The sequence below is a fragment of the Oncorhynchus mykiss genome, chromosome 19, assembly GCF_013265735.2.
Source record: "Oncorhynchus mykiss isolate Arlee chromosome 19, USDA_OmykA_1.1, whole genome shotgun sequence".
Taxonomy (NCBI): Eukaryota; Metazoa; Chordata; class Actinopteri; order Salmoniformes; family Salmonidae; genus Oncorhynchus; species Oncorhynchus mykiss.
The window spans coordinates 5,178,579-5,300,474 of NC_048583.1; the positions used below are offsets into that span (position 1 = coordinate 5,178,579).

Consider the following 121,896-nt stretch of genomic DNA (forward strand, 5'->3'; position numbering starts at 1 on the left):
AAACTAACAATGGCACTTCGAGAATATCAAAAAAGTCTTGATATACATCTACCAACCGGTATGCCATCAAGCCCTGGGGTTTTTCCAGACTGAAAGTATTTAATAGCATCAAAGTTATTCCACTGTAATTTGGCCTTCGGTGGCTTTTGGCAAACTCCAAGTGGGTTGTCATGTGCCTTTTACTGAGGAGTGGCTTCCGTCTGGCCACTCTACCATAAAGGCCTGATTGGTGGAGTGCTGCAGAGATGGTTGTCCTTCTGGAAGGTTCTCCCATCTCCACAGAGGAACTCTGAGTTCTGTCTGAGTGACCATTGTGTTCTTGGGCACCTCTCTGACCAAGGCATTTCTCCCCCGATTGCTCAGTTTGGCCGGTTGGCCACTTCTACGAGTCTTGGTTAATCCAAACTTCTTCCATTTAAGAATGATGGAGGCCACTGTATTATTGGGGACCTTCAATGCTGCAAAAAAATTTTGCTACCCTTCCCCAGATCTGTGGCTCAACACATTCCGATTCGTGAAGATGGCGCCGGGGAGTATGACTAGCGTTTTATTGGCTCTTAACCAACCGTGCTGAACATCTAATCAAATGGCTACCCAGACTATTTGCATTACCCCCCCCTTCTACACTGCTGGTACACTCTGTTATTATCTATGCATAGTCATTTTAATAACTCTACCTACATGTACATATTACCTCAATTACCTCGACACCGTTGCCCCCGCACATTGACTCTGTATCCGGTACCCCCTGTATATAGCCTCCACATTGACTCTGTACCAGTACCCCCTGTATATAGCCTCCACATTGGCTCTGTATCGGTACCCCCTGTATATAGCCTCCACATTGACTCTGTACCAGTACCCCCTGTATATAGCCTCCACATTGACTCTGTACCAGTACCCCCTGTATATCGCCTCCACATTGACTCTGTACCAGTACCCCCTGTATATAGCCTCCACATTGACTCTGTACCAGTACCCCCTGTATATAGCCTCCACATTGACTCTGTACCAGTACCCCCTGTATATAGCCTCCACATTGACTCTGTACCAGTACCCCCTGTATGTAGCCTCCACATTGGCTCTGTACCAGTACCCCCTGTATATAGACTCTGTACCAGTACCCCCTGTATATAGACTCTGTACCAGTACCCCCTGTATATAGCCTCCACATTGACTATGTACCAGTACCCCCTGTATATAGCCTCCACATTGACTCTGTACCAGTACCCCCTGTATATAGCCTCCACATTGACTCTGTACCAGTACCCCCTGTATGTAGCCTCCACATTGGCTCTGTACCAGTACCCCCTGTATATAGACTCTGTACCAGTAGCCCCTGTATATAGACTCTGTACCAGTACCCCCTGTATATAGCCTCCACATTGACTCTGTACCAGTACCCCCTGTATATAGCCTCCACATTGACTCTGTACCAGTACCCCCTGTATATAGCCTCCACATTGACTCTGTACCAGTACCCACTGTATATAACCTCCACATTGACTCTGTACCTGTACCCCCTGTATATAGACTCTGTACCAGTACCCCCTGTATGTAGCCTCCACATTGGCTCTGTACCAGTACCCCCTGTATATAGACTCTGTACCAGTAGCCCCTGTATATAGACTCTGTACCAGTACCCCCTGTATATAGCCTCCACATTGACTCTGTACCAGTACCCACTGTATATAGCCTCCACATTGACTCTGTACCTGTACCCCCTGTATATAGACTCTGTACCAGTACCCCCTGTATATATCCTCCACATTGACTCTGTACTGGTACCCCCTGTATATAGCCTCCACATTGACTCTGTACCTGTACCCCCTGTATATAGACTCTGTACCAGTACCCCCTGTATATAGCCTCCACATTGACTCTGTACCAGTACCCCCTGTATGTAGCCTCCACATTGGCTCTGTACCAGTACCCCCTGTATATAGACTCTGTACCAGTACCCCCTGTATATAGACTCTGTACCAGTACCCCCTGTATATAGCCTCCACATTGACTCTGTACCAGTACCCCCTGTATATAGCCTCCACATTGACTCTGTACCAGTACCCCCTGTATGTAGCCTCCACATTGGCTCTGTACCAGTACCCCCTGTATATAGACTCTGTACCAGTAGCCCCTGTATATAGACTCTGTACCAGTACCCCCTGTATATAGCCTCCACATTGACTCTGTACCAGTACCCCCTGTATATAGCCTCCACATTGACTCTGTACCAGTACCCCCTGTATATAGCCTCCACATTGACTCTGTACCAGTACCCACTGTATATAGCCTCCACATTGACTCTGTACCTGTACCCCCTGTATATAGACTCTGTACCAGTACCCCCTGTATATATCCTCCACATTGACTCTGTACTGGTACCCCCTGTATATAGCCTCCACATTGACTCTGTACCTGTACCCCCTGTATATAGACTCTGTACCAGTACCCCCTGTATATAGACTCTGTACCAGTACCCCCTGTATATAGCCTCCACATTGACTCTGTACCAGTACACCCTGTATATAGCCTCCACATTGACTCTGTACCAGTACCCCCTGTATATAGACTCTGTACCAGTACCCCCTGTATATTGACTCTGTACCAGTACCCCCTGTATATAGCCTCCACATTGACTCTGTACCAGTACCCCCTGTATATAGCCTCCACATTGACTCTGTACCAGTACCCCCTGTATATAGCCTCCACATTGACTCTGTACCAGTACCCCCGTATAAAGCCTCGCTATTGTTATTTTACTGCTGCTCTTTAATTATTTGTTATTTTTATCTCTTACTTTTTTTGGGGGTATTTTCTTAACTGCATTGTTGGTTAAGAGCTTGTAAGTAAGCATTTCACTGTAAGGTCTACTCTACACCTGTTGTATTCAGCACATGTGACAAATATAATTTGATTTGATTTGAACCCAATCCTGTCTCAGAGCTCTACGGACTATTCCTTCAACGTTTTGGCTTGGTTTTTGCCCTGACATGCACTGTCAACTGTGGGACCTTATATAGACAGGTGTATGTCTTTCCAAATCATGCCTAATCAATTGAATTTACCACAGGTGGACTCCAATCGAGTTGTAGAAATATCTCAAGGATGATCAATGGAAACAGGATGGACCTGAGCTCAATTTCGAGTCTCATAGCAAAGGGTCTGAATACTTATGTAAATAAGGTATTTTAAAAGAATTATGTTTTTACACATTTGAAAAAAATTCTTAACCTGTTTTTGCTTTGTCAGTATGGGTTATTGTGTGTAGATTGATGAGGATGTTTTTTTTTATTTTATCCATTGTGGAATACGGCTGTAACGTAACAAAATGTGGAAAAAGGGAAGGGGTCTGAATACTTTCCGAATGCACTGAAAAAAACACACATGGTTGAAAGAAATTCCCTGAGCCACACGCTGAGAATTCGAAAAGTGTGAAAGCCAACGATCCAATATTCTAGAACATTGCTGTGCGTACGAGTACACGTTTTGGACTCTGATAAGCGCTCTAGGCTTACCTCGTCATGGATGTATGCTGTTAGGTATTTCTGTACTGTTGGAGGCAGAAACATAAGCATTTCCCTACACCTGCAATAACGTCTGCAAAATACTGTATGTGTACGTGACCAATAAAATTTGATTTTATTTCAAAATAATAAATGTACTGTATATTCATGGACATTGGACAAATACATATTCTTATGGTGTGTTTGATTGAATATCAGCCTTAAAAGCACATCATTTCTACTGGTACAGTATTTCATGGACATTGGACAAATACATATTCTTATGGTGTGTTTGATTGAATATCAGCCTTAAAAGCACATAATTTCCACTGGTACAGTATTTCATGCTGGACAACATTAGGTGTTGTGTCATGGCAATCTGACAGAGAACGTCTTGCCACCTGAAGGGGGGCACCCAGAGCCTTGTGATCTCAGCCAGACGTTTTATGTTGGTGTGACTGTGTTTGTGTGTGTGTGTCTGTGTGTGTGTGTGTGTTTGTGCTTATAAGACTGTCTAACAAAAATGTGAGATCTGACAGTGCTCTAGCTACTGCTTTCTCACCCAGACACCGCCTGCCTTGTGGCAAACTTTGATAATGCTCTTTATTGTGGATTACGAAAGGTCTGAGAAACAAAACGATTATTTATGAAAGACAAGGGAGGAGAAGCATTTAGGAATGCCACGGTCCTGTAGATCGTGATCAAAAGAACCAGAACAAGCACTCTGTTAGAAGACCAGACATGATAACATAACAGACATGTTGTTGTCAACTGTAGCTAACAGCTAATGTAGCATTCTGAGATCTAAAGGTAATGGTTGGTTTTGTGTCTTGTCTTTGTTGTCTTTGTTGAGGCGTTGTCATGGCCACGACTAAAGCACAATTCAGAGTCCATTCATTTGAATGTGGTGACGGTTGGAAGAAATTGTCTGAGCCACACGCTGAGAATACGAAAAGTGTGAAAGACACCGGTCCAATATTCTAGAACACTGCTGTACGTAGGAGTACACGTTTTGTACTCTGATAAGCACTCTGGGCCTACCTTGTTTTACCTATTGAAGGAAACATGGCCAAAGTGAAACTTCCTGTATGACTATATCAAAGCTCCTATATGGGTTAGGACACCTACAATGTCCATGCAGTGCAATGGGTGTACAATCATTAACGGATTTCAACCCATTTTGTGATCCTATTGTGAAGATATAGGCTTAGACTTGATACAGTGACTTAAAATCTTGAGCAAATCCCATACTGTTTGTTATGGGTCGTGGTTGTCAACACGACATAATGGAAGGAAATGTTATCCAGGTGTGTTGTGCTAAATATGTTGATGGATGTGTCAAGGTTTGAGCTGATTCTCATCTAAAATGGCAGAGATTGATCCTCAAGCCACCTGAAAAATGGCACCTTTAAACAACCACCCCCTCTCTCAATTCCATTCAGTAGACTTTATTAACATGGCAAGTTAAATGACTTACATTATCAAAGTCGACATATAACAAAACATGGTGGGACCAACAGCAATAAGGCATCAATACTAATAGTAGTAGTGGAAATGGGATTACTATCAACAGCAACTACAACAGCAACATTCATGAGAATGACTATACGTTAAAGCAATAGTAGTAGACCAGTCTCAACCTGACTGAGAAGACACATGACATGGTATGAAAGACAAAACAAAACCTAAAAGAGAAATATTGTTGACATTACATTGCATTTTTCACTGGCTGTCCCTCAGGTTGTGGCAGGAGGACACAAATTTGCACATTTAGGCTTTTCACCCAATAAATATAGTTTTTATAGTTTCAAATTCTTTGTACTGAATGATAATTTGAGGAAATATAGGTTATCTTAGGTCTGAGTATTTATCACAGTGTAATAGGAAATGCAACTCTCTCTCTACCTCTCCCCTGGAGCAGAGTAGGCAGCCTGTCCGGTGTCTATAGCCAGACTGTGATCACTGAGTCTGTACCTAGTCAGTGTTTTCCTCAGCTTTTGATCAGTCACTGTAGTCAGATAGTCTGCCACCATGTATTGTCTGTTTAGAGCCAAATATAACTCAAGTTGACTTTCTTGCGGTGTCTTTCCAATAGGTGATATATGCTTTGTGATGATTTGTTTGGGCCAGATTTTCTGTTTGCTGTCCTGATGCTCTATTGGGTTGGTTTGGGTTAGTGAACTGAGCCTCAGAAGCAGCTGGCTGAGGGGACACGTCTCTCGTTTCTCTTGACAGAGTAGGACTGTGTGATTAAAGGTTTCAGGGTCACTTGTTTTTTGATGGTTGTCAAATTGCATGGCTATTTTTCATATTTGAATAAGGAGGCGGTATTGGCCCAATTCTGCTCTACATATGTTATTTGAAGTTTTTCTTTGCGCTTACAATAAACAATTGCCAAACTCTGCATGCAGTATTTCGATTGGATGTTTGTCCCATTTGGTAAATTCATTATTAGAGAGTGGACCCCATACTTTGCTGCCATATAGAGCAATTGGTTCCATAACTGATATTTTATTTTTTTTGCCAGATTCTAATTGGAATTTAGATTTTAATATTCCTTTTAATGGCATAGAATACTCTTCTTGCTTTGTCTCTCAGCTCGTTCACAAACATGTGAAAGCTACCTGTGTGCTGATATAGTCCTAGATACGTGTAGTTTTTGGTGTGTAATAGAACTGTGTCCAAATAGATTTTACATTTGTCTTCCTGATTTCCAGACCTCTTTTGGAAAATCATTATATTCAGGTGTTTTAAGTTAACGGTCAGAGCCCAGGTCTGACAGAACCTGTGCAGATGATCTAGACGCTGCTATAACCCCTCCTTAGTGGAAAGACAGCAGCACCAGGTCATCTGCGTACAGCAGACACTTGATTTCAGTGTTGTGTAAGGTGAGACCAGGTGCTGCAGATTCTTCTAATGTGTTTGCCAATTCATTAATGTAGATGTTAAATAGTGTTGGACTTATTGGGCAGCCCTGTTTCACTCCACGTCCCTGAGAGAAGAAGTGTGTTTGCTTGTTGCCAATTTTAACCGCACATTTGTTTTTAGTCTACATTGATTTAATGACATCATATGTTTTCCCTCCAATATAATTTTCTATTGGTTTATTAAAAAAAGACCTTCGTGACAAATTGAATCAAATGCTTTTTTGAAGTCTACAAAACGTGAGTAGATGTTGCCATTGTTTTGGTTTACTTGTCAATTAGAGTGTGGAGGGTATAAATGTGGTCTGTTGTGCGGTAATTTGTTAAAAATCCAATCTGGCCTCTGCTCAGGACGTTGTGTTCATCAAGTAAATGATGTAGTCCGCTTTTCAGTATGATACTGCAGAGAATTTTCCCCAAGTTGCTGTAAACTCAAATTCGTCTGTAATTATTTGGGTCATATTTGTCTCCATTTTTATAGATTGGTGTGATCAGTCCTTGGTTCCAAATATCATGGAACATACATTGTCCTCAGCCAATTTGAATTTGTGGTCTGTATATTTGATCAGCACCACAGGCCTTTTTGGTTTAGAGTGTATAGTTTTTCTAATAGTTTTTCTCTCCCTCTCTATCTATCTATCTATCTATCTATCTATCTATCTATCTATCTATCTATCTATCTATCTATCTATCTATCTATCTATCTATCTATCTATCTATCTATCTATCTATCTATCTATCTATCTATCTATCTATCTATCTCTAACCATCTCATCTTTCTCCCTCCATCTCTCTCCATCTCCATCTCTCTCTATCTCTCTCCCTCCATCTCTCTCCCTCCCCCTCTTTCCATCTCCATTTCCATCTTCATCTCTCTCTCGATCTCTAACCATCTCATCTCTCTCTAACCATCTCATCTCTCTCTCTCTCTCTCTCTCTCCTCTGACAGTGTGTGAGTGATACTTTGTTTCCTCTGTCAATAAGGCAGAATGATTCAGCCTGCTAGAGACCCCTATACCTTACCCCCCCCCCCCCCACACACACACACACGCACACGAGTATAGAGGAGGTAAAGCAGTCTGATGGATAGAGCACCTTTGAGTTATCTGTAGAAGATAAGAGGCCAGGAATAATACAACCGTGCTACACTCCTGTTGCACTCTGGGAAAGTGACATAACAAAACTGAAGCATTGGTCTGTTTGTCTAACCATGGAACAATAAAGTTGATGATAATTATTGCTAGTTATTATGCCACTATTTGGCCCTAAAAGCTGTGCAGTTGTTAATGGGTAGTGTTATGTTGACGATGGTGGGGAGGGTTGTTATGGTTGGTTGGTTATATTTATAACCCAACCTCTATATATTTCTAGTAGCTATATAACCAGGACTGGTCTATAGCTAGTCAGGGGGTGAATCCTTCTCTGTGTCAGTGTGGAGAATCTCATAGCGGCAGATGGCAGGCTGTGTGTTTCCCCATCGCTAGGAGGCTTATCTTATCTTGAGACCCATAACTGTCATGAGGCAGCGCAGCATGCAGACACATGGCAGGGTACAGGGGCCATGCATCAGAAACTTAACCCACAGGGTGCTTATTTATAGGTCATTGGTATATTTTCCAATATATATACAGGACCAGTCAAAAGTTTGGACACAGATTTTTCTTTATTTTTGATATTTTCTACATTGTAGAAGTTGGGTGTATTTTGGCCCATTCCTCCTGACAGACCTGGTGTAACTGAGTCAGGTTTGTAGGCCTCCTTGCTCGCACACACTTTTTCAGTTCTGCCCACAACTTTCTATAGGATTGAGGTCAGGGCGTTATGATGGCCACTCCAATACCTTGACTTTGTTGTCCTTAAGCCATTTTTCCACAACTTTGGAAGTATGCTTAGGGTCATTGTCCATTTGGAAGACCCATTTGCGACCAAGCTTTAACTTCCTGACTGATGTCTTGAGATGTTGAGTCAATATATCCACGTAATTTTCCTCCCTCATGATGCCATCTTTTTTGTGAAGTGCACCAGTCCATCCTGCAGCAAAGCACCCCCATTACATGATGCTGCCACCCCCGTGCTTCACGGTTGGGATGGTGTTCTTCGGCTTGCAAGCCTCCCCCTTTTTCCTCCAAACATAACAATGGTCATTATGGCCAAACAGTTCTAATATTGTTTCATCAGACCAGAGGACATTTCTCCAAAAAGTACGATCTTTGTCCCCATGTGTAGTTGCAAACCGTAGTCTGGCTTTTTTATGGCGGTTTTGGAGCAGTGGCTTCCTCCTTGCTGAGCAGCCTTTCAGGTTATATCGACATAGGGACTCGTTTTACTGTGGATATAGATACTTTTGTACCGGCTTCCTCCAGAATCTTCACAAGGTCCTTTGGTGTTGTTCTGGGGTTGATTTGCACTTTTCGCACCAAAGAACTTTCATCTCCAGGAGACAGAACGCATCTTCTTCCTGAGCGGTATGATGGCTGTGTGGTCCCATGGTGTTTATACTTGAGTACTATTGTTTGTACAGATGAACTAGGTACCTTCAGGCATTTGGAAATTGCTCCCAAGGATGAACCAGACTTGTGGAGGTCTACATTTGTTTTCTGAGGTCTTGGCTGATTTCTTTTGATTTTCCCATGATGTCAAGCAAAGAGGCACTGAGTTTGAAGGTCTTGAAATACATTCACAGGTACACCACCAATTGACTCAAATGATGTCAATTAGCCTATCAGAAGCTTCTAAAGCCATGATATAATTTTATGGAATTTTCCAAGCTGTTTAAAGGCACAGTCAACTTAGTGTATGTAAACTTCTGACCCACTGGAATTGTGATACAGTGAATTATAAGTGAAATAATCTGTCTGTAAACAATTGTTGGAAAAATTACTTGTGTCATGCACAAAGTAGATGTCCTAACCGACTTGCCAAAACTATAGTTTGTTAACTTCTTGGTGACAGGGGGCAGTATTTTCACGTCCGGATGAAATGCATGCCCAAATTCAACTGCCTGCTACTCATCCCCAGAAGATAAGATGTGCATATTATTAGTATATTTGGATAGAAAACACTCTGAAGTTTCTAAAACTGTTTGAATCATGTCTGTGAGTATCTCTGTATTCTTGCAGTTCCTACTGCTTCCACTGGATGTGACCAGTCTTTAGAAATTTGTTGAGGTTATTCTTTTGTGTAATGAAGAAGTAGCCCTGTTCAAAACGAGGGTCACTTCAATTGTACTGTTTGATCGAGGCGCGTGACCGAAAAGGTAGCGTCAGTTTGTTTTCTACCTGTATTGAACACAGATCATCCCGTCTTCAATTTGATCTATTATTTACTTTAAAAAATACCTAAAGTTGTAATACAAAAGTAGTTTGAAATGTTTTGGTAAAGTTTGCAGGTAACTTTTGAGATATTTTGTAGTCACGTTGCGCAAGTTGGAACCGGTGTTTTTCTGGATCAAACGCGCCAAATAAATGGACATTTTGGATATATATCGACGGAATTAATCGAATAAATGGACCATTTGTGATGTTTATGGGACATATTGGAGTGCCAACAGAAGAAGCTCGTCAAAGCTAAGGCATGATTTATATTTTTATTTCTGCGTTTTGTGTCGCGCCTGCAGGGTTGAAATATGCTTCTCTCTCTTTGTTCACGGAGGTGCTTTCCTCAGATAATAGCATTGTTTGCTTTCGCCGAAAAGCCTTTTTGAAATCTGACATGTTGGCTGGATTCATAACACGTGTAGCTTTAATATGGTATCTTACATGAGTGATTTCATGAAAGTTTGATTTTTATAGTAATTTATTTGAATTTGGCGCTCTGCATTTCCTCTGGCTTTTGGCCATATCCCACAGAAGTTAACAAACAATTTGTGGAGTGGTTGAAAAATGAGTTTTAATGACTCCAACCTATGTGTATGTAAACTTCTGACTTCAACTGTAGTATTTGTAGATGTCCACATATTCTAAGTCAGATCTGTCCAGAGTAGTGATGCTTGACGGGCTGGCGGGTGCTGGTCTCGATCGGTTGAAGAGCATGCATTTAGTTTCACTTGCATTTAATTAAGAGCAGTTGGAGGCCATGGAAGGAGAGTTGTATGACATTGAAGCTCGTCTGGAGGTTAGTTAAAACCTATTTGGGATAGGCGTGCCGCTAGCGGGACACCTCGACAACATCTGGTGAAATTGCAGAGGGCCAAATTCAAATTAAATGACTATAAATATTAAACTTTCATAAAATCACAAGTGTAATACATCAAAATAAAGCTTAATTTGTTGTTAATCCAGCCATCGTGTCAGATTTCAAAAAGGCTTTAAGGCGAAAGCAAACCATGAGATTATCTGAGGAGAGCGCGCTGCATACCAACACATGAAAAACATATTTTAATCAGGCAGGTGCGACACGGAAGTCAGAAATAGCGCTATAAAAAAATACCTTACCTTTGATGATATTCTTCTGTTGGCACTCCAAAAGGTCCCAGTTACATCACAAATGGTCCTTTTGTTCGATACTGTCCTTCTTTATATTCATAAAAGCTCAGTTTAGCTGGCGCGCTTCAGTCAATAATTCATCCAGTTTCCCTCCATCAAAATGCATACAAAATTAATCCCAAACCTTACTAATAAACTTTTCCAAACAAGTCAAACAACGTTTATAATCAAACCTTAGGTATCCTAATATGCAAATAAATGATACATTTAAGACAGAGAATAGTATGTTCATTACCGGAGATAAATAAGAAAGAACGTACTTTCCTCCACGCACTTGAAAACACTACAGCCAAAATGGGATCCACCTAGAAAAACTACCATTACTGGGTCATTTTTCCAAAAAAGAAACCAAGGAACCAAGGCTGTTGAGTGTGCCGATAAGAATGTGGGGATTGACAGAGTCAAAAGCCTTGGCCAGGTCTATGAATACAGCTGCACAGTATTGTCTCTTATCGATGGAGGTCATGATATTGTTTAGGACCTTGAGCATGGCTGAGGTGCACCCATGACCAGCTCGGAATCCAGATTGCATAGCGGAGAAGGTATGGTGGGATTCTAAATGGTCGGTGATCTGTTTGTTAACTTGGCTTTCAAAGACCTTAATGACAGCTTTGCACACTCTTGACATTATGTTTTCACTATTATTTTACAATGTAGAACATAGTAAAAATAAAAAATAAACATTAAAAGAGTAGGTGTTTTAAGACTTTTGACCGATAGTGTATATGTTGAAACAAAGATGTCTTTACTGCGTATGTCTTCACACCCCAGAGGTAATACTTGGTGGAACCTCCTTCAGCCATTACAGCTGTGAATTATTTTGAATAAGTTTCTACCTACATCGCACAACTCTTAGAGCAACATATATCCATTGTTTTGGTCAAAATTTCTCAAGCTCTTTATATTTGGTTGGAAATCATTGATGGACAGCAACATTTAAACCATGTCACTGATTTAAAAGCTAATTGAAGTCAGGACTGAGACTCGACCACTCAGGAACAACATCACCTCTTGGAAAGCCATTCTGGTGTGTCTTAGGCATTAAAATTGTCCCGCTGAAAATGTCAAATATATCCCAGGGTTAGGTTTTCAGAAGACTAAGGTGGGTTCTCCTATAACTTTTTATCCGGGCTTTGCTCCTTTGATATTTATTTTGATCCTGACAAACTTCCCAGTCCCTGCCGGTGACAAGCATCAAATCAAATCAAATTCTATTGGTCACATACAGTGAGGGGAAAAAGTATTTAATCCCCTGCTGATTTTGTACGATTGCCGACTGATAAAGAAATTATACGTCTATAATTTTAATGGTAGGTTTATTTGAACAGTAAGAGACAGAATAACAACAAAAAAATCCAGAAAAACGCATGTCAAAAATGTTATGAATTGCATTTTTATTGAGGGAAATAAGTATTTGACCCTTCTGCAAAACATGACTTAGTACTTGGTGGCAAAGTCCTTATTGGCAATCACAGAGGTCAGTTTTTTGTAGTTGGCCACCAGGTTTGCACACATCTCAGGAGGGATTTTGTCCCACTCCTCTTTGCAGATCTTCTCCAAGTCATTTCGAGGCTGACGTTTGGCAACTCAAACATTCAGCTCCCTCCACAGATTGTCAATGGGATTAAGGTCTGGAGACTGGCTAGGCCACTCCAGGACCTTAATGTGCTTCTTCTTAAGCCACTCCTTTTTTGTCTTGGCCGTGTGTTTTGGGTCATTGTCATGCTGGAATACCCATCCACGACCCATTTTCAATGCCCTGGCTGTGGGAAGGAGGTTCTTACCTAAGATTTGACGGTACGTGGCCCCGTCCATTGTCCCTTTGATGCAGTGAAGTTGTCCGGTCCCCGTAGCAGAAAAACACCCCCAAAGCATAATGTTTCCACCTCCATGTTTGACGGTGAGGATGGTGTTCTTAGGGTCATAGGCAGCATTCCTCCTCCTCCAAACACGGCGAGTTGAGTTGATGCCAAAGAGCTCCATTTTGGTCTCATCTGACCACAACACTTTCACCCAGTTGTCCTCTGAATCATTCAGCTGTTCATTGGCAAACTTCAGATGGGCATGTATATGTGCTTTCTTGAGCAGGGGGACCTTGCGGGCGCTGCAGGATTTCAGTCCTTCACGGCGTAGTGTGTTACCAATTGTTTTCTCGGTGACTATGGTCCCAGCTGCCTTGAGATCATTGACAAGATCCTCCCGTGTAGTTCTGGGCTGATTCCTCACCGTTCTCATGATCATTGCAACTCCACGAGGTGAGATCTTGCATGGAGCCCCAGGCTGAGGGAGATTGACAGTTATTTTGTGCTTCTTCCATTTGCGAATAATCACACCAACTGTTGTCACCTTCTCACCAAGCTGCTTGGCGATGGTCTTGTAGCCCATTCCAGCCTTGTGTAGGTCTACAATCTTGTCCCTGACATCCTTGGAGAGCTCTTTGGTCTTGGCCATGGTGGAGAGTTTGGAATCTGATTGATTGATTGCTTCTGTGGACAGGTGTCTTTTATACAGGTAACAAACTGAGATTAGGAGAATGTGCTCCTAATCTCAGCTCGTTACCTGTATAAAAGACACCTGGGAGCCAGAAATCCTTCTGATTCAAATACTTATTTCCCTCATTAAAATGCAAATCAATTTATAACATTTTTGACATGCGTTTTTCTGTATTTTGTTGTTGTGCTTCAAGTTCTGACCATGCAGTAATATCTAACAAGTAATCTAACAATTTCACAACAACTACTTTATACACACAAGTGTAAAGGAATGAATAAGAATATGTACATATAAATATTTGGATGAGCGATGGCCGAACGGCATAGGCAAGATGCAGTAGATGGTAAAGAGTACAGTATATATATATATATGAGAAGAGTAGTGCAGGGTATGTAAACCTTATATAAAGTGGCATTGTTTAAATTGGCTAGTGATACATTTATTACATCCAATTTGTATTTATTAAAGTGGCTAGAGATTTGAGTCAGTATGTTGGCAGCAGCCACTCAATGTTAGTTATGGCTGTTTAACAGTCTGATGGCCTTGAGATAGAAGCTGTTTTTCAGTCTCTCGGTCCCTGCTTTGATGCACCTGTACTGACCTTGCCTTCTGAATGATAGCCGGGTGAACAGGCAGTGGCTCGGGTGGTTGTTGTCCTTGATGATCTTTTTGGCCTTCCTGTGACAGGGTGTGGGTGTCTTCGAGGGCAGGTAGTTTGCCCCCGGTGATGCGTTGTGCAGACCTCACTACCCTCTGGAGAGCCTTGCGGTTGTGGGCGGAGCAGTTGCCGTACCAGGCAGTGATACAGCCCGACAGGATGCTCTCGATTGTGCATCTGTAAACGTTTGAGTGTTTTAGGTGACAAGCCAAATTTCTTCAGCCTCCTGAGGTTGAAGAGGTGCCGTTGCGCCTTCTTCACCACGCTGTCTCTGTGGGTGGACCATTTCAGTTTGTCCGTGATGTGTACGCCGAGGAAATGCAATCATACCCATAACGTGATGCTACCACCACAATATTTGAAAATACAGGGTGTTTCACTCTGTTGTATTGGATAGGACCCAAATCTGTCATTTTAAATTTAGGCAAAAACATTTTTTATTTGCCTTATTGTCTTGCAGTATTACTTCTTGTCTTGTTGCAAACAGAAGGGATGATTTGGAGTGGATTTTTTTTAACACAGGCTTATTTTTTATGCAGGCCAGTAATGTCGCCTGAATGCAAGGTTGTTGATCCTCTGTATTTTCATCTATTATGGTGTCAGCATCATGTTATGGTCACCGGCAGGGACTGGGAACCTGGCTTGGTTTGGTTGGGGAGTTTGGAATGGTTCAGAATATTTTATTAGACGCACAAAGGTTTCAGTTACACATAATATACACTCACCTCTCCACATGCATGTGACTGCATGTACTTCTTAGAATAATAGATTATACATACAAATGTAATTGGGCTGTTGAGGTATTAGAGACATTACCAGTGCTAAGCATGCAGCCAGCCGGCTAAGAGGTATAGTCAAGATGATTTTGCCTCTGTCATGCAAACCTCCCACCTCCCCTAGCTGAGAGAGAGAGAGAGAGAGAGAGAGAGAAGCTGGAAGCAGGGGAGGAAGTGAGAGCAATTAAAGAACCATTAGTAGCACCTCTGAAAAAGCCATTAATCAGGCAGGCGCTGCCCACTTGTCACAACGGCAACAGTTACCACACACTGTACACAGGAGTGAACTAACCAACGACAGATGAACAAACCAGGGGAGGGATTCTTCATTTTACTTTGACTTGGGCTGTGCGGGCAGGGACCTGCAGTAGTAGAAAAATATGACTTTATTGTTCAACGTCCAACTCCTTTAAAAAACATGTACACATGCTTACATATACATACAGAGGTTGGAGAGTAGTTGTCTTGCTGTCTCAGTGTGGTCCAACTAGAGGTGTGTGGGTCAGGGGTTGCTTCTATAATGGGAGAGACAGACAGGGAGATTGTTTGGGGGTCTGACAAGAAATGCTGGAAAGGATATTCAGCTATTTTGGGCTACACTCTTCTGAGTGTGAAAGTAGCCTTAGTCCAAACTGAATTGCTCTGTTTCCCAATTGTTCCATCGTTTCACTTCACAATTTCAATTAACCTTTGTGTCAAATGAAGGTTTTTGGGAGGGTTGAGGGTTATTGTGGTTCAATCTCGTTCGAGACAGACAGGCAGCCATACAGACAGACAGACAGACAGACAGACAGACAGACAGACAGACAGACAGACAGACAGACAGACAGACAGACAGACAGACAGACAGACAGGCAGACAGACAGGCAGACAGACAGGTGCAATAGACAGGTCTATCATGTCAAATGATGTGCTGGTTGAGGGGAGCATTGGGGGTTGTTGTGGTCCAGTTAAGGACAAGACAGTCTTGGTCTTAGCCTTCATAATGTTTGTATAATGTGAGAGGCAGACAGGGAGACGGGTCATTTCAAATGAGGAGCAGATTGGAAGGGTTGGAAGGGTTGGAGGTTATTGCCTCCAGGACATTGTGGGTGAGAAGTGACTACCATATCTCTCAGAGAGAAAGGTCAATCTTATCACAGCCGGTTTAGGGCTTCAAACAATCTGTTATGAGGATACACTGCACTGTATATATTTGACACTGGAAGTAGACAAGCAAGTAGACAATGCTGTTGGTTAACTATGACATTTCTGAAGAAGCCAAATATACATTTTGAAATAATATCTACGTTTTAATTCCTATACAGCAGGGTTTCCCAAACTCAGTCCCGGGGGCCTTCCATGGGTGCAAGTTTTGTTTTTTTCCCCTAGCACCACACAGCTGATTCAAATAATCAACTCATCATCAAGCTTGGATTATTTGAATCAGATGTCTAGTGTTAGGGCAAAAAACCAAACTTCCAGCCCTGGGAGACCACAGGACCGAGTTTGAGAAACCCTGCTAAAGAAAATGCTAATATAGACAAAACCTCCAGTGGCATTTAACTACGAAACCGAGGGCCATTTAAATTAGCCAGCATAAGAGCAGCGTCAACATTCACACATTAAATGTGAAAAATGTTAACCAGCCATTGATTTTCATTACTCAGCCACGTGGTATAAACACTGTCAAAAATATGGCGGGCGGCTATTAGTTAAGAATATTGATAAAACATCAATGAAGCTGGTTCAGCAGGTCACACATTATTAGGGAAGGTTAAGTGCACCGTGCCACAATTTAATATATTTTCTCTCCTTTTCATCTCTCTCTCGCTGTCTCTCTGTCTCTTTCTCTGTCTTTCTCTGCTATCTCTGCTATCTCTGCTATCTCTGCTATCTCTGTCTGTCTGTCTGTCTGTCTGTCTGTCTGTCTCTCTCTTTGTCTGTCTCTCTCTTTGTCTGTCTCTCTCTCTGTCTCTCTCTAACAGGTACTGGACAGTCCTAGGTAGTTGACTTATAGAGCACTAAACTAATCTCCACAGAAAAGTTCCCTACCTTTTTCCCTCCCTTCCCCAAACCACCGTCCCCAGTTCCAGATCCCACTGCTCTCTGCTCGCCGCTTCTCTCCTGTCACTTGGCCGCATCCCCTTCAGCATGTGTTTTCAAGATGGATGCCCACTCGCACGCATTCATCCGGCAGGTGCCCTAGTGCTTTATTATCAAATTTTGACAGGCCGGTCCCGCCCACCGTGCCGCCGTGTCGCTCCCCGGACGTGTCCCTCGGGACAGCCTCCGCTGAACCCAATCGCAATGTACTAAACGCGCGCCGCGGCTCGAATGCTAATTCACTGTAACCAATGCGCCCAGTCTCTCACCACCTACGGTGCTGAAAGACCTCCTGTCATTGCAGAATGCAGAACCACCCACCCCACCTCTCCACCCGAGAACGGAAACTAACCCCCACCACGCCTGCCCCAAGTTGACTGTTTTTATTTCCCGTCCATACAAATCTACATCTCAAATGTTAGTCCGGGGTCCAAGGTTTACAGACGCTGATAACCATGACAATTTGGAAGAGAATGTATCTCTGGCTCAGCCTGAAGGGAAAGATGACACACTAGATTGAATTGAGGTCTCACTGACTGCAGAGAGAGAGAGAGAGCTGTGGTGATGAAGGATGGTGTCTGCTCCCTCTGCAACCTGAGCGGATGAAACATTAAGCCACCGTAGGATAACGGATGGTACGTTGATGAAACATTAAGCCACCGTAGGATAACGGATGGTACGTTGATGAAACATTAAGCCACCGTAGGATAACGGATGGTACGTTGATGAAACATTAAGCCACCGTAGGATAACGGATGGTACGTTGATGAAACATTAAGCCACCGTAGGATAACGGATGGTACGTTGATGAAACATTAAGCCACCGTAGGATAACGGATGGTATGTTGATGAATCACAGTAGTTATTATCATCGTCATTCATCGCCACTTTTAGCATGATTGTAATTCATCAAATACATTACAGTTTATATTGGGATTAGCCTGCCCTTGTTTTCTCTTTGTCATTCAAGTCTTGAAGTGTGGTAATATAGCATCTTCATAATGCTGTCATACTATGTCATGACAGGTGATGACAAGTGACATAACACTGATGTTGCCATTGTTCTTGAACTGATGTAAGGAGTGATGAAAACCTCTGGATCCAGTGTCTTCTCTGGATGGCCAACAACGGTGTCCAGTTGGGATTTTAGGGTTGCAATAGAGTTAGATCCAAAACCAGTGTCTCCCCTCCACTTTGGCAGAAGCTGAAATGAAATACAGTCTGAAATGGAATACAGTCTAAATTGGAATACAGTCCTAAAATGGAATACAGCCTAAAATGGAATACAGTCTAAAATTGAAATAGTTTGAATATGGACTGAAATGGAATACAGTCTGAAATGAAATAGTTTGAATACAGTCTGAAATGGAATACAGTCTTTACTGGAGTACAGTCTGAAATGGAATACAGTCTAAAGTGGAATACAGTCTGAAATGAAATACGTAGTTTGAATACAGTCTGAATCGTAAATGGAAGTCGTAAATGGAATACAAAATGGAATACAGTCTAAGTTGGAATACGCTCTAAAATGGAATACATTCTGAAATGGAATACAGTCTGAAATTGAATGCTGTCTGAAATGGAATACAGTCTAAAATGAAACACAGTCTAAAATGAACACAGTCTGAAATAGAACACAGTCTAAAATGGAACACAGTCTAAAATGGAACACAGTCTAAAATAGAACACAGTCTAAAATGGAACACAGTCTAAAATGGAATACAGTCTAAAATAGAACACAGTCTAAAATAGAATACAGTCTAAAATAGAACACAGACTAAAATTGATTACAGTCTAAAATGGAATACTGTCTGAAATGGAACGCGGTCTGAAATATAATCTGAATGTGGTGTCAATCTGAGGCCTACCATTCAGCAGATGACAGATTGTGACATCAGGCATTTCCCTGGAGCACCAATGCTCTCCTTAGATCATCTCAAGTGTTTTCGCTATATGACTCAGTAGCGAGGTCTTCTGGAATCTTGACCAATTAGCATTCACTTTGACGTATGGTAGATCACATCCGTTTGATCGAAATTGGTTGAAATGTACTGCAAGGCTTTATCGTCTTCAATTAGAATTCATCAGATAATTTGGAATCATTTTCCTCATGTCTCATCGCACTGTATCTTCATTTTCCCTTTCTCCTCCCACCGTTTTTGGTGGAATATGTCAACATGTCAGTTAGAAACTGGAGGGAAAGTGGAAGAGATCGTATAGCGTATGTAGAATGTCAACTGTCGTTGTAGTGGTTGGTATGTCTTTTTTAAATGAAGAAATGTCATCAGCCAGGAAATCTTATTTTCCCCTTCCCACTCAATAAGTGAGCAATTCAACAACTGTGTGCATCGACTATATCTCAGAAAATCCTATTTTACCAGTTCTTCTCCCCAACCAAAAACATCATTATACATTTTTGGCCTGGAAAGAATAGACTTCGAGCAGATAATTGCCAAAGTAAACGTGGGGCTTTTATCTCTTGACTAGTTGTGTGGAATCTACATACCGCCTCCTTCTTCCCTTCTCCCCACCCCACAAAATTGGATAATCCTCATTTAGGTCTGGTGTTTACAACAGTGGTGCGGTGCTTTAACCAATTCATTGGTCATTTCATTTCAGGCGCCCCCTAAAACCACCTCGGCCTCCCACTTCAGCTACCCCCGTACCCCACTCCACCACCCCCGCCTCCCATCCTCATTTTGCAGGGGCCCCGCATTTGGTCAAATTGCCCCTAAACCCAGAGCTGTTGTAATTTGTGGAGAGGGCTACAGAGTGGGTGCTTTGAAGAAGGGAGGAAAAGGAGAAAAAAGTAACAAAAGCAAAAACAGTGATGGCGATGTCATTGGGTGTACGGGCAATCAGAGGAGAGGAGAGGTGAGAGGTGGGGAAGGCGGAGGCTGTGTTAAGTGCTCTCAGCGAGGAGTCGAGTCCCCCTCTCTCCGGTCGCCAGCCTCGCTCTAGGCAGTCAGATCCCCTTTGAAGTAATTACCCTTTAACCTGGACAAGCTCATCAGACCCCCTCAACACACACCTCTCACACACACATACACACACACAGACAAGACTGGAGGGGAATAAGACAAGGAGGGAAAGAGGAGGAGGAGGAAGTAAACAAAACAAGACAGATATGTCTCCTGGTCCACCTTCTATCCAGACACTGCTGTATGGATTTCTAGAAGTGAGCATGGAATAGAAAGAGATACTATTGAAAGATGGCTCTGTTAGCACTGCTGTGGTGGTTAGCTGTAAACAGTCACCTAGCTACAATTGTTGTTGTGTGGGTAGCTCTAAACAGTCACCTAGCTACAACTGTTGTTGTGGTGGTGTTTAGCAGTAAGCAGTCACCTATTGTAGCTACAACTGTTGTGGAGGTGATGTTTAGCTTTAAACAGCCACCAAGCTACAACTGTAGTTGTGGTGGTTAACTGTAAACTGTCACCTAGCTACAACTGTTGTGGTGGTGGCTAGCTGTAAACTGTCACCTAGCAACAACTGTTGTTGTGGTGGTTAGCTGTAAACAGTCACCTAGCTACAACTGTTGTTGTGGTGGTTAGCTGTAAACAGTCACCTAGCTACAACTGTTGTGGTGGTGGTTAGCTGTACACTGTCACCTAGCTACAACTGTTGTTCTGGTGGTTAGCTGTAAACAGTCACCTAGCTACAACTGTTGTGGTAGTGGTTAGCTGTAAACTGTCACACAGCTACAACTGTTGTGGTGGTGGTTATCTGTAAATTGTCACACAGCTACAACTGTTGTGGTAATGGTTAGCTGTAAACAGTCACCTAACTGCAACTGTGGGGATGGTTACTGGTAAACAGTCACCTAGCTACAACAGTTGTTTTGGTGATTAGCTGTAAACAGTCACCTAGCTACAACTGTTGTTGTGGTGGTTAGCTATAAACAGTCACCTAGCTACAACTGTTGTGGTACTGGTTAGCTGTAACCAGTCACCTAGCTACAACTGTTGTTGTGGTGGTTAGCTATAAACAGTCACCTAGCTACCACTGTTGTGGTGGTTAGCTGTAAACAGTCACCTAGCTACAATGGTTGTGATGGTGGTTAGCTGCAGACTGTCACCTAGCTACAATTGTTGCTGTGGTGGTCGTTAGCTGTAAACAGCCACCTAGCTACAATGTTGTAGGACTGCTGCTATTGTGATTTATATACAGAATAGTGGTTTCTTTGTTTTCTCAAGGTTGCTTTAAGTGAGACCTTAATTAATGTCACATATATCTGATAGACAGTATTATGCTAATATTCTACTTCTCCCAAGGCCTCAATGCATCTATGACATACTATAAGACAAAAAATAATGTATTATGCTTCTAAGTTTTGGAATTGTAGAGACCACCATAGATACTAAACAAATAAATAAGCCTCTGTGTATATAGCTACATATATAATATATATGTATATATATGTAAAGTATGTGTACAGTGGCAAGAAAAAGTATGTGAACCCTTTGGAATTACCTGGATTTCTGTATGAATTGGTCATAACATTTTATCTGATCTTCATCTAAGTTACAACAACAGACAAACACAATGTGCTTAAACTAATAACACACAAATTATAGTATTTGTCTTGTTTATATTGAATACAGAATGACTTAATTGGAGTCAGGAGTCAGCTAACCTGGAGTTCAATCAATGAGATGAGATTGGAGATGTTGGTTAGAGCTGCCCTGCCCTATAAAAAACACTCACATTTGTTTTATTTGCTATTCACAAGAAGCATTTCCTGATGTGAACCATGCCTCGAATAAAAGAGATCTCAGAAGACCTAAGATTAAGAATGACTGACTTGCATAAAGCTGCAAAGGGTTGCAAAAGTGTCTCTAAAAGCCTTCATGTTCATCAGTTTCCGGTAAGACAAATTGTTTATAAATGGAGAAAGTTCAGCACTGTTGCTACTCTCCCTAGGAGTGGCCGTCCTGCAAAGATGACTGCAAGAGCACAGCGCAGACTGCTCAGTCAGGTTAAGAATAATCCTAGAGTATCAGCTAAAGACTTACAGAAATCACTGGAACATACTAACATCTCTGTTGACAAGTCTACGATACATAAAACAAGAATGGTGTTCATGGGAGGACACCACGGAAGAAGCCACTGCTGTCCAAAAAAAAACTATGCTGCATGTCTGAAGTTCACAAAAGATCCCCTGGATGTTCCACAGCACTACTGGCAATATATTCTGTTAAACTAAAGTTGTGTTGTTTGGAAGGAACACACAACACTATGTGTGGAGAAAAAGGGGCACAGTACACCAACATCAAAACCTCATCACAACTGTAAAATATTGTGGAGGGAGCATCATGGTTTGGGGCTGTCTCAGGGCCTGGACAGCTTGCTATCATCTACAGAAAAAGGAATTCCCAAGTTTATCAAGAACATTTTGCAGGAGAATGTAAGACTATCTGTCCGCCAATTGAAGCTCAACAGAAGTTGAGTGATGCAACAGGACAACGACTCAAAACACAGAAGTAAACAACAACAGAATGGCTTCAACAGAAGAAAATACACCTTCTGGGTGGCCCAGTCAGAGTCCTGACCTCAACCCGATTTGAGATGCTGTGGCATGACCTCAAGTGAGCAGTTCACACCAGACATCCCAAGAATATTGCTGAACTGAAAAAGTTTTGTAAAGATGAATAGTCCAAAATTCCTCCAGACCATTTTGCAGGTCTGATCCACAACTACAGAAAACGTTTAGTTGAGGTTATTGCTGCCAAAGGAGGGTCAACCAGTTATTAAATACAAGGGTTCACATACTTTTCCCACCCTGCACAAGACATGAAAACGCATAATTGTTTGTGTGTTATTAGTTTCAGCAGACTCTGTTTGTCTATTGTTGTGACTTAGATGAAGATCAGATCAAATGTTATGACCAATTCATACAGAAATCCAGGTAATTCCAAAGGGTTCACATACTTTTTCTTTCCACTGTATATATGTGGGTGTGCATCTATGTGATTGTATGTGCGCATATGTTAGTGTGTGTGTGTGTGTGTGTGTGTGTGTGTGTGTGAGCCAAATTCCATAAACACACACACACACACACACACACACACACACACACACACACACACACACACACACACACACACACACACACACACACACACACACACACACACACACACACAGTGCCATCCATGCGTTGGTTGGTCCTAGGCTGTCAGAGGTCTGTGTAGCTAATCTTTATGCACTCTGTGACCTCCTCACTGCAAACCCTGCTAAATATATTATTCCCGTGGGGCTTTCATTGCTGCTTGGTGTCAGAAATCAATATGTATGAGGCGCGTAGATGGGAATTTCTAATAGATCTCCGAGGCCCCGCGCTGCTCTTCAATATCTGCCTGGCGCTATTAGTGCCGGCTCAGTGGCAGTGAAATAACCGAGATAATCTTTTAAGGTACCTTTCTTAAGGTGGAACGGCGACGTTGCCAGGTCTCATGCATTCTCTTTTGCATCTGAGTGCCTGAATGCCTGACGCTGAACGTCAAGGAAGGTTTTTATGGATGGGGGGTATTTGTGCAGTGATACATTGCAGCGTGTTTTATCATGATTTGAATTGGATAATTTGTGTTGTTATATACAGAAATGTTACTTTCCCACCTAAAGAGAAAGCGTTGACTTTTACAGGCTCAGGAGATAACCATCCTCTGCATCCACCTGTGTTTAAATGAGGTGATATGGTATAGCCACATACATAGCATATCATATACACACACACACAGGAAACCATCATTTACACAAACAGACCGACAAATGGAAACCCAGTACAAAACATCTCTCACACACAAACACAAACACACATTCAACATGCAAACTGTAGACATACACACTACCTTTTTATAATTTATGCGGAGAAAGATTAGAAAGGAAAACTGAATGTAATAGTTGTGTGTGTGTGTTTATGTTTGTGTGTGGCTCTCTGTATGTGTGTGTGTATGTGTGTGTCTCTCTCTGTATGTGTGTGTTTGTGTGTGTGTGTGTGTGTGTGTCTCTCTCTGTATGTGTGTGTGTGTGTGTGTGTGTGTGTGTGTGTGTGTGTGTGTGTGTGTGTGTGTGTGTGTCTGAAGGGATGTGCCACAGTGCTAATTGCCCATATTCCTAATGTGGGGATGATTTGCTGCAGCACTTAGCTGCAGAACATAGGAGACAGAGTTTCTCTCTCTCTCTCCTTATCTCTCTCTCTTTCTCTCTCTCTTTCCCTTCCTACCCTATCTTTCTTCCCCTCTCTCTCTCTTTTTCTCTCTCTCTCTCCCCCTACGCCGTAGAAGATGAGACATCCGGCTTCAGCAGGCAGTTAGGGGATTGGAGGAGGAGGAGTAGGAAGAGGGGAGCAGAGGGGAGTGGAGGGGGCTAGAGCAAGGGAGAGGAGGAAGAGAGAGAAGAGGAGAGAAGTGAGGGAGGGAGGGAGGGAGGGGGTTGGCTCTGAGCTCAGACAGCGTGAGGTCCCTGGGGAAAGAGAGAGGCTGGAATTATTCTACGGTCATGGGCTTTTTTCCCCTCCCATCTCGTCCCCTCCCTCCCTCCATCTCACACGGCGAGGACCTCTGAGTATAATCCTCCACCGCTCAGCCCAGCTCGTATATCTCTCTGCCGTCCCTGAGACAAAGGTTATCACTCCCCCACCTCACGGTTGGCCGGCGGCTGTAGAACCACTAACCACATCCTGGGCTGGTATACATTGAAACAACAGGAACAATCCTATAGAATATTATAATATGAATTATGATATTAGGGAAAATGCTTATTAATTGTTAATGAAAGCATGATTAATTACACCCACAATCATATGATCATCATGAGAAATCACAAATAAATATTGTTGTACTGTATATTAGCCATAATGCTGATTAACGTGTTTTTTAATATTGCTACATTTTAAATTCCAGGTAGCTAGCCTACCACTGTGGTTTAATTCATCTCCATTGTTGACTCAGTGGCCTGCCAGAGCATGTAATTCTCCACATTCAGAGTGGGAGAGAGCCTCTCCTTCTCTACTCCTTCCCTCTCTCACCGAGCCACATACCTTCAGCAGTGATCACCCATAAGATGAGAGTGATTACCCCTCCTTATTCCCCCCATCTCTCTCTCTCTCTCTCTCACTCCACCCCCCCATGTTAAGCCTCTATACGGCTCAGCCATTACCTGTCGTTGTCCAAGGCACTTGATACCATTTCTCTTTAAAGAAAGACATTCAGATTCATGGCACCTCTGTCCCTATGACTCAGAGAGAGAAATAAGACACACACACACACACACACACACACACACACACACACACACACACACACACACACACACACACACACACACACACACTCATTAGACTGGGGTGAGAAGGGCAGGATTGACAGAGGAGGGGAAGTAACAGTTAGGATTTGGTTATGAAGACCCTGCTCAGTGAGTGGCTCAACAGGGAAGAGAGGGATGGAGATAGAGAAAGGGGGATGGGGAAAAGAAAGAGAGACAGAGAGGAGGGCGAAAGCGAGAGGGACAGGAGAAAGCAAGGTACAGAAATAGAGAGAAATAAAGAGAGAGAATTACAACCCCCCTTTCCTAGTGATTGGAGACCCTTCTGGCCTGGCGGGCTGCCTAGGTGTTAGGTATGCAGCAGCAGTGTTAGCCAGGGCCACGCCCCCCTCGCTCTGCTCATCACCATAATGACCTCCCCCAGGTATAAGTACACAGGGACACGCCGCCACCACACGCGCCACGCCGCACACACGCCACCACCGGGGGCACTGCGCCAGGGACAGCAGACGGCGACCAGTCAGGGAGCAACAGAGGGGGATGGATGGAGGGGAGGAAGAGAGGAAAAGAGAGGGGGAAACAGGGGGGCTTCTGAGAGACAGGTGTCATGGCAGAAGGAAGGATGACTAATTACACAAGGTATCTCCCTCTATTAGGAGCTGGATGTGACTGGCTATGGAACAATAGAGTAGGAAGACTGTGTTGCTGCGATGTCCTGATGCCGTGTCCATATATTTAGACTGATTTGTAAAAAAATCTGTGACATCACATTTCATATAGGTTTTTCCCATATGGACAATGATGTAAAACAAACCTAAACTTGAACCTGAGCTTAAATCTGAACTTAAACCTGAAATTGAACTTGAACTTGGCTAGGTTATGCAGGCATCTTCTTTTACCTTTCAATGGAAGGTATACTGAAATGAATGTTCTGTATAGAAATAAAGAACCAAGTTAAGGAGACACAAGGATGGTAGACATGTGCAATGTGTGGAAAGAAAGTATTAACAACCAAAAAACAAAAGGTTGAATAATATTCATCCGTATAATATTAAAATGACTGCATTTCATTTCATTTCATGTGTGCACACTATAAATAGAGATTTTTTTTAGAAACAGTTTTTTTAATTGATGTATTTACATAAAGCTTGGATTTACAAGACCACAAATGCGATTGAAATATATTTTGGTGACAGCTTTCATATACCTCAACATTTCAATGTTTGTTTATCAAAAACATCCCCTACTTTTACATCAACAATGAATCTATTCTGTCATGAATAACAGACATGATCCTTAATAATCAACAATCGAGCATTAGATAGACGTCCAATTAAAAACCCACGAAATACAGCACATCACACCATGATTGGCCGGGGTCAAGCAGGAAGTAGGAACTCAATAGTCATGAGGCTGCATGACACCAATTTCCCCTCAGTCTAAGCACATGGACCCAACACACATGGAAATGGATAGATGATGCTCGCCCCATCGCTGCCATGACTCCATCTCCCTTATGGAAGTCAACCTTGCTTAAAAAGTGGTGAAATTGGAACTCCCTGAGGAGCTTGAAAGAGAGATAGAGAGGGGAAAACTATTCTGCATCGGGTGTACGTTTGTTTGTGTGGTCCTGATTACAAACCATGGTACTGTGACTTCTTAAGGACTGTGATGTCATACTGTCAGGATCTATCCCATGTCACGTACACTGGACTCTCCCAGTGCGTGAGGTTTGCCAGGTCTGTCCTACACTGTAACAGGGTGAGAGGAGGTGCTGGCTCTGTGTAGTTCCCTCTGCTTCTCTGCCACAGCCAGGCCGGGGGTGCAGGACGCAGCAGGTTCTGGCAACGCTCCAGAGCGGCCCAGCCGACTGAGCTCATTTGGGCACGCTTCTACAAAGCCGTGCATCTGCACCCCTGCACCTGTTTAAAGTAACCCCTCCCCCTCACTCCTCTACCCTGGTAACCAGGTAACAGGAGCAGGCGCCAACGACACCAGCCTGCCAGGGTTACTGCTGTACCAGTCAGGTGGTGTGCTGCATATGAGAGAGAGAGAGAGACACAAACACACACAGAGAGAGATATTTGTGTGTGTGTTGTGTGAGTGAGAGAGAGATACACACAAACACACACAGAGAGATATTTGTGTGTGTGTTGTGTGAGTGAGAGAGAGATATTTGTGTGTGTGTTGTGTGAGTGAGAGAGATATATTTGTGTGTGTGTTGTGTGAGTGAGAGAGAGAGATACACACAAACACACACAGAGAGAGATATTTGTGTGTGTGTTGTGTGAGTGAGAGAGAGATACACACAAACACACACAGAGAGAGATATTTGTGTGTGTGTTGTGTGAGTGAGAGAGAGATATTTGTGTGTGTGTTGTGTGAGTGAGAGAGAGATATTTGTGTGTGTGTTGTGTGAGTGAGAGAGAGATATTTGTGTGTGTGTTGTGTGAGTGAGAGAGAGATATTTGTGTGTGTGTTGTGTGAGAGAGAGAGAGATACAGAGAATAAAGAAAGGAAAAGTATGAAGGATTTTTGCTGATTAAAGTGTATCTAAGCCTGTCTATGTTGTATCTCAGTCCCAAGACACTGTTCCTTTCCTTCCCAATGTCCTTATTTATCACCAAAACAACAGACACAAAGCATATTTATCACCAAAACAACAGACACAAAGCTTATTTATCGCCTAAACAACAGACACAAAAGTTATTTACCACCAAAACGACAAACAAAAACACTTATGTGTTGCCTAAAGAGACAAAACTTTTATTTATCACCAAAACAACAGACACAACGCTTATTTATCACCGAAACAACAGACACAAAGTTTATTTATCACCAAACAGACAACGCTTATTTATCACAAAAACAACAGACACAAAGTGTATTCATCACAAAAACAACAGACACGTAGCTTATTTATCACACAAACAACAGACACAAACGTATCGCCAAAACAATGGACACAACGCTTATCACCAAAACAACAGACAGGTCGCTTATTTATCACCAAAACAGACACTAAGCTTATTTATCACAAAACAACAGACGCAAAGCTTAGAAAGACTGGGGGAGCACAACACTGTGTCTGCATGGCCTCTAGAGTAGCAGTCTGAACGGTTGGTATCAGACATCAGACCAGCGTCACTCTGTGCTGTCTACCAGACTAACTCATATCCCTCTCCTCCTCCCTCCTCCTCCCTCCTCTCCTCCCTCCTCTTCTCTCTCTCTCCTTAGTGTCTGTCCGTCTTTGCCTCGTTCCCTTTTTAAAGGCGAACGCAGGCGGGTAGCGGCGTCCGTGGCGCTCCTCTCGACACGTGGGCCCATCTTCTCACCTTGGAAACGGAGGATGGGCATGCGTGGCGCGCTTTGATGGCTTAATTATCGCTGTGGAAACAGGCAAGGGCCAGACAGAGAGCGGTAACGGACACACAGACACAGCCAGGTAAAGGCTCCAGTAGTCATGCTAACGGGGCTGAATAGGCGTGTGAGTGATCGTTGGCATCGTTAGCTCCCCATCAGGCCGTTGTGTGTGTGGTTGACTGAAGGAGAAAGGAAGGGGGTTTGTTTGAGGGTCTTAATGTGTCTATACAGTAGCTGCATGTGTCCTTATACGCCCAATTACGCTCCCTTCTGTTGGTTTGAAGTTGCTGCTTGGTCTAGTAATGGAGAGTTGTCTAAAGGAAAAGATTGTTGATATTTAAGCCCCACAATACATCACTAGAAATAAGTCTCCTTCCTGTCATTTCAAATGTCATTACATGAATTGAAGACCTATGGCATGAAGACCTATATACAGTTGAGGTCTGAAGTTACCATACATTTTGGTTGTAGTCATTAAAACTTGTTTTTCAACCATTCCACAAATTTCTTGTTAACAAACTATAGTTTTGGCAAGCCGGTCGGGACATCTACTTTGTGCATGACATTTTTCCAACAGTTGTTTACAGACAGATTATTTAACTTATAATTCACTGTATCACAATTCCAGTGGGTCAGAAGTTTACATACACTAAGTTGACTGTGCCTTTAAACAGCTTGGAAAATTAAAGAAAATGATGTCATGGCTTTAGAAGCTTCTGATAGGCTAATTGACATCATTTGAGTCAATTGGAGGTGTACCTGTGGATGTATTTCAAGGCCTACCTTCAAACTCAGTGTCTCTTTGCTTGACATCATGGGAAAATCAAAATAAATCAGCCAATACCTCAGAAAAATACATTGTAGACCTCCACAAGTCTGGTTCCTTCCTTATACAGAAATGACTGCCGAGGCATTTTCTCCAAGCTATGGCAGAGTACTTTAACTAACAGCAGGCTGGACCCAGAGCTCTACTATAACTAACAGCAGGCTGGACCCAGAGCTCTACTATAACTAACAGCAGTCTGGACCCAGAGCTCTACTATAACTAACAGCAGGCTGGACCCAGAGCTCTACTATAACTAACAGCAGGCTGGACCCAGAGCTCTACTATAACTAACAGCAGGCTGGACCCAGAGCTCTACTATAACTAACAGCAGGCTGGACCCAGAGCTCTACTATAACTAACAGCAGGCTGGACCCAGAGCTCTACTTTAATAACTAACAGCAGTCTGGACCCAGAGCTCTACTATAACTAACAGCAGGCTGGACCCAGAGCTCTACTATAACTAACAGCAGGCTGGACCCAGAGCTCTACTATAACTAACAGCAGGCTGGACCCAGAGCTCTACTATAACTAACAGCAGGCTGGACCCAGAGCTCTACTATAACTAACAGCAGGCTGGACCCAGAGCTCTACTATAACTAACAGCAGGCTGGACCCAGAGCTCTACTATAACTAACAGCAGGCTGGACCCAGAGCTCTACTATAACTAACAGCAGGCTGGACCCAGAGCTCTACTATAACTAACAGCAGGCTGGACCCAGAGCTCTACTATAACTAACAGCAGGCTGGACCCAGAGCTCTACTATAACTAACAGCAGGCTGGACCCAGAGCTCTACTATAACTAACAGCAGTCTGGACCCAGAGCTCTACTATAACTAACAGCAGGCTGGACCCAGAGCTCTACTATAACTAACAGCAGGCTGGACCCAGAGCTCTACTATAACTAACAGCAGGCTGGACCCAGAGCTCTACTTTAATAACTAACAGCAGTCTGGACCCAGAGCTCTACTATAACTAACAGCAGGCTGGACCCAGAGCTCTACTATAACTAACAGCAGGCTGGACCCAGAGCTCTACTATAACTAACAGCAGGCTGGACCCAGAGCTCTGTCCTTCCTTATACAGAAATGGCTGCCGAGGCATTCTCTCCAAGCTACGGCAGAGTACTGTAGCCTATGTTACTGTTTACAGCATATTAGGAATATAACACATTTGATTATTTGTTATATTCGTTTGATTTATTACAGACAGTTTGACTTTCAAGGCCTTTGTTCCCACTATGATTGTCTGAATGGTTCCTATTACATGCAACATTTACACTATATGTGTGTTGTAAACACACCAATAAAATGACATATTTCATATTCATTTCATTGGGCATTGAGGTACATTCTTGATGTTGTTACAATATGTGTCTCACACCGACATGTGTCTAGAGATGTGAGATTTGATATTAGAATTTGCGTATAATCTCATCAAAATGATTTCAGGCTCCCAACCGAAACCTATCTCATATCTGATAACCAAAAGATGTCAATTTCACTGATGTTTCTTGGAAAACAGATGGTTTTCTTCCCAGAATGTACATTTGTTCACAACCTGTATTTTTGTGTTACTCTGAATATTCATAGCAACTCTCACACACACCTTAGAAAAAAATACATATTTCTCATGGTCAACCCTGAATTCATCATAAACTTTTAAATGAATTATGTGACATAATTGCTGCAAATCAAGCATATTTTCTCCTAATATTAATATGAACCAGTTCAACAGTTTTATCACTAGGGACTGGAGGGGATCCTGGGTATGTGACCCAACTAGACACAACTCTGGGCCTTATTCATCACAGAACCCCCTCCGTTAGAGAAAGTCGTGATGTCAGCAGGGGGTAGCGAACCATTTAGCTTTGGAAATAGGGGGGTGCCTTCTGTCTCCCACAGATGGTGGAGGGGGGTGTTGGGTCGAGCTCGGTTTAATTGAAGATTATCTGCTTAGCTACTCAAGCATAGCCAGCGCTAAACAGCGCTCTGTGTGTGTGTGTGTGTGTGTGTGTGTGTGTGTGTGTGTGTGTGTGTGTGTGTGTGTGTGTGTGTGTGTGTGTGTGTGTGTGTGAAGGTGTGTGTGTGAAGGTGTGTGTGTGGGCTTGGATTAAGAAACCGTCCATGTAGCAGAGACCTTGGGGTCTGGTGCTGCGCTCAATTAGCGAGAGAGGGCCCTGATACTCCTCATTTTCCTCCTCCTCCTCTCCTCTCCTCTCCTCGACTCACCTGAACTGCATGTTAAGAGATGGATGGGTCATAGCACACACACGCATGCAAACATGTAAATCCAAACATTTGCAAGCACACACACACTCACACACACTCACTCACTCACTCACTCACTCACTCACTCACTCACTCACTCACTCACTCACTCACACACACACACACACACACACACACACACACACACACACACACACACACACACACACACACACACACTCTCTCTTTCACACGAATTGACACACATTTGAGGTTTATCTCTTCTTGTACACTGATGGGAGATGTTGAAAAGTGACTGTCTCCTCTCCCTCTCTGCCTCTGGCTTATTTACACTATCAACCACCACAGCACCTTAATGATGGCAGACTGCTATAGGTTGACTTAAAAAATGCCTTATTCAGCCTTCCACCCCCCCGACACTCATGTTTATCTGGCCTCTGTACACTGACAGGGGGATGGAGGGGTGGAGGTAAGAGGGCCTTGATACTGTGAAGACTGAAAGGTCCTTTTGTCTGGGCTGACCCTAGTGGTGAGGCGAGGCCAGGCGGTCACAAGGTACCCCCCCCCCTCCTCCTCCCTCGTGCGCCATGGCCGCTTTTTTCCTCTCCTTGACCTCTCCCTCATCCCTCTTTCCACCCGCTCTCCCTCCGTTCAACCATCGTTCCTCGGCTCGTGTCAGCGAGACACTGAGGGATGGGGGGAGCGCGTGCCACGGCAAATTACACATTTTGGGAATCTAAGGTTAGCTAGACTTAGTCAGGCTCTGTGTGTATTTCTCCTATACAAGATGACCTCCTGTGATCTCCTGCATGAAAGCCCGTGCTTGTAAAAGACTTGAAGACCATTTTATCAAGGCTGGATCATGAATATCAGTAACAGTCATAGTCATTTATTTAGTCATAATCTATGTAACTATGTCACATAACCACAGATGTCTTTGCTGTTCTATTCTCATACGGTACATTTCTATGGCAGTAATATCGTCGCAGAATGTTAGGTACTGTTTCCCATATCTCTGTTTCCCATATCCGTCTCCTTCACTGTGACTTTGTCCCGTGTGGCTCGGTTGGTAGAGCCTGGCACTTGCAACGCCAGGGTTTTGGGTTTGATTCCCACGGGGGACCAGGACAAACAAATATTAAAACGTATGCACTCACTACTGTAAGTCCCTCTGGGTAAGAGTGTCTGGTAAATTACAAAAAAATTACGAAATGACAAAAAAAAATGTTTGAAGATTCCTCCTTTCACACTATGGTCTGATATCTATACTGCCATATACACGGTTCATCAGACATGTGTTCTGAGGGATTAGCTATATTATGGACATGGGAACGTAATGGACGTTTGTAGCCTTGTTCTGTCTTATGAGTGTCCAGCCTCCCGCTACGGTCAGAATGAAGCAGATAGGATTGTGGGTAATGTAGAGTGAGGGCAGGTTTTTGGACGGCCTGATACGGGGGCAGCCGTGACCTTGGGGCCCTTTCTGCTCCACAGCTTAATTAAGAAGAAGGCTAGTGTTTCTGTGAAGCCCCGTGACCTTGGGGCGCTTTCTGCTCCACAGCTTAATTAAGAAGAAGGCTAGTGTTTCTGTGAAGCACTGTGACTGTCTCGCTCCTTTCTCACAAAAGGCCTGTCTTCCAAAGAGCTCTTCTACCGGCTGCATATATTCCAACTACTTTGTATTTCTAGTCATGCGTTCTTCAGAAAATGATGCCTACCTTCCTGACCGCAATACAGGCCGGAAGAGTACAAAACAGTGGTTGGCGGGCATGGAATTACCACGTTGCCGTGCCGACTTCGTGCTGCATGAGAAGAAAAACGTAATTGGCTACTCCTCAGACAACAGTTACCTTCAATTAGGCATGAAAAGACACGTTCATGTCGGATCGGGGGGAGAGAGATGGCCCCTTTTCGCCTGGCATTCTTTTTGCTGCTACCTTCGGCTGAGGCAATCTGAGGGAAAATCTGCTGGCCCGGCTTTGTTTCATTGTGCCGTCGTGTAATAATTGAATCATCGCATAACTGCAATACCACAAAATCAGCCGAATAAAGACACACAGAGACAGAATGAGAGCGAGAGAGAGAGAAAGAGAGGGTTAGGTAGAAAGAAAGAGAGGGAGAGAGAAAGAGAGGGTTAGGTAGAAAGAAAGAGAGGGAGAGAGAAAGAAGGAGAGGCAAGGAAGAGAAAGAGAGCACACTTTTGAATAGGACACAAAGGCCTTTTTGGGTGTTTTTTTTTCTACCTTGATTGTCCAAGCGCATTGGTGGACGAAATGCTAAAAGGCTAGCAACGCTAACGCTGAGCAGTTAGGTACTGTTCTGGTTACTCTTTGCATTGGAGAGAAATGACACTAGAGTTGTCATTTACAATGCACCGTTGTAGCAGGCCTGTGAACATTTCTCAAAGCTAAATGTATCAGAAAATATTTTTGAGAAATGAAAATAGAGTTTCATGGGCATTTGGCAGGTGATTGGATTAAATAAAGCTCAGTTAAATCCAATATTTGCCACATAAGGAGCAGGAAGAGGGAATAGGGTGCGACGCTTTAATCTGACCCCGGGGTAAGGTGCCATCCAAGCTAAATAGGGACCGGGGACAATGGACGGGCGGGGACTTTTTAGAGGACAGACTAGGCTTGTTGCCACCATCCCATTACACAACCATTCTGCTCCAAACCGGTAAACAACATTCAACAACCAATGACATTGTATCTGCAGTCTTTTGAAAAGGCCTTACAATATTATACAAGTTACATTATGTGATGGTGGCACCTTAACCTTAATTAATTAGGGAGGACGAGCTCTTGGTCATGGCTGGAGCAGAATAGGTGGAATGGTATCAAATACATCAAACACATGGTTTGATGCCATTCCATTCGCATCGTTCCAGCCATTATTATGAGCCGTCCTCCCCTCAGCAGCCTCCGCTGGTATAGTGTAATGTGTACGCATGCGTGTGTGTTTACAGATGTGTGAAGAGGCCTGAGCTAACACTCAAAGAGCGTATTTGTGTCCTGTCTGTCTGTGGTTTGTATGTAACTTAATTGAGGCGACAGGAGATAGCAGAACACAGTCTTGTGCAGCACTGTCAAGCGTAATTCTGTGGCTATATTGTTCTCCTTCTGCTGGCTGAATGAGACAGACAGGGCTTTCAGATCAGAGAGCCACACACACACACGCACACACACACACACACACACAACTTACACTCACACTCACACACAATGGCAGTGAAGCCTCTATACACACTTGGGAATTGTGTGTGTCTGTTTGCATGCAAATATAGATGTAGCCTATTAGCTAATTGCAGTCAGTGGAGGAGGAAGTTGAGGACCACCCTCCTCAGTGAATTTCAGAAAAATAAAACTAGTGAAACATTACCAAAGTTACATTTTTTATAGAAAACTATACTAAATCTATTTGTCACCAAATAATTGTTTAAAACAGCTAGTTACCATCCTCCTCTGGGTACATTGACTTCAAAAGGAGACCTAGGAGGGAACCTAGGAGGCTCCTGGTTCTCACCCCATTCCATAGACTTACTCAGTAATTATGACAACTTCCCGAGGATGTACTTCAACCTATCAGAACTCTTGCAGCATAAACTGACATGTTGTCAAACCAATCAAAATATCAGATAATTAATTTAGTACTGAAAGCATAAGCTACTGTTAGCTAGCACTGCAGTGCCTAAAATGTGGTGAGTAGTTGACTCACAGAGAACGGAAATAGTTGAACAGTTTTGAAGAAATGAATTTCTTCAAAAATAAAGAAGAGAGAGAGAGAGATAGAGAAAGCTGGCTATATTTGTTTCACTTTCACTTACTTAGCTAGCCAGCGAATGCAGCTACAGTAGCTAGTTTAGCCGACTCAAACATCCAAATCAAACAGAGAGGGATGCTATGTTACCTAGCTGGCTGTGGCTATCCAACACTGTAACTCTTCCAACTTTTGTTTGCTAACTGTACACTGTACTGCATGATTGTAGCGGGTTTACTAACGCGTTAATTATAGTAGCCATGTTGACTATGATGCTAGCTAATATGGTGACAGCGATGTGGGCTGTGTGTAGCGGTTAGCGGTTATGATATAAAGGTATGGCTTGGATTTTTTATTTTCTTGGCCTGGTGACAGACAGCTGATGTGTTGTGCACTGCAGTCCACAAGCGAAGGGAAAAGATTAGAAGAGTAGAGTGCGTAGATGAGAGAAGGAATGATCTAATGATCAAAGGGATCATTCTGTTTATATGTGGCTGTTATGAAAGCGAACTGTGTTTGCGTGTGATCATGGGTGTATTCATTCCGCCGATTCTGTTGAAAAACAGTTCTTAAAACGGAAGCCAACGGAACAAAACTTGCATAAACATACCTGCATTTGTCCAATAGCAACTCTTGTTTGTAACTGTTGGACTAATGATTACACCGTACAACAGCTAGATGCAGGCAAGACTGTGCAAGGCGGAATTAAATGTGTCAATGTCACCTTGATTACTCACATTTCTCTCCACCTGTGCACCTACGTTGTAAACTTTCATTCATAGGCTAGGTTGTAGCAACCTCATGATGGGTATAGGGAAAATGAGAGTATCATGTAGTAGCCTAAACCTATCGCTGTTACATTGAACTGGGTGAATGGAATATGAATGACAGTCATTCAATATGCTGTAATAGAAATAAGGCCATGCTCATGAAAATAATATTATATTCCCTTGTCTTAAACTGCACCGGCCAACACTGATTTCAGTGTGGGTTCATACCTAATGTATGGAACCAGGTATTAGTAATCAAGTCTACAGTATGTCTTTGTGTTGCTATGACTGTATTTGTACCTGCAGTGGGAGCCATAGAAATAGATCTACCCCTCATGTAATCAGTCAAATTGCTGTGGTATGCAGGGCTGAAAGGGTCATTTAACCATTTTGTGAAATGCCCCTTGAACCTGTTCTATTAATTATATTTCTATAATGTGAGTGTCTGGCTATTTGTTTGTATGACATGTTGACTTCAACTATGTGAAGACTTATATGTGTGTTTGTATTGTAGACATACTGTTACTAGATGGATAGAGACTTATACCATGAGTTTGTATTGTGGACATTCTGGTTCTAGCTGGTTAGAGATTTATACCATGAGTTTGTATTGTGGACATTCTGGTTCCAGCTGGGGTAACTCCTCCTCTCTGGGGTAACTCCTCCTCTCTGGGGTAACTCCTCCCCTCTGGGGTAACTCCTCCTCTCTGGGGTAACTCCTCCTCTCTGGGGTAACTCCTCCCCTCTGGGGTAACTCCTCCTCTCTGGGGTAACTCCTCCTCTCTGGGGTAACCCCTCTCCTCTGGTGGTAACTCCTCCCCTCTGGGGGTAACTCCTCCTCTCTGGGGTAACTCCTCCTCTCTGGGTTAACTCTTCCTCTCTGGGGTAACTCCTCCTTTCTGGGGTGACTCCTCCTCTCTGGGGTAACTCCTCCTCTCTGGTGTAACTCCTCCTCTCTGGGGTAACTCCTCCTCTCTAGGGTAACACCTCCTCTCTGGGGTAACTCCTCCTCTCTGGGATAATTGAATTCTGACAGCGACCTGGTGCTTTACCTCCTAAAGTCTATGCACAAGCGCGCACACACACACACACACACACACACACACACACACACACACACACACACACACACACACACACACACACACACACACACACACACACACACACACACACACACACACACACACACACACACACACACACACACACACACACACACACACACACACACACAAACTGAGGCTCTTAGAGCTGTATAGGATTACTCTGCTATCTACTGGTGCTGCTGGCTGGAGACACAGAGGGAGGGGGAGAGAGAGTGAGAATGAGAGAGAGAGAGAGAGAGAGAGAGAGAGAGAGAGAGAGAGAGAGAGACAGGAATAAGGAGGTGAAGATTTTCTTCCTCCTGAGTGCTCCGCTCATGCGGCGGAAATGCTGCGGAGGTCAGTTGCTACCCCCCCTCCCTCCCTCGGCTCCGTCCTTCCCTCTCACTCTCCTCCTCCATCTCTCCCTTTCTCTCTCCTTCATCCTTCCCTCTAACTCTCCTCCTCCATCCCTCCCTCTCTCTCTCTCCCTTTCTCCTCTCTCAGCCTTATCTCTGCCCGTATTTCCTTCGCTCTCATGCCACGCGACGTTTTGACAAACAGATTTATTGGTTACGTCATATTTCTTCCCTGTTTTAATCAAATGCCGGGGCAGTGGGGCTGACTGGCGCTCAGATTAATATCGCCATTGATCAGATTGGATGGAGGTGTCCTCGAACCCGCACCCGCTCCTACCCCCCTCACTTAGCCTCTACGCTACCACTGCTCCGAGAATTCCGGTAATATGCCTCTTCTCTGTGTGGCCTTGATGTGTGTGAGGATGCGAGCTGGCACTGTAGGCTGATTGGCTGGATGTGTGTGGGTGGTTGGGTGGGTGTGCGTGGGTCTGTGTGTGTGTTTGTCTGTACAGATCGTGTGCCCAAAGTGAACATGTATGTTTACAGGTGTGTGTGTGTGATGATGACAGAAAGAGAGTGAGAGAGACAGAAAGAGTGAGAGAGACAGAGAGAGAGAGAGAGAGAGAGAGAGAGAGAGAGAGAGAGAGAGAGACTCGAAAGACAGGGAGCTCCAGACAAGGATGAGGAGAGATGACAGCAGGTACAGCACAGGATCCAGCCTGACAATACCACAGGAAGTCATTTTAACAAATGCACTGGGGCTACCCGGGGTTAGTGACAGCCTTCTCCATCCCTTTCTCTCTCCCTTCCTCCCCTTTCCCCTCCTCCCCTCACCCCCTGGTCCCCGGCCTGCCACTCAGGCTGCGGCAGTCCGCCACTCTTGCCGCGCCGATCATGCGTGACATGAGGGTCAGCGGCGGCGGGCGGCGAGGTGAGTGGCTCCGGGGCCCCCCAGGGGGCCAGGCAGCGCGGGGGAAATTACCACACATCTTTTGTTGCTAAGTGCACGGCTGAGTGATGAACAGAAGCGGCCTTTGGCAGACGCTAACTGCAGGGGTGTAGAGGGAGCATGAGGTGGGGGAGGGAGAGAGAGAGATGGTGGCGGAAAAAGGGAGAAGGGAAGAGGAGAGGGGGTGCGCCGGGGAGCCGCAGCCTTCTGATTAAGGGTGAAAGACTGCCGGCTGAGGGAGGAGGAGGAAGGAGGAGGGAGAAGGGGGGGAGACAATTTAACCGAGCTCAAAGCCTGCCATCTCTGAAGAGTGAGGAATGAGACAGAGCCAAGGAGATTGGGCTGGTCTGTGTTAGCAGTCTGCTAGGCCTGCCCCTGTCTTTCTCCCTCTCTTCTTCTTTATTCCATCAACCTTTTTTGTGACTTGGTGACAAAAAAATGTAGCAAGGATTAGTCCATGCTTTTAAAAGATACACAATCCTTTCTGAAAAACATACCACAGTCAAGCCTTTATGTTTGTTTAGAATTATTGCAATGGGGAAACGGTGTAGACTGAATTAGCTTTATTCTTAGCCGATGATGAGCATCTTTACTAGAACATGAAAATATAATGTGGTTATTGTACAGAACACCTTCGACGCACCCTGGAATTCCCTTCATCCTATACAATATTGTGGGGCGAAATCAAGAGCTTTCCTTTTTCTGGATGTTCTAGAAAAGTTGAACTGAAATGGCACCCTTTTAACTTTGGAAAGAGAGGGAAAGAGAGGGAAAGAGAGGGAAAGAGAGAGTAAGAGAGGGAAAGAGAGGGAAAGAGAGGGAAAGAGAGAGTCAGAGAGGGAAAGAGAGAGTCAGAGAGGGAAAGAGAGAGTCAGAGAGGGAAAGAGAGAGTCAGAGAGGGAAAGAGAGAGTCAGAGAGGGAAAGAGAGAGTAAGAGATAGTAAGAAAGGGAAAGAGAGAGTCAGAGAGGGAAAGAGAGAGTAAGAGATAGTAAGAGAGGGAAAGAGAGAGTCAGAGAGGGAAAGAGAGAGTAAGAGATAGTAAGAGAGGGAAAGAGAGAGTCAGAGAGTGAAAGAGAGAGTAAGAGAGAGTAAGAGAGGGAAAGAGAGAGTAAGAGAGTAAGAGAGGGAAAGAGAGAGTCAGAGAGGGAAAGAGAGAGTAAGAGAGTAAGAGAGGGAAAGAGAGAGAGAGGGAAGGATGAAAAACCTTCCCACATTTGACGAGGAGATAGAGAGAGTGAGCACCTGTGTCATTGTTATGCCTGTTGCCTAGAAACAGCATTCTCCACCCCTGGCCGGCCGCTCCACACTACACAGCTAACGGAAGCCATGCATGAAGAAAGCCTTCATAAAAAAATAATAATAAACAGCGAATTCCATATTTCACGGACGTTTGAATATGGGCATTTATGTTGGGATGCAACCTCATCTCAACTCGCCGTGGTTCTCAGCATAAGCAGGTGTCTACAATTGAATTAACAAGAGCTAGCCGTGCTATGCCGTACCGTAGCCAGCTTGGAAAATCTCTCGGTTGAGGCGTTTCAAATGACCTGTTTACACGCACTCCCTCCCACACCTTTTCCGTTTCTGATACACGGTATGCAATGCATAGTCTCGCATAGGAGTATGCAAGTCAACCAGATTATATTCTGCAGGACACGTAACCAATATGGTTCATTGGACAATTTCTTTTGCATTTTCTACATCAGTTAATTTCAGTATGTCATCATAATTGTGTTTTTATATATCTTACATTTATACATGTCCCACACAGCCTCAAAACATCCTTTTAATATGTGAAAAAGATACTTTGATCCAACTATTTCTAAACATGGAGATGTCTGTATGGAAGGCTGTTTATCCGTCATACCATCTTGTGTTTGGTGGATACTGGTGTTATGGTGTGTTTCTTCTTCTTCTGGATATTATGATGTTTTCATTGTCTGCGTTGCCTTGGTCGGTGTGGTCTCTCTCTCTCTCTCTCTCTCTCTCTCTCTCTCTCTCTCTCTCTCTCTCTCTCTCTCTCTCTCTCTCTCTCTCTCTGTCTCTGTCTCTCTGTCTCTCTGTCTCTCTCTCTCTCTCTCTCTCTCTCTCTCTCTCTCTCTCTCTCACTCTCTCTCTCTCTCTCTCTCTCTCTCTCTCTCTCTCTCTCTCTCTCTGTCTCTGTCTCTCTCTCTCTCTCTCTCTCTCTCTCTCTCTCTGTCTCTGTCTCTCTCTCTCTCTCTCTCTCTCTCTCTCTCTCTCTCTCTGTCTCTCTCTCTCTCTCTCTCTCTCTCTCTCTCTCTGTCTCTCTCTCTCTCTCTCTCTCTCTCTCTCTCTCTCTCTCTGTCTCTCTCTCTCTCTCTCTCTCTCTCTCTCTCTCTCTCTCTCTCTCTCTCTCTCTGTCTCTGTCTCTCTCTCTCTCTCTCTCTCTCTCTCTCTCTGTCTCTGTCTCTCTCTCTCTCTCTCTCTCTCTCTCTCTCTCTCTCTCTCTCTCTCTCTCTCTCTCTGTCTCTCTCTCTCTCTCTCTCTCTCTCTCTGTCTCTCTCTCTCTCTCTCTCTCTCTCTCTCTCTCTCTCTCTCTGTCTCTCTCTCTCTCTCTCTCTCTCTCTCTCTCTCTCTCTCTCTCTCTCTCTCTCTCTCTCTCTGTCTCTTTCTCTCTCTCTCTCTCTCTCTCTCTCTCTCTCTCTCTCTCTCTCTCTCTGCTGTTTTGGCATTGATGGTCCTTGGGGGCACCAGACGAGGCGATGGAGGCGAGGCCCGTGCGTTAACAATATAAACCCTGCGCCTCGCCACAGCTTCTGTCGCCTGCATGAAACACTCCTGCCTTTGATGGCTGTTTCCATCAGAACTCACCCCCTCCCCCTCCTCACCCACAGCCCTGCATCCAGCTATTCCCCCCCCACCTCCCAACCTTCCTCCCAGACCCTATCTGAAGTAATGTGGATGCTGGTAGTGCAGAGCAGCAGTGCCTTGCTCTGAGCTCAAAGCCTTCACTGGTCTCCTTGGATGATGCCAACCCCGCCATCCTTCCCCTCCTCCCCCCCAGCCAGTCAGTCGATAAGCAGAAAGCCCATTTAGAATTTCAGGGCAGGCTGGGGATGGACGGCTGGGGAGAACGTTGGACTGCAGCCGGGTCACCTGTAATAAAAGTCAGGATTAGACGTCTATCCAAGTCTGAGAACGTCAGGAGATTGGGTAAACACCAGCCACTAGGGGCATCAGTGAGCGCTGCTAGCTTCAAGCAGGTTTTGGTTTTGCTGGGGCATAAGAATCAGCCTCTGGTGCAAAAGGTTGCATGTTCAAATCCAGCGATAGAAAGTTGTTTTTGAGATTTTAGTTTTAAGCCTAGCCCTTACCTTAACCATTCAGAGTTCATCCCTAACCTTAAGATGTCAGAGTTAATGCCTAACCTTAACCTTAAACACTTTGAAATGTGACTTTGGAAAAACTTCAAAATTTGACGTTTGAGAAACATGGATGAATGTCTAATCCTGACGTGACACTGCGAGAGCTGGTTGGGGACAGACAAGTGTGCCAGCAGCAGCCACAATCCAGCTGCCTCCTCAGCCAATCCTAGACTCTGTATTTTCTTCCAGTGCAGTCAAGAATGTGACTTTCATGTGTTTAATATTTCCACACTACTAGATTGGAATAATACTGTGAATTTGTGAAAGTAATGATAATGCCCTTTTAGTGTAAGATATGTTTGAAAAGAACACCTGAAATGTCAGCCTGTTGTGGTGGGATGGAGTTTTGGTCTGCTTGGTGACATCACCAGGTGGTTCATTAGTTAATAGACCAATAAGAGAGAGTTCCAAACTCTCTGCCAATAATAGCTAGTTTTGCCCTCCCCACTCAAACCACTCCCAGACAGTCCTAGCTAAGAAGCTATTTTTGTTTCTTTATCACCATTTTTATTGAAAACAATCACAGTAAGGTACTTAATTGTTACGCAGAAATGATTTGATATTGATATTAAAACAACTGCATTGGGCCTTTAATGTTTTTGTTTTTTTGTATTTTTTTTTACATGGGGAGTGATTACTTTAAAGAGCCAATGGCTGAGTACTGTAGGGCTCTGGTCAAAGCAAAGCACTATAAAGGGAATAGGGTGCCATTTGGTAAACAGCCAATGAGTTGGAGTGCGTGATGCCTAACTTGGTGATTTATGCCGCTCATTCCTTTTGGCAGATATTGAAGTCGTCAGCGTTTTAACCTTGTGGCCTCTTAATGTGATTTGATAGGTCAGGCTGCTTTGTTGCCGGGCGCCCCTGCCAGCGCCTCGAGTGCTGTTGCCGTGCACGCTCGCCCGCCGCCGCCTGGTCCCACGGCCGTGACACTTTCCAATTAGTTTATCGGTTTTCACCCTCTGAAAAAAAAAAACAAAGAGTGAGAGAGAGACAAAACGTTAGAGAAAGAGAGGGAAAGAGGAGGGAGGGATAGAGAGAGAGCGAGAGAGAGACAGAAAAGGAAGAGAGGGAAGAGGGAGAGAAAGGAGAGGAAAGTGTCACAAGACCCATTTGAGGATATAGAATACACAGGGTGGAGTATTAGTGTGAAACAGGGCTCTGTCGCCCCCCACCCCCACCTCTGTGGCTGGCGCAGAGCAGAGAGAGAGAGAGAGACAGAAAGACAGAGAGCGAGGAGAGGTTTGGAGACAGAGAGCGAGGAGAGGTTTGGAGAGAGAGAGAGAGGGGAGAGGTTAGGAGAGAGAGAGAGAGAGAGAGGAGAGAGGTTTGGAGAGAGCGAGAGAGAGAGAGAGAGAGAGGAGAGGTTTGGAGAGAGAGAGCGAGAGAGAGACAGAAAGACAGAGAGAGACCGTCTGTCTTTTTGTATGGAGCTGGTTCATGTTACTGTTACCAGGGTCACATTCCAACAAGCTCTCAATAGCGAGAAGCCAGAGGAAAGAAAGCTTGGCCTCCAGCACAGCTTTTTCAAAAGAACCACGCACATTAAGATTAAGCAACAGCTGAGCTGTCCAGGAAATTCATCCTGTCATTATGTGTGGAGATGCATGATGTCTTGTGGAACAGCTCAGCTATCCTGATCAGTCTGGACTGTGTAGCATTCAGATGTAGTCTTCATTTCACTTCCTGCTTGGATGGATAACTTCGAAACAGATCACCAAAGTTCCTAAAAAGTGATTGCCTGCCTGTCAGTATTACCACATAGTAATCATGAGAGATGATAGCCAATTATCTTTCGCTACCACCCTTTGTACAGCATCTCCTCAAAGAACACTCATCCGACGATTCCCATTGGCCATAGCGTAGGAGTTGCCTTTCAACACCGAATCAGCCATTGGCCAATAGGTGTTGCCTCAATCAAACAATAACACACGTCGCCGCGGTGACTCAACGCTAATCATCTAGTGTCTATCCCAATCATGATACCAAGGTATAGAAGCCTGGGCAATTCTCCAAACGAGCTATCGCCCAAATGCGTGCTGATGGTAATGAAACTATTATTTGCTCATCAGTGTGTGTGTGTGTGGGGGCCGCCGCCGTCGTCGCTCTGGTCACGTCTCACTATGATAATAAACCCCGGAGCCGTTGTTACCGAATCAGAGGCCTTCTGCGCTTCGGCTTCAAAGTGCAGCCTCCCTATTTAAAAGGAGGCTGGAGACATATTACTGGGAGAAAGATGGAGAGAGAGATAGAAGAGAGAGAGAGAAATAAGGAGAGGGAGAGTGTAAATGTGTATCTGATATCTGTGTATCTGATATCAAAAGAGAGACAGAGAGTGAGAGAGGAAGAGATGGAGAGATGGAGAGAGAGAGCGAGAGAGCGAGAGAGGAAGAGATGGAGCCAGCCAGCAGTGTGGTAGCAGAGGAATTGATTTGAAAAGCTCTGTGGAAAGGCAGTGTTTACTACCCTCCCTGGCCAGCCCATGACAGCACCACTAGCATCAAAACAACATTTGTTTTTCTCCCCTCCTGAAAAAAGAGAGTGGTTTTAGGAAGGAAGGAAAGGGAGCGAGGTAGGTGTTCGACCGCACAAATAATGGTTTGCCACTCGGGCCAAATGATTAGTATTTCTGGAAACTAGCTTGTTGCTAGTCGAGTAAGGCTGTGTTATGTTTATCAGATGTTGCTTCTGTCTCCAAAACTCAAAGTAGCCCATCTGTACTCTGGCATGAAAGAGATTTGATTTACTTATATGGAATAGTATAACATTGAGAGAGACATCTAGATTCTGTCTTACTCCAACAATATATCACCAGGTAATGGAATTGGCTTGAATTGTCCCTAATGGGCTGCAGTAATTCATTAGTGGTGGTTGTTTATGACTTGGACATGACAAGTGCCAGACTGACTGGGGTTCCCAGGTTTCTACGGTTACTACGGTTACTAGAGCAGACAGGCCTTTTAACCCTGGTGACATAATGAGGAAACTGACAACCAATCAGTAGATGATTAGATAAAACGTTATTTCAATTAAACTGACATATACAGTAACGTTATACAAGTTAAGACTACCGTAAGAGAAACGCTCGAGAAGACTGATTTGTTGAAATTGTAAAGTAAGAAAATATGTATTTATTTATTGCCTTTATTTAATGATTCTGTACAGCAAAGCAGACAAGTTAAAACAATATATGGAAAAAAGTTCCAGATCCAGGGGCAACAACTGCCCTAATTTGGGCCAATTCTGGACTTAGATCCCCTGTATCCATTAGTGGACCTCTAATAATGTTTGGTGTTAAAGGTCCCGAACAGTGGAAATCATGTTATTCATCTAATTGGATGATGTTTGGATGAATCCAGGTCAGAGTAGGTTGACTGTGGTATGAAAAATGACTGCAGCTGGTAGATTGACAAAGTTGATCATAAAGTTACTGGTCATCTCCCCCGTGTCAAACGCTTGGATTCAGGATTCAGGATTCAGGAGGCAGGAGGCAGGAGGCAGGAGGCAGGAGGCAGGCATTGCTACAGGCTTTATGCAACATCACGTAAAGCCGTAAGTGTTATACACCAATGGTAGCTTCTCCTAATCGTGACTAATTCAAATATGCAACGCCTTGAAACCGTCCTCACGTGCTCATCATATGTCTTGGTGCACAAACCATAAGATAGCTGAAGAAGCATGTGTCCGAACGATACTGGTAACGAACCCCTTCATCTGTGTGTTAACTTTTAGCTAGCAGACTAACACACTGTGTTGTGACTGGATGCCATAGTGTTGATTTAACGTTACACTATTTCCCAACCCTTAGGAAAAAAGATTGCAGTCAGAGTACAGCAAATACTGCATCCAAAAAAACTCATTTTTTTTTACTGCAGTAATTTTTCAGTGTAACTGCAGTTAGAGAGCAGTATAACTGCAGTTGTTTTTGCAATTACTGCGTCCAAAATACCACAGTCAACTGCAGTTACTTCACTTTTACTGCAGTTATACTGCAGACATCCTACTGCAGGGGCTGCTTTCATTTCGGGTGGACAGGCTGCACTGAAAATTACAGTCATGTCGAGTGTGTGCAGTGCACATTTGGAGCGAAGTTGCTTTACCAATCAGGGAGAACATTCAATGGGTCTTGCCAGGAAACTAATCCCGAAGACGGATGCTGTACCATCACTGACAGTGGATCAGTGGATCGTGCAAGCGCTGACCGTAGTATAAGTATCAGAGTTTGATGAGTCAGACACAGTGGCTGTGGCTGTAACTGAGGCTACTCTGACATGTGAACGATTGTTGTCCGTCCATCCCTAAGCCCCCTGCATTGAGTCTTAGACCACTGCAGCAGGAACGTTGTGATACAAAATCAGCTTTCCCAAGACAAGGAAGGGGGGATATGCAGTGAAGCCTGTGAAGACAGACCCAGCATACTGTAAGTCATAGTTATTCATTTTAAACCAATTGAGCATTTCAGGCACACCATTTTAAATACAAACATTGAAAAGTTACGACCAAATATTTCATATTTCAAATTGAGTACTTCAAAAACACCAGAAAACACATTGTAGAATTTGTAAATCACTACATCAATTGAACAGTAAATAAAATAATATGAAATTCCCTACGTATTTTAACAAACATTTCCCTTTTCAAAAACATTACAGGCTACGTAGACCGGCTCCTGGATCTCCTCTTCAACGAGGTCACCCTTGATCCTGCACCATATGTGGGGAAGCTGTGGGAGCTGTCCACCCCAGGACCCCTGTCTGCCCAGTGTGAGAGGCCTGACAAGGAAGAGGCCATAGCTGGATTGGTCTCCCGCTTCAATCTTTGGGGTGACTGAAGCCAAGTGGGTGACTGAAGCCTGCTTGATTGAAGTGTTGTACATGACTCCCGGTCCTCTCCCGCTCCCCTCCCCTCCCCATCAATCTCTGTAGTTGCTTGCATTTCCTAAAGCATAAGTGATTCACTTGTACGTGATATGATATCACTTTGTTACGTTGTATTGGTTTTTTTCAAGCATTCGGACAGGAGACGAATGTTACAAATTGTAAGATTCAATGGGGTCCTGCAGACTGTAGGACAATGCAATTGTGTATTGCTGCTGTTTGTCTGATATCCAACAGTCCATGTTCAGCTCTGTTGACCATGATGGATTCTGCAGAGAAAAGGGGTTGAGGCATACTACTTCGGCTCGAAATTACTTGTGGCCCATTGTTTACCTGGTCATCAATGACATGTGGCCCATTGTTTACCTTGTTACCTGGCAACCACCACAAGGGAGTTTCAAAGAGCTGCCAGTCAAGGCGAGCTCATGAATTTAAGCTCCACGCCCACTCAGCCTGTTCTTTTAGGCTTTCTGATAGTTAGAGATTTTTTCAATTCTGAGCATTTTAACAGGGTACAAATATTATGGGTGATGTTTTGGTCATTCAAAGGCAATTTTTACTTGGGAAACAGGATGACTGTGTGGGACCTTTAAATTATTTTATTTACCAGTGAGATAATTCACATTAAGCAGCCCATTCAGAGATCTCCATTACATAAAGCCATACAGTCACCTATTGGCCCAAATTTCCCCTCGCAATGTGAAAGAATAAAGCCTTAAATACTTAACCCAATTTGGAGGGGTGGGAGAAAATTCCTTTTCGTGCCGTGGCCACGCTCATAATTAACGGATTGCGGCTGAGCATTAGGAATGTGATTTATTTTTCAGTGGCAATTTCGATGGGAGGTTTTCACCCTGGCTACGGACGTGTGTGAACTGCACAAGTCTGCGGGTTGGCTGCTGGGAAGAGAGAGAGAGAGAGAGAGAGAGAGAGAGAGAGAGAGAGCAAAAAAAGAGCAGAAAGTGACAGGAAGAGAGAGCGAGAGAGAGAGAGAGAGAGAGAGAGAGAGAGAGAGCAGAAAGTGACAGGAAAAGAAGAGAGAGAGAAGAGAAGGGGAGAGAGAGCCAGGCAAACAAAGCCTGCCAGGGAGACCCCTACGCCACTTGTTAAAGGAAGTTTAGCCTCGCCGTGCCTCCAGCCATGGCGTTAATTATTAACAACATGGCTTCCTCTGAAGCGGTTCAGGAGGCAGCGAAGGACGGGCAGGCGGCTCTCTGAAAAAGCTCTGTGGAGAACAAGCGAGGGGAGCGAGGGAACAAAATGAGAGAGGGTACAGTCTCTCATTTTGTACAGAGTACAGAGACACCCAGTAAATGGATGGAGGAAAGGAAAGGGTTGTGAAACTGTGTTTCTGTTGTGTTGTTTTCTCGCTCTCCCCAAGATGAACTTCTGGCTGGCTTGGTAATTGCCCCCCCCCCACCCCCCGCCCTGCTTGTAAACACACAGCGACAACTTGACGAGACCACGTGATTCGATGTCGTTTGCTTTACTCACGTGTAGGGCAATTATCACCATCTATTCAGCTGTCAGCTGATGTTACTGACATTTTCTGTTTTTGGAGAGAAAATCTCGCTTTGAGAAAATTCTAGAATTTCTATCAACATTTACCTAATGGGAGGGCTAGAGATTGAGCTCCCTAATCAACATGGTAGCATTGAGTGGATCTTTCTCTAAGAGGAAACAGGAAGTCGTGATCTTCCTGCCCTTGTGGTACACTGTAATGAAGCTGTCTCCGGGTAGCCATGGCCCTGTCCAGAAACAACAGCTAGACCCTATACTCACCTAGTCACTAGATCTAAAATAATTAGATAAATGGAAAGAATATGGCAAAATCTTCACCCAGCCTATCAGAAGACAAGATGGAACTATTACCAAAGATGGTGGATAAATGAAGATGTCCCACTGAGGCCGTTTACCATTGAAACAATGGTCAGTTCCGGTCTGCTTAAATGGCTCTCCTATAGTCACCAATGCATTAGCAGGTGGGTCTGGCCTGCTTAGTTCATTTACTGTATATGAACTAGAAAAAATGAGGTAGTGGGATCATGTCTCATGTCCATTTCCGTTTCTGCTATTACCATACCTATCGAATGATTTCAGACCAACAGGAAGTGCCTAGGGGAATTCTATATAAGCTACTGTTTCTGGACAGGGCCCATTTGTTCCTAGTATAGGTTTTCAGTCAAAAATCTTCCTCCAGGAAGTAACTTGTGTTCCACCATGTTATTGTCAAAACTATAAGCCTAGTCGTGTTGTAGCATCAACAGCTATCTAATAGAATGGGGGTGCTAAATAGACTTTGGCATGTAATCAATACATGTCTGTTTTCATTTCAGTTGCATTGTAATTATCTGACAGTCTGTCCACCATAATTATCAATTACAAGATTGATTTACAGTGATAATTAGCCAATGGGATCAAGTCTACCCCTTGGCGTTAAAGGCACAATCTGGTATATCGTGATGATTTCCTGCAATGGTTATCTCAATTAATGATATGAACCAAGTGGCCGGGCTGCCGTTGGACTGCTTACTAAACAGACTCAGGACTGTGGCTGTAAAGCGAGATTTGGGTCAAGGTTTCTTAGTTCCTCGACACTAACATAGCAGAATCTATTTGGATCATTATCGTACATATACTACAATGGGAAACTCACAAGGGAGTAATTGATTGTGATTCAAAGCAGACAGCTGCCCTTTTAAAGAGAATTCCAAATGGAGAGTCTTCTCATTCGCATCAAATAGAGTTCATCAAGGACGTACCTTTTATTAAAAGACGTGAAACATGAGTAAGTGCTTGTTGTTCAAATGTTAGATTTTTTTTGAAGAATTAGTGAAGAAATTGCCTTCTTTAAACTTTTCACAGAAGTGACTAACGTACAATGATTAGAGATACATGTTGAACTGAAACAAAAGGAGAAACAGCTAAATCCCTGCAGAAGTCCCAGTTTGCAGACTGGTTCCCCCCAAGCAGACAGCAGATTACTGGACGGGCAACAACAGCAGCTACAAACTGAACACTCCCTTGACACGCACAGGCCACTATCAGAACCCTCTCATTCCATACTTCCCAAACGGATCAATGCACACGCCATATAGCCCAGAGGCTGTAGAAATACCTTTCTCTCAACTCTAAAGATATATTTTCTAAAGCTGCCACTCCAAACCTTGTATTGTGGTTTTGTATATGTTGCATATTTTAATTAACATCATATTATATTTAAAGTGTTTTGCTGGTTTAGGATTCTACTATTTGATAATGATTTATGGTTGTTGTTATGATTGTACATCTGTGTATAATTCAGTCTATGACTGCAAGAAACCAATAAAACTACTACAGGCATTGCTGATTGAGTGCGTGGCTCTACAATCAGGAAGATTCGATACAGGTGTAATATCCACACAACCAGAGATGGGGAAGACCTCAAATTGCATACTTCTCACATCCTCTCTCCTCGTCTTCTTCTTAAAATCTATTTGATGAGAAAGCCAGAGGTCCCGCCCCTCTGACCTTCTCCCCCAATGGGTTTTGAAAAGGAGACGAGGACCTGAGGAGTACCTAATTGAGATCGTCCCATGGACATACAGCCAAGATAAAGAAGTCAACACAATGCACATTAGTGAGATCGGATGGTTAACAATAAAAATAAACGATTGAATATTTGATTTCCACAATATTCATAAATATTGCTACATGAAAAAATCCTAAGTACATTCGTCAGTGTTTGAAGCAACTTGAAAGCAACTTGGAATCCAAGAAAGCTCCAGAAGCACAGTGAAAGCAGTAGGATCTCGCATTTGTCAACCCACTGTTTGAAAAACCAAGTAATCAGATGAAGCTCCACATCATTGATCACGTGATAATGTTTGTTTGAAATGAGCATCGGTACATTAGCTGCGTTTCAAACTCATAAAAGACACACCCTCGTCCACTTACCCTCGCCTTATGCCCTTGTGGGAATCCCAGTCACCATCTTGGACGTCGGACCAAACGATTAGCCAAACAAGGGAAGTTCGCAACGTAAGCCCATAAAACCTTATTTTTGATTAAGTTTGCGAGTGTACAATTATGCTCACTTCGGGGCCTGAAACGCCCCATAATTAAATTTGCGATGATTGTACATCCGCTAAGAAAAGTCTGCCAAAACGTCAATATAGATAAGTCAACATACCAGTGTAAGTAAAAATGAATGTAAAAATGGTAGAAATTATGCTACTATTGCACATGACAGCACAAACACATATCGTAAAAGTAATTATGTTTTTGTTTGGTTAGCTTTTGGAAATGGTTTAAATAAAAATGTGTCCTTCAGAAGTTCCAGCTAGGCAAGCTAATGTTAGTTAGCGAATTCATTTGCCAGCTATCATACAGTAGGCGCATATTCATTATTATATAGTTGGAGTGGAGTTGCTGTGTGGGAGATTGACCATCATTCTAAGATAAAAGTTTGTTTTTAAAGTCTAAATAAAACATAATAAAAAGTACATTTGAATGACACTAAGTGGCAGTGATTTTACAACTAATGCCGGTTTGCCTGAGGCTGATGCCGTGCAGGTGTTTGTACACATGCATATACACACACACTCATTCAAATAAACACATACAAGAACACACACACATGTAATAGTGCCAGACATGCACACAAATACATTTGGCATGTTATGATTTTAGTTGTCCTTGATGTCCTTTGTTTTAAATGTATTATTTTGTTTTATAATTTTTGTTGCATTGTTGTTTTCTGTTTTCTTCTGTCTTCCTTTTTTCTCTTTAGTTTATTCTCTTGGTTGTTGGTGCATTGGGGGGGTTCTTGGGGGAATGGAATTAATTGTTTTCTTTATTTTTCTTCCTGTGGGGACTGTGGGAGGGGTCTCGAATGGTTGAGGGACAGCTATTGGGGAACTGTGGGGGGATCTTGGAGGGTTCGGGTTCACGCTTTTTGGCCTGGTGGTAGATCGGTCAAGGTGCCCTTGAGCAGGGCTTTGACCCTGGATGCTTCTGTGTGTTGCTCTGAATGGGAGACTGTTGGATGACTGGTATGATGTGGTTGTTGAGCGGCTTCACTGCAAGTATATTGCATGTTTCGAATATTCAATAAATAAAATATAAAACATTGACTCTGTATCGGTACCCCCTGTATATAGTCTCACTGTTGTTATTTCATTGCTGCTCTTTAATTACTTGTTACTTTTATCTCTTTTTCTTATCTGTATTGTTTGAAACTGCATTGTTGGTTAGTGGCTCGTAAGTAAGCATTTCACTGTAAGGTCTACTACACCTGTTGTATTCATAGCATGTGACTAATCAAATGTGATTTGATAGGTGATGTTCCTGATTTATTAGCAGTGTAGCCTTTAATTGAACCCACTCAGTAAAGGTGTGGGAGCCAGAAGGAAACTACAGCCACGATAGAGATGGTAACTTTGTACCTTTGCTTGATCAAGCTTTCCACCCTTGTCTCTCTCGGTGTTCATGGTCCATGTGGCCCAATCCGGTGTAGATTTTGTTTTTCACATTAGCTTAAATAGATTTAGGAGCAACCTTACATTTGGGAAGACATTTTTATAATGATGCTAATAATGGTGTTTAGATAAAAAAAAAAGATTTGCTACAGCAATCTGTATGCTCTTTGTGATAGCTGTAACTGTATTATCACTACCAAGTTTATAACATCTCAAAACACTACATGTTGTGCAACTTTCATACTGTAGCAGCATATTGCATGTAGATTCCATCTGCAGGTTCACATACAACCATTCTATGTTGAACTAGATACAGTAGTGATGTGTCAACACCAGATAATGGTGTTATATAGTCCAGTGGTAGTGTGGTAGCATGTGTAGTTATTCATCAGTGGTAGTAGTTATTCATCAGTGGTAGCATGTGTAGTTATTCATCAGTGGTAGTGTGTGTAGTTATTCATCAGTGGTAGTAGTTATTCATCAGTGGTAGTGTGTGTAGTTATTCATCAGTGGTAGTGTGTGTAGTTATTCATCAGTGGTAGTGTGTGTAGTTATTCATCAGTGGAAGCGTGTGTAGTTATTCATCAGTGGTAGTGTGTGTAGTCTTTAATCAGTGGTAGTGTATGTAGTTATTCATCAGTGGAAGCGTGTGTAGTTATTCATCAGTGGTAGTGTGTGTAGTCTTTAATCAGTGGTAGTGTATGTAGTTATTCATCAGTGGTAGTGTATGTAGTTATTCATCAGTGGTAGTGTATGTAGTTATTCATCAGTGGAAGCGTGTGTAGTTATTCATCAGTGGTAGTGTGTGTAGTCTTTAATCAGTGGTAGTGTATGTAGTTATTCATCAGTGGTAGTGTATGTAGTTATTCATCAGTGGTAGTGTATGTAGTTATTCATCAGTGGTAGTGTGTGTAGTTATTAATCAGTGGTAGTGTGTGTAGTTATTAATCAGTGGTAGTGTATGTAGTTATTAATCAGTGGTAGTGTATGTAGTTATTAATCAGTGGAAGCACGTGTAGTTATTCATCAGTGGTAGTGTATGTAGTTATTCATCAGTGGTAGTGTATGTAGTTATTCATCAGTGGAAGCACGTGTAGTTATTCATCAGTGGTAGCGTGTGTAGTTATTCATCAGTGGAAGCGCGTGTAGTTATTCATCAGTGGAAGCGTGTGTAGTTATTCATCAGTGGTAGTGTTTTAGAGTACCACAGTATGAGAATAATAATATAATAATAATAATAATAATAATAACCATAAAACCTACCAGGCAACCAGGGAAATGGTTCCAATCGTTTTGCCACCTTACATTTTTTCCATAGGGGATTTTAGAAACACTTTAAAATAAGGGCTGTGTTTCGTGTAGGCTTAGCCTTACCATGTAAATCTCTTTCGGACAAGGTGACTCTTATCAGTATATAAGCCTGTAAATAACCACCAAAAATGAAATGCTAATTAGCTGCTAATGTGACTATGATAAAGAACAACAAATACCATGGTGATCTGGATGAGACTGCTGAATTGAGGCAAAGGTAAGAATCTCTGGATTAGCCTTCTAATATTAGCTGAATGTAGTAATTAATAAATAGGCTACTTTCTTTAAGTGGACAAATGTGACCTGTCTTGTGCATATTTTAAATTGACACAATACTGTTAGCAAAGGTATCAGCTAGAGATGACGTGCTGGAACTTGCAGGAATTTGTGGTTTTGCATGCTGTCTATTGTGCTGCTAATTAGCATTTCAGAATCTGAGCGTAAATAGAGCCGAATATATTGACAAAAAGTCTCCTTTGTCAGAGAGAGAATTACACGGTTATCAAAACACAGCCTACGTAAGCCTACACAAAACACAGCCTACGTAAGCCTACACAAAACACAGCCTACGTAAGCCTACACAAAACACAGCCTACGTAAGCCTACACAAAACACAGCCTACGTAAGCCTACACAAAACACAGCCTACGTTAGCCTACACAAAACACAGCCTACGTTAGCCTACACAAAACACAGGCTACGTAAGCCTACACAAAACACAGCCTACGTAAGCCTACACAAAACACAGCCTACGCAAGCCTACACAAAACACAGCCTACGTAAGCCTACACAAAACAGCCTACGTAAGCCTACACAAAACACAGCCTACGTTAGCCTACACAAAACACAGCCTACGTAAGCCTACACAAAACACAGCCTACGTAAGCCTACACAAAACACAGCCTACGTAAGCCTACACAAAACACAGGCTACGTAAGCCTACACAAAACACAGCCTATGTAAGCCTACACAAAACACAGCCTATGTAAGCCTACACAAAACACAGCCTATGTAAGCCTACACAAAACACAGCCTACGTAAGCCTACACAAAACACAGGCTACGTAAGCCTACACAAAACACAGCCTATGTAAGCCTACACAAAACACAGCCTACTTAAGCCTACACAAAACACAGCCTACGTAAGCCTACACAAAACAGAGCCTACGAGAAAAATGATTGGAACCATTTCACTGTTTGACAGCTGTTTTTTTTTGTTGGTATTATGACACCTCCACTGTGGAGCTCTATTCATCTGTGATAGTATGTGTTTTCCTAATGTCTCATTCAGGCCGGGATGCAGTCCAATGTGCATTATAGAGCAGCTGAGCACAGACCGCTTACAATGTGCCTTATAAAAGCACCTTGGATTGAATCGCGGTCTCAGTCTTGTTCTGAGGGAAGTTCCGTGTCTAAGGGCAGAACTAATGTGATTGGTTAGATAAATGTTCAGTGGGCAGAGCTTAGAATGGCATGTCAGTGGGTGGACTTTACAGATGAGTCAAACAAACAAAAAAAGCCTTATGGGTGGTAGGTTGGAGATAGATGGGGGTTGCGAGTTTGAATCCCAATTGCAATTTGTTTTTCAACCTGACCAAACATTCTAAACTAATTACATTTGTAATCTATTAACTTTCTGACTGAACAGCTTTAAATATGTGAAACAACTACTGTGGTAGTCGTGCTTGGTCCACTGCTGGCACAGTGGGCCAAGCACTGGTCACAGGTTTCTCAAATAAGGTCTATTTCTGTTGCCTTTCCCTAGAAAGCATTTCTCACCGTCAACACCCAAACCATCCTTCCACTGTAGTGGGGCTGCAGAATATTAGCTAACATCCTGGACTAGGATGTCTAGTCAATGGAGAAATCTCAATTGTATCCCTTGTCCTCTCTACTTGCCTCAAAACAAATTGAAGGAGAAGATCCAAGGCTAGGAACCTCAGATATTCTGCTCCAATGTCCTTTGAGAAGGAGACGAGGTGGGACGATGTGAGGAATCAAGGAAATACAGTTGAGATTCACTCAGTGTATTCATTCCGACCCTTTCCCAAAATATTGTTTAGAGTCAATATCGTAGAAATGTCCAATCAAAAATATAAAATGAATGACTGAAGGAGAGTTGATGTTCCAAAGAAATGGATAACTCAGTGTGCTGCCTGCTACATCAGGGATGTGGCTTTGATTTTAAGAGCCACATATAAGCTGTGGCCTAGCCGAACGATGAACACACACAGACACACAGACCACGAGTAGACAGAGACTACAATACATAGACTCAGACGGCAGGGTTCAGGCGATGCAAAATAAAGGGTTTTAATGACAAACTTACAAATGCAAAGTCAAACTGTAAAACAGAAGGCCTAACTCTATCAGCATATATTTTTAATTATTGGTCACATAGATGTGATTTATACACCATTTTAGAAGCAACCTACACCATTTCCGTGATTGCGGGTGCTTCTAGCTCCGACAGTGCAGTAATATCTAACAAATTACACAGCATATACCCAATACACACGTCTAAGTAGGAAGGAATTAAGACTATATACATATAGACAAGCGATGTCAGAGCTGAACAGACTAAGATACAGTAGAATAGTATAGAAAACAGTATATACATAAGATGAGTAATGCAAGATATGTAGACATTAAGTGAATGAGATACCGTAGAATAGTATATAAAACAGTATATACACATGAGATGAGTAATGGCAGATATGTAAACATTATTAAAGTGACTGGTGTTCCATTCCTTAAAGTGGCCAGTGATTCCTAGTCTATGCCTATAGGCAGCAGCCTCTAATGTGCTAGTGATGGCTGTTTAACAGTCTGATGGCCTTGAGATAAAAGCTTTTTTTCAGTCTCTCGGTCCCTGCTTTGATGCACCAATACTGACCTTGCCTTCTGGATGATAACGGGGTGAACAGGCAGTGGCTCGGGTGGTTGATGTCCTTGATGATCTTTTTGGCTACACGATTTCACCAAGAACTCGCCACGTTTTTGCCATCCCTGACAAATGTTCATGATCGGGTGAAATCCTATGAACTTGGGCTAGGATCACTATGTCAGGACTGGCGTAGTTTGAGCGGGTCAAGAACGCACCGATGATGGCTGTTCCGTTCTCCAGACCTCTGGCGGATGTCCTGATCATTTTCTGACAGACATTTTGGTCATACATCTTGTAGTGAGCAGTGTTACAACGTGATTGGGCAAGGACTACTACCAATAGCCAATAAGCACTCAGGTGTGAGACCAAAACATTCATGGTGAAGAAACAGCAACACTCACCGTGCGGACCGACGTGATGGGAGACAAATTGGTGGAGCTGTGGAGTGAACGTGGCTGCATTTTCAATAATACAAGTTTCATGTTACCTCCAACTTCCTCTGTAGAATAGAAACTGCATATTGTCCATGTCTACCAGCCATTTGTGGGTCCATATTCTTCACCTCTGGGTCCATATTTCTGCACATCTGGGTCCATATTTCTGCACCTCTGGGTCCATATTTCTGTACCTCTGGGTCCATATTTCTGTACCTCTGGGTCCATATTTCTGTACCTCTGGGTCCATATTTCTGTACCTCTGGGTCCATATTTCTGCACCTCTGGGTCCATATTTCTGTACTTCTGGGTCCATATTTCTGTACCTCTGGGTCCATATTTCTGCACCTCTGGGTCCATATTTCTCCACCTCATGGTCCATATTTCTGTACCTCTGGGTCCATATTTCTGCACCTCTGGGTCCATATTTCTCCACCTCATGGTCCATATTTCTGCACCTCTGGGTCCATATTTCTGCACCTCTGGGTCCATATTTCTGCTCCTCTGGGTCCATATTTCTGCTCCTCTGGGTCCATATTTCTGCTCCTCTGGGTCCATATTTCTGCTCCTCTGGATCCATATTTCTGCACCTCTGGGTCCATATTTCTGCACCTCTGGGTCCATATTTCTGCACCTCTGGGTCCATATTTCTGCCCATAATAATGTGCACACCAATAAAGCAGCTTGCTGTTGGCATTTTTTTCAGAAGCCAACCAATTAAAACGCAGGGCAGGATCAACTAGGGTGTCACAGTGTAATGTAAGCATCCACGTCCCGGGGTTGAAGATTGACTGAATGATAGATTTGGGACAAGGAAATGTTAGTAAGTTAAAATCCTAGATTTTTTTGTGTGGTGTATACCCAGCATTACTACATTCCCATTTGTCATTTACCAGATGCTCTTATCCAGAGAGACTTACAGTAGTGAGTGCATACATTTCCGTATTGGTCTCCCATGGGAACTGTGGTGTTGCGAGCACAATGATCTAACAACTGAGCCAAACAGGACATCAAAGGGAACCAAAGTCCTTTGTTTAAGCAAAGTTCCATGGAACTTGGATAGTCTTCAGCTGCTCTCTGTGTGGAAAACCACCAATGCAGCGCAGATGCTGTTAATTTAAACCATAATGAGGCCACTCAGGCCAGGTGACCTTTAGAGCAGGTGGTTATGGGCCGTGTAGTCTTTACCATGGCAGCCATCTTAGGCAGTGGTGTAAAGTACTTAATTAAGTAAAAATACTTTTAACTACTACTTAAGTTGTTTTTTCATGTATCTGTACTTTACTGTTTTTACTCCATACATTTACCCTGACACCCAAAAGTACTCATTACATTTTGAATGCTTAGCAGGAGAGGAAAATTGTCTAATTCACGCACTCATCAAGAGAACATCCCTGGTCATCCCTAGTGCCTCTGATCTGGCAGACTCACTAAACACAAGTGCTTCATTTGTAAATGATGTCTGAGTGTTGAACTGTGCCCCTGGCTATCTGTCAATTAAAAAAACACAAGAAAATCGTGTCATCTGGTTTGCTTAATATAAGACATTTTAAATGATTTATTTAAGTACATTTAAGTATATTTAAAACAAAATACTTTTAGACTTTTACTCAAGTAGTATTTTACTGAGTGACTTTCACTGGAGTAATTCTCTTTTAAGGTATTTTTACACTAGTATGAAACATTGGGTACTTTTTCCACCACTGATCTTAGGGTAGACACCTCCTGTGACAGCACAAGTCTTACTGTGTGGCATGCCCGCAGGTGGAGGGGCTTGTCACATGTGTGTGGTAGTCCAACAGCATGAGAGACAGGGGTTTAAGCAAGAAACATTTTACTTTAATAAACTATTTAAATGTGATTTATTAGGATCCCCTTTAGCCGACGCCAATGACGACCGCTCGTCTTACTGGGGTCGGACACGTAAAGAAAAGATATTACAGACAAAATACTTTACAATTGACATATATTTAAAAACATGAAGTGTTTGTGTGCATCGATCAGTTCCACATACATGTCAGTACGTACACACAACAAGTCGGTCACATGGAGGAGAGGCGTTGTGCTTTATTCGTTTTTTGAAACAAGGAGTAACTCAAACGGGAAAATGCATCTCGGAATGACAACTTTGGGGGAAACTAGGAGAGCTGCCTCTTACCCCACGCAGTCTTCTCCTATGCAGGGGAGTTGCCTCTTAGCCGCAGTCTTCTCCTATGCAATGGAGTTGCCTCTTAGCCCACGCAGTCTTCTCCTATGCAATGGAGTTGCCTCTTAGCCCACGCAGTCTTCTCCTATGCAATGGAGTTGCCTCTTAGCCCACGCAGTCTTCTCCTATGCAATGGAGTTGCCTCTTAGCCCACGCAGTCTTCTCCTATGCAATGGAGTTGCCTCTTAGCCCACGCAGTCTTCTCCTATGCATGGGGAGTTGCCTCTTACCCTACACAGTCTTCTTCTATGCATGGGGAGCTCACTCTTACCCCACGCAGTCTTCTCCTATGCAGGGGAGTTGCCTCTTACCCTACACAGTCTTCTTCTATGCATGGGGAGCTCACTCTTACCCCACGCAGTCTTCTCCTATGCATGGGGAGTTGCCTCTTACCCTACACATTCTTCTTCTATGCATGGGGAGCTCACTCTTACCCCATGCAGTCTTCTTCTATGCAGGGGAGCTCACTCTTACCCCACGCAGTCTTCTCCTATGCAGGGGAGTTGCCTCTTACCCTACACAACAGTCTTCTTCTATGCAGGGGAGCTCACTCTTACCCCACGCAGTCTTCTCCTATACAGGGGAGTTGCCTCTTACCCTACAGTCTTCTTCTATGCAGGGGCGCTCACTCTTACCCCACACAGTCTTTTCCTATGCATGGGGCGCTCACTCTTACCCCACACAGTCTTTTCCTATGCATGGGGAGCTGCCTCTTACCCCACACAGTCTTCTCTTATGCAGGGGAGCTAATGTAGCACATGGGGATGTGTGAAGCCCCAGACTGAAGTGTCCCCAACCTGAAGTGTCCCCAGCCTGAAGTGTCCCCACTTGCGCCGCCGAATAACTAGCTTTTCGCATGTAGCAACTGGCAAGACACTTCGGGAGGGAGGTCACGTGCTAGTAAAGCAGAGGTCCTGGTTCCGAGCCTCGGTGTGAGCCCAATCAGGAGGAAGTGGTACCTGCTAAGCACCGTGACATCCATTATACTAACCCCTAACCCCTGTAAAGCTGTTTGTGGCTGCTGTGCCAGGAGTCTACTAAACGTAGCTCACAGCAATAGCACCCACTAGAGCTTTTACTAGCAGTTCCACTCTTGTGTTGGCAACCCTTGATTGCAGCCAGGTGTCAGGGCTCCACATCTGCAGTCAATAAGATGATTAATTCACCAGAAAACCACACCCCTGGCTACGTCCCAATTCTCCCAAATAGTGGCTACATCCCACTTCTCCCAAACAGTGGCTAAGGAGGGTGTGAGAGGCACTTCCCTATCCACACACCCCTCAAGATGCCTCAACTGAATGTGGAATAAGGCCAATTCTATTTGATCCGGGAATTAGTGCGCTTGACATTTACAGGTAATTTCAGATTGAGCCGACATATGCAGTGTTTACCATGAATGTGGTCTCCACGAACATTGCCTGTAAAAGGTGCATAGCTGAAAAGGGGGATATGGGATGAAATACCGGCCTAAATGCATTAACTGAGTCACTATAAATAAGGACATCTACTAAATATTATTGGCGTTATATTTGATCCAACGTTGGGATGTTCCTTCCTTCTCCGTGTTATTTTGCTTCTTTTAATATGCTGTCATCCAGCCAATTATCACGTTTTAAGACAATGAGACTCTGTGACCTTTACACCCCCCCCTCCTTTTTTTATTCCCCCTTTTCTTTCTCACTCTTTTTCTTGCCCTCATGCCCCTGGGGAGCCTACGGTTCACCGGCGTAAAGCATCTCTTCTGGATCATCACTCTTTACTTCTGTTCGCCCCACCTCCTTATTATCCTCCCCCTCTCCCTCTTCTTCTCTTCCTTCCTTCCCTCCCCCCTCCTCTTCTCCCCTACTCTTCCTCTCCTCTCCTCTTCTCCCCTCTTCTCCCCCTCTCCCCTCTTCTCCCCCTCTTCTCCCCTCCCCCTCTCCCCCCCGCCCCTCTTCTCTCCCTCCACTTCCCTCCCCCTCCTCTTCTCCCCTACTCTTCCTCTTCTCTTCTCCCCCTCCACTTCCCTTCCTCCCCTCTTCTCCCCCTCCACTTCCCTTCCTCCCCTCTTCTCTCCCTCCACTTCCCTCCCCCTCCTCTTCTCCCCTACTCTTCCTCTTCTCTTCTCCCCCTCCACTTCCCTTCCTCCCCTCTTCTCCCCCTCCACTTCCCTTCCTCCCCTCTTCTCTCCCTCCACTTCCCTCCCCCTCCTCTTCTCCCCTACTCTTCCTCCCCTCTTCTCCCCCTCCACTTCCCTTCCTCCCCTCTTCTCCCCCTCCACTTCCCTTCCTCCCCTCTTCTCTCCCTCCACTTCCCTCCCCCTCCTCTTCTCCCCTACTCTTCCTCCCCTCTTCTCCCCCTCCATTTCCCTTCCTCCCCTCTTCTCCCCCTCCACTTCCCTTCCTCCCCTCTTCTCTCCCTCCACTTCCCTCCCCCTCCTCTTCTCCCCTACTCTTCCTCCCCTCTTCTCCCCCTCCACTTCCCTTCCTCCCCTCTTCTCCCCCTCCACTTCCCTTCCTCCCCTCTTCTCTCCCTCCACTTCCCTCCCCCTCCTCTTCTCCCCTACTCTTCCTCCCCTCTTCTCCCCCTCCACTTCCCTTCCTCCCCTCTTCTCCTCCTCTCCTTCCCACATATCAGGAATTCAGCAGCCTTCCACCTCCAATCACATTTTAATGGGATGCCGATATCCTTTTCCAGAAGAGGGTATCTGGGTCAGATGAGTCTTTCCCACACACACATACAGAGACACACACACACACACACACACACACACACACACACACACACACACACACACACACACACACACACACACAGCCCAGTGGAGCTGCCATCAGTCAAAGCGGCACGGTGGGTCTGGGGGCATTTACATAGATAGATGATGGAGCGATTACAGGGCACCTGGGTTATTAATCATGCTGGTGAGGAGAGCGAGAGGCCCACTGTGCTCCTCTATAGGGGTGGCTCTCTACCTAGGGTATAGTCTCTACTGTAACTCCTGAGCCTTGGTCTATGTGCCTAACCACTGTGTTTGATATAAGGCCTAGAAATGCCTGGTTTATTTCACTATTATCCACGTTTCCATCCACAGTTTTATGCGAGTAAAGTGATACCGTATTAAAAGAAAATCATGACGGCTGTGATGGAAACAGGAAGTTTCGGTACAATTGTATAAACGCCGACAGATAATTTGTTAGTTCGACATGGTGGGATCTTTTAGTGTCGGTAAAATTAATTATGTGAGAAGTGGTGGTGGAAATGCCTTTATGCCCAAATATTGATATGAGAGCCGTCGTATGGAAGTCAACTTGGAGTCACCCGATGATGTGGTGTGTGGTCTTCTCCTAGGGAAACCATGTAGTTTATTAGTCTACAGATGAGATCATTTATGATGAACTTCACAGGGTGGTGAAAGTGCACAGTGATGAACTTGATGGTCCTTTCCAATAAATATTGATTGTCTGATTCTGATAACGTGATGATAGATGCTTGATAGATGCTATGACTTATCCATAATAATCTCATCATGGGGCGGCAGGGTAGCCTAGTGGTTAGAGCGTTGGACTAGTAACCGGAAGTTCAAATCCCTGAGCTGACAAGGTACAAATCTGTCGTTCTGCCCTTGAACAGGCAGTTGACCCACTGTTCCTAGGCCGTCATTGAAAATAAGAATTTGTTCTTAACTGACTTGCCTAGTAAAATAAATAAAAATGTAGACCAGCCTTTCAGCACAGCCTACCTGTACTGTATCTGCCAGCTGTCGGTGAGAGCGCACGTGACCAGAGTAGGTACATTTGCTATTTAACGCAACAGTTTCTGTGACAAAAGTAGAGTTGAAAATGTGATGGAAACATATTCAACTTTAGATTATTACTCGGTACGTGAAAACTGAAGCGATAAAACACATTTTGTGTGCACTACATCGCACACGGATTTTAAACCGCAACACGTCCGTGTAGAAAATGCGCATATTTTCTTTACGCAGATTCTAGAATCTGAACATTTGTCGCCAATCAGATGGAAACCCAGCTACTGAAGTACTTAAATGTCAGTTTCATTTAATGTCAGCAACACTTTTATGGACATTGGGAAAATCCTTAAAGTCGTCATATGTAATGTTTTCACATGGAGCGACCCCATGCTTCCTGTAAGTGTACTAAAACATGCCATCTTCAGCACTTTAACATTTCATACAACCCTAGTTTCTGGTGGTTTTATGAATTTTGAATCGTGAGTGGTGGCTCTAAATATGACGGGCTGGGCGGACGAGGTGATGGCCTAATCTACAGAGACAGGTGAAGTACTGAGCTTCTCCTGGCGGTTTGCTTTGGTAAATGCATCTGCCATTCCGTGACCTCAATGGGACGTGACACATCAACCCCCGCCCCCCACCCCCACCCCCACTACTATATCCCACCACCATGTTTCTAAGAGGGAGACCAGTGTTTTGGCTATGTTGCTCCTGATCATCGTTTTTATCTCAACCATGTTGTGAAGCCAAAGGCACATTTTCACATGTGGACAATTATGTTATTCAAATTCCAATGTATTGAATCCAATGTATTGTATTCTAATAACTTATTCTATCCAGTCAAAATGGCTGCTAGGCCATGCCTTAACTGACATTGATAATGTTATGAATATCCAAGAAGGGTTGTCTAATATGGACGGACGGATAGATGGATGGATGATAAACGAGTGGATGAATGGATGCATGGGTGGATATAGATGGATTGACGTATATCTTGGTAGATCAGTCACAGTGACAACGCTCTATGAAGGATGATGCATATGGGCTTCTGGAAATGAAAAATGTGATGACTGGGAATTTACATTTGATCCAGCTGGCGAGATTATCAGTATAGGCTGCTGTCACACACTAGCGTACGGTCTCCCCACAAGCACAGCTGTGTCATGCCACAACAAGTCAACACATTCATATAAACATAGAGGTTTGAGGTGTGTGGGAGTTATGCGGTAGCCGATTTCATTATTTTAAATGAGTCGGATCCACATCTAAAACAACTTTATCGCCACGTTTGAAAAAGATTGCTGTAAATAATTGAATACGTTACTCTGGGAATTTTTCTAATTTGATAAGTGTAGATATGCGACTTGTCACTCTGCCAATCACTCCATTAGCTCTGAGCCTTGGTAGCGTTGCCCGATGACATCATTCTGTGTCCTTTTGACACAAGTCAATTTGATTACCCTAGGAGGCTTAAAACAGATTGGAAGCAACACAATGGTCTGAAATGATATTGTTTTAGAACACACAGATGGAACACTGATCTACTTAACACCTGACTTCCTATTACGTCAGATTGGATTTGAGTGGTTAAAAGCAGAACATCAAAACTGTGTCCAACCTCAAGCAAGGCAACACTTTGTCTTGTCTATACGATACAATATGAATGCTGTATGAGCAGTTCCTTTACTAACTACAGGCAGTTCCTTTACTAACTGAGGCTCCTTTCCTGTCTTCCATGATGTCCAGTCCCGGTCTCTATTCCAATGTCCACAGGCCACACTAACATACAAAATGAGCATGAAACCATATATCAGAGATGCATTCTAAACAGTGGACATTGGAACACAGCCTCCGTCTGCATAGCGAGCCTCAGTGCTGCCGCCCTGAAATACACCTCCAGTGAGTGACTTTGATTGGCTAATTCCTCAGTGGTCAGTCTGGGGCCTGCCACCGGGGGGAAAGGAGGGTTTAAATGATGTGGAGAAATGTCAGTGGACGTCAGGAGGCTCACCACCCCGATCAATCAATCAGGCTGGCCTGATCCCCCTGTGGTGTGTGTGTGTGTGTGTGTGTGTGTGTGTGTGTGTGTGTGTGTGTGTGTGTGTGTGTGTGTGTGTGTGTGTGTGTGTGTGTGTGTGTGTGTGTGTGTGTGTGTGTGTGTGTGTGTGTGTGTGTGTGTGTGTGTGGAATGGTGGGGGACGTACCCTAAACATATTAACTTTCCCCATTCATCAATTACCCTGGAAACTGGAGTCTGTCAGAGGGATGAGCAGATGGTGTGTATGTGTGTGTGTGTGCGCGGGCGGGAGCGAGAGACAGCAGGGTTCAGTACGCTCACTCAGGAGGCTGCAGGATAACTAATCAATCTACCTGCCTCAGAGAGCAGGAGAGGAACAGGGAGAGCCAATGAGCAGAGAGCAAGCCAAGGAGGTGCCTGCACATTCTTCAGGAAGGGGGTGAAAATATGATTCTCTGCATCCTTCTCAAAACACATTGGAGAAGGTCTGCACTTCCTCCCTAATTTTCTCCAATGTGTTATAAGGAGAGGAGAGAGAATGCAAGGAATTGAGGCAAGACTTTTGAGATTCACTCAGCTTCTAAAGAGTCTATTAAATCAAAACAGAATGGGAGCCTTCAGAGGTTAAAACACAACAACATTTCTTCTGACCCTGCATGAGTACACATCAGATTAATTGAATTGATAAAATCATGTTTATTGTGAGCAGCAAATAGTGAACTGAATATTAATTCAATCAATCAATCACACAGCTTGGAAAGAGAACGGAATGGTCTCCCCCCGCAAACATCTGGATATCGGTACTGATTGAATATAGTAGTCACCAACACTGTAGAATCCCTTTGTCAGTTTCGGCCAAACTCTCTCCACCTATGTCTTGTACAGCAATACAGCTACAAATAATTGAAAATGTTAATGCATTTATGTGTGTGGGCTGTAAAACATTCAAGAATTTTGAGGCCTACAATCAAATGCTCAAACATTCAGGCAAATGGGTAGGTCTCTCCAAGTGCCTGATTTCAATCACTATGGTAAGCAGGAAATGAACTGGCCCTCGAAGGTCCTACCTGGTACATAAAGGCTTGACCTTCTATGGGTCCTTCCTGTTACACCTGCATACGGGTAGCTGAGTCTTGTCTTGAGGAGACTTCATAACCTCAGACAATATGAGCCCAGGTGATTTTTTTCCTCCCCCCAAAAAACGTTTTGAAGTTCCTTAAAAACACTTCTCACCCTGAAGACTAAACTACAAACTCCTTTCAGAGGGCAGATGTGTTTTCTCTCTCTCTCTCTCCCTCCTCCTCTCCTCCTACCTGCTCTTAAATGTGTACCGGCGGCTCTAGGCCTGTCATATAGCATCAGCGCTCCGCTGATTACTTCCACCTTGTCTCCCTCGTCAGGGAATGATTCTGACACGCACTCACACCCTGCTTTCTCCGCATCAATATGCGTGCGACGGAATAACTGCAGACAGTAAATAAATAATGAAAGAGGAGAGAGAGAGAGAGAGAGGGTGGGAGAGAGAGAGAGAGAGAGGGTGGGAGAGAGAGAGAGGGTGGGAGAGAGAGAGAGGGAGGGTGGGTGGGAGAGAGAGAGAGGGGGTGGGAGAGAGAGGGAGGGTGGGAGAGAGAGAGAGGGGGTGGGAGAGAGAGAGAGGGAGGGTGGCTGGGAGAGAGAGAGGGGGTGGGAGAGAGAGGGAGGGTGGGAGAGAGAGAGAGGGGGTGGGTGGGAGAGAGAGGGGGAGGGTGGGAGAGAGAGGGAGGGTGGGTGGGAGAGAGAGAGAGGGGGTGGGAGAGAGAGAGAGAGGGTGGGAGAGAGAGAGAGGGTGGGAGAGAGAGAGAGGGTGGGTGGGAGAGAGAGAGAGGGGGTGGGAGAGAGAGAGAGGGTGGGTGGGAGAGAGAGAGAGGGGGTGGGAGAGAGAGAGAGAGGGGGTGGGAGAGAGAGAGAGGGAGGGTGGGAGAGAGAGAGAGGGTGGGTGGGAGAGAGAGAGAGGGAGGGTGGGAGAGAGAGAGAGGGAGGGTGGGAGAGAGAGAGAGAGGGGGAGGGTGGGAGAGAGAGAGAGAGGGGGTGGGAGAGAGAGAGAGAGAGAGAGGGTGGGTGGGAGAGAGAGGGAGGGTGGGTGGGAGAGAGAGAGAGAGAGAGAGAGAGAGAGAGAGAGGGTGGGTGGGAGAGTGACACATCGAGCTTCCCTCTCTTTTTCTCTCTGTCTCGTTTTCCTCTCCTGTGTGGTGTGACTCACCCAGAGTGGCCAAGTGTTATGTCGTGCACTGGGGAAGGCGCGCGCACGTGTGTGTGCACTGTGCATACATGAACTATTGCCTCACAGACGGAGTTGGATGTGAGGGTGTAGGTTTGATGGGGAAAGAGACCATTTAGAATACACATTAGGATGAACATAAAACGGATAGAAAACACAGCAGCTGTATACTTTGAAATGAATAGCTAGCTAGGCCCATCCGTGTACATACAGTACATTAGAATGACCACATGACCTGATCAGGAAAAACTCCTGGCCCTAAACCACAGCCTGTAGTGATAAACACATGTCTGGTCAGATCACGTGATGAGGAAAAACACCTGGCCCTTAAACTAAAACATTATTTTAGATGAGGTGGCAGTTAAAGATGCACTATGCAGAAATCACTATGCCAATTTCTGGTTGCTAAAATTGTAATAGTTTGCCTGATTTCAGTTTATGTAAAAAAATAAAAATAAGTATAGTGTAGAGAATCATTGTACCATCTAACTGCTGTTAAATATATTTTCTATAACCAACAATATAGTATTTTCAGCTGTTTGTGGCTGGTGTACAAAACACAAAGGAAAAGATGCAAAAACAAAACTTAAGAACGGGAAGCATAGAAATAACACATATAGAACACTGCTTCTTATACATGCTTTCAATAAGAATGAATGATCTATAAATCACATTTCTATGTGAATTTGGTCAGGTCACCCAAAAAGTGACATATTGCAGGTTTAAAGGAGGAAAAAACCTGCACCGTCAGGATACAGACGCATCACTTCCGCCCAACTGGAAACTCCATATTTCCCATCAACAACATTCCCATTCCCTGAGCAGCATTCCAGTATTCATTCATTCCAAGAAAGTGACTGTGCGTTTTCCCTGTGCTAGTCCTGTGTGCCAGGGATAACTTAACGGTGTGAGCATCCCTCCCCTGCAGTCAGAAATCCCTAAAGGGATTACCAGGAGGACCACAAGGACTCCAAATCTCAGTGAAGGGCATGGTTGGGGGTAAGCATCTAATCTCCTGGATGTATTCCCCCTGGAAGATAAAAGGGCATCACCATAGAAATAGAATCCATAGAAAGGGCTTGCAACGTCCACTCATTATGCCATCATGGATTTAAATGGAGAAGCCCGTTCTATATTCCTATGGGCAACTCACTAATTATAACAGTGTACAGTTAGGTGGTGTAAGTTTGTTGTTTAGGGCTGTTTTCCGAGACACAAATTAAGATTATAGTCTGGACTAAATTGCCTACTCAATGGAGAATATAATTTCTGAATGCAGGGGAGGGAGGGATGCTCACCCGGTTAAGGACATGTTTTTGGGCCCTAGGTCTAGGTTTCATTTTGATCCGGGAAAACGGACGTTAGAGTTTCCATTCTATGACCCAACCACCCTAATGAAATCCTATGAAGGGGGGCTGGAAATGATTTTGAACATTCTAAAACCAGATAGAAAGTATTTAGAAATGATAATCAACCTACATATTTTTAAACACCTGCACTTTTTCTGGCCCACAAATTGCTTTTGACAAACAAACCGGTCTGGAAAAAATGTGTGGCCCTCTGCTGATTTTTTAAATCCTCATGTGGCCCTCGAGCCAAAATGATTGCCCACCCCTGCTGTATAGAGTCCTCCTGGCACAGCCTGTCTCACCAAGTCCCCATCCCTAGTTCCATTCCCATCTCCATCGAGATGAGCGCTGCACACATTTCATGGGAGAATACTCAGCTCATACATCTTCATCCCGTATACTTTACCTTTTTTCTCTCCCCCCCCCCCCCCACACACTCTCAGTGCAGGAGGGGGAAACGGTACCACAGGGGCCTGAGGACTTTAAATCCCAGTTTCCAGACTGATCCAGGAGAGGAGAGGGAGGAGGAGAAGAGGGGGATTAGAGGAAGCCAATCTCTGATATGGTTTAATCTCAGCGGCCGGCGCTCCCGATGCACGTTATTTATCACCTTCCCATCACCGGCGGTGGCGGGGATTTGCCACACAGACGCATCTGCCGCGGAATGCACGCAGAACGATTTCCAATGTAGCTCTCCTCTCTCAGGCCTTTTGCCGCCAGCAGCTCAAGACGCAGGTTACGGCTGCGTGGGTTTCGTTACCGAGGAGGAAAAAGTCGGTCCCGGATGATTTCATCTTCCACCGTCTCCTCAGCGACCCCAGTAATTCACAGCAAACCCGAATGCACCCCTCTATCCCCTCCTCCACTGTCCCCCTCACTACTCTCGCCAACCCCCCCCCAGACCTGGAAATCATTCGGGCTGCACAAGCCATCTCAGGCGCCCCCCTCCCCTCCTCCTTCTACCAGTGTGACAAACCACATGGGATTTCACTAGTTCTTTAAAGCCTGCTGCCTCTGGGAATGACTCTCTTCCACCATGCGACATTTTAGTATTCCGGGGGAGACGTGACTAGGGATGCAACCAATGCCGTTTATATATCCTCTCCTCGTTGTTGTTTGAGTGATGCTTCGCAGCAGCAGCAAATGAGAGAGGAAAAACATTGCAGGTGAATCATAATCCAATATTTAATTGTACAATGTGAGGATAAAAATGTTGCGTTATTCGTTGACATTCAAAATATTTGTTTTTAGTCTTTTTTTTTATTTTAACACATAAAAGCATCACAACAACAATATACAAATTCTTGTTAATCTTTAAAACCAAAACACATTTACACATGCAACAATAGGGTTTTGAAGACGATGAGTCATTTATTGAATCATTTTTTTGTCGTTTTTGGAATGTGTTCAATTCTTGCTTCAGCTCAACAGACATTTGTTGTTATTGTGGTCTCTGCAGGAGAAAGGTATGGAAAGTCCCGTACTTCCAGAATAACTGTAGTCAGACAGATACTCACAGTGAACAATGTATATAACTGTTGTCAGATATGTAAACTGTACTGTTGACTTAATATTCCATTTGAATAATGTTAATTTAACCTCAGAATTCCTTTACTAGTATTATTAATAAGTCCCTTTTAGACAGCGTGGGTGTAATAACCAGTAACACTTTACTTAGTCTGCAAGTATATATCATAAACCTCATAAGACATTCTAACGGACATTACATGCTTATAACAAGCAATAAAGCATTATACCTGCTTATAAACAAGCAATAAAGCATTATACCTGCTTATAAACAAGCAATAAAGCATTATACCTGCTTATAAACAAGCAATAAAGCATTATACCTGCTTATAAACAAGCAATAAAGCATTATACCTGCTTATAAACAAGTAATGAAGCATTATACCTGCTTATAAACAAGTAATGAAGCATTATACCTGCTTATAAACAAGTAATGAAGCATTATACCTGCTTATAAACAAGCAATAAAGCATTATACCTGCTTATAAACAAGCAATAAAGCATTATACCTGCTTATAAACTAGCAATTAAGCATTATACCTGCTTATAAACAAGCAATAAAGCATTATACCTGCTAATAACAAGTAATGAAGCATTATACCTGCTAATAACAAGTAATGAAGCATTACACCTGCTAATAACAAGTAATGAAGCATTATACCTGCTTATAAACAAGTAATGAAGCATTATACCTGCTTATAAACAAGCAATAAAGCATTATACCTGCTTATAAACAAGTAATGAAGCATTATACCTGCTTATAAACAAGCAATAAAGCATTATACCTGCTAATAACAAGTAATGAAGCATTACACCTGCTAATAACAAGTAATGAAGCATTATACCTGCTTATAAACAAGTAATGAAGCATTATGCCTGCAGGATATAAGTAATGAGGCATTATACCTGCAGGATTTAAGTATAGTGTTACCTATAAGATGACCTTTGTATTTCAAACAAAAACCAGAAGATGGTCAGGAGGTGGCAAGACAGTTACATGAAATAGCCAATCATAACACCATCTTTGAAGCGTATCAAAACCGAAGAGAAACGCAGTCTGGCTCGTAACCACCCCTTTGTGCAGTAACTAACACAACGATGCTCCTTTTTGTTTTCCAATAAAGTACAACTCGCTACACAAGACAATATGCCCTGTTTCGGTAACGTGCTGGACAAAAACTGAAAGAAAGCCCAAATGAAAGCATCTAAATAATAATGCCGTTCTCTCTGGCATGGTGCGTCACTTATATGATACATGACATTTACCAAGGAGGACCTTATAGTTTCTCTCAGTCAGAGGCGCTCGCACACACAAACAGGGAATGCAAGCATTAAACAAAAATGACACATTTTATAAAAAATAATTCAGCTTCGATATAATAATTTGAAAATGGAAATAAAGGGAAAACACAAGCAGAATAATCAACTTTAAAGATTATTGCTCAGGGGTTGTGTGTGACGATCACATGATCAATCCCAGCAGCGGCCATCTTTGTTGTTGACGTATTGGTGATGATTGTCCATTGAGTCCTTTACATAAGATTGACTGTAAACTTTACAGCCAAACGACACGGAAACACATTCATATACACCGAAAATAGACATTATGATACTGTCAAAAGGTACAATAATTACACAGGAAAGGAAATTACAGAGTTAAACCAACACCATAATGTTTATCGTTTCATCTTTTTAGAGTTTCTGCCTCCTGGTTTAAAAACTGGGAGGTTGTTTGGGTTCTCTGAACCCCCAGTGCTTCCTGCAGTGATGTCATCAGAGTTCTAACTGGACCTCTGACCGCGTGTTGATGTCACTAAGGTCGGGCGCTCTAAAAGAACCACCGGAATGCCTCGCCATTGTTGACTGGTGTCCTCTGTAGGAGAAACGAAAAGAGCAAAGGCAAACGGTTAGCAACAGTTACCAAGGCGAAAGGAAAAGTGTATCTTTCTTCTTTTGAGCATTTTAAAACCAAGGGGAAAAAAATGTGAGTACAATATACAAGGCCACTGGGACACCAGGAGGCCTACTGCATGTTGTCTGAGGTGGCCCGGATTTCACCTTAGAATCTTTATTTTCTCTCACAAAGAATACTTTGTTTGTAGAACGGCCACAACAGCTGAGCAGTCAAACCACTCACTTCTTCAACCCAGACATACCTTAGTTATCCCCACGTCTAATTTCCTCTAAGAGCGTCCCAAGGTTAAAGACACCTCCAGTACCTACCACCCACCTCCCTAAAAAACACCCACACCCAAATAAATCACTACACCATGATGAAATATTCACCACAAAATTCCCATGATGCAACAATGAGGCGTTTAATTACGGGAAGCTCCAGCCGCAGTGAGGGGGAACCAGCGCGTCATTTCAATTTGGGGCCGCGCCAGCCCCACTACACTGGAGTGACAGCCACTTCCTTTTTGGAAACCAACTACCATTTTTAATTCACAACATAAAAAAAAAAGAGTCCCCGGAAATCCCCATAACCAATTAGCTGTTTTTTGTGTGTTTTTTCCACTCCAGCTCGATGGAAACGGTGGTGTCTGATTGAAACAAAAAATCACTTTACTCTGAGCAGAGAGGAGTGGAAGAGAGAGGAGGGGAAATGTGATATTTCAATATGAGTATAATCACTGACTCTTCACAGAGGAGGTGGATGAGTGTCTTAGGGCTAGGTACTCTGATATAACCAAGATGTGGGCTGCATTAACAACAAGTAGCTAGCCAATTCTGGTGCTATGATACAGTATGTCATATAATCCTACGTGGGATGAGCTTAAATATTGGTACGCAAATTATGTATTCATTCAATCACCCGTTGATGCATATAACAAAAGATCCAGCAACATACAATTTATTCAACTTTCCTTCTGTATTTTGTCAACAAAACTGCCATGTGAGATATACCAGGTACACAACTTTATATTACAACATTATATTGCAACATTATATTGCAACAATACAACATATTGCAACAATAAACAAGGATGCAAATGCACATTTTCCCACCACAAAACAGGTGTTTCACTAGAAAGTCACACAGATCGGACCTCAAGAGGGAACATGGGTAGAGATCCAGCACTGTGTTAGTGAACCAGGTGATGGGTTAGCGGCCAAGCATACTGCTAAGCACTTGTGTAACAACAACCAACTAATTGATGTACCAGCGAGTCAGTCAGTGAACCAGTGACGCAGAGGGAGGGAGGCTACAATTCTATCAATACGGCCAAACACTAACATCACTGAATACAGGCCTACTCATCCAAATATGGAATTACAACACACCCCCCACCCCCCCCCCCCCCCCCCCCCCCCCCCCCCCCCCCCGACGTCGTGTAAAGATTAATACTAGAGCAACCGAGGCAATCAGAATGGGTTACGACGCACAATGGTTTTATCATAACCTCTCTGGTCCGTTATGTCACCTGCCCCTTTCCACTTTACAAAACCCACACAAGCACAGTAATGTCTCAACTAATTAGACGGGAAGCATTCATACATTAAATCGCGAGACACCACTTTCCTACAGTGTGAATTCCTACAGTATACAGAGAAAGTAAGCAGTTGTACAATTAGAAAATACATTTTTCATTCCTACAAATTCCTACAGTATTTAGCTGGCTAATTGAAAAAATGCCACTTTACCACTTTAGTAATGTAGGTTAATTTACAGGCCCAGTTAATGGAGTTTACAGACTACCTCCCCCTCAGTGTAACCGTCAGCCAACCAGGAAAGCATTTAAAGTACATCTTATGGCAACATTATTCAATTAGTAAGGTTCAACACAACCATGGATTCATTTATTCAATTAACACACTTTTTTAGGTGGTTATTTCTCTGCTCTTTGGTTGAGTGCTCTGTTTACCATTATTTCAAGTGGGCTAAAACGCAGGATAACCCCACACTTACAGGAACCTATTCCCCCACATCTACTTCCCACCTGTACTGGCAGGCTAACGCTACTGTCGCCTGTTGGCGATACAAAAAGGCTCAATGAAATACTGGAGATCACAACATGGAAATGACTGAATGTCCTCAAAGCTTCTCCTCTGGTTGGAACAGAGGAGGGAATGGAAGACGGGACACAGCAGAATCCAGGAGAATGGAACCCGGTCGAGACCCAGAAAACAGAGAGTTAGCCAACATCATAACGTGTCATGCCTTAACAAATACTGAAGTAACATACTGAAAGAGAATATAGCAAGGCTGTGAAGGTTCCGAACACATGGTTCCCACAAACGTCTCAAACTATCTATGAATGAAGGAGAGTGTCAGAATAATGTTGGCTAATACAAACTGAAAGAGTGAAAATGTGTGTGAAATTTGGAGTGAAACGTGGAGAAAGGGAGACAGAGATTCTTGGCAACAGAGAGAGCTACAGAGCTGAAGCAGACAGCTAGCGTGTGAGCGAGAAAGAGAGAGAGAGGAATAGAGAGAGAGAGAGAGAGATACAGAGCTGAAGCAGACAGCTAGCGTGTGAGCGAGAGAGAGAGAGGAATAGAGAGAGAGAGAGAGAGAGAGCTACAGAGCTGAAGCAGACAGCTAGAGTGTGAGAGAGAGAGAGAGAGAGAGAGAGAGAGGAATAGAGAGAGAGAGGAGTGGGAGAGGAGCCTAAAAGTAATCCGCAGTACGAGACGCATTTCCATGTTCACACGTAATTAAGAAGCGGCCCAGCCATGGGAAAGAACCTCCACCAGGAGCAGATCCTTGAAATTAAACCCCAAAATAAGAATGTGAAAGAAATAGATGGGAGTGCCGCAATGTGTTAGTCCAATAACCAGGATCTACATTCTAAGAGCAAGAAAAAACAATAAGCAACATGGAACCCTGTGCTGAAGCTCACTCCACCACCACACTCCTAAAACATGATACTTTAACAGAGGGCATTTGACATGACAGAGCCATGCCAAACCATGCTGTACTGAGCTAGCCGGGTTACACATCCACCAAAGTCGCTTGAACCATGCAACAAAAAAAAAGGACACTGCTAAAATAAATGATGAAGCCGACACAGTTTGCTTTGAGTGTGCAAAAAGGTATAAGCTTCCCTAGTCCAGAAACATGACAGTTTGTTAGGTAGAAGACTGAGGCAGTGAGAGAAAGGAGGGTAAAGGGGAGGATGTTTATGTTGATCCATACATTCGGTCATTGATCAGTCCCTGGATGGAAGTGAGATGCTCCACTCTCCACAATAATGACCCTGATGTGGGCGCTCGCCATGTCTCCGTTTTGTTAAGTCCTGCGCTATCGATCTATTTGGCGGTGGGGACTCTTGAGTGCTGCTTGTATTGTGTGTCTGAGACAGAGTATGTGTGTGTGTTCTCAGATTCCCTCGTTCTCCCAGGTCCCTTGCCTTGGCTCACTGCAGTGACCAGGCACAAAGGCAGCTCAATTAGCACAGCTCCACGTCTCCTCGCTCCCCTGCCTGCCTCCGCAGCATCCCATCGAAATCACTCCATCAACCCACCGCCAGAGAGAAAGGAGGCAGAGAGAGGGGGGGGGGGGGGGGGGTGGAGAGTAGATAAATGGAGAAGAGAAATAAGATGAGGGAGGGAGAGAAAGAGATGGAGAAACGAAACAGAATGACACAGCGTGTGAGAGACCAGAGAGAGAGAGAGAAAGGGAAAAGGAGGGTGAGGAGGGCTGATAGTGTTGCTCCCCTGTCCCCGGTGTAACACTGAGGTTTCACCTCATATCAAGCCAGGGTAACGCAGCGGCTCAGGAACTCTGAGGCCGCCAGCGGAGCATAACTACCCAGCTACAATAACACACAGGTAAGGAACACAATGTGAGCCACTACTGGGTTGGACTTTAACCGAGTGAAGAGATTCACAACTCCCCTGAAAAATACAAATGACTCCAAACCCCCAAACTGGAAAGGCCCTGACATTTAAAGCAGAGCCACAGAGTTCAGGTAAATATCTTTAAAAAGGGACATGGGGGAGACAGGAAGTCAGAGTTCACACGGACTGGGATGTGTTCCGGGTTGCCCCAGAATAACATTGAGTTCACAAGGAAGTGTCTAGGGGATGTTGTTCCCATTGTGACTATTAAAACCTACCCTAACCAGAAACTGTGGAAAGATTCGTGCAAAGCTGAAAGCGTGAACCACCACATTTAACCACGTCAAGGTGACTGGGATGATGGCCAAGTACAAACAGTCCAGTTATGCCCTCCATAAGGCAATCAGACAAGCAAAACGACAGGAAAAGTGAAGTCGAAGTGAGACAAAGAGACAAAGTGAAGTCGCAATTCAACGGCACAGACACAAGACGTATGTGGCAGGGACTCCAGACAATCACGGATTAGAAAGGGAAAACCAGCTACGTCGCGGACACCGACGTCTTGCTCCCAGACAGGCTAAACACCTTCACCCGCTTCAAGGAAAACAGTGCCACCGACGTCTTGCTCCCAGACAAGCTAAACACCATCACCCGCTTCAAGGAAAACAGTGCCACCGACGTCTTGCTCCCAGACAGGCTAAACACCTTCACCCGCTTCAAGGAAAACAGTGCCACCGACGTCTTGCTCCCAGACAAGCTAAACACCTTCACCCGCTTCAAGGAAAACAGTGCCACCGACGTCTTGCTCCCAGACAGGCTAAACACCTTCACCCGCTTCAAGGAAAACAGTGCCACCGACGTCTTGCTCCCAGACAGGCTAAACACCTTCACCCGCTTCAAGGAAAACAGTGCCACCGACGCGGGTCACGGCCACTCCCGAGGATTGTGAGCTCTCCATCTCAATGGCTGATGTGAGTAAGACATTTAAGCGTGTTAACCCTCGCAAGGCTGCCGTCCCAAACGGCATCCCTAGCCGCGTCCTCAGAGCATGCACAGACCAGCTGGCTGGAGTGTTCACAAACATATTTAATCTCTCCCTATCCCAGTCGGTTGTTCCCACTTGCTTCAAGATGTCCACCATTGTTCCTGTACTCAGGAAAGCTAAGGTAACTGAGCTAAACGACTATTGCCCCGTAGCACTCACTTCTGTCATCCTGAAATGCTTTGAGAGACTAGTTAAGGATCATATCACATCCACCTTACCTGACACCCTAGACCCACTGCAATTTGCATACCGCACCAATAGATCCATGGATGACGCAATCACCATCGCACTGCCCTATCTCATCTGGACAAGAGGAATACCTATGGAAGAATGCTGTTCATTGACTACAGCTCAACCTTCAAAACCATAGTACCGTCCAAGTTCATCATTGCGTTTTGGGCCCTGGGTCTGAACCCCGCCCTGTGCAACTGGGTCCTGGACTTCCTGACAGGCCGTCCCCAGGTGGTGAAGGTAAACAACAACTCCACTGATCCTCAACACAGGGGACTCCCAGGGTGCGTGCTCAGCCCCCTCCTGTCCTCCTAGTTTACACATGACTGCCTGGTCATGCATGTCTCCAACTCAATCATCAAGTTTGCAGAGGATACAACAGTGGTAGGCCTGACTACTAACAACAACAACAACAAGACAGCCTACAGGGAGGAGGTGAGGGCCTCCCCCTCAACAAAGCGAAGGAGTTGATCATGAACTTCACGAGGCTAAAGAAATTTGGCTTGGCACCTAAGACCCTCAAACTTTTACAGATGCACCACTGAGAGTACTCTGTCGGGCTGTATCACCACGTGGTAGAGCAACTGCACCGTCCGCAACTACAGGGCTCTACAGAGAGCGGCGTTGTCAGCCCAACGCATCACCGGGGGCACACTGCCTGCCCTCCAGGACATCTACAGCACCCGGTGTGTCACAGGAAGGCCAAGATGATCATCAAGGAACTCCGCCACCCGAGTCACAGCCTGTTTACCCCGCTACCATCCAGAAGGCAAGGTCAATACAGGTTCATTAAAGCTGGGACAAAGAGACGGGAAAAAACAGCTTCCAACAGCTTCCATCCAAGGCCATCAGACTGTTAAATTGTCAACACTAGCCGGCCTCCGCCCAGTACATTACCCTGTACAATACCCGCGACCAAGTCGTTCTTTCTTTGTTCCGCTGCCATGCTCCGTGGCAACGTTCTTATCTCCTGCTTGCTGGTAACCAGCTACACAGTCACGACATCTGCAGCCAGAATAACAGCAAAGTAGCTGTTTTCTATTGACATTCATTTGGATACATCCATAACAATAAGCTGATAATGCCTGATTTTGCCTGGTAGAGCTAGAAAAGCTTGCCTTCTCGTCAGAACACTCGTCAACTCTGTTAATTACGAGGAGACCGTATTGGATATCAAAGACTACGGTAAAAGCTAGCTAAATATTTGTTGGTAGCAAACTTGCCAATATGACAATCAAATTCAAAAAGATCAGTTGCTGAAAACAGCTGGTGAAAATAGAAACATGTGGGAGGATTTGACAGTTTTAGTGGCGGAGATGACCGGATAAATTAATTAATGTTTGTCACTCACCACGTTAGGACATCAGATGCTCCAAAAAAATGTGTCTCTAAAAACAAATCAATACTAGCTAACTTTTTTCCTCGTTGGACCTGCGTTTACAATGTAGTTTTGTGTAGTTGTTGGTTTAGCTTTCTGTGACTTTGTAGCGAGTATGGTCTGAATGTGTAAGCGCATATTGCATCTTGATTTCAAGGTGTCCTGTTATCTGGTTTTAATGTCCATACTAGAATACCCTTCTAGCCAATCAGAAACAAGTATTCAGCAATGCTGTGGTATAAATATATGTATACTCCGGACTCTTCCTAATATTTCTTTATTTCTAAATTCCATAATTTTACTTTTTAATATCTGTATTGTTAGATATTATTGCACTGTTGGAGCTAGGAACACAAGCATTTCGCTAAACCTGCAATAAAATTAGCTAAATATATGTATGCGACCCAAAAAAATTGATGTGAACTAGTCTGGCCTTCCTCTCCTAGAAGGATACAGTGAGGTCCTGACGACAGCTGATGCTGATTGGCCATGGCAGTGTAGTTAATGGTGGGAGTCTGGCGTGTCCTGATTGAGGAGGAGGGGTGAGAGGAGGAGGGTTGAAAAAGGGATGAGGGGGAGGAAGAGAGTTGAAAAGGGGAGCAGGGGGGTGAGAGGTAGAGGGGGGGGGGGGGGGGGTAGAGGGGGAGGAGAAAGGTGGGATGAGGAGGAGAGGGTTGCTGACTCATAATCAACCCCCCTGATCTGATAGTCTTCAGGGCTGTTGTGATAACACACACCAGGTAGCACCCAAACACATCCCTCCTCCCTTTCTCTTTCTCACATTCACAGTCTAATGCGCGCACACACACACACACACCCCCGGCAGGCAGGCGTCACACAGAGCAGAGTGTAGCATTGGTAGGGTCCAGAGATAAACCACTCAAGACGATGAGGACGATAATGGGCCACGCCGCAGCACCTCAAATTCAATCAACGGCCGCACGTCAATGTGAATGAGCGTAAACGTGAAATATGATCGCCGGCGTGGGCTAAAAGACGCCACCCAGGGCCGGGCTTGAAACAACAACATCTAGGAGAGACGAACAGAGGGGGGAAAAAGGAGAGAGAAAATGAAAATACTGTCTCTTCCGTCTCTCCCGCCCTCCCGCTCTCTCTACACGGCTCAGCAGCGACGGCTGCTTCCAGGAGGAAGAGTCCCACTGGCATTCAGAGCAGCCCTACTTTAACCACAGACGGTGAATAAATTACCCTTTTGAACTTGGGGTGATTGCAAATGTGCCCTGGTTCCCTTGAGACATGTCTGGCACTAACCTTCTCTTACAATCTCCCCTTCCCTTCCCCAAACACACACACACACACACACTCTTCCCCACCGCTACGGTCATGAAACTTAATTCAGCCGTAATTACGCCAGACCATTTCTGAGCAGTACTAACTCCCTGCTCGACCACACACTCTCTCTTTATGCTTCTGACTGAACAGAATATTCAAGGAACTTTACTACTTTCTCTCCCTCCCTCTCGCTCAAAGAAAAAGAAACTGCGCTAGGGATGAAAAAAAAGAGGCTGGGAAAAATGTGTGAAGTGTCTGAAAAAATCAGAGCAGAGGGAGAGAGACAGACAGACACAGAGAGACAGACACACACACACAGAGACAGACAGAGACAGAAGCTTCTCAGGAGACACACATAGTTCATTGTCACTGGGCAGACCTCCTTCCCCTCCACACTCTCACCAGGGGAGGCTGAACTGAAGTGAATAGCAGTCTGGGGAGAGTGGTGTTCTTCTCGGCTGCCTGATGTGCTCTGCTCCAGAACGCCTCATTATAACACACCGCCCCCATCCATACGTTACCCTGACACAGCCATTATTTATTAACGGCTAGACTGACTGGGAACCAGGCCACCTTCCAACAACTGCTGCAATCCTTTGGAGGAGTCAATCCTGACAGCCCTGGTGTTCTGCTAATAAAATACAACACACACAAAGCTATAGATACACACGTGAGGACACACACACGCACCCGCTCGTTGACACTAGGCTAGCAGTCTCTCCCAACGCGCTGCCTCTCAACTGTAATTAAAAACACATTCCACACGCCGTAACAACTGCAACCCAAACTGAAACTCAAGTACAAGCGAAGGTCAAACTATTTGGTTCTTTTTTTCCGCCCCAAAGTTCCCGCTGCCACAAAGCCCAGCAACGCCACGTCAAGGCAAAGCAGGCTGCTACTGTCTAGATAGGCCCCTTCATCATGTCGTAACATCTTGAAATTAAACGGTTAAGAGGAGAATAAAAATCGCCTTGATGAATTTCTTTATGCTCTTAAGTGGAGGCAGACAAAGGTAAAGAGGAAGGATGTGGGGGAAAAGAAACTCAAGCTGTCAGAACCAACCAAAGTGTAGCCTAGGTAGGAGAGAGAGCCAGTCACAGATTCTGGGCCGCTCTCCACGGCTGTGTTCCAAATGGCAACCTATTCTCTATACAGTACATCGCTTTTGAACAGGGCCAATTGGCCTCCAGTCAAAAGTAACGCACCAAGTAGGGAATAAGGTGCATTTGGGACACAGCCCAGTTCTCCCTGCCTGGAAGAAGTTTCAGCAGCGGTGCAGTCAGCCTTAACTGATGGGTTATATACTGCCTGTCACGTCGTTCTGAGGGGAATATTGGGGCGTTGCAGAGACTCACACCTGGAAGGTACGGCAATCCATCACCACCTGCACTCTGAGGGGTGTGTGTGTGTGTTTACGTGCGTGCTTCAGATCTCATCGACGCTTCTAGCCAATATTCCAGCCACCCAAGGCCTGCTTATAACCCTACTCCTCATCCATCCAAGACCGCCATCACGGACAGACCAATCACCTACACGCCATTGCTCCACTCCCAACACACACACACAACCTCGGCCGCCTTCCCTGCATCAAACGTCAGCCATAACGCAAACACCCCCCTTCTACATCTATCTTCAACCAGAGAGAATATTACCTACGCAACGATAACCATCAAAAAATGTTGGGTTGGTCTGTTGGCACTGCTGGAGATAAGTTAAATGGGGAGGGGGGGGGGGGGTCTGTTGGCACTGCTGGAGATAAGTTAAATGGGGAGGGGGGAGGGGGGGCTGGGAGCTGAGACGTAGCAAAGGGAATAAACCATTTGCGCTGAGATGAAATCCTCCTCTTCCTCTCCAGTATCAGATGCATCACTCTTCCTCGTGGATTAGCAGTATGGTTTGTGGCCGAGCTCGTTTGCTCCACTACACTAGATACACACGTTCACAGTGCAACAGATGAACTAGTGTTAACCAGAACGGCTGTGCAGCAGCAATAGTCACAGTGCAACAGATGAACTAGTTTTAGCCAGAACGGCTGTGCAGCAGCAATAGTCACAGTGCAACAGATGAACTAGTTTTAGCCAGAACAGCTGTGCAGCAGCAATAGTCACAGTGCAACAGATGAACTAGTTTTAGCCAGAACGCCTGTGCAGCAGCAATAGTCACAGTGCAACAGATGAACTAGTTTTAGCCAGAACGGCTGTGCAGCAGCAATAGTCACAGTGCAACAGATGAACTAGTGTTAACCAGAACGGCTGTGCAGCAGCAATAGTCACAGTGCAACAGATGAACTAGTTTTAACCAGAACGGCTGTGCAGCAGCAATAGTCACAGTGCAACAGATGAACTAGTTTTAGCCAGAACGGCTGTGCAGCAGCAAGTCACAGTGCAACAGATGAACTAGTGTTAACCAGAACGGCTGTGCAGCAGCAATAGTCACAGTGCAACAGATGAACTAGTGTTAACCAGAACGGCTGTGCAGCAGCAATAGTCACAGTGCAACAGATGAACTAGTTTTAGCCAGAACGGCTGTGCAGCAGCAATAGTCACAGTGCAACAGATGAACTAGTTTTAACCAGAACGGCTGTGCAGCAGCAATAGTCACAGTGCAACAGATGAACTAGTGTTAACCAGAACGGCTGTGCAGCAGCAATAGTCACAGTGCAACAGATGAACTAGTTTTAGCCAGAACGGCTGTGCAGCAGCAATAGTCACAGTGCAACAGATGAACTAGTTTTAGCCAGAACGGCTGTGCAGCAGCAATAGTCACAGTGCAACAGATGAACTAGTTTTAGCCAGAACGGCTGTGCAGCAGCAATAGTCACAGTGCAACAGATGAACTAGTTTTAGCCAGAACGGCTGTGCAGCAGCAATAGTCACAGTGCAACAGATGAACTAGTGTTAACCAGAACGGCTGTGCAGCAGCAATAGTCACAGTGCAACAGATGAACTAGTTTTAGCCAGAACGGCTGTGCAGCAGCAATAGTCACAGTGCAACAGATGAACTAGTGTTAACCAGAACGGCTGTGCAGCAGCAATAGTCACAGTGCAACAGATGAACTAGTGTTAACCAGAACGGCTGTGCAGCAGCAATAGTCACAGTGCAGCAGCAATATTCTGGCATGTTTATCAAACACAGTTAGGCTTTTACTCATAAATCTATGAATCATACCAAAATAATGCTCTAACATGTAATTTAACAAAACCACAATGACTAATCCTATATTATAAACTGGGCAGTTCGAGCCCCGAATGCTGATTGGCTGACAGCCATGGTATATCACGGGTATGACAAAACATTTATTTTTACTGCTCTAATTATGTTAGTGACCAGTTTATAATAGCAATAAGTCACCTTGGGGGTTTGTTGGTGCATGACCAATATACCACGGCTAAGGTCTGTATCCAGGCACTCAGCGTTGCGTCGTGCCTAAGAACAGTCCTTAGCCGTGGTAAATTGGCCATATATCACACCCCCTTGGGCCTTATTGCTTAAATAACAGTCTTAATTCTAAGAGTTGCATGTTTCTGCTAACCCATCTACTAGTAAGGGCATAAGGGCAGTAAAAGCCTTGTCGAGTGCAGCCCAGCTATGGGAATGAATAAGTTGGGCCAATCCTACAGATGAACCCTTCTCTTTTCAGTAGCCATGAGTCCTAGGCCTATCAGTACAGAGAGCCATCAGGATATCAACCCCCACATTTCCTCAACACCCATGATGACTAAGTGTAGCAATACAACTGTAAAGATCAGTCAGATAGATATATCACCCGAGTAACAAAAGTCTTTTAAGATCTTTATTTCAAATTTAAAAAAAAGACTCATAAAATGGTAAATAAATATGAACAGGTCATGAATATTTAAACAATTAAAAGCTCTTGAACTTGAAGCAGTTGAGATGGAAATCCTCCAGCCAGGTCTTAAAATGGCTGCAGACAGTACAGCTGGTGAACACACACACTGTTAAGTAACGTTGTACTTCTATAATGATCCTGTAAGTGCTATAACCAAACCGCTATAGGACACCTTTAACAAGCTTTATGAGAGAAGTGTCTCATAAATGTCATTGAAATGACTTTAGCCTCTTATTAAGCAGCTGATAAAGACGATTACCATGTTTTTTTTCAATGCAAAGCGAGACATATTAAATAACATAATAATACATGACAGGAATGCAAAGTGTCAAACTATTCCATTGGCCCTTGAATAGGCCTTTCCCAAAGCAGCATGTACAGGAAGCAAAACGTTGGAATAAAGCTGTTACTTTCACCTGAGCCAGATCTTTCTTCCACACCATCTGTCTTCCAATGAGAACGCACAACAGACACCACCTCAAAAAGACATCAACCAACCAATCAAACCTCATCTCAATCCGCAACACTGCACTAATACGAGCAGACAGAGAACCTAAGTTACCCAAGTCACTCATCTAATAGTATAACAGTGGGTTAAATGTGCCCTGGCGTGCACCGGGCGAGCGTGCACGTCCCACGCTCCAACTGATCATGCATCCTCGGAGCAAATCACGCTAAGTGTGTTGCGGATGTTTCGTGAGTAATGAGGAATTTGGGAGGTTTTTGCTGACTGCTCGATACGGAGTGGAGGGGCGGGGGTGTATGTTGGCATGCTTAAGAGAGCTGGTGCTCGTGGGTGGGGGGGGGGGGGGAGTGGTCACAGGAGAGGGATTGAGAGAGAGCGAGAGAACAGATAAAAAGAGATTGTGAGAAGGAAGAGAGTATGGGAAACGGAAGGGGAGAGACAGAGCGGGGGAGAGAGAGAGGAGGAGGGCAATTAGCATAGATGCAATACTGGCGCGGTCCTCCGACTTGATATTTGACCTTCTGCGAGAGCCTTGCCAAATATCGCCCTGAGAGACCCAGACAACCATATGGCAAAGTGCCGCCGGAGGCCCTGCTCAGTTTGACTCTCCTGGGCCACCGTATGCTAATGTGGGGGAACGTAATTACACTACAGTATTCCTATAGGAGCTGTACTTTACGGCGTCTCTATAGCAGCAGATTTACACTGAGATAGCCATTGGGACTAATGTCATCTTGGGGGACGAGTGGAGTGGAAATGTACAGTTTTATCCAGTTTAGCATTGGGCTGGCAATGGGATGGAGTGGAACCATTGCGTTAGAATAACAAGAACAGACATTCCCAGTCAAATTGACAAGGTCTAAAGGGGTTTTTACCATTCTAGGGATTCTATTTCTATCAAGTAAGAGTAAAACCTGGTCTAAACATGGAAAGGTAGTCCTATTGTTTGTGCTATATATTTCACAGTATAGCTCTACTGTCAATGCTATAGTCAGTCACACTTCACTGCCATAATGTGTTAACGTCCGTAATATCAAAATAGGTATTATTTCGAATGAAAATAGCCTAGTGTAAAATAAAACCAATGTATTGAGCTGTATCAACCTAGAAACACCACTCGTCATCAAAATCCAATTCAACGAAGGGACAGAAACCTTTGAAAGCAGGATTTGTACATATTTGATTCCGTTTTTAGTCTGAAGAATGTATTATTTTGAGCCCTGTAAAGAAACTAATTCAATATAAAAAGTACTCGCTATTCAGCCTCTCTGACAAAGAACGAACGGATCAAACTGCTCCCACTGTTTAAAAAAGTCTCTCACCGTCTGTGATATATTAGAAAGATATTTAGGTTCAAATGAAAAAAAGTCCTTGTTGCTCTCGAACGCTGCTCAGACAACCACCCCCATTTATCACGGCTGGTAAATCCCAACACATAGAGTCAGAGGGGACTGACCTACTACAGAGGGGCTGGGGGGGGGGGGTCAGTCAGACCTTTACGTCTGCAGCTCCACAGCGGATAAGATCACATTGGCTGTGTTCAGTAGGGAGAAAACATTTGGAAGTGGGGAGGTGCTAGTCTGGAATTCTCCAATAAGAACTCAATATGTTTGTTTCACAGACCAAAACATTTCTAATACTTTGTACCCTACAGGACTCCATTTAAATTAGCCTCACCTAATTCCACTTGTGAAACTAGCAGTCCGGCCAAGCCTTTCCGCAGAGAGCTAGCCAACACTCCACTGGGAGAAAACCCTATCTGGGGTACTTTGGAGCGACAGAGGTTTCCAGAAAACAAAAGGAAGACAGAGAGAGAGGGTGAGGTCAGTGGCGTTCTAAAATGGGAAAAACAGACAGACAGAGAGAGAGTAAGCAAACAGGGGGAGGTTAGATGGGAAGGAAACCGAAAACCAAACTACGGGACACACGTCAAGTGTGCAGGCGCAGGGTACTGAGGGATCTGGAGTATAGGAAACTTCCAGCCTTTTGAACGAGCGATGTCAGTGAGCGCCTGTTGGCGTGGCGGCCAGAAGAAGCCATGTGTGGCTGGTGGAAAGAGGGCCTAAGGGAGGCAACATATTGCCAGCTCCTCTGAAATGTTAAATCAAAATGCAAAGTAGGAGAGCTGAGTGTGTGAGTGTGTGTGTGTGTTGAGTGAGAGCAGCTCTCCACAGATTCTCAACAGCATCCAGAAGAGGAGGACTGGCGCCAACATACAGGTCTGTACTAGGGGGGGGGCTAAATTAGGAGGCAGGGATATTTATAGAGAAATCTACATATTATAAAGTATACCGCATCACAAACAGTACAGTTTTAGTTGTGAAAACCCTGATGAAGGCTATGGGCAGACAGTCATCAATAAAGGACTGCTGAATAGCCTCTTCACTGTAGTTGAGATGTGAATTATACTGTACAGGTACTGTAGCACCACACAGAGATGAGTAATATTCTGGGAAAATTAACCAATTAAAATTAGACAATTAGAAAAAGCCAAAAAATGTGATATCCATTACCTGTCAATGAACTATTAGCACTAGTTAGCAGACACTATGACCATACAAAAGCGGCAACAACATTTGACCTAACAAGCATTAACACATTCCCGGGGGCCAAAGACGTGGATGTTGATTATGGCAGCCCCCTGCACCTCTCTGATTCAGAGGGCTTGGGTTAAATGCGGAAGACATATTTTAGTTGAATACATGCAGTTGGCCAACCGACTAGGTATCCCTCTTTCCCTTTCACATGCATGTGTAACCCAACAGGTGTCTAACACACGCTAAGTCACTATTAGTATAGCCCATGGCTAATTAACACACAATTATTCAGTTTGTTTCATTATTTAATAGTATAGTAATAGTATTGATACATGATCAAATTTAAGACTGAAACCAGAAGACAATTAGACAGTAGATTACAGTATAGACCAGGGTTACTCAATTCTGACCCTACGAGATCCTGAACCTGCAGGTTCTCTGTTCTACCTGATAATTAATTGCACCCACCTGGCGTCCCAGGTCTAAATCAGTCCCTGATTAGAGAGGAACAATGAAAAAAACTTAGTGGAACTGGCTTCGAGGTCCAGAGTTGAGACTAGAGACTAAAAATATAAAAAAAAACATTGAACTATATAGATTAGAGGTCGACGGGTTTAATCGGAATGGCCGATTAATTAAGGCCGATTTTCAAGTTTTCACAACAATCGGAAATCTGTAAAAAAAAAAAAAAAAAAAAAAAAACGTCTTTTTTTTTTAACACCTTTATTTAATCTTTATTTAACTAGGCAAGTCAGTTAAGAAAACATTCTTATTTTCAATGACGGCCTAGGAATGGTGGGTTAACTGCCTTGTTCAGGGGCAGAATGACAGATTTTTACCTTGTCAGCTCGGGGATTCGTTTTTGCAACCTTCCGGTTACTAGTCCAACGCTCTAACCACCTGCCTTACATTTCACTCCACGAGGAGACTGCATGGCAGGCTGACTACCTGTTACGCGAGGGCAGCAAGAAGCCAAGGTAAGTTGCTAGCTAGCATTAAACTTATCTTATAAAAAAACAATCAATCTTAACATAATCACTAGTTAACTACACATGATTGATGATATTACTAGTTTATCTAGCGTGTCCTGCGTTGCATATAGTTGATGCGCTGCATGTTAATTTCTTATCGAATCACAGCCTACTTCGCCAAACAGGTGATGATTTAACACTGTCGTTGCACCAAACCTAACCATAAACATCAATGCCTTTCTTTAAAATCAATACACAAGTATATATTTTTAAACCTGCATATTTAGTTAATATTGCCTGCTAACATGAATTTCTTATAATTAGGGAAATTGTCACTTCTCTGCGTTCTGTGCAAGCAGTCAGGGTATATGCAGCAGGTTGGGCCGCATGGGTCATTGTGAACTGTGTGAAGTCCATTTATTCCTAACAAAGGCCGTAATTAATTTGCCAGAATTGTACATAATTATGACATAACATTGAAGGTTGTGCAATGTAACAGCAATATTTAGACTTAGGGATGCCATCCGTTAGGTAAAATAGGGAACAGTTCCGAATTTCACTGAAAGAATAAACATTTTGTTTTCTAAATTATAGTTTCCGGATTCGACCATATCAATGACCAAAGGCTCGTACTTCTGTGTGTTATTATGTTATAATTAAGTCTATGATTTGATATTTGATAGAGCAGTCTGACTGAGCGATGGTAGGCAGCAGCAGGCTCGTAACCATTCATTCAAACAGCACTTTAGTGCGTTTGACAGTAGCTCTTCGCTGTGCTTCAAGCATTGAGCTGTTTATGACTTCAAGCCTATCAACTCCCGAGATTAGGCTGGTGTAACCGATGTGAAATGGCTAGCTAGTTAGCGGGGTGCGCGCTAATAGCATTTCAATCGGTGACGTCACTTGCTCTGAGACTTGGAGTAGTTGTTCACCTTGCTCTGCAAGGGCCGCGGCTTTTGTGGAACGATGGGTAACGATGCTTCGAGGGTGGCTGTTGTTGATGTGTTCCTGGTTCCAGCCCAGGTAGGGGCGAGGAGAGGGACGGAAGCTATACTGTTACACTGGCAATACTAAAGTGCCTATAAGAACATCCAATAGTCAAAGGTTAATGAAATACAAATGGTATAATAAGAGAGAAATAGTCCTATAATTCCTATAATAACTACAACCTAAAACTTCTTACCTGGGAATATTGAAGACTCATGTTAAAAGGAACCACCAGCTTTCATATGTTCTCATGTTCTGAGCAAGGAACTTAAACGTTTTTACATGGCACATATTGCACTTTTACTTTCTTCTCCAACACTTCTCCAACACATTATTTCAACCAAATTGAACATGTGTCATTATTTATTTGAGGCTAAATTGATTTTATTGATGTATTATATTAAGGTAAAATAAGTGTTCATTCAGTATTGTTGTAATTATCATTATTACAAATAAAATTAAAATACGTTTTTTTTTTTTTTTAATCGGCATCGGCTTTTTTTGGTCCTCCAATAAATCGGTATCGGCGTTGAAAAATCATAATTGGTCGACCTCTAATATAGATACACATTCAGTGTAACCAGCCAACACATTCACAGTGTAACCAGCCAACACATTCACAGTGTAACCAGCCAACACATTCATAGTGTAACCAGCCAACACATTCATAGTGTAACCAGCCAACACATTCACAGTGTAATCAACCAACACATTCACAGTGTAACCAGCCAACAAAACAAGGTGACACACTAACGTCATGCTATAGGAGAAGAGGTTCAAAACGGACACAGATTTGATTGACACCAAGATAGACAAACTACTAAAACAGAAAACCGACACCCAGTCACAGCGTAGCCAGAAAACAGCCAGCCAACGGTGCAACGTGATACGCTGAAGGCAAAGCGTTTAAAACTGAACTAATCTAAGCAGACGACCACCTGCTCGGTCATCCAGCTCCACACTGATCAGACACAGAAAGTGGTCACACCGCGTCAAAATAAACCAGCTCCTTTCCAGATCCTCCCACTGCTCTTCACAGTGGAACTACTCCAACCATCTCTCTCAAAGCTTTCCAGATCCTCCCACTGCTCTTCACGGTGGAACTACTCCAACCATCTCTCTCAAAGCTTTCCAGATCCTCCCACTGCTCTTCACGGTGGAACTACTCCAACCATCTCTCTCAAAGCTTTCCAGATCCTCCCACTGCTCTTCACAGTGGAACTACTCCAACCATCTCTCTCAAAGCTTTCCAGATCCTCCCACTGCTCTTCACGGTGGAACTACTCCAACCATCTCTCTCAAAGCTTTCCAGATCCTCCCACTGCTCTTCACAGTGGAACTACTCCAACCATCTCTCTCAAAGCTTTCCAGATCCTCCCACTGCTCTTCACAGTGGAACTACTCCAACCATCTCTCTCAAAGCTTTCCAGATCCTCCCACTGCTCTTCACAGTGGAACTACTCCAACCATCTCTCTCAAAGCTTTCCAGATCCTCCCACTGCTCTTCACAGTGGAACTACTCCAACCATCTCTCTCAAAGCTTTCCAGATCCTCCCACTGCTCTTCACGGTGGAACTACTCCAACCATCTCTCTCAAAGCTTTCCAGATCCTCCCACTGCTCTTCACGGTGGAACTACTCCAACCATCTCTCTCAAAGCTTTCCAGATCCTCCCACTGCTCTTCACAATGGAACTACTCCAACCATCTCTCTCAAAGCTTTCCAGATCCTCCCACTGCTCTTCACAGTGGAACTACTCCAACCATCTCTCTCAAAGCTTTCCAGATCCTCCCACTGCTCTTCACAGTGGAACTGCTCGAACCATCTCTCTCAAAGCTTTCCAGATCCTCCCACTGCTCTTCACAGTGGAACTACTCCAACCATCTCTCTCAAAGCTTTCCAGATCCTCCCACTGCTCTTCACAGTGGAACTACTCCAACCATCTCTCTCAAAGCTTTCCAGATCCTCCCACTGCTCTTCAGTGGAACTACTCCAACCATCTCTCTCAGTGTGACAACCATAGAATAATGAATGATATAGTTCTATGGTGACAAAAACTACTTCCTTTTAGAATATGAACAACATTCTATAGTTCTATGGTGGATTCTAGTTCTACAACCATAGCCATACAATACATTTGTCATTGAACGTAAACAGCAAAAGTGACAACGGCTCTATATTTCAATGGACAACGTCCTTCCTGGTTTGTGAATGGAAAATACGCCTCCTGATGTCATCAACAGAGGCACCATCCATTCTATCCTCTTTGCTCGGGGGGGGGGCAGCGATTGACTTCACTCCTCTAGTGACATTCTCTAACCCCGAGGGGTTCAATCACAACAACAACAACAACAACAAAAAGCCTTAAAATGTCTCGCTGCACACGGTATCAGATGCTTGGCATGAAATATTCATATTTGAAAGCAGAGCCGGAGTAAAGGGAGGTGGTGGTGATAGGCGTGGATCTGACTTGCAGAAATTGAGACGCTTTAACCGCACTGACCGATCTCTATATCCACCACAAATAGATGTCAGAAACTCACTTCCTTGTCAATTCCCTTGGATGAGAGAAAGAGAGGCAGAGGGATATTGGAAAGGGTTTTGTCAATGGCTGTGTTTGAAATGACCCCTATCCTCTACAGTATATAGTGCCCTACTGGTAAACAAGGAATAGGGGTCAATTATAGTGCACTACATTGAGAATAGGAAGCCATTTCAGACCCAGACAAACAGGTTGTTTTCTCCTGATTCTTCCTGAAAACAATAGACACCTCATCATTGCACCTACCATATTCTAAATGATTAGCTATCTGCAATGATAGCTGAGAAACACTATATTACAATTAGATGAATATCCTTCTGTAAATGTGCTAATACCTAAACTGCCATGGTTGACGCAGTGGCCTCGTTGCACTTACTAACATCCGCTCTTCTCCCTTCACACGGGTTCCCAGTAATGACGAGATACCTTTAAGTTCTCTGCCAGAGCCGACCATCCATAATTTACCATCTGTTTAAAATTTAAAGGTGCCACACATTAACGTCCTCAGCACCTGCACTTTCACGCTGTCCACCCTGCCACGCTCCGTTGCGCTCCCTCATCCCACCTTCTTTCCCCGCTCCCTCATCCCACCTCTCCTATTATTCAGGCCAATGACAACGAGTTCCCTCTCTCCACCGAGCCGTGGGATGTTAAATCAAAACGGGGGCAGAGGGAGGAGACGGGCCGCGGGCTGTAAGGGCACCTCCGATTACACCCCAGACTTAATTGGTGGCAGTGGCAAAACTATCAATTCTTTAAGAGCTTTTGTGCTAGCTGCTGGCGGGACTGGGAGTATAGCCTAGCGGTGTTGCAAATGAAAGCTGACAGAGCCACCGCTGCAGCAAGGCAAATCTTAATAAAATAAATAAAATGTTAAAAAGACAAGAAGGGAACAAAGACCGAGAGACCCTGGCTTCTCATGAGTAGCCCAGGGTAGAGGGTAGCATGCAGGAATGCAGCAGGAAGGAGAAGAGAGGTATGTATAATTAAGCGGTCTGCGTGGCAGCTCGGTTGGCAAAATCCTATTGTCTTGACAGAAGCTTAAGGTTGCCCTTCAGGTTGAGACCACGCGCGTGTGAGGAGGCGTGAGGGTCTCATTCCCCCCCCCCCGTCTTTTATTCCCTCACTCAGACCTCCGTCAAATTAAATCGGTGGTTTTAAAACTCAAATAAATCCAACAAGACAGAAGATCAGCCGATCTAAAAGGCCGTCTGTCCCTCAGGGTTATTTTATTTAATTCTCGCCACCCTCCACTCTACCTTGCTACTCTCTGCCTGAAGAGATTGGCTGGGAGGGGGGGGACTCTGCGTTATCTCCAGGGAGGCAAAGGTTGGGGGAGAGGGAGAGGGAAGAAAAGGCCACAGATTGGTCCTTATCTATTCTGAGCACACCTAAAACAAATTAGACTTGGGGCGCAGTCCCGCCGACGCGTCCGGTGATTATTTGGCGCGGCCTCTCTCTCATTAAGGGGCTTGAGATGGATCCCTGGCTCTATTTTCTTCAAGGTCCTGCCTCCCACCATTTTAGGGTGCCTTATCACAATAAAAAAAATGTTGTTTTTTTTATGCCAGAGGATGTTGTGCCGCTGCTAACCGCCACCGTTTCATCTGGCCATTTCATGTATTTCACAACACGCCACAAAGAGAGGAGGACGAGAGAGAGCGCTGCATGCACGCCATTTTCCGTGGCACTCTGTTTTTCCTGGGGCCGATGCCATGGCGGTGGCCTTTCAGATTCGCTAATTGAGAAGCGGTTTTCTGTTCAATGGGATTGTGCTCCATTTCTCTCTCTCTCCTGCATGTTAAGACAACCCATGGTATCAGAGATAGCCTGTAAACACCTTTCCAAGGCTAGCTAATCATCTCCTTTTAGTATATAGTGTCGCGGTGAACAGTGGCTCTGTTTACAAGATACAAAGATACATTGGAAGCCTCAGAAACTCAATCAATAAAATATTACTTGAAATGTCTGAGGAATTGTCCCCTTGTCTCTCAAGCAGGCTAGGAAGACATACTCTTGCTGTTGACATCTTGCAGTAAACGTGAGCCTTATAACATCTTGTGTACAAATCTCAGATGTATTGAATCATTCTAAATGGGATAATATTTATTTATTGGCCAGATGGTAAGGAGGTTAGATTGTACAATAGAGCACCCATTTGTCAAGTAAAGTGAAGAACTAGCAGAGAGACTGGGAATAAAGGAAAATGTAGCAGACCGTCGGCCCCCGAATTTGTTTGACTGAAAAGGATACGCTATAGATCTGTACCAAGTACTACAATCTGAATGGGGAGTCTTAGGCCCTCACCCTGTATTGAATAGAAAAAGATGCTGTTGAACATTTCTCTGGTCTGTGACATCACAAAGCACTATGATACACCAACACACTCGGGGGGGGGGGGGGGGGGGGGGAGAGTCCTGCACAATGCCTTACTTCTCAGCGCACAACACAGCAGCCATCTTTAAAAACGAACAAGCCAACCATCCACAATCACAGTTTGTCGTCGTCGTCTTAACTCGCGCATCGTTATTCGTATGAATTTGTGAAGATCGCTCAATGAGCAATAGTAGCTTTACCACGTGAGGGAAACGGAGTATCTCATTCCCTCTGACAGCCCCTAGCGATCTTTCAATAATTCATGGTGCATTTAAGCTGCATCTCTCTCACACTTTTAAACTGTTTATGAACACAACCTCTGAATGGGGCTGGTAGAGAAATGGATACACATTAGTCCTGGAAACTGAGTCCTTCCCTAAAATCAACTACAGTGTAACAGTGTGATAGCGCTCCACACACTAAGTGGTAAGACTGAAGTAAAAGAAGGGAAGAGATGAGAAATAACATGTGGGTTCAGTAAACACTTCAGTTGGAAGGTGCCTTCGGAAGCAGGACATAAGCATTTGGGATATACTCAGAAACTGTCTGAGTCACAGCCCTGGTGAGACCTGGCCTACCGTACCAGGGCTACAATGACATTGTGTTTAACTGTAGGACGCAGGGCCCCCTTGCGGAGGAGACTTTGGTCTCAATGGGACTCCCTGTTGAAATAAAGAGTGAGTATAGGTTCTCTCAGACCCACGAACACCGACTGCACCTAGAACCCTGGAGCCACACCAGGCAGAGTTAGCTGCTGGGGAAATGGTTAGGTTGGGTGAGATGCCTCCTCTACGCCACACTAATCCATTATGGGGTCAGACAGAGAGAGAGAGAGAGAGAGATGGAAAGGATGGAGAGTGAGACAGAGATGAAAGGGATGGAGAGAGAGAGACAAATGGAAGGGGTGAGAGAGAATGAGAGATTGCATTGCTTGCTGGGTATCTGTATAGCACTTTGACATCGGCTGATGTAAAAAGGGCTTTATAGATACATTTGATTGATTGATTGATTGATTGATTGAGAGAGGGAGGGACTGAGGGAGTAAGAGAGAGGGAAAGAGATATGGAGACAAAGAGAGAATGAGGGAATGACAGATTGAGAGAGCGAGAGAGGCAGACAGACTGCTGCAGAACAGAACAGCACAGCGGTGACACAGGGCAATCCTCCAGGGTCCTGCATTAGTGCGCTAAATTAAAGGGGGTATTAGATTAAATTGGCTCTCCGATTTCAGGGGTGTGAGTAAAATTCTGATTTGCATTTATCCAGCGCTACTTAAGATATAATTAGTTCAGGGTGATTCCCATGTGGAAAACACTGACAACCAAATCTAACTGGCTTCTGCCGCTAGCTTATAGTCTCTTCCTCCCTTCCTAGGTGAGAGGTACAAGCTGCTAATGTTTACGTGTGTGTGTGTGGAGTGGGGGACTGTGAGTGTGACTGTGTGAGTGAGACTGTGTGAGTGTGCCTGCGTGCGAGAGACTGTGTGCGTGCGACTGCGTGTGTGCGACTGTGTGTGTGCGACTGCATGCGGGCGTGCAACCCCGTGACTGCGTGCGTGCGACCGTGTGCGCGCGACTGCGTGCGTGCGACAGCATGACTATGTGTGACTGCGTGCGTGCGACTGCGTGCGTGCGACAGCATGACTGTGTACGACCGCGTGCGTGCGACTGCGTGAGACAGCATGACTGTGTGTGCCTGCGTGCACCTGTCCTGAAGTCTATACAAACTCGTTGGAGTGCTTATTTTCACCACGTTTGCGTCTCAACATGGAACCATGCAGGATTGTTTACAGCACTGAGATGTGGTGAAAAAGGACTGAATCTGAACATATCAAAAATAGATCCAGCCCAAGTGGGTGTGTAACTAACTTCACACCTTCTACAATGCCTTTGAACCCCAACACACACAGCCTCCTCGGCACAACCTGATTCTATAATTACAGGTACCGAGACAAAAATAATCATTACCGTTACCGGTAGAAGAGGAACCCCATAATCTGAATGACAGAACTCACAATTCAAGTACCTATCTCTCTTTTAAAAGCAAGTTTGGATTTGTTTTTGTTTTTCACACCCTCCCTTCCTTCCATGGTAATTCCAACGGTCTTAGTTGGCAAATGGATGTTTTTCCCCGAACCCAGCCAAACCATCCATCAGGCATGAAAGGGCGTCTTCCTGAACACCTCGTTTGAGAACACCTGTTAGGACCTGGGATGTGGAGTCAACATCAAATGAGCCTCTATTGGACACCTGCAACCTCCAGCATTTAACGACATCCTGTAGTCATTTTTTTCACTTTTCCTGTTGAAAAACGAAGTAAACACACATGCTAAAGGATACCAAAAGAAATTGCTGCACAAAAGAGTGTATTTTAGACAACTTCAAACTTCCAAGGAGTAGGGCATTCAAAGTGTTGGTCTGATAGTGACAGTGATGTCAACAGGCACCCCCCTTGCTTGAGGAACAATAGAGAACAAAAAAGGAAAGCCCCCCCCCCCTCCCCAGGACCACCTACTGAGATCTGCCTATTGTTAAGTGAACTGGGTGTTAAATGAGGTGAAAAGGAGACTGGAGTAGGACTTTAAAACCCACAACAAGCAGGTTTCAGAGGGAGGTGCAGGGGGAATTTGTCTCTTGTGGTTAAAGGAGTTATATGACGTAAAGCTGATGTTGATGTACTGGTAATCAAGCCAAGTATCAATAACACTAACCTGGTCCCAGGCTGTATAGCCAACGCCTAAGGTCTTTGTCAACAGATCAGGGACCAGTCTAGGAAAACACGGACCTACCTGTAACACGGGTAACAAGGATTGTGTGGTTTAATGGAGGCAGCAAAGTGATCAATATTTTACCACATGCACCATACAGTCAACACTGAAGGCAAACCTGATGTAGTCATCGCACGCTAGAAATATGGGACCAAATCATTAACTTGACTAAAGTGAATGCACTATCAATTCTTCCAAACGTGACACCATCAAATGGGGGACGAGATACATAAAGTGCTTTCATTTCTAAATGGTTAAACAGACGTGCATGAAAATACCCGCAAATAAAAGGTGACATTTTGTACTATCCCTTCATAAAATATTTGATCTCAAATCCAAAATACTGGAGTGTAGAGCCAAATGTTTAGCTTCTCTGTCCAAATAAATACACAGGGTAGTATATGCGTGTACCATACAGTCTAAACTGAATCCAAAATTTGAGGTAAACAAACTAAACCTCCATAGTGTACAGTTAACACAGAAACCATTAACTCACAACCCTTCAGACGGACCTAGAAGACAGTTCAGGACAGTATCATTACTAATTCCCTCATAACATTCAGTCTGAAGCATGGAACCAGCCAACAATCTCACTTTCTTATTCACAGTCTGTTGGAACCAAACAAAATCCTGAACAAATTGGCGGTATGATTTATAAATAATAAAAATATGTCCTGGGTTATTACTTCACTAGATCCACAACAAGGGGCGGCAGGGTAGCCTAGTGGTTAGAGTGTTGGACTAGTAACCGAAAGGTTGCAAATCACCGAGCTGACAAGGTTCAAAATGTCATTCTGCCCCTGAACAGGCAGTTAACCCACTGTTCCTAGGCCGTCAGTGAAAATAAGAATTTGTTCTTAACTGACTTGCCTAGTTAAATAAAGGTAAACAACATGCATCCATCTGCATATTCACTCAGATCCTGTGCATTATTTAGGAGTTATGAATCAATGTTTCCATTGTTTTCTATAAGGTAGGCAAGAAACATCAAGGGAAGCAATAAGAAAACAGCCTAACAAGGAACAACATGCTTTCTTAAACCTGTCTCCTCCCTTTCATCTACACTGATTGAAGTGGATTTAACAAGTGACATCAATAAGGGATCATAGCTTGTCACCTGGACTCACCAGGTTGGCCTACGTCATGGAAACAGCAGGTGTTCCTAATGTTTCGTACACTCAGTGTATGTCTGTATCTCCAAAGGAACAATGAGCTTTCAACACATTCATAACCACGACCAAGTTCTGAAAAATGTACGAGGGAAAAAAAGTAGACGAGGACTATTAAACGCTGAAAAGAGACGTACTGTACAGTAAGTTATTCAACATTAGACCAAGTGATATTATATTAGGACCCCTTTTTAAAAACTCGGCTCTCCCTGCCACTTAACTATTGAACCAATCGCTGGCCCGTGCTGACCTACCGCGCCATAGTGTGTTGTGGTGGTGTACCACAATAGAAACCTGTGTTGTGTCAGAGGAAGTCATTACCATGAACACAATCTTACAACTATCTGTATTCCACCACAGTCCTTTATAAACAAAATGTCAGGCGCCAAATAAATCAATTAAAATCAGCAATTTAAAAAAAACAGCCCTGCCCTCTGAATGTAGAGGGCACTGAAATTAAATGCTCTCGCTAGCTGTCAATTCTGTTTATCCATTTTCTCGCTTTCCTTCCTTGGTCTAAAAACCAAAAACACACCCATACTAGTTTTTCCAGCACTATCCTATTACTGTAAGTGCATCACCCAAAAACCTTCCAGACGTCTTTGCATCACAATTGTTTTCTAGGGCCCATCATTACTGTATTCAAGTATGTGAAAAGTATCACCCCTAAAATATTGATCCACATTCGGTCATAATGGCCTCAAATACAATAGAAAATGATTTCACCTCAAAAACCCGCTATCCTCAATCAATTCCTATAGGATCAGGCGAACAGAATGTGTCTGGGGGGGATTTTATTTCATTACACCCCTCCCTCCGTATTAAACTAGGGGAGTGTTATGAGACGGACGCCATCAGCGGGCCCTGCCATCACTCTCACGGTGGTCGGCCCTGGTGCTTTGTGGGTAATCGATCTTCACCGTCCAGAGACGGTCTCCATAATTGGTTAAAATGACCGGGGTGCAGAGAGGGATGACTCTCTCACCCCCTCTCTCGCTCTCTCTGCTGAAAACCATTTCCCAGCTCTGGCTTGGAGCCGAGCCAAGCCCGGGGTTGTTCGGATGCGTTCCAGCCCCAGCCTGACTGGCAGCAATTACGGGGTGTCTGAGCCAAGCTCAGCTTGCGCTCCGCACAAACACCCCTAATTACTGCCAATTAGGCTAGGCGGGTAGGCAGATTGGAGAAGCCGGGGGGATGTTCAGGCATGGGTGGGCATGGAAACTATTTTCAAGGGCTTAGAAAACGTGACTGGATGAAAAGGTTAATACTTTGGAGTGCGGGGAGGGAGGGAGGACGGTGAAGGAGGGGAGAGAAGGATAATAACAAAAGAAAGGAAAAGGGGGAGGGAGTGAATGACCCCCCCCCTGGTTTCCTGGTTCTATTTTCTCACCTCCAGCGACGAGCCGGGTTTCTTTTTCAGCTCCTCACATTTCCTGAACTTGCAGATCTGGTGGCCCGTCTTACGGTTCCGACAACTGCTGCACACGCCGCAGTTGATTAGCCGCCGGCAGGGCGCACACACCCCGCACCGCTTCCTTTTCTTCTTCGCCGGGTTCCCGCCGGACGCCGAGGAATTATTCTGTGGGCAGTCTGCCAGATTGGCAATTTGAAACGCACTGTCTGTAACGGCTGCCGAGGCTGCGGGGGAGTGAAGGGCTGTCATGACGATGACCCCGGGAGGTAATGAGATGCCCCCTAAAGCCGGAATGGCGGAAAAAGTTCCGACACGTTCCTGGAGATTCATTATCTCTGCTTCGCCGGCGCCGCATTTCAGCTTGTTCATGCATTCTCCCGCTAAAGGTCTGCAGTGTTCGGGGGATAAGGTAGAGAGGAAATTATTATTTGCCATTTGCTGTAGCGTTTCTGGCGGCACGCCATGCTTCCCCGGCCTCTGGGAGTCATTCCTGTGCATGCTGGTCCTATTAGGGTTTATTGTGGCCGATTTCCTCCCCCAGAGCATGGCGTTATCGCAGTTCCACGGGGACATGCCTATCCGGGCACTGGGGAAAATGGGGGTCGTGATGCGGGCGATCTTGGCCGTCTGGCCGAACGCGCCGTTGGTTTTGTAAAAGTTTGCGAAAGAGCGGTACCGTTCCATCTCGGCGTTATAATCCAAAAGTTGGCTTAATCCACCATCCTGGAGGTTCTGCAAGTTCTGCAGGTTCTGCAGGTTCTGAAGGTTATCCTTTTGTAAGAGAGACACGTCTGCGTTCTGTCCGTTCTCAATGCAGAGAGCATTGTTTATATTAGACATGGCTGGGGGGCGGTTGAGCAGGGTTCACTGGGGAAGAGTCCGGGGTCGCCGTCAACGGTGGCCTTCGTCAAACTAGAAGCTGCTGGTTACCACCAACAATATGTTACCATCCTGCTTCTGTCTCCTCCAGCACTAGAACACAAAGAACAAACAATTACAGACACAACAGGAAAACAACATCCTCAGCCTAATCAATTTCCATTTTCTCTCCAAGTTTTTCCATGAGATAAAAAGCTGATAAAAGACGTTTGACGAATCAGCTGGCATGTCATTCATTTTCTTTTTTTCGGACTATTTTAATAATGAAACGCATCTCAAACTATTGGAGCAGATCCTTATCTGGTGACAATAATATAATAGCTGTGACACACCAACATGTCATAACGGGATACAGGAATTAGCATGCTGGAGAAGACAGCACTAGCTTCGTGTCAGAGAGAATATCAAGAGATTTTTCTTAATACGGTTGTCAAAGGATTCCTGGATATATTGAATTAAGTCTTATCAATTATGTATTTATGGTATATTCTGGCAGAGGATAAAAAAATACATATGGATGGGATATAAACAACACCAGTCACTTTAACAATATAAGCACAATAATCAACCAAAAAGCATCATCCATGCTCACTGAAACTAACTACTCTGGAACGTCAACACAAAATCCCTGACATTATCCTGATGCTCTACAGTCTCCAAAACAATGTGCACATTGAACACCTCACGAGGGACAACATTTTATATTATCTTCACCATCACTGATGCTCTTCTAAAGCCATAAGGTCTCTTCCATGTAAACCCACTCCCGTTCGGCCTCTTAATAGCACCTGCTATTCATTCATGGGTCCCGGGTTCTATTACAATGACAGCGGAGAGAGACCACCACTGGTGAATTTCAATCCAACCCGTGAAGCCACAGACAGACCTCCACAGACAACCGTAGTGTCAAGTGCCTTAGGGGGGAGAGTCCATTTCCTCTCTTCGCTCCCTCCCTCCCTCTCTCTCCCCCAGTCTGTCTGGAATTGGTTTCCACTGATAAAAGCCCCATTAGACACTTCTCTCTTTCCCCCTCCCTCCATTAACTTTTACAGGCTCTTTCATTCTTTGTTTAATTGCCAAAGCCAATCCATTGCAGGTAAACACTGAAGCATTTTGAGTGTCTTCCATGGTACAACCCAACAGCTAGCTCCCAAAATGAATGATAAATATCCACACAGGAACAGTGGAAGCACAGAGAGAGAACATTTATACAACTGCCCAGCAAGCAGTAATTGTGCATACATCTCCTCTACCACAAAATGAAATTCCTGAATGATGAAATCCATGCCAAATAATGGATTAACCGTTTCTGTTTCATTAATATTCAACTTGAGGACAAAGCTAAAATAGATCATTTTTCTAAAATCACAATATTAAACAAATGTAATAGTAACGGTTTGAACACAATGACAGCCTACCTGATCATATGAAGCAAATATCCATACAAATGGATAATATAGATATAGATAGATAGATAAGATAGATAGTAGGTGGAAACAAAAAACATGCCATGGTGTGCCATCCCAAAAGCACCCCACCGCCACCAGTAAACAAAACCGTCCATGCCTCAATGATCGGCCCGGCTCGCAGTCATTATTACTTAATCAATTCACCCCAGGAGCAAAATAGGCAGCCCAAAGGCAATCAAGTCACGGCTATCGATTCTCCGCCTGTAAACAAACTTTGGAAAGACAGAAATGTTCGATACTTAGAGAAAGAGAGGGAGGGCGAGAGAGGGAGACAGAGAGAGGACCACAGTAGTGTACGTCCGATGACGACTGACGAGCCCTTGTGTGACTGCTGTGGCTTCCATTAATTATCGCTAGTCTGGTCTGTCGGAGACACTCGGAGACCAAAGGTCATGCAGAAACAATCCATGGAAGGCTCTGGACAGTACAAATAAACCGTTACAATCAATCCGACAGCGCCTGGATCACTTTACCGCCAGCTTTAGCCGACGTAAATCGGGGGAGGGGGGGCAGCAGTCTCAGAAAAGCATGCAAAATATCATATGACGCTGCCTGTACTGGGTAAAATGGAAGAGCATCACCTACCTACCAGGTTCCTGGCGAGAAGAGATTCCAGACGCCTAGCAGTCTGCTGCCAACACAGAGCGGCACATTACCGCAAGGCGCGATGGAGATAAAAAATAACGCGAGGATGTGGGAAGAGCACAGCCACACTGAAAAAGAGCGCTCAAAACAAAAGGAGCATGTTTACAGACTTATTTTCCTGGCTTGAGAAAAAAAGTACAAAAAATAGCAAACTTAAAGCGATAGCTTATCGAGCTTTTTAGAAGAAAAAAAACGGTTTATTATTATAAAACCACGGCGCTGTAGGGTGGAAATAACGGTGCGTTGTAGGTGTTTCCTCTGCTTGGTCCGAGGTGTTTTGTGTGTGGCTGCCTAGTGTTAGCGCCGTGCTGTCTCCTGTCGCTGTGTGTGGCTGATTGGTGCTGAGGTGAGGAAGCTAGGATGTGGACACCTACTGATCATTGGTTAGAAATTACTATAGAAACACTAGGAGCACTCGGGAGGGGGCTGGCTTAGGGCCAATGACTGTGGCTTAGGGCGCTCTGCCGGGAAATAACTCCGGGAAGCTGCGTCTTAACCTTTTGTCGTTCCCTTTCTCTCCTCTTCCATTTCATTCGGACACGCGAAGCGTTTAGAGGGTTGTCATTTACAGTATGCGTCTTTTAATAGGGATTTGCGCTTCGCGTGAGGGAAATCTTGTCAAATTAATTGGAATTGAGCGGTCCAGTGATGAAGATAAAATGCCTCCTATCAGGGTGTTTTTTTTCTCTCTCCCCTCTCGGTTAGAACGACTGCCATAATTACGAAGACCTGCGCGTGCCACCACGGGGATTCATCACGATTAGGCTATAAATCCTTCCCGATGGCCACAAATGCATGGCTCCCGTGTAGAAACACATGGATGCACGGCACATTTATTCTATGTGCCCATGTGAGGTGCACTCCATTCACAATATTATGGAATATAATTTCTCGCTAATGCACGTGAAATATGGTAATGTAATGAATAATGAAATTATGGCGCCAATCAATTACCGAGCCAATCATTCAACCAACACAAATTAGGCCTATAGATGTGCAGTTGGTGGTGTAGGCTAGCCTGAAATTATTAAACATCCCTCAAACTCAAGATAATTAATTTCATGAATAGACTATGCATGAAAAGTGCCAACACAATGCGATTTCAATAGATCTGGGCTATTTGCCCAAATATAAGTTGATCCCAATTTGACCGAAATCTACCTTTAGTTATAATTAGTGACAAAGCTGTCAGATCACTTGTCAACTTTAAAATGTCTTGAAAATAAACTTCAATAAGTAGCTATTTTAAAGCGGTAAACTTTAAAGTAAAAATTGCTTGCGGCTAAAACAATGGCTCTCCCAAACAGACAGCAACACACACCCCTGATTACAAATGACAGGCACCTGTGCGGCAATTAGCCACTCCCACAAATCAGCCAAGACAATGAGCGGAGCAATTAACAGAAAGTCTGGAGCTATCTGCCACATTCACAACAACTGGGAACTCGAAAAATACGAGGTCAAATAATGACGTCAGTGATCTTCAGGTCGGAAAGTCGGAGCTCTAAAAAGAGGCTCGAGTTCCGGTGCTGGAATTCCGAGTTGGATGACAATTCAAATCGATTTTCCCCAGTCAGAGCAATTTTTTTCCCGGAGTTCCCAGAGATTGTGGCAATAATAAGCACTGATTATGGCGAATGATTGAATGGGTAAATTAAATAATTGTATACACATATGCTTCATAATTCTATAGTTTAAAAAGTAAAACCAAGTTTAAATACTCTAAAAATGTAAATTTATTCCATTGTGAAGGACTACCCTTCACAGTTATACACTATATATACAAATGTTTGTGGACACCCCTTCAATTTAGTGGATTCAGCTATTTCAGCCACACCAGTTCTTCACATTTCGGCCCTGCTAGAGCTGCCCGGTCAACTGTAAGTGCTATTATTGTGAAGTGGAAACATCTAAGCGTGTCAACTGCTCAGCCGCAAAGTGGTAGGCCACACAAGCTCAGAGAACGGGACCGCCAAGTGCTGAAGTGCATAGCTCATAAATATCATCTGTCCTCGGTTGCAACAATCAACACCGAGTTCCATTAGGCCTCTGGAAGCAACATCAGCACAATAACTGTTCATCTGGAGCTCCATGAGGTGGGTTTCCATGGCTGAGCAGCCACACGCAAGCCTAAGATCACCATGCGCCATGCCCAGCGTCAGCTGGAGTGGTGTAAAGCTCGCCACCATTGGATCTGGGTTTGGCGGATGCCAGTTGAACGCCACCTGCCCTAATGCATAGTGCCAACTGTAAAGTTTGGTGGAGGAGGAATAATGGTCTCGGCTGTTTTTCATGGTTTGGCTAAGGCCCCTTGGTTCCAGTGAAGGAAAATCTTAACGCCAAAGCATACAATGGCATTCTAGACGATTATGTGCTTCCAACTTTGTGGCAAGAGTTTGGGGAAGGCTCTTTCCTGTTTCAGCATGACAATGCCCCCTTGCACAAAGCGAGGTCCATACAGAAATGGTTTGTCGAGATTGGTGTGGAAGAACTTGACTAGCCTATAGAGCCCTGACCTCAAATACCATCAAACACCTTTGGGATGAATTGTAATGCTGACTGAGAGCCAAGCCTAATTGCCCAACATCAGTGCCTGACCTCGCTAATGATCTTGTGGCTGAATGGAAGCAAGTTGCCGCAGCAATGTTCCAACATCTAGAAAGCCTTCCCAGAAGAGTGGAGGCTGTTATAGCAAAGGGGCAACCAACTCCATATAAATGCCCATGATTTTGGAATGAGATGTTCAATGAGCAGGTGTCCATATTGGGGCTCCCGAGTGGCGCAGCGGTCTAAGACACTGCATCTCAGTGCTTGAGGTGTCACTACAGACACCCTGGTTCGATTCCAGGCTGTATCACTACCGGCTATGATTGGGTGTCCCATAGGGCGGCGCACAATTGTCCCAGCGTCATCCGGGTTTGTCCGGTGTAGGCCATCCTTGTAAATCTGAATTTGTTCTTAACTGACTTGCCTAGTTAAATAAAGGTTAAAACAAATTAAAAATATACAGTCATACCTAAAAACGGTTAATTCATGAAATGTCTCAGAGGAGGAATGCTGATCTAAGATCAGTTTTCCCTTTTAGATCATAATGAATACGATTGTATCCACCGGGTGGATCTGATCCTAGATCCGCACTCCTGAATAAGTTGTCTGCCTGAGCCAGTGGGATGCCAGTGTGGCCTATTCTATAAAAGGAGACGGGTTCTAATGGTTTGCCATCATTTTAATTTATAGTGTTGGCACTCGCCAGTGTAAGGAACAAGCCAAATTGGCATTTCATTCAACACAGCCTACCTCTGTAGTTATATGTAGAAAGTTGATTATATTTGTGTAGTAGGCTAATGCTGTAACTACAGTATACCGACAACATTGTATTGATGGCAGTGTAGCCGTTGCCTTTAGCCTATACAGAAAACCATGCAACCTATTCTCAAAATAGTCTTTAGATGATGCATACATTAATATTGCCAAGTCATGCATCCTACTATGAGCTTACATTACGCAGAGATCCCCCTCATGAACAATTACTAATAGAAACAACAGCTGTCCTTGTCGTTGGATACAGGGAACCATGTGGTGGTTAGCTATAACTCAACATTACTCGTATGCTCTTATTTCTGCCTCTAATTAGGGCTGGATTCAATCCATATTGCCGAAGTATCGCGGAAGATAAGAGGTCAAATTAAAAGGTCATTTCCGATTGAGCCGACATATGCAGCGTTTACCGTGAGCGAATTGAGTCTCCGCGACCGCAGGAACGTTGCCATTTAACTGTCAATCGCACTATAAAGCGTATCTTCAGTGCTACGGGTTGAATAGAGCCCTTAGTCCTTTGGGAGTGTTTCTTGGTTAACCCTTCTATTACATGTAAACCATCAGTATCAGCCGCTGCACATTTACACATCACATCTGTGTCTACGTAGCCTAACCAGCACCGACTGAAAATCATTTCATCTTACCAGCGTCCACACCCCCCTGGGGAAATCTGCCTAGGTGGTCCTAACCTCTGTCTCGCTAAGCCACACAGGGCATTAGGAAGCAGGGTCTCGACTGGGGCGGCTGTGTCTCTAGGATAGTTGTGGGAGGAATGGGCTCCACGTGGCAGGCCTTTGTTCCTGGCCGTGTGCCCCAGAATCCCCCCCACCACCACCACCGCACACACCCTCCTCCTCCTCTGGATTTTAAGTGAACTCCAAGGAGTAATTAATAATGACGATGCCAGATTTAAGTGTAGCCAGCGTTTAGTCGATGGAAATGGGATCCAGGAGGAGTAAGGTCATGGTATGTGAGACACGGGCGGCTGGGCCAGGCGGCCTGGGCGTGTGGAGGTTGGACATGGGAGGATTGGCAATGCGGGCTGGGAGTGTGTGTGTGTGTGTGTGTGTGTGTGTGTCTGTGAGAGAGAGAGAAAGAGCATAATCTTTCTTGTTCTCCAAGTCCTCATATCTGTTGTCAGAGCCCCTTTAAATTAATTAAATTACTGAGTATATAAATGGCAATTCAACAAAATCATCAAAGTATGGGCATAAATTACACTCCAGGTTAAACAATACATGTGAAATTATTCCTAATATTGGTTAATGAATTCTATAAAAATAGAATGGCACAGTCTTATCATTGGAGCTGTTTCTCAATGGAATGATGAAAAAAAGAGATGGAAAGGGGGAGGAGGAGTAACGTTATAGTGCTATTCATCCTGGAGGTGCATCTGATGAGCTCATCCAGTTTGCCTGTTATGGAGACTAGCATCCCCCTGAGCCCCCTAGAGCATGAGGAGAGAGAGGTAGAGCGAGAGAGAAAGGGGGAGAGATAGAAAAGGGAAAAAGAAAGAGATGGGAGAGAGAGAAAGAGGGATGAGAGAGAGAAAGTATAAAGTAAAAAGAGAGAGTGTGATAGAGAGAAAGAGAGAATGTGAGAGAGAAAGAGAGAATGTGAGAGAGAAAGAGAGAATGTGAGCGAGAGAGAGAGAGAGAGAGAGAGTGATTGACTGCAGGCAGGGAAGGGAACAAACAGTGTGAGGAGATTACTGCATGGCAGTGGCGTCGACAGTGATGCGCCTCCTCAGCACGCCAGCGACCTTGGCTGGTGTTTATTTAGAAACCTGCCTCATTTCCCCCTCCCCTCTGAGGTAATATATGGTGCTGTCTCACCTCACACACATTATCCCTCCATCTGTGGCAACATGATGCAGATCACCTGTATTCACCCTGGCTATCTTTCTCTGATATACTGGGACGCACAAGCACAAGTGAGTGCACACACACACACACACACACCGCTCTACCATTTCCCAGCTTAATTGGAGTGTGTACAGCACCCTTAATTATCTAACATGCAGCTTTGCTGACAGTGACACCGTGACCTGACCAACTATGACTCCTGGCACGTAGGCTGTGTCTCAATCCATAAGCAGCATGTTAAGATACCTTGGAAATGGCACTTTAAAAGGGCTATGTTAACAGCCTCAAAAGACAACATCCTTGTGTATTGAGACACAGCTGTAGTCTGCATGGAAACGATGACTCCATCTAACCTCAAGGCAGCCAGTGGTTGGAAAGTACGTTGTTGGAGGGCTAGTGTGTAAACAAAGAACAAAACATGACCAGCCACACAGATGTAAACAATAGGACAATGCAACAACGAAGAGCTTCCTTAGACGCCAGAAGGTGATTAACCTGACCAAAGATAACAAACAGGAAGCTTATTGTGGTAGAAAGGGTTGGATGTGTTTGTATGAAGAAGGGTGAGAGAGTCCAGACCAATGCCAGGTTTGGAAACTACACGGCACATTACACAGCGGGCAGAATTTGGCATGAGACGTCATAATGACGTCATCATCGGGTTCAAAGCTGGTTTGGGATTGTAAAGACGTGAACCATATTACAACCAGGTGAAGACTTCCTATTTCTTGATGATGTCATAAAGCCATCGTTGAAAGTCATATTTTAGTTGTTATCTGGTCATACAATCAGTGAAATATGAATCTAAAAACATCCTTTTACAACCAGTATACAACCTGACCATGATTTAACATTCACAAGAGATGTCGTAATTATCACTAAACTAGTATTACGCAACAGTTTACCTGTCTCCTTTACTAACATCAGTGTATTAAAATGTCATCGTTCTTGGAGTTGAGTTATCATTTTACCTAATAATTTTCTTACAAGTGCCAGCTGTTGGCATTTGGCGTTGTATAGACATCCACCTCAAACCAAGACGCTCTCTCAAACAACAACGTCTGACTTCATTAAACAAGGATCAGTGCTATCTGGGTTCCTTGGGACCTCCTTACCCTAAACCCTTACCCTAAACATAATCCTTACCGTACCATTTTACATTTCATCTTCAATGGGGTAGGGACCTCCCAAGGATCCTGGCTAGCACGGACCATTAAATAAGTGACTGCCACGTGTAACGGCCAAAGTGTCCCCGTTTGCAATAGAACAGGAGCGTAATCATTAGTCAGAAACATTTTGCAATGGAAATGAGAGTTTCTATTTGACAAATTCATCTAGGTCTCTCCCCGTTTCATTCCATTTGGTTCTGTTTGGTTCCTAGTGAACACACCACAGGAAAATGGGAGAGTGCTCTCGCTTTGCCTCCGTGCCAATATCAGCAAACACTGAGGCGTCGTGCTCATCTGAGGAAGCAGGTGAGAAAGCAGCCTTGGCAAATACAAAGACATTGGAGACGCGATGCTAAGCCAACCAGTCACACTCAGAATGTGGCTCAGGAGGACAAAGCTTCAAACGTGTATATTTTACACACCTTCTGCTCGCAGGAAGTCTTTACACACAGTGCTTTTGCTCTTAGAAGGTATTTTCTGACTATCCACCACTATGTTATGTTTCACATCCGTACAGAACCGTCTTTCTGTGCTCTGTCAGAGATGTGGAGTGATGGAGAGGCTGTGGTGTAGTGTAATATCTGATGATTTAACCTGAAGGTCTGCTATAGGTAGTTTAAGACAGGAAAGGCACTACCTAAACACTGGCCTATCTGTAAAGGGAAATAAATGTTCATTGAAAAGAGCAGGTCATCTCATTCTGTCCAAAACCTGGCAATGTTTTGAACCTGATCTTAGGTAAAAAGACAGTACTGTCAACACATTTGACGTACATCTGTGTCTGTGCCTCCTTTTATGTCATAGACAGGCTAGCAATATTCCATCATGCTGTCCCCCACTAGACGGAGGGTCAACGGTGTCCTCCATAAAATGGAGAAAACAGATCATCATAAAAAGCCTGCCAGCTAGATCAGGAAGAGGTTCAAAGAGAAGGTTGGAAATGTACACATAAAACGTCATGAGTGCTCTACGGGCTGCAGGAGCTGAGCCACAAACATTCTGGATCAGTTGAAAAATGTAGCACACGAACACACTTTCACAGACACGTGCATACCTGCACGCCCAAACACACACACACACACACACACACACACACACACACACACACACACACACACACACACACACACACACACACACACACACACAAATACAATGAATCATCATCTTACATCAAGCAACATGAACACAACTTTTGATTCCTCTCCGTCAGAACGTTCAACCATAACTAGCTTCTATTTATCTGACTGGATCCCGGTATTGAAGACTCGGCCAGACAAAGTCGACAATGGCAGACTCAGTATAAATCGGTACCGAGCACAATGGTGAGAGAAAAGAAAATCGATGTAATAGAGGAAAACAGTCTAAAAGCACCGCTCCTACAACGAGTGGACTTCGTGAGACGCAGTTTACTGCCACCGCTGTAACCTCCATAGCATGTCTGAGCAGCAGTGTTCTCTGAGATGCAGTGTATCTCTGCACGTTGTCAGCTTCCGTTTTATTTGGATTCAGATGCATCTGGGAGTTTGAGGTTGGAGACTTTGTGATATTGTCCCATTTACTTTAGGAAGTGAATGCAGGTAGGCCTACACACCAGAGCACAGCCAAACATAATTTCCTCGTGGTTTGTGGTTGATGGAGAATCCCATGTAGAACTAGAGAGGACAGCGTCAAAATTATTTAAAAGAGAACAATTTCTTATCATTTTTTTTTGCACTAATTGTTGGATGGAGTTTGTAGCAAAAGTGTAGAAGCCTAGTCTAATTGTAAAAACACCAGTGTGTGTGTGGGTGTGTGTATTGGGGGTTTTGGCCTGGGGCTAGCAGTAAAGAACAACATCAAACAGGTAGCTAGCTATCAACATTGAATAAGTAATCATCTCCACGCATCAAAAAGTTCCAAAACACAAGCTAAGTAGAAACATCTCAACTAGGCCAGCTGGGTGGAAACTGCACCTCTGGCTCTGAGGTGTCAGTCAGTCCATCTGCATTGGGGAGAGTTGATGATACACACACACACACACACACACACACACACACACACACACACACACACACACACACACACACACACACACACACACACACACACACACACAACACACACACACACACACACACACACACACACACACACACACACACACACACACACACACACACACACACACACACACACACACACACACACACCACCCTGTCATAGTACATACACACATGCACACACAGTTCTCCCCTAAAAATCATGGATGGATGAAGCATCTCTGAAGCAGACATGTCGGCAGCCCATAAAACAAACATGGGCAAAATGGAGGAGAGACTTGCTTGCTGCTCACGCACACTGCCGCATGTCACAGTTCTCTAATGAGAGGGCCTCCCTTTCCCCTCTTTGGAGAGCGCCGAGAGAGGTGCGAGGAGAAGCGGGAATTAATTGTGAGGGGCGATGCTGGCAAGCGAGGAGCAGATCATTACCACACGCCTCCTACCGGAGCGCTGCGGGCAGAGCACACAATTCCCATGATCCTACAGGAGGGATAGGATAGGGGGAGAGAGTGGGGGGGGGGGGGGGGGGGGGAGAGAAGGGGGGAAGGGAAACAGAGAGAGAAATATACTGAACAAGAATATAAAAGAAACACACAACAATTTGAAAGGTTTTTCTGAGTTACAATTCATGTAAGGAAATCAGTCAATTGAAATAAAAAAATTAGGCCCTAATCTACGGATTTCAGATGACTGGGAATACAGATATGCGTTTGTTGGTCACAAATACCTTTAAGAAAAGGTAGGGGCGTGGATCAGCAAACCAGTCAGTATCAGGTGTGACCACCATTTGCCTCATGCAGCACGACACATCTCCTTCACATAGAGTTGATCAGGCTGTTGATTGTGGCCCGTGGAATGTTATCCCACTCCTCTTCAGCGGCTGTGCGAAGTTGCTGGATATTTTGGAGGGAACTGGAATACACTGTCGTACTCGTCGATCAAGAGCATCCCGAACATGCTCAATGGGTGAGTATGCAGGCCATGGAAGAACAGGGCCATTTTCAGTTTTGTGTACAGATCCTTGCGACATGGGGCCATGCATTATCATGCTGAAACATGAGGTGATGGCAGCGGATGTATGGCACTACAATGGGCCTCAGGATCTCGTCACAGTATCTCTGTGCTTTCAAATGACCATCAATGAGATGCAATTATGTTCATTGTCCATAGCTTAAGCTTGTCCATACCACAACCCCACCGCAACCATTGGGCACTGTTCACAACGTTGACATCAGAAAACCGCTTGCCCACACGATACCATACACGCTGTCTGACATCTGTCAGGTACAGTTGAAACCGGGATTCATCCGTGAAGAGCACACAGCGTGCCAGTGGCCAACGAAGGTGAACATTTGCCAACTGAAGTCGGTTACAACGCCGAACTGCAGTCAGGTGAAGACCCTGGTGAGGACGACAGAAACGCAGATGAGCTTCCCTGAGACGTTTCTGACAGTTTGTTTTGTGCAGAAATGATTTGGTTGTGCAAACCCACAGTTTCATCAGCTGTCCGAGTGGCTGGTCTCAGATGATCCCGCAGGTGAAGAAGCCGGATGTGGAGGTCCTGGGGGTGTGGTTACATGTGGTCTGTGGTTGTGAGGCCGGTTGGACGTACTGACAAATTCTCTAAAACAGCTTATGGTAGAGAAATTAAAATTCAATTCTCTGGCAATAGCTCTCATGGACATTCATGCAGTCAGCATGACAATTGCACGCTCCCTCAAAACTTGAGACATCTGTGGCATTGTGTTGTGGGACAAAACTGCACATTTTAGAATCGCCTTTTATCGTATTTTTCCCAGCACAAGGTGCACCTTTGTCATGATCATGCTGTTTAGTCAGCTTCTTGATATACCACACATGTCAGGTGGATGAGTTGTCTTGGCAAGGGAGTCATGCTCACTAACAGGGATTTAAACATATAATTTGAGCACATCACTTGAGAGAAATACACTTTTTTTGTGCATATGGAACATTTCTGCGATATTTTATATCATCTCATGAAACATGGGACCAACACTTTACATGTTGCGTTTATATTTTTGCTCCGTGTAGATAGAGAGAGCGAGACGAGGAGGTAAGCTCTCTCCTCTATGTGAGGGTAAATGGATGCTAAACTTCTTCAATGCTGAAATGAAGAAGTGAATAGTTAAACCATTATACTCTCCTTTGGACACGGAGAGAAGGTCCTAGAGATACAGTATAAGACATTAGGACACCCTGTCATTATACTCTCCTTTGGACACGGAGAGAAGGTCCTAGAGATACAGTATAAGACATTAGGACACCCTGTCATTATACTCTCCTTTGGACATGGAGAGAAGGTCCTAGAGATACAGTATAAGACATTAGGACACCCTGTCATTATACTCTCCTTTGGACATGGAGAGAAGGTCCTAGAGATACAGTATAAGACATTAGGACGCCCTGTCATTATACTCTCCTTTGGAATTGGAGAGAAGGTCCTAGAGATACAGTATAAGACATTAGGACACCCTGTCATTATACTCTCCTTTGGACATGGAGAGAAGGTCCTAGAGATACAGTATAAGACATTAGGACACCCTGTCATTATACTCTCCTTTGGACATGGAGAGAAGGTCCTAGAGATACAGTATAAGACATTAGGACACCCTGTCATTATACTCTCCTTTGGACACGGAGAGAAGGTCCTAGAGATACAGTATAAGACATTAGGACACCCTGTCATTATTTTCTCCTTTGGACACGGAGAGAAGGTCCTAGAGATACAGTATAAGACATTAGGACACCCTGTCATTATACTCTCCTTTGACACGGAGAGAAGGTCCTAGAGATACAGTATAAGACATTAGGACACCCTGTCATTATACTCTCCTTTGGACACGGAGAGAAGGTCCTAGAGATACAGTATAAGACATTAGGACACCCTGTCATTATACTCTCCTTTGGACATGGAGAGAAGGTCCTAGAGATACAGTATAAGACATTAGGACACCCTGTCATTATACTCTCCTTTGGACACGGAGAGAAGGTCCTAGAGATACAGTATAAGACATTAGGACACCCTGTCATTATACTCTCCTTTGGACACGGAGAGAAGGTCCTAGAGATACAGTATAAGACATTAGGACACCCTGTCATTATACTCTCCTTTGGACACGGAGAGAAGGTCCTAGAGATACAGTATAAGACATTAGGACACCCTGTCATTATACTCTCCTTTGGACACGGAGAGAAGGTCCTAGAGATACAGTATAAGACATTAGGACACCCTGTCATTATACTCTCCTTTGGACATGGAGAGAAGGTCCTAGAGATACAGTATAAGACATTAGGACACCCTGTCATTATACTCTCCTTTGGACATGGAGAGAAGGTCCTAGAGATACAGTATAAGACATCAGGAGACCCTGTCATTATACTCTCCTTTGGACACGGAGAGAAGGTCCTAGAGATACAGTAAGACATTAGAACACCCTGTCATTATACTCTCCTTTGGACACGGAGAGAAGGTCCTAGAGATACAGTATAAGACATTAGGACACCCTGTCATTATACTCTCCTTTGGACACGGAGAGAAGGTCCTAGAGATACAGTATAAGACATTAGGACACCCTGTCATTATACTCTCCTTTGGACATGGAGAGAAGGTCCTGGTGGTTGTGTATTAGTGGTTCTGGGCTGCTTATGAAACTACAGGAACAGACTATTAGATGACGGTGGATATGAGGCTGGATATTGGATTTGAACACTGTAATGGAGATGTAATACGCTATTAAGGAACACACACGCACACATTTTTCCTGCGTGGTTGAGTTTCATGGACGACCCTGAAAAACCTCTCGGTACGTGACATCAGGTTGAATACATTGGACACATTGCCCTCTGGTGGCGTGTTGACACATTACTAATTCCTACACAACAGGATTCGGGAGCAGTTCCTATTCCTTGTGTAACTGCAAAAAGCACTCAACTCTATTCCCAAGCAATGGAAATGCAATTGACTCATACAATGCAGCATGTTGTTACTAGTGTACTACCAGTGTTACTACATACAGCATGTTGTTACTAGTGTAATACCAGTGTTACTATATACAGCATGTTGTTGCTAGTGTACTACCAGTGTTACTACATACAGCATGTTGTTGCTAGTGTAATACCAGTGTTAGTACATACAGCATGTTGTTACTAGTGTAATACCAGTGTTACTATATACAGCATGTTGTTACTAGTGTACTACCAGTGTTACTACATACAGCATGTTGTTACTAGTGTAATACCAGTGTTACTATATACAGCATGTTGTTACTAGTGTACTACCAGTGTTACTACATACAGCATGTTGTTACTAGTTTAATACCAGTGTTACTACATACAGCATGTTGTTACTAGTGTACTACCAGTGTTACTACATACAGCATGTTGTTACTAGTGTAATACCAGTGTTACTACATACAGCATGTTGTTACTAGTGTAATACCAGTGTTACTACATACAGCATGTTGTTACTAGTGTAATACCAGTGTTAGTACATACAGCATGTTGTTACTAGTGTACTACCAGTGTTACTACATACAGCATGTTGTTGCTAGTGTACTACCAGTGTTACTATATACAGCATGTTGTTGCTAGTGTACTACCAGTGTTACTACATACAGCATGTTGTTGCTAGTGTAATACCAGTGTTAGTACATACAGCATGTTGTTACTAGTGTAATACCAGTGTTACTACATACAGCATGGTGTTACGAGTGTAATACCAGTGTTACTATATACAGCATGTTGTTACTAGTGTAATACCAGTGTTACTATATACAGCATGTTGTTACTAGTGTAATACCAGTGTTACTACATACAGCATGTTGTTACGAGTGTAATACCAGTGTTACTACATACAGCATGCTGTTACTAGTGTAATACCAGTGTTACTATATACAGCATGTTGTTACTAGTGTACTACCAGTGTTACTACATACAGCATGTTGTTACTAGTGTAATACCAGTGTTACTACATACAGCATGTTGTTACTAGTGTAATACCAGTGTTACTACATACAGCATGTTGTTACGAGTGTAATACCAGTGTTACTACATACAGCATGCTGTTACTAGTGTAATACCAGTGTTACTATATACAGCATGTTGTTACTAGTGTACTACCAGTGTTACTACATACAGCATGTTGTTACTAGTGTAATACCAGTGTTACTACATACAGCATGTTGTTACTAGTGTACTACCAGTGTTACTACATACAGCATGTTGTTACTAGTGTAATACCAGTGTTACTACATACAGCATGTTGTTACTAGTGTAATACCAATGTTACTACATACAGCATGTTGATCTCAACCACTGAGCTGAAGCATTCAAGTTCATTGTAATGAACTTCCCACAGTAATTCATTTCATACAGAGGACATATTGTTTCACACAGTATAAACACAAACTCACTTCAGGTGGACATTTGGCAAAAGTAGAAATGTTGCCATTAGAAATGGAAAGTTTGTTCCAAGTCAATCCAACGCACCTGCTGTTATTAGCAACAAATGCAATTCAAATTTTAATTGGGACCTATCTGTTACCACAAACCCAGTAACACATGACTCAGCAAAGACCGAACTCAGACATATGGCTACTAAAATGTAATTCCTAAAATAATAACTGTCAACACTTTACAACACATGTCATATTTGAGCGTTACACCATATTTCATAGAATTTCCCCCTTCTTAATATGAACCCCAGGTACATTTTGTTGAGCATTAAACAAAACAAAAAAGAAAACAAATGAAGGAGAGAAAAAAATTATGGATGAGAGCCACACCTCTTTGATGGTGGGTTTAATGGCCCCATTCAGTGCTTTGCCTTTCTCAGGACTCTGCCAATTAGAGCTTCTAATGAGACGGGTTTCTGCTAGACCCCAGGGGAGGGTGGCAGGTCCAGGCCCATCACATTTGCACATGAAATCACTTAGGCCATGTCTCACTGAATAAAATATCCTTATGTTGGAGATCTGTCTCTCTTCCCGGTCGATCTCTCTTTCTCCCCCTGTCTCTCTTTCTCCCCCTGTCTCTCTCTCTCTCTCTCTCTCTCTCTCTCTCTCTCTCTCTCTCTCTCTCTCTCTCTCTCTCTCTCTCTCTCTCTCTCTCTCTCTCTCTCTCTCTCTCTCTCTCTCTCTCTCTCTCTCTCTCTCTCTCTCTCTCTCTCTCTCTCTCTCTCTCTCTCTCTCTCTCTCTCTCTCTCTCTCTCTCTCTCTCTCTCTCTCTCTCTCTCTCACATTAGATGGGTGATTTGTTCGTTAAGCCAGGCAGTGACAGCGTTCACATCACATGCCCTTGCCTCCCTCGGCATAAAGACATTAGGCTAAAACGTTCCCTCTTTGCCCACAATCTCGTTCTGTGTTTTGAGCTCTCAGATGCATTCACTGAGTCAGGAAGTAAACAATCAACATGTATGTTCATTTTGAGACTTCTCATGTCACATATTCATGTTGTGTGGTTAAAGTCAGTGTATTAGGCATTGCCATATCGTGAATGTCTGCGAACACAAATCATCATCATTTACACTACCAGTCAAAAGTTTTAGAACACCTACTCATTCAAGGGCTTTTATTAATTTTCACTATTTTCTACATTGTAGAATAATAGTGAAGACATCAAACTATGAAATAACATATATGGAATCATGTAGTAACCAAAAAAAGTGTTAAATAAATCAAAATATATTTTATAATTGAGATTCTTCAAATAGCCACCCTTTGTCTTGATGACATCTTTGCACACTCTTGGCATTCTCTCAAGCAGCTTCACCTGGAATGATTTACCAACAGTCTTGAAGGAGTTCCCACATATGCTGAGCACTTGTTGGCTGCTTTTCCTTCACTCTGTGGCCCGACTCATCCCAAACAATCTCAATTTGGTTGAGGCCGGGGGATTGTGGAGGCCTTGGTAAAATAGCCCTTACACAGTCTGGAGGTGTGTTGGGTCATTGTCCTGTTGAAAAACAAATGATAGTCCCACTAAGCCTAAACCAGATGGAATAGCGTATCACTGCAGAATGCTGTAGTAGCCATGCTGGTTAAGTGTGCCTTGAATTCTAAATAAATCACAGACAGTGTCACCAGCAAAGCACCCCCACACAATAACACATTACTACAGGATTCCATATGTGTTATTTCATAGTTTTGATGTCTTCACTGTTATTCTACAATGTAGAAAATAGTTAAAATAAAGAAAAACCCTTGAATGAGTAGGTGTTCTAAAACGTTTGACCGGTAGTGTATGTAAATTATAATTTGTGTGTTTGAGGATAAATGAGTGGAAGGGGGAGGTTGCATGAGTGAGTGTGTGTATGTGCCTAAATCATGCCTAACCATGTACCATTCTCCCCTGCGTTGCACACACACCTGAAATTGATCATCAACTACTTTTCTCACAACATGTAGCCAACATGGGAAGCAGGAGCAAGGTCACATCCAAGGTCACACCACCATCAGCGCTGGGGTTTGGAGAGGGCTTTTGACATCAACATTCAGCTTCCTGTAGCGACACACACTGAATCACCAACCAACATACTTCTTCACCTCCTAAAGTGGCCTGTGACCTGAATTACTTAAAGCTACAATCCGGGACATGATCAGAATCCCAGATTGTACCTGTAACGCTGTACATGTCTATCTCCTGTCCTGATTAATCCTAGCCTTAAACTAGATCACCTGGTTTAACAAGGCTAGCAGAAGGCTGCTCTGATAGCTCATATCTATCCTCTAGTCTCCAAGATGATTCCAATAGGGGGTCGGGTGAAACCTTCCAGTTGTGCCCTGCTTGCTTCTGCCTGACAGGGTTAAGTGCCGTGGCCCATGTTGGTTCAGCAGTCCGTTCGGAGGGGGGGAGGGGGGGGATGTGTTGACTGGTGAAAACAACATGCCTTGGAGCGTGTGTTGTGTGTGTCATGCTGGGCCAGGCCTGTATCAGGTGACGGGATGATTTCATGTCAGTGCTATCTGGTAAGACTGCCTCAGCTGTCACACACACACTCGCTAGTGGTGCAACGGATCACAAAACTCACGGTTCGAATCACGGTTTCGAGTCACGGATCCTTTTTCGGATCAGCAAAACAAAAGAGAGACAAATATAACTTTGCCTTCCATTTATTACTTAAAGAACACTTAAAGCAAGGAACTTTCAATGTTTAAATAACATCTTTAAATAAAATATTCAATACTCAATTGTTCAATTAAAGTGCAATATGCGGTGTGATACCTTCTTCCTTTGAACAAATAGTGAATGAAAAAATAGCCTGTGTCCACGTCATCAAACAAAAGTAAAGAAAAGAAAGCAAAGCAGACCTGAGCTTGAAACTTCAAATGATTATTCAAAAACATGACGATGTCTACATTGTCTGGGGAGAGGGTCGACCTCTTTGCAGTCACCATGTCTCCTGCCGTGGAGGACACCCTCTCACTAGGAACTGAAGTGTCAGGCACAGCCAGGTAGCGTCTTGTCATCATGGCAATGTGAGGGTATTTACATTCATTGCTTTTCCACCATGTTAGTGGATCACCCTCCAGTGGAACGCCACTTGCTGCCTTGTAGGATGACCCCTCCTCTTTGATGGTGTTGGCAAACGGCTTGCCTGTGTCCTTGCCCGCAAAGGTCTAGGTGAGACAGGGACTTGAACCTTGGATCCAGTGCAGTTTAAAAAAAAAAAAATTATTTCACCTTTATTTAACCAGGTAGGCCAGTTGAGAACAAGTTCTCATTTGCAACTGCGACCTGGCCAAGATAAGGCATAGCAGTGTGAACAGACAACACAGAGTTACACATGGAGTAAACAATTAACAAGTCAATAACACAGTAGAAAAAAGGGGAGTCTATATACATTGTGTGCAAAAGGCATGAGAAGGTAGGCGAATAATTACAATTGTGCAGATTAACACTGGAGTGATAAATGATCAGATGGTTATGTACAGGTAGAGATATTGGTGTGCAAAAGAGCAGAAAAATAAATAAATAAAAACAGTATGGGGATGAGGTAGGTGAAAATGGGTGGGCTATTTACCAATAGACTATGTACAGCTGCAGCGATCGGTTAGCTGCTCAGATAGCAGATGTTTGAAGTTGGTGAGGGAGATAAAAGTCTCCAACTTCAGCGATTTTTGCAATTCGTTCCAGTCACAGGCAGCAGAGAACTGGAACGAAAGGCGGCCAAATGAGGTGTTGGCTTTAGGGATGATCAGTGAGATACACCTGCTGGAGCGCGTGCTACGGATGGGTGTTGCCATCGTAACCAGTGAACTGAGATAAGGCGGAGCTTTACCTAGCATGGACTTGTAGATGACCTGGAGCCAGTGGGTCTGGCGACGAATATGTAGCGAGGGCCAGCCGAGCAGTAGATCTATGAAGGTAGTCCTGTACATTAGGGTGGTATCTGGGGGTTCAGGTCCTCTCTAATGGCAGCCTTGACATCTCTAGTGATGATGCTGTCTTCCTCACTTGGGGCCATGGATTGTAAAATCCTTGAATCCTTGTTTTCACCCCATACTGAAGTGGGTGTGCGAGGGGATTTCGTATCGTGGCTAAAGCACTTTCACCATATTTTTAACCCTTTGTTTTCCACAACAGAGTACGACCTCATGTCTGCAGTGATAAACATCCCAATAGATTTGGTGATGGCTTTAGCCCGGTCTGATTCTGCAGCAAAGGGCTTAAATGCCGCGGTGAGAAGTTGTCTCTTGGCTGAGTTGGCTCCCGTCACTGACACACCAGGGTGATGACGCTTTAAATGTGTGGCCACCCTCGATGTATTTCCATGATCATACCCTACACACCGTAATACTGTTGTCCACCACCCTTCTCCCATCATCATATTTGACAGGGAAGCCAACATGCTCCCATACGAGAGACTTAAATGAAGAGGGAGGCTTTTCCAGTTGTTCAGCTCCCCTGCTAGCTCCATGTCTGTCACTGTTCTTTAGTCTTCTTTGCTTTTTGCTACGCGAGCATCCAGGATTGATTCGTTGGGAATCAAGAGGCCCCGTTCACGTGAACAGTACACACACCTGCTGACATTTGTTTGTCTTTATCTTTTCACTGCAACTCTGCATCCAGATTTAGGGAATTGTTACTTTTAAAAGTAAATGTGGCAGTAGAACTGTATTTCACACTATGATTAAACTTTGCAATTGATCCGCGGTTCACATGCGTGCCGAACCGTGGGGATCGCAGATCAACTACGGTCTGTTACACCGCTAATGCTCGCACACAGACACTGACACACACACACACCGACACGGACAAACACACACACACACACACACACCAACACGGACAAACACACACACACACACACCGACACGGACAAACACACACACACACACACACACACACACACACACACACACACACACACACACACACACACACACACACACACACACACACACACACACACACACACACACACACACACACACGCACACACACATACATACACACACACCAATATTGACACAGACACAAATACACACACACCAGGCTACACAAGCTATAAGACATCTGCTGTAACCGACCAACAGCTCTGTTGCAGGCTGTTGCGGCAAACATTCCAGACGGACCAACGTGATGAGCAACACTAGCCCAGTCATTGTTCTCGCTCATGCAGAGAGGGTCTCTATTGTGTCTCTGTCTGAGCTGGGAACATTGGAAAGGTTTCTCAATATTTGAAGGTTCCTCAAAAGAGCAGAGGTCCCCTTATCGGAGTTATCATCACTAGGTATCGAACAGTAAATCTTTCAGAATAAAATACAATAAAATATAATTTCTATTTTCTAGGTCCATAGAAATACAATTAAATTAATAGGAATGTCTTTTCTAGGACTTATATTTCTATGGTCTAGCCTACCTATGAAGGGACTTACAGTTTTTTTTCAATTGCTAACAAGCATCGGTCAATACTGAAGCCACTTTTTCAAAATTCTTCACACAGTCTGTATTACCAACATGCATCCTGGCCAAACAGTTTATCTCACCTCCAAAACTCACTCAAACCACCAAAACACTTCATACATGTCTCAAAATAAGCTTGTTCGACCAGAACACGGGCCACAAATCTCACTCAGAAAGCAGACATTGTCACTCACAACACACTGACCTAAAAACCACTAACAACAGGGAACATTACATTAATTATTAACTTCTCTCTTTGAAGTTAGAATGATGTTTCACATAGATCAGTATTTCATTATTGTGCCAATGTGCGTCTCGGTGGTAGGTGTAGGAGTCAGGCGCAGGAGAGCAGGGATGTCTGGGAAGCGTGTTTTAATAAGAAAGTCCACCAACACAGGAATGGCACAATCAAAAGGTACAACGCCCTCGACCACAGAGAACCCGTGCAAACGCACAGAGGAACAAACAAAGTTCCGACACTCACAAACTTCAGAACCCGTGAAAACAAATAACAGGAATACCGAACCGAGCACCTCACAATAAAAGACTAATCCCGCACAAACTTAGGCAGGCAACAGGTTACCATTATACATACAGAAATGAACCCAAATGAAACCAGGTGTGAAAAAGAACCAACAACAAAACACACAGACAAGGAAAAAGGAATCGGTGGCGACTAGTAGACAGGCGACGCCAACCGCCGAGCGCCGCCCGAACAGGGAGAGGAGTTACCTTCGGTAGAAGTCGTGACAATTACAGAATAAGAACAACACCTTTTCACTTTATTGACTGTACTAAACAGG

At 44.1% G+C, this 121,896-nt stretch overlaps 1 protein-coding gene and 1 long non-coding RNA gene across 5 annotated transcripts; both read right to left on the bottom strand.

Moving 5' to 3' along the window:
• Window positions 1-69,684: 69,684 nt before the first annotated feature.
• On the bottom strand, window positions 69,685-70,606 carry LOC118941426. Its single transcript, XR_005037641.1, has 2 exons — window positions 70,264-70,606; window positions 69,685-70,232 (listed from the first exon to the last, which is right to left on the bottom strand). It is a non-coding gene; the product is annotated as an uncharacterized LOC118941426 (long non-coding RNA).
• On the bottom strand, window positions 70,607-103,085 carry LOC110498626 (CXXC-type zinc finger protein 4). Of its 4 annotated transcripts, none has more exons than XM_036954018.1 (4): window positions 101,718-103,085; window positions 98,757-99,752; window positions 96,141-96,218; window positions 70,607-71,844 (listed from the first exon to the last, which is right to left on the bottom strand). In XM_036954018.1, exons 2-4 carry the CDS (start codon window positions 99,618-99,620, stop codon window positions 71,800-71,802), a joined length of 987 nt encoding a protein of 328 aa, XP_036809913.1. In that variant the 5' UTR covers window positions 99,621-99,752; window positions 101,718-103,085; the 3' UTR covers window positions 70,607-71,799. The 4 variants fall into 4 exon arrangements, with proteins under 4 accessions (XP_036809913.1, XP_036809912.1, XP_036809914.1 ...); XM_036954017.1 differs by having other exon boundaries at window positions 101,714-103,084; XM_036954019.1 differs by lacking the exon at window positions 101,718-103,085 and adding an exon at window positions 101,078-101,639.
• Window positions 103,086-121,896: the final 18,811 nt, after the last annotated feature.

Coding starts and splice junctions, on each gene's coding strand:
- LOC110498626 (XM_036954018.1), bottom strand. CDS start 99,620: ATGTCTAATATAAACAATGCTCTCTGCATTGAGAACGGACAGAACGCA. Junction 96,219..98,756: donor AACCCGGCTCGTCGCTGGAG/GTGAGAAAATAG, acceptor CCCGTGTTACAG/GTAGGTCCGTGTTTTCCTAG. Junction 71,845..96,140: donor GCTATACAGCCTGGGACCAG/GTTAGTGTTATT, acceptor TTTCTCCTACAG/AGGACACCAGTCAACAATGG.